The sequence below is a fragment of the Notechis scutatus genome, chromosome 2, assembly GCF_049901735.1.
Source record: "Notechis scutatus isolate UNSWTSFEM ecotype Mainland chromosome 2, rNotScu1.2, whole genome shotgun sequence".
In the NCBI taxonomy this organism is placed as follows: domain Eukaryota; kingdom Metazoa; phylum Chordata; class Lepidosauria; order Squamata; family Elapidae; genus Notechis; species Notechis scutatus.
Window position 1 is genome coordinate 21,019,521 of NC_142010.1, and position 142,379 is coordinate 21,161,899.

Below are 142,379 nucleotides of genomic sequence, written 5' to 3' on the forward strand. Positions count from 1 at the left end.
TAATACTCCTCCCATTTAAAGCTGAACAGCTGATAATCCAAATGCTTTAGCATATTCCTTTGCCAATATATCAGCTATATTATGGTCAGTAGAACACTGCTGTAATCTTATCAGTTTCTCCTTTACAGCCTCCCTAACATTACAGTGTTTGATAGATATATGTTTACTATATGTCTACTCCTGCTTACAATGCAACCTCTTGCTGCCAATTTTATACAAGCCTTACAACAGTGGCCAGCTATTAAATCGTCAATATTTCTCTCTTTAAGTGCACTTTTAATCAGTGGTTGGCTGCTGCCGGTTCACACCAGTTCTAGCGAACTGGTATAAACAACAATCAGTTGGCCCCGTTTACCCACCCCTGCCTTATCCTGTCTTACATATTTTTTTGCAGCTCAGCTGATTCGCACGGCAAAGTGGATTACCATGCCTCAGCTGTTCTACTCACCGGGGAAGGCTAGAAGGTGAGCTGGAGAGGTTCAAATTGCTGTTTATTGAATGCTCTTTGCACACACAAAGCGTACGCTCACAGAACCGGTTGTTAAACCGCTTGCAGCCCACCATTGTTTTTAATACATGCAATGGGGTAGGACAAGAATCCTGACAGTGTTCCAGAATTACAAAGTGGAAGATAAAAGGTTTTCTTCCCTAGTTCCCAAATAACGTTCTCCACCTAATTATAGAGCTGTGATTGCATGTTGGGTTTGTGTTGAATTCCAGTCCTATAACTTCTTAGGAAACCTGTGCAGTGCAGAAATTCTGTTGATTTAGAGGGAAGTTTGAATCATTGATTGATCCAATGAATTAGAAAGCATCTCAGTCATGAAAGATGGATGATTATACGGGACAACTGGCCATGGGTGCCAAGACAAACCCTTTCTTTAAAAAGGACATCAGAACTCAAAATTGAATATCCCCTTCTATTTTTCCCCAGAATCACCACTCTGTGAGATCAGTGGTGGTATTCTACTGGTTCGGCCCGGTTCTGCCAAGCCTGTAGTGCCGATGAGCAGCGGAAACCAAACCGGTTCTCTCCGCTGCTCCACTGTTCGGACCACCTGCCTGCCTGGGCTCCTATAATCACCTTTGCCCCATGCTTTTGAAGTGCAGCTGCTTTCTATGCATGGGGCATTCTTTTGTAATTCAACCAATAGTGCAAGAGAAGAACACTTTCCTTGAGGTGATTCACCAGGAAGTTGAGGAGAAGGCTAGGAAGTTACAAGTTCACCTGTGTCATCTTTCTAGGAAGAAGCAAGCAGAAACTTGAATCCTCTGCAGAGATGGCATTTAGCAGGTTCTGACCAGTTCTGGAGAACTGGCAGTGGAAATTTTATGTAGTTCAGAGAACCATCAAATACCTTCTCTGATAGCCCCTCCATCTATTCTCTGCCTCCCGAGTCCCAGCTGATTGGCTGGGTCTTCTTTTGTTGCCCTGCACAGGAGAATGGAGCTGGAAAGCAGGTTATTGGAGTGGGGAGCGAATGGGGATTTTGCAGTAACCTTCCCCCAGGAGTGAGGAGGGAATGGAGATTTTATAGTATCCTTCCCCTGCGACACCCACCAAGCCATACCCACCAAGCCACGCCCACCAAGCCACGCCCACAGAACCAGTAATAATTTTTTTTAATCCCACCACTGTTCCAGTTCTGTGCACCTTTTTCAAAAATGATCACCTTGAGTCAGTTCCTCTGATCTCCCTTCAGAGTTCCTTTCCTTAAAAGCAGAGGTCCCCAATCCCCAGTCCGTGAATTGGCACTGGTCCGCAGCATGCCAGAAACATACACAAAATAGTTTCCCAAAATACAAAATCACACAGACATCTCTATACTGTGCGTCAAAATATACACAAGATAATTCATCAAAATCATCTGCTGGACATCATCAAAGACCTTCTCTGAACGAACATTGTTGGGTGCTCTGCTTAACCTTGGAGGTGAGGGCACCAAGTATCTCCTGAGAGCATCTTGAGGTTGCGAGTGTTGTGGGAATCTGTCTTTTGACCTATGTCCCTCAATTCAGGTGGGGACAAGACAGTAAACAGGTCTCCTTTTGATAGTCTCATATAGTGGACTAATTAATTCTGGACAAGATAGTCTCTTAATATAACATAGGACAGTGGTGGCTAGCCTTTTGGGACTCCTGTGTCAAAAATTGTGTGTACACTCGCATGTGATCTCCCCTACCACCCACGCCACCCCCTTACCTGTACTGCACCTCCCAGCTGGTTTTTCGTTCATTTGAGGCCTTTTTCGGCCTCTCAGAGGCTCGAAGGAAGCCTCTGCAGCCTTTGTAGGCCGAAAAATGGGCCCGTTTCCTCACTTCCGGTATTTCAGAACCTGCTGAATACCAGCTGTGATTCAAGTTTCTGCCATCACATGACTGGCCACCAAGTGGAGCTCCAGAGACTTCTTTCTTTTTGACATCCTCAGCCTCCTTGAGGTTCCTCAGACAAGAATGGCCTTGACATAGAATAGAAAAGAGAACAAGTAATAAAATAGAATAGAATAGAATAGAATAGAATAGAATAGAATAGAATAGAATAGAATAGAATAGAATAGAATAGAATAGAATAGAAGAATTGAATGGAATGGAATGGAATAGAATAGAATAGAATAGAATAGGGAATAGGTAGCATAGAATAGAATAATAGAATAGAATAGAATAGAATAGAATAGAATAGAATAGAATAGAATAGAATAGAATAAAACAACAGAGTTGTAAGGGACCTTGGAGGTCTTCTAGTCCAACCCCCTGCTTAGGCAGGAAACCCTACACCACTTCAGACAAATGGTTATCCAACATCTTTTTTAAAACATCCAGTGTTGGAGCATTCACAGCTTCTGGAGGCAAGTTGTTCCACTGATTAATTAATTGCTCTAACTATCAGGAAATTTCTCCTTAGTTCTAGGTTGCTTCTCTATCTAATCTTGGTTGTTTTGCCGGACATTCGTTCAGGGAACAGTTCATAAAACACCAGAGACCCACGTCTGACTTCTGTTAGCTTCAGACTAGCTTTTCTCCACCTCCGCACCTGATCCCGGAGGCCAGGTACCGAATAATTGTGAAACTCGTGGTTCCTTCAGATCCTAAGGGATTTTTGTCCAATCATCATCCCTGAAATCACTGAACGTTGAGAGCAGCCTGCTGTCACATCGTCTTGAATTCATGCTCCATGCACACTGGGCCAATGTGGCTAAGGCAGAGATTTGGAGAGGACACTTAGATCATGGCTTGTTGCTTGTAAAGCTGTAGTTGCTCTCTAACTTTTTGGGAGAGAGAGAGAGCTCCCTTTCCAGAAAGGCGACCAAGTTTTGCCATGAGAGCAAAACTGCTTCTCCTGCTTCTGCTTCTGCTGCCCACCAGAACCAATGGGAGAAAATGCCCGCTTGACTTCACCGAGGATCGGGATACCGTCTACAATTACTACCACCCAGGAGATCTCTTGCTGGGAGGGATTGTGCCTCTAAGAACAGGTCAGCTTGGTACAGCAACCTTTCGGGAACCTCTCTTTAACCAGCCAACTTTGTAAGTAGGTTTCTGGAGCTGAATTTGTCCTTTTTTTTTTTTTTTGCATGGAAGTTTTGAAAGGATATCTGATGTTCAGGAATCACTCTCAGGGAAATATTTTCTATTTTGCCTCTTCTGCTTCTAGAAAGAGAATAGAATAGAATAGAATAGAATAGAATAGAATAGAATAGAATAGAATAGAATAGAATAGAATAGAATAGAATAGAATAGAATAGAATAGAATTCTTTATTGACCAAGTGTGATTGGACACACAAGGAATTTGTCTTGGTGCAAATACTTTCAGTGTACATAAAAGAAAAGATACATTTGTCAAGAATCAAGAATCATAAGATACAACATTTAATGATAGTCATAGGGTACAATAAGCAATCAAATCATACTAGGAAACAGACAAAATAAATCATAAGGCTACAAGCGACAAAGTTACAGTCCTACAGTCACAAGTGGGAGGGGATGGGTGATCAGGAGTGATGAGATTAACAGTAATAGTAGTGCAGACTTTGTAATAGTTGGACAGTGTTGAAGGAATTATTTGTTTAGCCTTCAGGTGCTTTGGAAAACAGCTTGACCCCTTCCTCTCTGTGGCAGCCCCTCAAATATTGGAACATTGATTTCATGTCACTTCTGGTTATTCTCTTCACTAGACTAGCCAAGCCCAGTTCCTACAACTGTTCTTCATATGCTTTAGCCTCCAGTCCCCTAATCATCCTTGTTTGCTGTTCTCTGCACTCTTTCTACAATCTCAACATCTTTTTTATGATGTGGTGACCAAAACTGAATGCAGTGCTCTAGGTGTGGTCTTACTAAGGCTTTATAGAGTGGAATTAATACCTCATGTTATCTTGATTGAATCCCTCTGTTAAGGCAACTTAGGGTTGCATTAAAAGTGTGTTGTTCTGTGGTTTTATGCAGGAAAGGCTATCATTCATACTGGTTCCTTCTCTCCTTTCTTTTTGCCATTCATGAGATCAACCAGAATCCCCACATTTTGCCCAATATCACCCTGGGCTATGACATCTACGAGAACTATTATGAACCAGGACTGACTACCGATGCCCTGATGGACTTGCTCTCCACCGGACAGGCAAATGTCCCAAACTACATTTGTGGAAGAGAGAAGAGGCTGCTGGCTGTGATTGAAGGGACCGACTCCAACATTTCTGAGCAGATTTCCACCATGTCAAGCCTCTACAAGATGCCACAGGTATGAATGGGGATTGGGAAGAAATGGCAAGTCTTGATATGTCCTGCCCAGGAAAATGTCATGACCAGAGGTGGTATTCAGCCGGTTCGGACTGATTCTGGCATACCGGTAGCAGAAATTTTGAGTAGTTCAGAGAACCAGCAAATACCACCTCTGGCTGGGCCCACCCATCCACCCACCCTTACCGTTACCTCTCCTATATTCCCTTGTTTTTTTAGCTCAGCTGATTTGCATGGCAGAGATGCCACACCTCAGCTGAGCTAAAAAACAGCACAGCTCCCCAGTGTTGATACAGAGGGAGGTCTTTGAGCCCTGCGTTCCTGCGCAAAGCACCCTCTCAGGTAGGAAAAAATTTGGAAACCCACCACTGGTCATGACCATCCAGATGTCCTCACCAGGAAATTGCCTTTGGCACCTAAGATCTGGCAATCAAAACATTAGGGCACTTAACTCATTGAGGGCTTCTTCTTCCATTGAAGAATGGCAGATATGCGGATCTGACAGCATGTGAACTGAAGTTCTTCCCTACCTTTCTACACATCATGTATGTCTCTCCCTTTGTTTTGTCTGCCTATATGTTAATACGTTTTGTAAGGTCCCAAAATGTACCTGAGTTACCAGAATGTCAAAGAGAGAGATCCAAGAAGAGGCTTGGAAAAATATCAGTTTTTATTTGTACAAAGAAGAGCTGGGTAGACATTCCACAACTTATAGAACAAGAGCATGTAGTGAAATGCCGCACCTTGGGGAAGGTATGGCGTCCTTTTATACCTTCAGAGACATCAGCTTAGTACCCGATTCTGGCCCCCTAGCCCCGTGATGGTGAACCTATGTTAGATGGCACGCAGAGCCATTTGTGCTGGCACGCAAGCTGCAGGCAAACTTAACTCACTGCGCATGCGTGAGTCTCACAGCTGGTTTTTTGGATGGTTTGAGGCCTTTTTCGGCCTTCTAGAGGCTTGAAAAAAGCCTCTGCAGGCTTTGCAGGCCGAATAATAGGCCTGTTTCATCACTTCATGTAAGCGCAAAATGTAATCACCGAACTGGTATTAACGCCGGTTGAATCCCATCCCTGGCTATAGAGCACTGCACACCAGAACAACTAGACACAAGGACAGTTTTTCCCCGAATGCCATCACTCTGCTAAACAAATAACTCCCTCAAAACTTTTCAACTATTTACAAAGTCTGCACTACTATTACTATTAATCTTCTCATCACTCCTTATCACCCATCCCCTCCCACTTGTGACTGTAACTTTGTCGCTTGTGTCCTTATGATTTATACTGACTCTTTCCTAGTATGATTTGATTGCTTATTGTACCTTATGACTATCATTAAGTATTGTACCTGATGATTCTTGACTCTTGACAAATGTATCTTTTCTTTTATGTACACTGAGAGCATTTGCACCAAGTCAAATTCCTTGTGTGTCCAATAACATTTGGCCAATAAAAGAATTCTATTCTATTCTGTTCTGTTCTGTTCCGTTCCGTTCCATTCCATTCCATTCCATTCCATTCCATTCCATTCCATTCTATTCTATTCTATTCTAAAACATTTCCCTTATTTTTTTTATAAGGTCAGTTATGGTTTTGTGTCTGAAACTCTGGATGACAAAACCCGGTTCCCGTTCATCTACCGAATGGTCCCCAAAGAAGATTACTTGTACTGGGGAATTGCCAAACTTCTCCTCCATTTCAGATGGAACTGGGTTGGTCTCCTTGCACCGGACACTGACAACGGCAAAAGATTCCTGCAGAATTTTAATCCCATATTAACCCGGAACACAATTTGTGTTGCCTTCTCAGTGAGCATCCCAACCGTGTTCTGGAAAATGAGGCTCCTGCACAACGAACCATTTCACTTGTGGAACCAAGTCAGCGTTTTAATATATTATGGAGAAGATCACAATTTTTACAGCTGTATACACCTAATTCAAGGCCACGTTCAAAGGCACATCAAGCCTCTCCTGGCGAAAGTTTGGATCACCACAGCCCTGTGGGACCTCTTCATGAATTTATCTCATGAAGTACTGTCTCCCCAACATCTCCAAGGTTTCTTCTCTTTCTTAATGCACGTTGGAAAAAGACCGCAGTATGTTTATGAAACATTTTTCATCCCTATGCAACGGTTTGGCATGAAGGCCTTCAGCTGTTTGTATTCCAAACACTTCTTTTCTGTGAAAGGAAGGATGAGGTGCCAGGAGAATGAGGACCTGGAGGCCCTGCAGGAAGAGGTGGTAGAGAAAACCCTCTCTCTGGATGGCTACGGTATTTACAACCTCGCCCGGGCAGTTGCTCGGGCATCACACACTGCCTACTTATCCAGATCCAAGCAGAAAGCGATGAAAGAAAAAGATCAGAAGCTGATGCTTCAGACATGGCAGGTATTTGATTTCCTTCAAAAATCCTGAAGGTGCGCTTTCAGGCTGTATTTGTAGATGGAGTGGTGAGTTTAAGATTTCAATCATCGTCCATTTTGTGAGGTTTCTGAGGCAGAGAAGCTCCCACTCCACCTCCTTTGTCGTGACTTCTGGATTCGAGTTATATGGATGTTGCCAAGTCTACTTGGAGAACTTACTGTCAACTTTGGAAGCCATATTAGCACCAGACGCTTCCACCCTGCCACATTCTTGAGCCTGGGGAAATGGGAGGGGGAAAATTTATTGGAGTGTAAGTGGTTAGACATAACAGCATTCTTCTTCTAAGTCAAGGTCATGTTATTTCCGCACCTGGTTGAGAGGACGTCTCAAGTTGGGATGGATGTTGATTGGGGCATGTGATGCCATGAGGGGTGCAGGGTGTGGATTTGTAATTTTTTACTTATTGCAAGGAAACCCACAACTTTCAGATTCAGCATTTCCCAGATATGGCAGTTTACTACTCTAATAAAAAGAACCTTGGAGAGGATGTCTGTCTCTGAGTTATTTGTTGGAGTGGAGGTTTTCTGGAACACTGACATTTAGTTATTCTTTTCTCGTGTTATTCTTTTGTTTGCCATTGTAGCTTCATCCTTTCCTGGGAGATTCCCACTTCTACAATACTTGCATGGATGGAGTGTATCTGGATGGGAAAGGGAACCTCGCTGCCAAGTTTGATAGTGTGAACTGGGTGCCCTTCCCAAATAAGTCCTTTGGGGCAGTGAAGTTTGGGAGGATAGACAGACCATGGGGGTCCAAAGACCTGGAATTCATCCTTGATCAGGAGGCCACAAACTGGTCCCAGAGGTTTAACCAGGTGAGCTGGGAGACTTTATGTAATGCTTTCCAAATTCTCTTTCTGTGATGACCCAGGGTGTGGCACAAACCAACAAAGTCACAACGATAGGTAAAATCCCTTTAATACCTCCAACTTGGTCCCCAATGTCCAATTATTTTCGGCTGGAGGAAAGTTAACTCTCCCAAGAACAGTCTTTAAAGGGAAGAAATTTAGTCCGAACCCAAAGTACATGTTCTGTCGTTGAAGTTTGGAAGATTTAGCGGTTTTCCATGCAATTCCCTTTTTTTTCCATTAGGGTGCACTGCAAGCAGGTAGCTGAATTTAGGAAGCTCCATAGAAATTCACTGGTTGGCCACTAGAGGGTACATTGCAAGGTCTGGAAGGCGCTGGTGCAGTTCACAGGTTGGCCCCTTGAGTGCGTTGCAATTCAGTACTTGACCCTTGGGTTACGTTACAAGTGGGTTGCTGAATTTAGGACCCTTTCACTGCGTTGCAAGGAGGCTGCTGAATTTAGGAAATTCCTGTAAAATTCACTAGTTGACCCTTGTTCTGCATTGCAAGGGGGCTGCTGAATTTAGGAAGCTCCTGTGAAATTCATTACTTGACCACAAGGTGGTGCTGCAAGCTGGTAGCTGTATTTAGGACCCTTGCGCTGCATTTCAAGGGGTTTGCTGAGTTTAAGAGTCTCCTATGAGGATTAGTCAATGTTTGGAGCAGACTATGCCCAAGGCGTTTTTCCTTTTTGAGGAAGGCAGGCTGGTGTCTTTTGACTAAAGATTGCGTTTAATTCCAGTAAAGGGAAAACTTTCTCACTTTGCCAGCAAAGAAAGACTGGCATGCTGTATTTTTTTTCCTTTAAATTGCCAGCTGGATTTGGATTCCCTCTTTGTGGAAAGAAATTATGGTCCGTTTCTAAGGAGATGGATCATCCTAAAGAATTTACAACTCTATTGTCTGGAGACCACATCGTAAACTGGGTAGAAGGGCCTCTTTATGGCTGTCTTTCCTGCAAGGCACAAGCAATGAGGAATCGAAAGCAACTCCAGAGCTAGAGAAAATGCAGTTTCTTTGTTTTTTAGGACACAAGAAAGGATTACTCAGTCCCGTTCAACTGCATTTGTCTGAAGACAATAACTGGAGGGCTGCAAGGAGAGACAGAGAAGATGCCGCTTGTTTGTCTCTAGCAAATGGGGGAATTTCTGGCCCCTCCCAGTAATTCAAACAGGCTTTATAACTTCAGTTGCTCAGAGAGAGAAAGAGAGAGAGAATTCAGGGTTTAAATCCTTCTTCTTTACCTTTCTAGGACATCAGATTAATGACTTTTCCACTCTTTCACTGGGAATCTGATTAACTCATATCTTCACTTTTGGAATTCCGATTACATTATAATTTCACTCTTCATAGGAATAACGTAATTTCAGTGCCGGGATTCAGATTAGCGCTATAATTTCATTGATCCATCTTTTAAATTTACTGGCTGAATATAAAGACAGTCAGGAAAACTCTACAAAGGCTTCCATGCAAAGTTTCTTTATTGGGTCACAAGGCATCCTCGAAATATAACTCATGGTTATGTCGAGATACATCTAATGTCCAATTCTTTGCACAGTTGACTTCATAGTGTGAAACTGTAGTGATCCCAAAACGAAGGAGCAAAGGGTGAAACACCAGCACGGAGCTGGGGTCCAAGCAAGAGTAAAGGAAACTACCCCACCCCAACCAAGGGTCAATTCAGTGACCAATCAGGATTACAGATGTGACCACATGACATGAACTACATTTCCCATGATGCATTAACTACATTTACCATGAGGCATTCCCTTAATGGGACAGCTCCCAATTCCTAACTAACTATCCCAATTCCCAATTAACTACATACTGTCTGGACAGCACAGTACATATAAATTATAAATAAAAACCAACACAAACCACGCTGCAGCAATTAACGAGACAAGGCAGGATAAGGAAATGCAGACTTCTAAAGATAATAAACCACATAGAGTTGGGAGGACATCAGAACCCAGATAAGCCTCGACAAACAAATATAATTCACGCTTTGCTTCCAGCAAGGTGCTGTGCACAAACACCCTTTTTAAATCCTGTTTTTCCAGCTGCAGCTAATGAAGGGACTCGGGGCCCTTTTCTCACCCATGTAACCCACATTGCTCCCTTATCCTCTCCTCCCTGCGTGCCCTAGGATGAAGAGGGGGTGGGCCTGAGTCTTCCTCTGAATGCCCAGCCGGACTGTGCCCTTCCCCAGTTTCTTTCACAGCCACCAGAGCCACACTCCCACTCCTTGTCATCTGCTCTACCTCCCCCTTGGAATCAGACTCCAATAGGGGCATGACACTTTCATTATTCCAACCAATTGGGAAATGTTTGGGAAGTGGGTGGAGATGGGATGAAGGATTGTGTGTGATCACTGTTTCCGATGAAATTGCTAGGCTCCTTGGAACAACGAGTTGGACTCCATGGTCAAGAGGTCTACTGAGGATTAGACAGATTCAGATGCTACTTGGTTCTTTCTTCCTTATTTATGTTATTACAAGTTGTGACTGATGATTGCTTTCCATGGCTTATGAAGGAAATTTTCTTTCCCTTGTTGGTTGACTTGCAGTCAAAACAGTGATGATGATAAAGTTATCCATTCAGTGGCATCCAATTCTTGGCAATTCTATAGGCCACATCTTGTTCTTGTACTATTTATTTGAGTTTTTCTATGTTCAATGTCAGCTTTAATGGTGTCCAGTCACCTTGTTCTTTGACGGCCTGGTTTCCTTTTACTGCTAACTCTTCCGAACATATTTTCTTTCTCTTGTGAATTGTCCCACATGACAAACTAAGGAAGACCAAGTTTCATGATTTTGCCTTCTAGGGACATGTTTGCCAGTACTTGTTTGTTAGTCAAAACAGTAAAACTAGGTTAAATGTCCAAGGGTCAGGAATTAGAGTGGAGAGTGCTACTGACAATCTTGGAAGGCAGTGGTGGGATTCAAATGTTTTTACTACCGGTTCTGTGGGGATGGCTGGTGGGTGTGGCAGGGGAAGGAGACTGTAAAATCTCCAGTCAGAGGTGGTATTTGCTGGTTCTCTGAACTACTCAAAATTTCCGCTACCGGTTCTCCAGAACTGGTCACAACCTGCTGAATACCACCTCTGCTTGAAGGGACATTTGCTGAATTAATACTTCACATGCCATAAAAAGGTTGATTGGTGCTTATTGATATAATTATTGTGGTTGATGAATCAATGTACTTATTATTTGGTTTTTTTTATTCCATTTTCCTTCAGACATTACTCTCATTGGGGAAGATTTGAACTACCGTCTCCAGGCTTTGCAAATGTATTAACCACAGGGAAAAATCTTGCCATGGTTAATTCAATCACCATGCTTAAAGAATTCCTGGTTTCATGTAATGAGCTAATTCCAGTCACAGCCATAGCCCCTGAAAGTTGTGTCATTAATAACTTTTCCCTTTGAAAGCCACCTAAATTTTGCCATCAACACATCTTCTGGGGGAACATTTGCCCACAGATTAACCATGGTCCACCTGAAGATTGCCATTCCTTTGATTTTTCCTGAGTCTATTTTGTATCTCTTTTCAGAAATCCCCCCCCGGTTCTCCTAGGACCGTAGTGGTGAACCTATGGTGGCACGCAGAGCCCTCTCTGTGGGCATGCGCATCGTTGCCCCAGATCAGCTCCACCACGCATGCCTGTGTGCCTCCCACTGATCATCAGACATTCAGGTCTCTGCCGTGTAAGCCGCATGTGTGGGGGCGAATATGCAGGGAGCATGTGTGTGAATGTGGGGTGCGCACACATGCATAGGAGAGCGTTGCATTTTGGGTATTCACGTGTGCGCTTTAGGCACTCAGTGCCGAAAAGGTTCACCATCACTGTCCTAGGATGCCTGAACAACCACCTCCACATCAGGCATTGGGTTCATAACTTTATTTTGTCCCATATTTCAAGGGGTTTGCTGAGTTTAAGAGTCTCCTATGAGGATTAGTCAATGTTTGGAGCAGACTATTTTATTTATTTTATTTATTTATTTGATTTGCCAATTGTTTACAAGATAATAAGTATAAGAGTATACATAGTTGTGAATACATGAAATGGGTACATATATGAAAAATAAAAGAATAAGAGAAACAATAGGACAGGGACGGTAGGCACGTTGGTGCGCTTATGCACGCCCCCTACAGACCTCTTAGGAAAGGGGTGAGGTCAATAGTAGACAGTCTAAGGTTAAAGTTTTTTGGGGTTTGGGGAAGAAACTACAGAGTCGGGTAGAGTATTCCAGACATTGACCACTCTATTGCTGAAGTCGTATTTCCTGCAATCAAGTTTGGTGCGGTTTACTTTGAGTTTGTATCTATTGTGTGCTCTTGTGTTGTTATGGTTGAAGCTGAAGTATTCACTGACAGGTAGGACATTGCAATGTATGATTTTATATAGCATGCTTAAGTCAGACCGAAGACGGCGTAATTCAAGGTTTTCTAGTTCTAGAATTTCAAGTCTGGTGGCATAAGGTATTCTACGAGTAGAGGAGTGGAGAACTCTTCTTGTGAAATATTTCTGGACTTTCTCAATTGTGCTAATATCAGATACGTAATGTGGATTCCAGACTGATGAACTGTATTCGAGTATTGGTCTAGCAAATGTTTTGTATGCTCTGGTTAGTAGTGTGATATTACCAGAGAAAAAGCTACGTAGGATTAGGTTAACAACTCTTAATGCCTTTTTGGCTATGTAGTTGCAGTGGGCTCTAGCACTTAGATCATTAGAGGTGAGTATTCCAAGGTCCTTTACAGAGCTTGGGTCATCAACAAGTTCTTGATTATTCAGCTTGTATTTTATTTTCTGATTTTTTTGCCAATATGTAAGACAGAGCATTTATTTGTTGAGATTTGAAGTTGCCATTTGTTTGACCATTCTGATACATAGTCAAGATCTTTTTGTAGGGTAGCAGTATTGTCTGTGGTATTGAACAGCTTTACGTCATCAGCGAAGAGAACGCAATTGCTCTTAATATGATCACAGAGGTCATTTATGTAGAGTATGAAGAGAGTTGGTCCTAGAACACTGCCTTGGGGGACACCACTATTGACAGGTACTGGATTTGATAGGACGCTCCCGATTTTGACCATTTGTTGTCTGTTTGACAGGAATGCTTCTATCCAGTTATTCAGTTGTCCAGAGATACCATAGGATTTTATTTTTTAGGAGTAGTTTATCGTGTACCACTGAATCAAAGGCTTTACAGAAGTCTATGTAGATTGCGTCTATTGCTTTGCCCTGGTCGAGTTGTGTTGTCCATATGTTTTTGCAGTGTAAGAGTTGTAGATTACAGGATAGTTTTTTTCTGAAACCAAATTGTTTATTGGAGAGTAGGTTATTTGTCTCTAAGTGGAGGATGATGGATTGGTTAATAATTGATTCCATGACTTTGCCCAAGGCGTTTTTCCTTTTTATTGAGGAAGGCAGGCTGGTGTCTTTTGACTAAAGATTGCGTTTAATTCCAGTAAAGGGAAAACTTTCTCACTTTGCCAGCAAAGAAAGACTGGCATGCTGTATTTTTTTTTCTTTAAATTGCCAGCTGGATTTGGATTCCCTCTTTGTGGAGAGAAATTATGGTCCGTTTCTAAGGAGATGGCTCATCCTAAAGAATTTACAACTCTATTGCCTGGAGGTAGAAGGGCCTCTTTATGGCTGTCTTTCCTGCAAGGCACAAGCAATGAGGAATCAAAAGCAACTCCAGAGCTAGAGAAAATGTAGTTTCTTTGTTTTTTAGGACACAAGAAAGGATTACTCAGTCTCATTCAACTGCACTTGTCTGAAGACAATAAATGGAGGGCTGCAAGGAGAGACGGAGAAGATGCGGCTTGTTTGTCTCTAGCAAATGGGGGAATTTCTGGCCCCTCCCAGTAATTCAAACAGGCTTTATAACTTCAGTTGCTCAGAGAGAGAAAGAGAGAGAGAATTCAGGGTTTCAATCCTTCTTCTTTACTTTTCTAGGACATCAGATTAATGACTTTTCCACTCTTTCACTGGCAATCTGATTAACTCATATCTTCACTTTTGGAATTCCGATTACATTATAATTTCACTCTTCATAGGAATTCTGATAATGTAATTTCACTGCTGGGATTCAGATTAGCACTATATTTTCACTGTTCTGTCTTTTAAATTTACTGGCTGCATATAAAGACAGTCAGGAAAACTCTACAAAGGCTTCCATGCAAAGTTTCTTTATTGGGTCACAAGGCATCCTTGAAATGTAACTCACGGTTATGTCGAGATACATCTAATGTCCAATTCTTTGCACAGTTGACTTCATAGTGTGAAATTAAAGTGATCCCATAACGAAGGAGCAAAGGGTGAAACACCAGCACGGAGCTGGGGTCCAAGCAAGAGTAAAGGAAACTCCCCCACCCCAACCAAGGGTCAATTCAGTGACCAATCAGGATTACAGATGTGACCACATGACATGAACTACATTTCCCATGATGCATTAACTACATTTACCATGAGGCATTCCCTTAAGGGGACAGCTCCCAATTCCTAACTAACTATCCCAATTCCCAATTAACTATATACTGTCTGGACAGCACAGTACATATAAATTATAAATAAAAACCAACACAAACCACGCCGCAGCAATTAACGAGACAAGGCAGGATAAGGAAATGCAGACTTCAAAAGATAATAAACCACATAGAGTTGGGAGGACATCAGAACCCAGATAAGCCTCGACAAACAAATATAATTCACACTTTGCTTCCATCAAGGTGCTGTGCGCAAACACCCTTTTTAAATCCTGTTTTCCCAGATGCAGCTAATGAAGGGAATCAGGGCCCTTTTGTCACCCACATAACCCATGTTACTCCCTTATCCTCTTCTTCCTGCGTGCCCTAGGATGAAGAGGGGGTGGGCCTGAGTCTTCCTCTGAATGCCCAGCCGGACTGTGCCATTCCCCAGTTTCCTTCACAGCAACCGGAGCCACACTCCCACTCCCTGTCAGCTGGTCTACCTCCCCCTCGGAATCAGACTCCAATAGGGGCATGACACTTTCATTATTCCAACCAATTGGGAAATGTTTGGGAAGTGGGTGGAGATGGGATGAAGGATTGTGTGGGATCACTGTTTCCGATGAAATTGCTAGGCTCATTGGAACTCCGAGTTGGACTCCATGATCAAGAGGTCTACTGAGGATTAGACAGATTCAGATGCTACTTGGTTCTTTCTTATTTATGTTATCATGAGTTGTGACTGATAATTGCTTTCCATGGCTTATGAAGGAAATTTTCTTTCCTTTGTTGGTCAAAATTGTGACGATGATAAAGTTATCCATTCAGTGGCATCCAACTCTTGGCAATTCTATAAGCCACATCTCGTGATCTTGTACTATTTATTTGAGTTTTTCTATGTTCAATGTCAGCTTTAATGGTGTCCAGTCACCTTGTTCTTTGACTGCCAGGTTTCCTTTTACTGCTAACTCTTCCGAACATAATTTCTTTCTCTTGTGAATTGTCCCACATGACAAACTAAGGGAGACCAAGTTTCATGATTTTGCCTTCTAGGGACATGTTTGCCAGTACTTGTTTGTTAGTCAAAACAGTAAAACTAGGTTAAATGTCCAAGGGTCAGGAATTAGAGTGGAGAATGCTACTGACAATCCTGGAAGGCAGTGGTGGGATTCAAATGTTTTCACTACCAGTTCTGTGGGCATGGCTTGGTGGGCGTGGCAGGGGAAGGAGACTATAAAATCTCCAGTCAGAGGTGGTATTTGCTGGTTCTCTGAACTACTCAAAATTTCCACTACCGGTTCTCCAGAACTGGTCAGAACCTGCTGAATACCACCTCTGCTGGAAGGGACATTTGCTGAATTAATACTTCACATGCCATAAAAAGGTTGATTGGCGCTTATTGATATAATTATTGTGGTTGATGAATCAGTGTGCTTATTATTTGGTTTTTTTATTCCATTTTCCTTCAGACATTACTCTCATTGGGGAAGATTTGAACTACTGTCTCCAGGCTTTCTAAATGTATTAATCACGGGGAAAAATCTTGCCGTGTTTAATTCAATCACCATTCTTAAAGAATTCCTGGTTTCATGTAATGAGCTAATTCCAATCACAGCCATAGCTCCTGAAAGTTGTGTCATTAATAACTTTTCCCTTTGAAAGCCACTGAAATTTTGCCATCAACACATCTTCTGGGGGAACATTTGCCCACAGATTAACCATGGTCCACCTGAAGATTGCCATTCCTTTGATTTTTCCTGAGTCTATTTTGTATCTCTTTTCAGAAATCCCCCCTGGTTCTCCTAGGACTGTAGTGGTGAACCTATGGTGGCACGCAGAGCCCTCTCTGTGGGCATGCACATCGTTGCCCCAGATCAGCTCCACCACGCATGCCTGTGTGCCTCCCACTGACCATCAGACATTCAGGTCTCTGCCGTGTAAGCCACATGCGCGGGGGCAAATATGCAGGGAGCATGTGTGTGAATGTGGGGTGCGCACACATGCATAGGGAGAGCGTTGCATTTTGGGTATTCACGTGTGCGCTTTAGGCACTCAGTGCCGAAAAGGTTCACCATCACTGTCCTAGGATGCCTGAACAACCACCTCCACATCAGGCATTGGGTTCATAACTTTATTTTGTCCCATCCAGCTCTGCCCCTTTTTTGTCATTGAACCCCAGAGCCAGAAGTGAGAGGTCAACTATTCCAAACCCATCCTCAGTGTAGAATTCTCTGAATTATCTTTGACAGATGACTCTCCAGCCTGTCTTTGAAGTAAAAGAGAGTTTGTATTACACCTGGAAAAAGAATAGCAATAGCACTTAGACTTATATACCACTTTATAGTGCTAATGATGACCCAGGGTTTGGCAGAAAGGCAACACAATCAGATAATCAGTAGGAGTCCTTTATTAGCTCCAACTTAGCCCCAATGTCCTGGTTATCTTCTGGTAGGAGAACAACTCCACCAGGAACAGCCTTTGACTGCAGAGAATCAAGTCCAAAACGTGGTCAACAAAAACTGTATAAGTCCAAACAAGGCAAAATGAGGTAATTAGTCCGGCAGGGCAGGAGAAGGAATTCCAGACATGAAGGCACAGTAATAACTCAACCCAGTTAGGAGGATGCCAGGAACGCAGATAACCAAAGTTAAACTCACATTTGTTCCCAGCAGACGCCACACTCAGCATGCATCTCTTTTAAACTTCCTTCCCAGCTGTGGCTAATGAAGGGAATCAGGGCCCTTTCCTCCCGTGTCAGGCACATAATCTACCTTCCTCTCTTCTCCGTTCCTCCCTGCGTGCCCTAGAATGAAGAGGGGTTGGGCCTGGGTCTTTCTCTGAACTCCCTCTCCCTTGAAATGATTAATGTCTCATGAGTATGGCACCATTTAATCTTCTATGGTTGATGTTCCTTCTCTTTGGGTCAGTCTCTGCCTCGCTCCAGGTGTACCGAAAGCTGTCGTCCTGGCCAAGCCAAGGTGGTCCTGGAAGGAAGGCCTCTTTGCTGCTACAGATGTGTCATGTGTGCAAAAGGCACCATCTCCACTCAGGAAGGTATGGAACCCTAAGGGAAAAGGTAAATCTATGAAGAATGGGGTGGAGAATCATAAAAGCATTTCCATTTAGAGATGTTTGGAAGCAAGCTTGCCTAAAATGTGCAACCAGCAGTGGTGGGATTCAACTTTTTTTTTACCACCGGTTCTGTGGGCGGGTACGCAGGCACCAGATGTATGCTTTGCGTGCCCACAGAGGGTTTGATACTGGCCTTCTCCTGAAATCCTGCACTCTCCCTGTGGGTTCAACAACTGACACGTGGCGATCCTTTGTGCCGCGTGAAGCAGCTGAGCTTCAAAACCAGGAAATAAAGGTCAGTATAGAGCCGTGATGGTGAATCTATGGCATACGTGCTGAAAGTGGCATGCAGAGCCCTTTCTGCCGGCACGCGAGAGGTTGCCCGGAAGAACCCCACTGCACATGCGTGTGCACCGCCTGCTTGACAGCTGATTGTCAGGTATCTGGTGTGTGCATGCGCAGGGGGAAAGGGGCACAGGAGATTCACGAGCTTGCCCAGAGACGTGCGGTGCATGCAGGGGATCTTACACGCATGCGCAGAGATGCATGGCACATGGGGGGATTGTGTGCACATGCGCAGAGATGTGCGGCACATGGTGGGTCACACACGCATGAGTAAGGGGAGGGAGGCCATTCTCATTGCCTTTGGGTGCTGACATGCGAGCACACGAGTGCAACCGTGCATGCAATTTTCGGCACAGGAACCCAAAAAGGTTAGCCACCACTGGTAAAGAGTGGTGGGAAGGTAGGGCCATCAGCTGATCGTTGGAGCGAACCAGTTCATCACAGATGATCCTCAGAGAATTTCTCCTTTGACAGACTCGGATTTCGAAGCCCAGAATCCTAGCGATAATTCATAAGCATATTCAAAAAGACTGTTGTATTATAGTTATGTAAAATTAAGAGTTCTTGCCTGTCTTCTCCCCAGATGCAGAGAAGTGCACAAGATGTCTAGAAGATCAGCATCCAAATAAAGACCAAACCAAATGCATCCCCAAGAAAGTAACCTTCTTGTCTTACAAAGAAGACTTGGGCATAATCCTGGCTTCCTTTAGCCTCATCTTGTCTTTGTTCACTGCCTTCGTCTTAGCAATCTTCATCAAATTCTTAGAAACACCCATAGTCAAGGCCAACAACCGGGACCTTTCCTACATCCTTCTGGTCTCTCTCCTGTTGTCCTTCTTGACTTCCCTCCTCTTCATTGGTCGTCCCAGGGCAGCCACCTGCCTTCTCAGGCAAACATCCTTCAGCATCATCTTCTCTATTGCAGTATCTTCCATCTTAGCCAAAACGATTACAGTGGTGCTGGCCTTCCTGGCCACAAAACCTGGGAATTCTGTGAGGAGATGTTTGGGAAAGACTTTAGCCAACTCTGTTGTCCTTTCTGGCTCTGGTCTCCAAGTTATCATCTGTACCGTCTGGTTGGGAGTTTCTCCCTCATTTCCCGAGTCTGACGTGCACTCCCAGCCAGAAGAGATTGTTCTGAAGTGCAATGAAGGCTCTATCATCATGTTTTACAGTGCCCTCTCATACATGGGCTTCTTGGCTGCCATCTGTTTCACGGTGGCTTTCCTGGCCAGGAACCTTCCTGGGGCCTTCAATGAAGCCAAGCTGATCACCTTCAGCATGTTGGTCTTTTGCAGTGTGTGGGTGTCCTTTGTCCCCACCTACCTGAGTACCAAAGGGAAATATATGGTAGCTGTGCAGGTCTTCTCCATTCTGGCCTCCAGTGCTGGACTGCTGGGCTGCATCTTCATTCCCAAATGCTACATTATCTTACTACGACCTGACCTGAATACAAAGGAGCAGCTAACAGCAAAAAGTAGAGATGGTTTGAGAGTGAATGCAAATTAATCTTAATTGCCATAACCCTCTCAGATGCTGCTACATCATAGCTTGGATTCAAATTCAGGGGAACTTAGTGTATTCATTTGAAGACCTCCATACCTTCCACTACTGTTGAAGATGTTGAAAATGCTGAAACATACCTAGATTCTTAGGGAGAAAAGCAAGATCTGTATTTCCGAACTGTCCTCCAAATGAATGGTCCCAAAATAACCTAGAAGACAACATAGACTTAAAGACTTCTCGAAACATTAAAATACTCTGGCAAAGTTATTTGATTGGGAAATGTTTCTGGTTGATTTGATTTCTCAAAGAATGTTTTAAAAAATAGATATTTAACATTTTTATGTTTTGGGATTTTAGTTTAGTAATTAAATATGTGAAGGAGACATTTAATGGTCCTTCTTAAGTGTGGAAGTTGGCATCCTGCTTTTCCCATAGAAGAAGGCAGATTGAATATGACAAAATAAATTCCTAAGAGAAGGAGCAGCTGGGTGGCACCACCAGTGAATCTGAAATGTGCATGTGGTAGATCAGTGGTCCCCAACCTTCCGGTTCTGCAGACCAGTGGTGGCAGAGGGATGGGAGATTATGGTTCTGTGCAAATGATGGTGTCAGGGTTCCAACGGATGCCTGAATTCATTCATGAGCCCCGAACTAAGTTTCAAAAGAAATCCAATTATTTATTAGGAGCAACATGTCGGCACTTTCCCAATTGCAGCCGGCTCTGCCCCATGGAATTTACTGTCCACTTATTACCCTGTTTTCCCCCTCCTCCCAGGTTGTGTCATAAATCACATTCTCCAACGGAGCACTTTTGCGGGCTGAAGAAAACATGCCTCTCCAGCTTGCTTTAGTAACCTGGGATACAATCTGGAGAAAGGTATGCATGGAATGTGCTTCTGGTCATAGCAACCGTGCTTCTCAAGAGCAGCCCAGGAGTGCTTTACGAGTTGATAGATGGGGAGGGGCACATGCGCGCTACTGCTTGGGCAAATAAAGTTTCACATGTTCATCCACTCACCCACCACTTGCCCAGCCTGGTACCCAATAGGCTGTGGCTGCAGTATCAGGTTGTGGCCTGGGCAGAGATGGGATTCAGCCAATTCGCACCACTTTGGGGGAACCGGTTGTTAACTTTCTGAGCAGTTTGGCGAACTGGTTGTTGAAAGAAATCATTAGGGCAGAGAACCGGTTGTTAAATTATTTGAATCCAACTACTGGGCCTGGGGGTTTGGGACCCCTGTGGTAGACGAATAGCTTTCACTATGGATGGACTCAATGATTGTATAATAGGCACACTACTGGAAGACTTGAAGGACCAAGTTGGGGACAGGTTGTTATGGAGAAAATCAGTGGTGGTATTCTACTGGTTCGGCCCGGTTCTGGCATACTGGTAGCACTGAAGATTGGCAGAGACCTGGGCTCCCATACTGACCTTTATTCCCTGCTTTTGAAGCGCAGCTGCTTTGTGCAGCACAGACGATTGCCACGTGACAGCTGTTGAAGTGATTGGGAGAGTGCAGGATTGCAGGAGGTGAGTAGGAAAGCCTCTGTGCATGAGCAAAGTGTGCGTTTGGCATGTGCGTGCAAAGTGTGTGTGTTAATGCAACTTAGGATTGCATTGGCTTTTTTGGCTGCTGCTGTTGCACACTGCTGGCTCATATTTAGCTGGTTATCCACTAAGACTCCAAGATCTCTCTCACAGTTACTGCTATTGAGCCTGGTTTCACCCAGCCTTTTATTTAAGTATTAAATGCACGAAATTCCCCAGGGTGAAGGGGGAAATGTATGATGTGATTTAGTATCAGCTGGCTGTCAGGGCTCCAACAAATCCCCTCTCACTCAGAGCAATAGTCTGTAGCCGCATCTCAGAGAAAAGTAAATTGGTTTATTAGAAATTGCCATGTTGGTGCGTGGCTGGGTGCAGCCGATACTAAATCACATCATACATTTCTCCCTTGACCCTGGTCTTTCTCCCACCCCCTGGATGTGACTTCTCCAATGGGACACATCAGTCTCTAAGAGTCATCCATCATGCTCTCCAATAACCTTCTTACGCTCCGACAATTTTGGGCTGCCGAGTTGATTATCTAGGCATTTCAAGAATGCCTTGTTTTCCCCCACTCCCATTTTCTGGTTGCTAAAAAGACCAAAGGAGTATCTTCTTAGTTGACAAATAAAGAAACTTTTTGGTATACCGTATATATCTTTTTTTTAGGTAATTAGAGCAAAGAAGAGACATTGAGTTGGCCACACCCACCCAGCAACATGACCACCCAGCCACGTCCTCCCAGCCAGTCATTAGGGCAGAGAGCCCCTTGCTAAAAAATTTGAAACCCACCCCTGTATAGATAGATGACAGATAGGTAGACAGACAGATCTACAGACAGATGATTGATAATAGATAGATAGATGATAGGTAGATAGTTAGGTGGGTGGGTACACAGACAGACAAATAGGTATATGATAGATAGGAAGGTAGGTAGGTAGGTAGGTAGGTAGGTAGCAGAGGTGGTATTCAGCAGGTACTGACCAGTTTTGGAGAACCAGTGGTGCCAAGCGAAAGAGCCGGGCCGACCTGAGCTTGGCTTCCTTCCCAAGTCCCTCCAGCCTGAACCCGAAGGGACCACCGGGAGAGGCTGCCTGAGGCAGTGATAGTGCCCACCTGTCCGTGGACAGGGAGGCGAGGCGACAGCAGCGCTGCTTCCCTGGCTGGCAGGTCCGGCGGAGAGAGCCCGAAGCCGCTCGTCCTTTCCACCCCTCGCCCAGCCCGTCCCCGTCCCTACACATCTCCAAATGCGCCAACAGCTCCAAACGCTGCAGCGGCATGGGCATTGGGCAGAGGCGCTCACTCGGCGGGGCTCAGCTCGGAGGACGCAGCGCAGGCCGTCGCCTCGCCTCTTGTCTGCAGACAGGTGGGCGCTATCACTGCCTCAGGAGGCCTCTCCCGGTGGCCCCTTTGGGTTCGGGCTGGAGGGACTTGGGAAGGAAGCCAATCTCGGCCCGGCTCTTTCGGTTGGCAGGCAGGTGCGCACCTGTGGCTCACTTTCCTGGCTCTGCCCAGCCTGCCTGGCTCTGGCACAGCCCTGGCAGGATGAGCGGAGGGCTCGGCAGGGAGGCGCTCGTTGCCTTGGTGAGAGCTCCGCCGCCGGGCAGGAGGGCCCAGCTGCGCTGGGCGCCCCAGGCGAAGCTCTTCACGCTCTGCCCGGTGCCAGGCAGGGATGACGGCTGGGCGCTTCTCCCGGGGTGGGCTGATCCTGCGCTGTGGCCCTGGGAGATTCACCTCCCCACATGGGGTTGGGCTGCCCTCTCGGGCAGGGGAGGCTTTGTCGTACTGGTAGTAAGGTGTCATTTTTAAAAGAATTGGCTTTGCCTTTGAAGGCAAAGAGAAGGTGACAACAGGAGCACCTGAAGCCGAGTGTCTCCGCCGGGCTCCGGTTGCAGGGAGGAGCCCTGGCTGGCCGCGCGTGGCTGCGCCAAATGCCGGTAGCACGGGGAGAAGGGAAAGCAATGGCGGAAGGTCTCCAGATACGAAGTGCCCCACCAACGCCGAAATCAACGCAGGCAGCAGCATATCCGGGTATGCAACAAATATATTTCCTCACGGCAAGCCCCCCCCACCATTCCCCACCATTTCGCATGTTTAATATAGGCCTTAATTTGGGGGAGGGGCTTTATTTGATTTTATGTCTAAAAAACATGCTGGGACTTCCTATTGGGGGAAGCCGTATTGTTGGAGAAACATGGCAGAAAGGTAGGTAGATATAATTAGATAGATAGATAGATAGATAGATAGATAGATAGATAGATAGATAGATAATAGTTATAGTTAATTATATAGATAGATGATAGATATAGATAATTAGATAGATAAATAGATAGATGATAGTTATAGTTAATTATATAGATAGATGATATAGATAATTAGATAGATAGATAGATAGATAGATAGATAGATAGATAGATAGATAGATAGATAGATAGATAGATAGATGATAGAGGATAAACTGAAAGATAGACAGAGAGACAGACAGATAGATGATAGATGATAGGTCGATAGGTAGGTAGGTAGGTAGGCAGACAGATAGGTAGGTGTAGATAATTAGATAAATAGATAATTAGATATAGATGATAGATAGATATAGATAATTAGATGAGAGATATAGATAATTAGATAGATAGATAGATAGATAGATAGATAGATAGATAGATAGATAGATAGATAGATAGATAGATAGATAGATAGATATAGAGGGAGATGATAGAGGATAAATAGATAGATGGTAGAGAGAGATAGACAGACACAGATAGATGATAGATAGGTAGACAGACAGACAGATAGGTAGATAGATATGTAGGGAGGGAGGTGAGGGAGGGAGAGAGAGAGAGAGAGAAAGATTTATCCCTTTCCTTCCCAACCCCAACCCCTTTTCCTGCCCTCTTGGATCTGCCGATCGTCCTGCGGGGTCGGACTTAATCCTCCTCATTGCTTCTGCGACACTTCGGGTTCCCCAGCGACGACGGCGCCCCGCCCGCGTCGAAGGGGAGCCGGAAGTTGCCTTCCTGCCACAGCCTGCCCGGCCTCTGCTCGTGCTAGGGATCGCGGGGCGAAGGTGGGCGCAGCAGCGGGAGGTTCTCGATGCCCCCGCCTCCCCCGTGTAAAAGAGACGACGGTTCCGTTCCTTAGCCCGATTTTGCAAGGCATCGCAGGCTCTCCGGAGGCACCGGAGCATGGGCAGCCCCCAGCTCTCCCCCCCATTCCCTTTGCCAAAACCTTGCTAATATACTAGGCTCGGCGCAAGAGAGCGGCGAGGGTGGGGGAGGGGCTCCCTTTGGACCCCGAGGATGGACTCTTCAAACCCATCATCCCCAGCCGGCGGGGAAGCGGAGGAGGGAAGGAAAGGAAGAAGGGAGGAAAGCCGCCCAGATGCAAAAAACCGCCATCCGGGGACGGGATCCTCCCTGCAAAACAGCCTCTAAAGGCTAAGCACCCCGGGCCATGTGCAGAGCGCCTCTAACTGAACCCCCTTTAAACAAGGACCTCTTGTTTGGTCGTGGGGTTTCCTTTGGGGTGCAGGGCTTTGAGCCCCTCCAGGCCAGGGTTAAAGAAGCGGGGGATAGTCAGAGGTGATTCTACCATCTCCATTCCGTAATCCATGTGTAAATCCACATAGTGGCCTGGTTAGACACCAGACCCCCCAGCTAGAGATTATCTGTCTGTCTCTCTGTCTATCTTGCATCTGCCTGTCTGTCTACCTATCTACTATCTATCTATCTATCTATCTATCTATCTATCTATCTATCTATCTATCTATCTATCTATCTATCTATCTATCTATCTATCTATCTATCTATCTATCTCTCTCTCTCTCTCTCTCTCTCTCTCTCTGTGTGTGTGTGTGTGTGTGTCTCTACCTACCTACCTATCATCTATCTATATGTATTATGTATTTGTCTGTCTGTCTGTCTATCATCTATCACTATGTATCTATCTACAGTATCTATCATCTATCATCTATATTTATCTACTGTATCTCTCCCTCCCTCCCTCCCTCCCTATCATCTATCTATATGTATTTATCTATGGTACCTATCATCTATCTATCTATCATCTATCTATATCTATCCATCCATCTATTACTGTATAGTAAGCTCTATCTAGATGTATCCATCTATATCCATTTATTTATCCATCCATCATCTATCATCTAAGTATCTATCTATCTATCTATCTATCTATCTATCTATCTATCTATCTATCTATCTATCTATCTATCTATCTATCTATCTCTATGTATCTATTTACAGTATCATCTATCTATCATCTATATTTCTCTACTGTATCTTTGTCACTCTCTCTGTCTCCCTACCTACCTACCTATCTATACGTATTTTACCTATAGTACTTATCATCTATCTATCTATCTATCTATCTATCTATCTATCTATCTATCTATCTATCTATCTATCTATCTATCCTTTATCTATCTATGCCCAGCAAGTGGGCTAGTTTTGAACCCAGGTTGTGCGAATGCAGGCTCTTCTTACAAGGCCTGACTGTGTGATGTCTCCCTCACCTGGAAGCCATCTTTCCCAGGTCTGGCTTCAGAGGTGCAAACTCCTCAAGAGGCTATGTCTGACTCTCTCTTCTCTCCTTTGCAGGTGGCACCATGGCTTTGGGGCCACAATCTGGGCTGGCTTTTCTGTGGGCTGCAGTGGAAACTTTGGCACCGCCACCATCAAAGGTAGGTTACGAGGCAGGAAGGAAAAGAAGATTCAAGAACAGGTAGTCCTCGACCTATGACCAAAAATTGAGCCCCAAATTTCTGTTGCTAAGTGAGTCCTGGGTTAAGTGAATTTCGGTCCGTTTTACGACCTTTTTTGCCTCAGTTGTTAAGTGAATCACTGCAGTGGATAAGTTAGAAACCTGGTTGTTAAGTGAATCTGGCGTCCCTGTTGATTTTGCTGTCGCAAAAGCAGATCACGTGACCCTGGGACACTGCAACCATCATAAATATGAGCCGATTGCCAAGCGCCTGAATTTTGATTATATGCCCCTGAGAAAGCCGCGACGGTCGTAAGTGTGAAAAACAGTCACGAGTCCCTTTTTTTCAGTGCTGTCGTAACTTCGACCTACCCGTAGTCCATCTCGGTTTGTGCAGCCTCTTCTTTAGTAAAGCAAGCATGTATTGGGCATATCACTAGACAGCCGAGTTACAAAAAGCCCTCAGCGCACGACAAACGATGTTTTGTCCCCAGTATTTTTTTCAAGGGACGCGGTGGCTCAGTGGCTAAGACGCTGAGCTTGTTGATCAGCGGTTCGAATCCCTAGCGCCGCGTAATGGAGTGAGCTCCCGTTACTTGTCCCAGCTTCTGCCCAACCTAGCAGTTCGAAAGCATGTAAAAATGCAAGTAGAAAAATAGGGACCACTTTGGTGGGAAGGTAACAGCATTCTGTGCTTAGTCTTGTTGTTTATTTAGTCATGTTAGTTAGAGCTGGAAACGACTAGCATGTATGTGCGAGGAGAACCTTTACCTTTTATGTAGTCTTTGATGCTTGTTCTTAACTCACAAAATGGGTGGGAGAAAGCTCCCTGTTCTTTTTGTCATTTTGATTCCTCTTGTGGAACTCTATAGACTTCATTGCATTGTCATGCCACCCTAACAGTAAAGATAACAGTCTTTGTTGACGTCAAGAATGGCCTCATGATGTTTATGAAAGTAAGAAGTCACCAGTATAGGAATAATATCAGTAGTAGAGAGATGAAGTATTTTGCTGTTTTGAAATTAGAAGAATGAAGGACGCAGTGGCTCAGTGGCTAAGATGCTGAGCTTGTGGATCAGAAATGGTCAGCAGTTTGGCGGTTCGAATCCCTAGCACCGCGTAACAGAGTGAGCTCCCGTTACTTGCCTCAGCTTCTGCCCAACCTAGCAGTTCAAAAGCATGTAAAAATGCAAGTAGAAAAATAGGGATCACTTTGGTGGGAAGGTAACAGCGTTCCGTGCACCTTCGGCATTTAGTCATGCCGGCCACATGACACAGAGACATCTTTGGACAGCGCTGGCTCTTCAGCTTTGTAACGGAGATGAACAGCGCCCTCTAGAGCCAGAAACGACTAGCATGTATGTGTGGGGGAACCTTTACCTTTACCTATTTTTTTCAAAGGTGTATCTTTTTACTTTACCTTTACCTATTTTTTTCAAAGGTGTATCTTTTTAACAAGGGGAGGGAACTCTGCACATGCTCTGAAGCACCCCCTTCAAATGAAACTGTGGGAGAGTCTCCCCCTCATTATCTCAGCATTCCCCACTGGCACCCCTTTTCCCTTTCTCTGTGTTTGCCCCCAAAATAACAGAGCACTCAAGATCCCATCTTGAGACGTACTCCTTGGATTTGAAGAACCTGAGGTGCCCAAACGTCCTTCCAGACCTTGTATTTTCAAGGTCACCCCATGTTTTCTCCTTTTTTTTTCTGCAAATAAACCCAACCTATTCTGTCCTTTTAATTCTTTATAGTGGTCTTCTGAGGGGACATAAAGCTTTTTCATTTTTGTTTTAAATTTAAATAATAAGAACATTACATAGCTATTTGTCTATGGAGATTCTCAGTCATCCAGGTCATGGTTGTCCCAAAGGTACTTTTTTCAAGAGGAAACTTGACTTTCTGGTTTTTGTTTGAAGACTTTTCACTTCTCATGCAAGCAGTTCATCAGAGCTGAAGAAGTTTCTTGGATGAGAAGCGAAACTTCTTCAAAGAAAAACCCAGTTGCCTCTTGAAAAAAAGCCTCCCCGGGCTCCGGAGGCTCTTTGGAAGCCGTAAACGGGCCCATTTCTGGCCTTCCCAAACTTCTGGGAGGTCAGTTTTTCGCCCTCCCCGAGCCTCTGCGTGCACCCTGCACTTATCTGCTTCCAAAACATGGGGACTTCTGGGAGGGGCAGGGTGGGATGGGTGGGGCCAGCTAGGAGTGGGATTTGGGGGTTCTCCGAACTACACAGAATCTTATCTAGGAGCTCTCTGGAACCCCTGCAAACCGCCAGCAGCCCACCCCTGGCCTTGACAGTATTGAGGAAATTATTTGTTTAGCAGAGAGATGGCATTCGGGGGAAAACTGTCCTTGTGTCTAGTTGTTCTGGTGTGCAGTGTTCTATAGCGTCGTTTTGAGGATAGAACTTGAAACAATTTATGTCCGGGATGTGAGGGGTCTGTAGATATTTTCACAGCCCTCTTTTTGACTCGTGCAGTATACAGGTCCTCCATGGAAGGCAGGTTGGTAGAAATTTTTTCCCTGCAGTTTTAATGATCTGTTCAAATCTGTGTCTGTCTTGTTGGGTTGCAGAGCCAAACTAGACAGTTATAGAAGTGCAGATACACATGGAACATCCACAGTTTCTGGAAGCAAATGGTTCCACTGGCTAATTGTTCTCACTGTTTGGTTTGTTTGTTTCCTTTGAGGTGGGCCAGAGAAAGAGCATCGGGCCCAAAGCCTCTCTGGACCTTTTCCAGCTGAGGATTAGATGTGAATTGGTTTCCCTGGTCTTAAATCTTCCAGCATGATGCTTACTTCCTGCTTCTTATTTTGGTTTCAGCACCCTACTGAAGTTCTTCTGGAGAAGGTGCCGTGGTCCCACCTGCACTTCCATCCAGGTTGTGACTTGGGCTTTCTCTTTCAAGCTGTTGTGTCCTTCAAAGATGTGGCTGTGTATTTCACAGAGGAGGAATGGGCCCTGCTGGATCGGAACCAAAGGATCTTGTACAGGGAAGTTATGCTGGAGACGTACGGGATCGTGACCTCACTTGGTGAGTCTCTGTTAAGGTATTGTTAAGGTATTGAGAACAGCTGTTGTAAGGCTGATGCAATGAGGATGAATCTGCATGGTTATTACCCCTTTAAGACTGAGGATTGGGCCAAGGAAAAGGGACCAGTTCAGCCAACAGCAGCCAGAATTTATTTCAAGTGCCAGTCTAAACATTATTTTGTTAGTAGATGTGGTCCTCAGCTTATACAGAATAACGAAGTTGGAAGGGACCTTGTAGGTCATCTAATCCAACCCCCTGCTCAAGCAGGAGACCCTATACCCATGATGGCGAACCTATGGCAGGTGTGCCGGAAGTGTCATCAGAACCATTTCGGCCGGCACGTGAGAGGTCACCCAAAACAGTCCCACTGCGCATGCACATGCGTGCCCCCTGCCAGCCAACTGATTGTCAGGTATCTGCCGTGCAGACTCAGGAGTAAGGCTGCAAGGTAATGGCCCCTCCCTTAAGAGATAAAAGCCAGCTGAGAAACCGGAGTTCTTTGCAGGAAGCAAAGAAGTTTTTGCATCCAAGCCTTGTGGATGTTTAGACTATCTTAGTTTGTGTTCAGAGACTTTTTGTGTTTGAAATATTTCTTGGCAACTTTATCTAGTGTTCTTGGCAGCCTTGCACAACTTTGGTAAGGCTCATTCTTATCAGAGACAATTAGTTTGAAACAGCCTTTTAACCGTGAAAGAACGGAATTCGTAAAGAATCATTAAAAGGTTTTGCTATTACCTCTGTTTGGTGTTTGTTTCCTTGGAACAAGGTTTGGGTCAGAACACCCGCCGGTGGCTAGCGGAGCTGGCAGAAGAGTCAGACAGTGAGGAGATTGGGGAGGAACATGGGCCAGTCCTGGAGGCTGAGGAAGGCTCGGACAAGGGCTCTGCATCAGAGGCAGAGATGGGGCCAGGGCCGTCTGACAGTCTTCAGCTGCCTTTGGAGTCAGACAGTAGTGAGGCAGGGGAGCAGCTGGAGCTGGTTCCCGGTCTGCGCATGCGCAGCGCTGCCAAGAGAAAACAATTACAAACTAAGGGTCGATGTGTGAGTAAGGCCACAGGTGGACGGTGAATGGTCCATAGGGATTAAAAGGAGCAAAAAGGGAGGAGGCTTTTGTAGGAAACAATTCGTTCATTACACCAGTGTGAAGATCTGTCTGTGCATCTCAGAGACTCTGTGCCGAGCCCTTCCTTGTCAACACTGCGTTTGAAAATATTTACTTGGCAGCTCTCCAGACTAAATAAGGTCTGTGCTCCTAAATACACCCTTGAAAGACTGTTTGCCAGGCCTTTGGCTGAATGCGAATGCCAGAAATTCACCTTCGTTTAATAAGAGGGGTTTTGCTGGGACAAAAAGTGTGCTTAGTGCTTTTTTCGGAAGCCAGAACATTCCCCATTCCCCACAGCTACAACCAGCCCTACTGTGGCAGCCCTGAAGGTGCTCCAAAATGGCTTCAGAGTTGACATCCAGATCAGTAGCAGTTCAGTCTCTTCTTAAAAGCCTCCAGTGGTGGAGCTGCCACAACATGTCACAGGATCATGGGGTCGCTGCGACAATTGAAGCGAGGTGGAAGATGGCGGCGGCGAGGTGGTGAGGAGCGCGGCCGGAGGGAGGTTTGAAGGGCCGCAACGAGAGGGGCTGGTTTGTCGCCTGGTTTAAACGGCATTTTTAATGAAAGAAAGTAGTCTGTAAAACAACTTGGGGGAAAAAGACAAGACAGAACACCAGAACGGCGCCGCCTGCATGAAGCCTCTTTGCAGCCGACCCTGAGCGAGCGGTCCGGGAATCCCATCTTGAGCGGGCTTCCTTTTGTTGGGTAAGGCGATCGAGCGATCGGCTGGGATCTAGCGGGCGGCCTGGCGAGCGCGCGCGCTTGGAGAGCCTCTGCAGCCCCGAGACGCTCCGAAAAACTTTCTTCGCCGAGGCTTTCTTGGAGAAGTCCCATTTTCCGGTTGCTAAAGGCAGAGGACAGAGCTTCCATTTGCGGGGCCACCTGAAAAGCCGATCTGACCCGTGGGGGAGGAAAAGCGCGAGGGGTTCCCAGCGAGGGGATTTTGCATTTCTTGGACCTCCGAGTTCTTTGCTGCTTCTCCCCGGGAAGGAGGCGATTTCTTCGGCGCTGAGCCCGTCGCGGCGCGGAAAGGAAACAGCCCCAGAGGGGAAAGTGAAAGTGCCGGAAACGATCGGGAAGGGCCGGCAGAATCATCTCCCCAAGAGAAAGTGAGGACTGCAGGCGCGATCTCTGCTTGGCGCCCTCGGGACTCAGACTCGAATAGAACTAGTTTAGAGTAAATGTTTGGCGGATTGCTGGCCTTTCAAAAGATACAAAGATTCGTTCGTGGCACAAAGCGAGCGTTCTCACGACCCGCGAAAGAGCGCTAACAAACAGCCTGGAGGCGCAAAGGCAAGCGGGCAAGGGCCATCTCATTCATCAAGGGAAAACAAAAACAAATAGTTTCTTGTGAGCTGTTCAATCTTTCCTTCACTCAGATAAAAACCCTTGGATCATTGTGTTACAACTTCCTGTTTACAGAGTAATAGCGATCTGCTTTTCAAACAGCGATAAATTCCTCCCATCCAGCTGCCAGTTAAACAATTAACCCGTTCCTTGCAGACTCTTAATACTACCTCATTACCTCAAATCTTACAACTTTTCTACCTCATCAGCTATATCAACGATTAGATAATCAATTTCTATAAAATATTTTATTAATGGTTTAACAGATTTATTGTTTTTAATTGATTAGTGTGATTAGAGTGTTTAGTGCAAATAGTGTGATTACTGACTAGTTTAAAAGATCAAAATTCATGTAATTTAATTGAATAGCAAAATCATTGATCTAGTGAATTTAAATGAACAGTGTGGTTAATGATTAGTGTAATTAATTGATTAATGATTAGAGTAATTAACTATTCAGGCTGATTGTTGCTCAGGAATATTATCTGACTTGAGAGATTACTGCAATTGATTGTTTGATATAATATTGGCTATATAGATTACCCAAAATTGTTCCTCTAATTAATTCAATCAACGTACTATTTTAACAATCCTACCATGCCAAAAGAAAATCCTACGTCAAACCACAACCTAAAGAGAAGATGATCCCCACCAATGAACCACAAGACTCCTGCACATGCCTTAAATGCTACAAAAATCTAAAGGATAATGAAAACTCCATCAAATGTTCTCTGTGTAAAAATACACTCATCATGACTGCTTGGGATTACCTGAGCAGATGATTCAATACCTAAAATCATCCAATGAGTTTCCACATATCTGCAAATCATGCAGACCCAAACTGGATCTGTCTGAAAGAGTTGATACCATTGAAACCATTGAAACATCCCCTACCATCGAAACCATTACAACATCCCTCAACATCATAGTAGCATCCCTGGACGCCGTAAAAGAAAGAATATCCAACCTTGAAAAAAAGGACACAACGCAAAAACCTGAACATCCAATAGCTACTAACCACATCTCTACCAATCAACCACAATCCAATCCACAACCCAATCCACAAATAAACACAACCCAGACAAATATTGATATCCCAATTCTCATCAGAGAAGCCGTTGAGCGTGAACGGAAACGCCCAAACGCCATCTTATTTGGTCTAGAAGACATCAATGTCAATGATGACATCACAACTGTCCGAAACATCATCAGAAATTATCAAGCATCAACCATCTCCGCTGATGAAATACTTGACATTTCCCGCATTGACCGAGAGCTCAAAAATAGAGATGGCTCTGTGGCCCCACGCTTGTGCAGGGTCATTTGCAAAAATGAATCAAGCAAACGTAAATTCATTTATACTATAAACTCACTCGCCAAAACCAACACCATCCATAAGAACCTCCGTTGCCGCCCTGACCTAACCATACAGCAACGTGCCCGCTCCCGTGCACTCCGCATCGAACTCAAAAACCGTCTAGACAATGGAGAGAAGGACCTGTACATTGACTACCATGCTGACTGTATCAAAAGTAAACCACTCAACCCAATACTCAGCTTTTACCCTCAACCACAACCCTACCTCAACCCATCCACCATCACCCAAGACTAGGCACGCACGCCCCCAACTACCTCAATTCCAACTACTGCCGGCCTTAAATGCAAACTACTCAATGCAAGAAGCCTCGTGAATAAAATACCTGAATTTCTCTTCCTCCTAAATATGGCTAACTTCGACATTATATTTGTCTGTGAAACATGGCTCAATGCATCTCTCCCCGACTCCATTACCACAGTAAGAGACTATCATGTTTACAGATCAGATCGTGAAAATCGTCGAGGAGGTGGAGTTGCTATATTCTATAAAAATCCTTACATCTAAAAATATCCAAGTTACCCAGGAGTTTGCCCTTCCTGAAACCATCATCTGTGAACTATCCTCAAATATCACAATTCGATTCTTACTATGTTACAGAGCACCTGATTATGACATCGAACATGTAAACAAGCTAAATACATTACTAACATGGGCTGCATCCTGCCCATACCCTTTTATCCTTCTTGGTGATTTCAATCTACCTCATATTAACTGGACCCTAAATGATTGTACAACTGAAATCATACACACAACCTTCTACAATGCTATTACAAATCTGGGACTGGAACAACTAGTAACCAACAACACTAGACTAAACAACTGCCTCGATCTCATCTTCTGCAACAGTTTGAACCTAATCTACGGAATACAATCTAAAGAACCCTTTTCCAGTAGTGACCACAATATGATCGACTTTTGTCTCAACATACATCCACACAAAAATCACCACAATGATGTAATCCCCTATTGTAACTTCAAAAAGGCAACTATGATCTTATAGACAACGATCTCTCATCCCTTGATTGGCAATCTCTATTCACTGGATGCAATACCGTTGAAGACCATTATAACATATTTTTACTTGAAGTCAAAAGAGTCATCAAACTATATGTACCAACAACAACTCCCAAAACAAAACAAAAAAGCAGATTACCCATATCAATAAGGAAACTTCAATCCAAAAAGAGATCACTCTGGCGGAAAAACAAATCTGGTCACGTTGCCAATTTCAAAAACCGATACAAAAATCTATGCCACCAGATAAAGACCGAATGCACCAATTATCACATTAAACAAGAGGAAAACCTTCTAAGCACCAATTCCACCGCGCTTTTTACAATTTTGTAAACAACAAACTAAAAGACTCAAGGTCCATCCCTCCCTTGATAGGACCTGATGGTAAAGACTGCAACGACGACACCATTAAAGCCAACATCTTTAACACATTCTTCGGCTCAGTATTTGTAAACAGCAATGGATCATGCCCAATATTTCCTAGCCGTACCACAGATAACAACAATGATCTATTACATATCGATTTCACAGAAGACAATGTTGAAAAAGCAATACGCAACCTAAAACCATCTCTATCTATTGGACCGGATGGAATATGTGCCTACTTCTTAAGAAAGCTATCCACTGCCATAGCCAAACCTCTAAGCATAATCTTTGAAAAATCTTTCAGAACCAGCTCCTTGCCTAACCTATGGTCACAAGCCACAGTCATCCCCATCTTCAAAAAGGGAGACCCAAGCCTAGTTGAAAACTACAGGCCAATCTCCTTATGCTGCGTCACCTGTAAAGTCATGGAATCAATTATTAACCAATCCATCATCCTTCACTTAGAGACAAATAACCTACTCTCCAATAAACAATTTGGTTTCAGGAAAAACTATCCTGTAATCTGCAACTCTTACACTGCAAAAACATATGGACGACACAACTCGACCAGGGCAAAACAATAGACGCAATCTACATAGACTTCTGTAAAGCCTTTGATTCAGTGGTACACGACAAACTACTCCTAAAAATAAAATCCTATGGTATCTCTGGACAACTGAATAACTGGATAGAAGCATTCCTGTCAAACAGACAACAAATGGTCAAAATCGGGAGCGTCCTATCAAATCCAGTACCTGTCAATAGTGGTGTTCCCCAAGGCAGTGTTCTAGGACCAACTCTCTTCATACTCTACATAAACGACCTCTGTGATCATATTAAGAGCAATTGCGTTCTCTTCGCTGATGATGTAAAACTGTTCAATACCACAGACAATACTGCTACCCTACAAAAAGATCTTGACTATGTATCCGAATGGTCAAACAAATGGCAACTTCAAATCTCAACAAATAAATGCTCTGTCTTACATATTGGCAAAAAAATCAGAAAATAAAATACAAGCTGAATAGTCAAGATCTTGTTGATGACCCAAGCTCTGTAAAGGACCTTGGAATACTCACCTCTAATGATCTAAGTGCTAGAGCACACTGCAACTACATAGCCAAAAAGGCATTAAGAGTTGTTAACCTAATCCTACGTAGCTTTTTCTCTGGTAATATCACACTACTAACCAGAGCATACAAAACATTTGCTAGACCAATACTCGAATACAGTTCATCAGTCTGGAACCCACACTACGTATCTGATATTAAGCACAATTGAGAAAGTCCAGAAATATTTCACAAGAAGAGTTCTCCACTCCTCTACTCGCTGTAGAATACCCTATGCCACCAGACTTGAAATTCTAGAACTAGAAAACCTTGAATTACGCCGTCTTCGGTCTGACTTAAGCATGGTATACAAAATCATACATTGCAATGTCCTACCTGTCAATGAATACTTCAGCTTCAACCATAACAACACAAGAGCACACAATAGATACAAACTCAAAGTAAACCGCACCAAACTTGATTGCAGGAAATACGACTTCAGCAATAGAGTGGTCAATGTCTGGAATACTCTACCCGACTCTGTAGTTTCTTCCCCAAACCCCAAAAACTTTAACCTTAGACTGTCTACTATTGACCTCACCCCTTTCCTAAGAGGTCTGTAGGGGGCGTGCATAAGCGCACCAACGTGCCTACCGTCCCTGTCCTATTGTTTCTCTTATTCTTTTATTTTTCTTATATGTAACCATTTCATGTATTCACAACTATGTATACATTTATACTTATTATCTTGTAAACAATTGGCAAATCAAATAAATAAATAAATAAATAAAATTGTAAGCACGAGGATCAGTTGTAAGTCACATTTTCAGCGCCATTGTCCCTTTAAACAGTCACTAAATAAATGGTCATAAGTTAAGGATTACCTGTATTGTAGAGCGACCATCCTTATACGGTCTAGATGAAGCTGCTGCATTGTAAAATGTCTTTGGAACAGCTTGATCTGGGCCTCGCACTTTTCAAAATCATGTTCTTCCTTACCACAGTGTGTGTGTTTCATCCTTTTCAACTGAAGGCCCCTTGTGATAAAAATAAAAAAAGAGCTGGAGACACGTGAACAATATAGAAGAGCTTTATTATGAAGCTTTTGCAAAAGGGAATTCTGCTCATGGCAGAAGACATTTTCCCCAGGAGGGCTGGGGTTTATATATAGGTTCAAATATACAGCCTCTGCCCCTTTCCTGGGTTCACAGTCTATCCAAGCTATGTATCTCCCTGCACCACACCCATATTATTGTAGCGTAACACCTGTTTCCTTGTCCTTGGAAACTACCCTCGTTCTCCTGGCTTTTTCTTCCTGTGATGTTCCTGTTATGACCATCTGTAATACAATATCCTTATGCCAAAAAATATAGGCCCATGTTCTAGCCAGAAGCCTTATATTTACTTTAGAACATAACAAGTTATAAAACAGTACATGTTTATTAGATATATAACATCCAATAATCATTTCATAGTTCAAATATCAGATAAGTATGGCTTCCCTTCTGTTCTTCTTTTTCACAGGTGTAACTCATAATATGTAATTTCTACATATCACGTTCCTTCTACATCAGGGGTGTCAAATTCACGACAACATGTTGTCACGTGACATATCGCAACTTTCCCTCCCTTCGCTAAACCAGGGGTGGGCGTGGCCAGCGCTTGACAGATCTGGCCTGCAGGCCGTGAGTTTGACACCTCTGCTCTCCATGGTTTTCTTCACTTTCCCCCACTAGCAGAAGCTCCTGAACAGACGCCACAAGACAAAGACGCAGAAAGGTCTCACCTTCCCAAAACTGAAGATCTCCTTAAGGGGAGAGGTCTCTCTGGGGGAGGAAAATGAGCAAAATGATCTTCTTCCACCAGCCAAGACATTGGAAGAAGAAGCATAGGTGGTGTCAGCTCTAAACTAGATTTTGGGCCCCAGTGTTGCTCTTCAGGTCAACCTAATGAAGTTTAGAATGTCTCTTGCTTCTTGGGAGCAAAGGGGCTGTCTGAGGAAGTCTAAATCAGGGGTCTCCAACCTTGACAACTTTAAGACTTGTGGACTTCAACTCCCAGAGTTCCTCAGCCAGCAAAGCTCTAGGAGAACTCTAGGAGTTGAACTCCACAAGTCTTAAAGTTGCCAAGATTGGAGATCCCTGGTCTAAATATTTTGTATTTGGAAGTTAGCAACTTGTTTGTTTCCTCCAAAGAATTTCCCAAACCTGAGATCCAATCCTGGATGGAAGAAGGAGAAGATCTACTTGTCCAACAGGACAAGGAAGGAGAAAGATCAGCAGGAATCTGTTCAGGTGAGTGATAAGGAAATTAGATGGGGCTGGATGTGGGTTTAATTTTTCACCTCCCGAGAGGGATTGGTCCTGAGTTAGGTTGCCAGTTTATTCTCATTTGGATCACTCGTTCCTTCTTTTTCTGTGTAAGAACTTATATGGGATGTAAAAAGTGATTCCATCCCTTATGGGCTTGTGGACAGCTGAGACCTCAAAAGTTTTGAGAACAATCTTTAGGGAATGTCCCACTTTACAGAAGACCTGGAAACTGACACCAGATGTTTGAGGTTATGACAATGTCAGCGTTGCAGGAAACCTCCACTCCAAACAATAATTTTGAGACAAACATCTCCTCCAAAGTTCTGTTTTATTTGGATAATAAACTGGCACATCTGGGGAATCCTGAATCTGAAAGTTCTGGGTTTCCTTGCAATAAGTAAAAACTACAAATCCACCCCCTACACTCATCATTGCATCACATGTCCCAATCACCATCCATCCCAGCTTGAGACATCCTCTCAACCAGGTGCAGAAATAACCTTGACTTAAAAGAAGAATGCTATTATGTCTAACCACATACACTCCAAGAAATTCCCCCCTCCCGTTTTCCCAGGCTCAAGAATGTGGCAGTGTGGAAGCATCTGGTGCTAATATGGCTTCCAAAGCTGACAGACAATATTTCATAGGGGAAAAAAATGAAATCCACAAAAGGAGGAAAGATTCATTAGGATCCAGCAAATGTCAGAAAGGCCTGGGCAAGATTTTATCTTCTTCAGACTGGTATCACCACAAAAGATGTTGGAAGAGATGGCCAAGTTCCGATATCAACACCAGGCTTTTCCTGACATTTTGGAAGGATATGAGTTAGTGGATTTCAGAGAAGGGGAAATTTTGACTATTTCAAAAGTGGCAAAAAGTGATTGAATGTGGAACCAGTAACTGAGAGAGGTGATCAGCTCCCTTTCTTGTCTGTGTTCAAGAAGAAACATCCATCAGGGATGCCTTAATTATGGATTTCTGCCTTGAAGGGGTTGGACTGCATGACTTTAGGAGTCCCTTCCAATTTTAGAATTTTATAGATTCACAGAATGTCTGCCTAATCATTTTATTTCAGATAACAGAATAACTGTCAGGATTCCGGCAGTTACCCCCATTTAAATCATGAGTCTTGAGCAAAACTTCAAAAGGATTTATTGGGAGTTAAAATGTCCGGCACTGCCTGGGTGTAGCCGACTCTGAGGCACATCATTCATTGTCACCCTTGACCCTGGTTTTCCCCCACCCCCTGGTTGTATCTTAATTCATATTCTTCAATGGGGTACATCCATAGCCAAGAGTCATGCTCTCCAGTTAGAATTTTGCACGGCAGAAACTTCAGTCACCTAGTTACTATCTTTGAAAACTATTTATGAAATGCACTTTCAGTTTGCAAGCTGCCGCACTGTTCCCCCACTCCCTTTCTGTTGGCAACTCTAAAAAGACCATAGAAATATTTTATGAGTTGACATTAAAAGAGTTCGAAGGGACCTTGGAGGTCTTCTAATCCAATCTTCTGTTCAAGTAGGAGGACCTATACTATTTCAGACAAATTGTTGTCCAATCTCTTTCTTAAAAACCTCCAGTGATGAAGCACCCACAACATCTGAAGGCAAGTTGTTCCACTGGTTAATTGTTCTCTCTCAGGAAATTCCTCCTTAGTTCTAGGTTGCTTCTCTCCTTGATTAATTTCCATCCAGTATTTCTTGTCGTGCCTTCAGGTGCTTTGGAGCAGGGGTCTCCAACCTTGGCAACTTTAAGGCTCATGGACTTCAACTCCCAGAACTCTGGGAGTTGAAGTTCACAACTCTTAAAGTTGCCAAGGTTGGAGACCTCTGCTTTGGAGAATAGGTTGGCATCCTCTTCTTTAAGGCAGGCCCTTAGATATTGGAACACTGTTATCATATATTTGCAATTGCCTAACAATTTACAAGAATGACTAATTGAGTACATTTGTTCCATTTTTCTGTTTCATTTGTAATCTAGTCTTTTCTCTGTCTTTCTGTCGGAGCAGGTTTGGTGATGGAAGATTCCCCTGCTGAAGAGCTGTGCTACACCTCATCAAGAATTGTCAAAGATGAAGAGCAGGAAGAGATCGCTGGTGATCTCAAGGGATCACTGGGACAAGAAGGGCAAAAAGCAGAAACTTTGAGGAATCTGTCTATCTTCCGGACAGAAGATAGTTGTCAAAAACTAATCCAGAAAGAAGACGAAAAAAATAAAAAACCTTCAGGTAGTAGGGCATTAATCCCTAAGTTCAAACTTGAATTGTACCACAGAAGTTATACAGGGGAGAAACTCTATCAACGTTCAGGATGGACAAAGAGCTCAAACCTTCTTTTGCATAAAAAAATCCATCCAAGTGAGAAATCAGATAATTGCTCGGAGCATGGGAAGAACTTCCTTCAGATAGGTGATCTTTTGCCGTGTCAAAGAATTTACGGAGAAGATAAATTATTTCAGTGCTCGGAGTGTGGAAGTCAATTCAACCAGAGCGCCTCTCTGACCCGACATCAGCGATTACACACGGAAGGAAGACCCTACCGATGCTTGGAGTGTGGAATGAGTTTTGGTCAGAACACGTCCCTTCACACTTGGGAAAAACTGTACAAATGCGCGGAGTGCAGGAAGAGCTTTAGCCACCCTGCACTCTTGAGTCGGCATACAAAAATCCACTCAGGAAAGAAGCCATACCTATGCTTGGAGTGTCCCAAGACGTTCAACACGAACGCCGGTTTGGTTTCTCACAAGAGAATTCACACGGGGGAAAAACCGTATGCGTGTTTGGAGTGTGGGAAATGCTTCCGGCAGAGAACACACCTGACAACCCACCGAAGGACCCACACTGGGGAGAAGCCGTACAAATGCTTCGAGTGTGGAAGGAGCTTCAGTCAGAGCTCTCACCTTACTTTGCACCGACGCACTCACACGGGAGAGAAACCATACCAGTGCTTTATGTGCGAGAAGACGTTCAGCAACAGGACCTACCTTAATTGTCACGAAAGGACCCACACGGGAGAGAAACCTTACAAATGCCTGGAGTGTGGAAGGAGCTTCAGTCAGAGCAGCAGTCTTAGGGTCCATAAAAAGATTCACCGAGGGGGGTGAAACCGTACGCGTGCTTTGGATGCCAAAAGAGCTATACGTGTAAGAAAAAAAACAACTTCTCCTCAGAGAATCCACAGAGAGAGAAACTCTATCATAGAATAGAATAGAATAGAATAGAATAGAATAGAATAGAATAGAATAGAATAGAATAGAATAGAATAGAATAGAATTCTTTATTGGCCAAGTTTGATTGGACAAGGAATTTATCTTGGTGCAAATGCTCTCAGTGTACATAAAAGAAAAGATACATTCGCCAGGAGTCAAGAATCATAAGATACAACGCTTAGTGATAGTCATGGGGTACAATAAGCAATCAAATCATACTAGGAAAGAGTCAATATAAATCGTAAGGGTACAAGCGACAAAGTTACCATCATGCAGTCATAGGTGGGAGGAGATGGGTGAAAGGAAGAATGGGAGGATTAATATTAATAGTAATAATCAGTCCTTGGAGCGCAAAAGAGCATTCGAAGAAATGCACCTTCTGAATCCTGAAACAAATTCAGACCGTACAAACTTCAAAAGAGTTCAGAAACGGCAATGAAATTGAGATGGGGCATCTGGGCAGCAGGTCAAAAAAGTCAAGATGGAGATTGAAAATCCATGCTCAAAGCCCTGTCTCTTAGTCTGCGCATCGTATGCACCATATAACAAAATAACAGAGGATTTTATAGATTCACAGAATATAAATAAATTCTAGGCATCGGGGATGTCTTAATTATGGATTTCTGCATTGAAAGGGTTGGACTTCCTGGTTTCAGGAGTCCCTTCCAGCTCTGGAATTTTATAGATGCACAGAATGAGTTGGTTGTCCAATCTCTTCTTAAAAACCTCCAAAACTTCTGTAGGCAAGTCATTCTACTGTTTAATTGTTCTGTCAGGAAATTTCTCCTTAGTTCCAGGTTGCTTCTCTCCTTGATGAGTTTCCATCCGTTGTTTCTCGTCCTGCCCTCAGGTTGTTGGTTTTTTTTGGAGAATACTCTCTTCTTTATGGCAGCCCCTCAGATATTTGAACAGTGATATCATGTCACCCTTAGGCCTTCTCTTCACTAAACTAGATATACCGAATTCTAGACACACCCAATTCCTGCAACTGTTCTTCATATGTCTCCAGTCCCCTAATCATTGTAGTTGCTCTTCTCTACACTTTTTCTATCATAGGCACAGCTGCCATCTTGATTTTTTTAACCCTTCTGCAATTCTAAGATTCACTTTTTAGAGATCAGAGACTGTTCCAATGATAGCTTTATGAACCATTGTAATAATTCATATATTAATGGATTGTGCTTGCAGAGTTTCGGTTTGTCGGCCGCGAGCGGTAGGGATTCGCGAAGCTGCGCGATCCTGCCGCGCTAGCGTTTTGGGGCTCCGACCGGACGGGTGCGGAGCAAGGCTGCCCTGCAGGGGTAGCTGAAGGTAAGGGGATCCGGAGGAAGGGTCTGGGGTGTTGCAGACCCCCTCCCTGGCCGGCAGAACCCCCTTTTACCAGGACGGTGCAGCGGCGGTCCGCAATGGCCGCCACAAAGAAGTCGACAGCCGGGCAAGTATGCGCAGGAGGAAGAAGAGAAAGTTATTGAAAGTGAAAGTTCTTCTTGGTCGACCCAGGGCTTTGAGATTTATCTAATTTAATTCCTGGAAAAGATGTTTTTTTGATGATTTTTCCACAAGAGAAAAAAAGCGGCTATTTTGAGGTGCTGAAAGGAAAGTTTACTCTCCTCCCGACGGAATTAAGCCGGAAGGGAGAGGATAAAAAAATATATAAACTTGGATCTTGTTGGAGGAGATGCCTTGAAGATTTGAGGACAGAAATATAATTTTAATAAGGCTTTAAAATATAGATTTGGACTTTTTTTTTTTATTTGTTTGATACCACCCCTGGAAGAGGAAGGGGAATTTTGGCTTGCTTGGATTTATTGAGGATTGTGGATTTTGGGATTGTTTTGCCTTTCTCTCGGAATATTTGGTTGGTGTAAGAAGAAAGAGGAATAAAGAAAAGAAAAGATTTATTTATAATGGCTTTCCTTTTTGAAGACCTGAGGGATGAATATGAGCAAATAAAAGCAGCCTGCAAAGATGGCATGGAAAAAGCTTTTCTATTTCTAGAAATGGCGCTGGTCAATTACCAACAGACAATGGAACAGATGGAAACGGAAGAAGAACAACAAGGAAGAAACGAAGACGCCATCTTCATTGAATCCCAAAACTTATCTAAGGAAGAAGGAAGGAAGAGAGCAAGGAAAATGAAGGACTTAAGATCTAAAAAAACATTTGAGAAAGAGAAAATATGAGTGCAAAGCAAATATAATGATAGCAAACAAGAGAAAAAGGAACACAACAGAGAAGGGATCCCAGCAAGGCAGAGGTTAGAAGAAGAAGGGGGTAGGAAGATTTGGTGGGGGAAGAAAGAAAGGGGAAAGGCGGAGAAAAGCCTCAAAGCTTTAAAATTGGATGGGAGAAGAGGGATTTTTTTAGAGACAAAGGATGAAATATAAATTTCTGTAAGAAAGATTCTGCTAAGGTACAGAAGATGGTATTGTAACATTTATATTTGAAATAGTAAATTAGAATGGTTTAAGATTTAATAAGAAATTAAAATGTTGAAGTTTTTAATAATGATTGATTTTTAAAATGTAATAAAATATCGAAGGAAAGGAGGATACAATGTATTTAAACATTTTTGGTGGATAGAATGTACCAAGCAGAACCAAATTGGGTATTTGTTATGTTGAATGTTAATTTTACTAACTTAGGGGAGGATAGAAAGGCATCATACTCTGATTAGTGATTTCAGGAGAAATTCTTTTACTATAAGAAGAGATAGAGGGATAATGAATGGGCAAAAGATACAAATTTAATGATTTATTAAGATGGATTAAATAAGATAGAATTGTGAAGAGTGATATGCGCTATTATTTTAGCCCATGCAAAGAGAGGTAACTGGGGCCAAGGTACTTTACTAAAAGATTTTTTATGTTTGTTTGTGTTTGTTTGTGTTTTATGAGAATATTGGGGAAATTATTGTAGAAAGACAGGGAAAGATTTAATATGTAATGATTTGTTTGTTGTTGAAACTTTTAATAAAACTTGTTTTAAAAAAATAATAATTCATATATTAATAACTGAGCGAAGCACATAATTTTAGCATTCCCAAGTGCGTGAAGAGTTTTTGTTGCAAGAATAAACTTAATAAAATAACCCATATGTCTAATGAATGGGGGGAGAGAGGGGGAGGGAGGGATGCTTACATTGTGATACAGACTTTACAGTCTTCAAGAAATACAAGAAGTATAGAAGCAGTATATGACAGGCATAAAGCATGTGTGTGAGAATGAAGGGTTTCAATGCTAAACAGGAAGTGAGAAATGGAAGTGAAGTTTTCTGTTCAAGACATTTGTGAAGAAAGGATGCTGGAATGAATTTAATTGATTCCTTCCTTCCTTCCTTCCTTCCTTCCTTCCTTCCTTCCTTCCTTCCTTCCTTCCTTCCTTCCTTCCTTCCTTCCTTTCTCTTTGTTTCATTAGCATCCCAGAGTACTTAGTTAAGACGGGTGGCTATGAAGGATGGGATAGATAGATAGATAGATAGATAGATAGATAGATAGATAGATAGATAGATAGATAGATAGATAGATAAGATAATGGATGGATGGATGGATGGGAGAGATATGGGTGGCTGTCCAGCTAGATTGGCTGGCTGGCTGGCTGGCTGGAGAGAGAGAAGATAGATAGATGGATGATATCCATTTGTTTCTTTAGCAGCCCAGAATGCTTAGCTAAAGATGGGTAGCTATGAAGGATGAGTGAATGAAAGGATGGAGATGATAGACAGACAGACAGTTAGGAGAAATGTCCTCAACTGGTCCCTTAATGACAAGTTACAACAGACCCATCCCACCCAAAAACTAATTAGGATGCATTTTCAAAGTGAAATGGCTGCCCCAATCCCCCAAGTCATGTGATTTCATTTTGGGCACATGAACTAGTGGAAAGAGCTTCAGGAAGAGCAGCTCCTGAAAAGCCTTCTAATCCAATGTATGCATGCAGCAGAATATTTAACACTGTGCATTTATGTACAGCCAGAAGCCACACCAAAAAGGAAAAAAAAAGCAGAGGAAGTCCACGGCAATATAGGTGTGTTTGTGGATAGGTAGTCCTTGACTTAACAATAGTGTCAACTCAAAAATATTTCTCTGGTCTTTTAGAGTTGACAGCAGAAAGGGAGTGGGGGAAGTAGTGCATTCCTAAAATGCTTTCATAATTATTGGCTAGGCGGCTGAAGCTTCTGGCCCACAAGATTATTACCAGAGAGCATGATTGATGACTCTTGGCTATGGATGTGTCCCATTGGAGAATATACATCCAGGGGGTGGGGGGAAGACCAGAGTCAAGGATGAAATGAATGATGTGTCTCAGCTCAGGGGGGGATTGTGCCTCTGCCTACCTGCATCCATCGATATTCATTTGGCTAGCATCCTGTCAATGTGTGAGAGAGTTGAGGGCTGTTTGGAAACTGAAACAGTATTTGCTGTGTGAGCAAGAATAGCAAGGAGCCTGGGCGTGGCTTAGCTCAACTGTTCTGTACTAAAGGTGGTTGATGCTATGAAACTAAAACTGAAACAAACTGAAACTCCTCTGCTTGTGTTTTGCATTGGGAACAAATTTCAGGTGGGGAGGGGGAGTATAACTCCTTAGCATCAGAGCGTGTTAATAATAATAATATAGGAAATACTAATGCTCTGATGGTCGTTTTGAAAAATCCTTTCTTAGCACATAGAAGACAAGAGGAACATATGTGCCAAATTTCAAGTTTGTACGCTTTATGGTTCTGGAGATTTTGTGATGATGCAGGAGTGATATTTCATTTTTTATATATATAGATTTATTTGTCTGTAATTTTTTATTATTAATTTGTGGCTCCAAATCTTACTATGTAAGCCACATGCCCAGTGATGAAATGAACAATGTATTTTATACCATCATTAAGCCATACTAAGAAAATAAATCCTCTAAGAATTGGCAGATCTATTGAAAAATCAAGTCACTAATAAGATATATTTGACAGCAAGATATAGTACATTAAAAGAGAATAATTATATCAAACTTAAACAGCAGATAGCGCTAGACTTGGCGAAATGGGAAAATCTACAACTGTCACTAATAGGGAGAATTTCAACAATCAAGATGAATATATTACCCAGAATTTTATATTTGTTCCAAATAATTCCAATTAGGCTTGGAAAAGACTATTTTGAAGATTTAAACAAAATTGTGTTGAAATATATATGGCAAGGTAAGAAAGCGAGAATAAAGTTAAAGCTTTTGCAAGATGCTAGAATTAGAGGAGGATTTGGTTTGCCTAATTGGGAGTTGTACTACCAAGCTACAAACCTGATGTGGGTCAAGGAATGGATAACATTAAGAAATACTAGATTGTTGACATTAGAAGGACATGATTTGTTGTTGGGGTGGCATGCTTTTTTATGGTACAAGGGAACTAAAATTCAGGGGTATTTTAGAAGACATCATATACGGGAGTCTTTGTGGTTAAATTGAGAGAAGATTAAAAGACAACGTTATTTGAAAATTCCAGTCTGGTTATCGACTATTGAAGCATTTTCTTATCCTATAATATATAAAAAGGAACAAACAGTTAGATATGGGGAAATATTGAATGAAAAGGGTGAACTTAAATCCGTGCAAAAACTAGAGGAACAAGGTATAAAAATGAATTGGTTTTCATATGCGCAAATACATTCAAGGTATGATAAAGATTTTAAAACAGAAGGTTTCTATGACAAATTGACTGATCTAGATTTTGACAGGTACTGATGAAAAGGTGATTAAAAAACTATGGATATTTATTAGAAATTAAACTAGAAGAACAAGTTAAAGAAACTATGATTGCTTGGGGGAAGAACTTTGGATATGGGATTGATTTAGAGAAATGGCAAAAATTGTGGTCTCAAAATTATAAAATGACAATGTCAACAGCTTACAAAGAAAATTTGTATAAGATGTTTTACAGGTGGCATTTTCCCCCACAAGAATAGCAAGAATGTTCAAGAACAAATCCGAAAAATGTTGGAAATGTCATCAGATACCTGGCTCATATTACCATATGTGGTGGACTTGTGCGGACGCTAAAAAATACTGGACTAAAATCCACATGTGGTTGGAAAAAATGACAAAAAAACATATAGACTTGAAACCAGAGATATTTTTATTGGGAATTTTACCTGAAACATATAGCAAAGAATTGAAATACCTGATTGTAAATGTATTAACAGCAGCTAGGATTGTATTTGCTAAAAACTGGAAAAATAAGAAAATACCATCACAGCAGGAAATCATTAAGAAAATATTGGAATGTGCTGAAATGAGTAGATTGACATTTGAAATTAGAGAACAAGAGGATAAACAATTTTATAAAATTTGGGACCTTTTCTATTGTTGAAAGGCTTTAAAAATGCCTTTCTTCTGAGGGTTCGATTTTCCTGCTGGGAGAACTCCAGTGCAAGGATTCAGACAACTGCTTGAAAGCTGAGTCTTTTTATTTTTCAGGAAGGCAAGAGATAGCAAGAAGTCTGCGTTCCTGGGCTAGCTAGCTTTGTATGATAAGCCCCCTGATTTATATACCTTTTTCTCATTTTGTGTGTGTGTGCTTGTGTTTGTATTTCTTAATGTTTTAAATCCTGTCAGGGGTTGTCTTCATTTCCGCCGGAGGGTAAACTCCTTGGGGTGCAGAAGGCAAACTTTGCAGGGTGGTTTGATTGGATTATCAGTTTTCTAATGTTTTCTTGTGGCAATCTCCTGTCTGTCTCCTTTGCAATATATTTTGTGTCTTTTGTCTGTTTGTTTAGCTGATTTGGCATGTCTTGTGTTTGTAAGGGTTTTCTTTTCTTGTTTCCTTAGTTTTCTTAATTATTTGGGCTTTTGCCTAAGGGGCTTCTTTAATACCTTTTATTTGATTCCTTTTCCTATGCAAGTTTGTTTTATGGCTGGCCTGATGTTCCCCTCAGGCTTTTCCTGCTTGGGTGTCACCACTGTCCTCATGAAGTTCCCTTTCCACACTATCAATGGTTAGATAATAAAATACAGTAATGAAATATGTAGATTTTTAAAAAATAATAAATATATAAAGATGTATTTCTTTTTTTATTATATCTACAAAATGTTTTTAGGATAGATTTGGGAGGATAATATGAATTGTTATAAAATAAACTAAGTAAATTGTGGTTATCTCGTAAAATATGAATGAATAAAATTATTGTCAAATGATTGATGAATAATGATATTAGGGTATTTAATTTTTGATTGGTAATATGAGCTTTTATGTAATGTAACTGTAATTGAAGACTACGAAATGGATGCACAAAATGATTTGTAAACCAACCGGCACACTGTTTGTATACCTATGGAAGAAAGTTTGATGTTTTTATGTTTTGTCTGTTTATGTTTGTTTTTAAAAACCAATAAAATTTACAAAAAAAAAAAGAAAAAAGAAAATAAATCCTCATTTGTTTTATTTTTTTAACCTGGGGAAGCAATTCCCCCCATCCCTCCCTGCTATGCAAGTGAGATCCAATAGGCAGTTTCCTCAGGGGAAAAAAAAAATCAAAGTTCTGGCAACTTTCCTGGCTTCGGAGGGAAAACAGAGCATGCGCCGGAGAACTTTCGCCTGCTGCTGGTATTTCAGTGCGGAAATACGGTCTCTGGCCGCGGTAGCGAAAGTTAAGGTCGCCGCCGGCGTTGCGTCGTTCTAGCACCCCTCCCAGACCACCTCTTTCTCTCGTTTTAACCCTCCAACTGTCACCCCCAGCGCTCAAGGGAGTGGTTCCAGCTTTGGGCAGGTGAGTGCGTTGCGTTGACTTGCGGGTAAAAGTGTGAAGGGTGAATCTGTGCTCCTGAAAAAAGTGAAAGCAGTTGCTTCCTTTTGTGTGCATGAGAATTGCAAAACCTTGCCCACGCCTCGTTCTCCACCAGCTGCCCAGCCTGCCTCCTGCAACTTTGGCTGCAGCCCTTCTCGAGTCTGCTGGATGCAGCTGCAGGGAGGAACGGCTTCTCTTAGGGGCGAAAAAGGAAACCGATCGTGGGAGCCTTAATTTTAGGGGGCCTGGTCTAGGATGTCACTTCCCCTTCCATTTCTTGGGAGAGATCTAAGCGGAGGCGCCGAAGTCCATCGGGAAAGGTGGGAAGGGTAGGAGTCCCAGGGGGAAGAAGGAGGAGGAGGGGATCTTAGAGGTTGCAAGCAGATCCCATATCTCCGTCTTGCAGAATGGAGCTGGGATGCCTTGCATTAAAATCAATCAATCCAATCAGAATAGAGCTGGAAGGGACCTTGGAGGTCTTCTAGTCCAACCCCCTGCTGAAGCAGGAGATCCTATGCCAGTGGTGGCTAACCTTTTTGGGCTCCTGTGGCAAAAATTGTGTGTGCGCTTGCGTGCGCTCACGTGCCAGCACCCAGAAGGCAATGCGCACACCCCTGCGCATGCCTGCGCAATCCCCCATGCCACCCACCCACCCCCCACCTGCACTGCGCCTCATAGCTGATTTTCAGCTGGTTTGAAGTGTTTTTCGGCCTCCCAGATCTTTGAAAAAAGCCTCTGCAGGCAAACGGGCCTATTCGGCCTGCAGAGGTTTTTTTCAAGCCTCTGGGAGGCTGAAAAATGCCTCAAACTAGCTGAAAATCAGCTGTGAGGCGTGTGCATGCGCAGTGAGGTAAGTTTGCCTGCGGCTTGCGTGCCAGCACAAATGGCTGTGCGTGCCACCTGTGGCACGCATGCCATAGGTTCGCCATCATGGTCCTATGTGAGGGCATAAAACCCAGGGACTCTCAGCATTTCTTCCTTTTTCACCCAGGATCTCCAAGGCATGCTATCCAGTTCATCAATAAACCTTCTTTCCAAGCAGTTTCCATGAATCCAGTGTCTTTTTCCCACTTGGAACTGAACCCAGAAGGATATTTCTTCCGACAGTATGTATAAGGTTCGTCATTTGTATTTCAAAGAGATTGTACCCAGACAGTACACTGCCATTGTGGATATGGAAATTGTGTGTGTGTATGTGTGTGTGTGTGTGTGTGTGTGTGTGTGTATGTATATATGCTTTCTTAAGTTTTCGTGGGTACTTACATGTATGGTATTCGGCTTTGTTCGGGTATTTTCCCACGTCATTATAGTTGTGCTTTTAAAGTTGTAGCAACATTTCGGCAGAATCTCATCTGCCATCATCAGGCTTCTGTATAGTGTTCTGTGAGTCAGACTTTCACAGCCCTTTCTGTTTTAAATTTGGTGCTAGCCTACGCTGTGCCAGAGTGGTGTTTTCTTCATCCTGATTGGTTGGGAGTCTTGGTCTGTGTTTATTGGTGTGAGATTGTGGCTAAGAAAAACCACCAGGATTCAAAGTTGATCCAAGGAAAAAGGTTTTATTGTAACATTTCTGCAGAAACGGGTTCCTGCCCTGGCAGATGGGAGGAACGAAGGCAAAGCTTAAAGGCTCTACTCTTATACCCAAAACTACCCCCTACTACTCCCCCCTCCCAGTATACAAATGGCTTGATTTACAATCTATCTTTCAGGATACAAGTTACATTTTATTATCTTTCATGGTGCCTAGCTCGTAACACACTTCTTTATCTGGTATCTAGCATTTCAAAGGCATTCCAAAATGTGTGATAGTTCCCAGCACTTCAAAAACATTCCAAGATCAGTTCTAATCAGTGCTTGATACCACATTTCCTTACTTCAAAAGGAAAACCTCCCTTTTTCATCTTGAGTTTTGAGTCATAAAATGAATACACTTCCCACAATCCCCCCTGTTCTTGTTCCATTTTTGACTCAAACTCACATTAATTTGTTCAAGATACATGGACCAAAGGTGAAGATTAATAATAACAAAATTAAGAATCCTATTAGAGTGGAGATTAGGGTGGTCATCCCTTTCTCTTTTTCTTTGGTTCAGTCCTTCCCTCAGTTTTTTATGGAGTCCTGTACTATCCCAGAATGATCTGTATCAGATCACCTTTGAACAGAGGGTCCCACCAGATGTGTCCCATAGACACACAACTCCAGGCTGCACAATAAAACTGATCAGCCCCTCCACAAGTCTTTTTGTAGCTTCTTTCAGTTTTATGTCAAGGGCAGACGTAAAAATGATGTTTCTTTATGAACGTGTCATCGGTGGTGGACAAGAGGACCCTTCCCAAATCAAATTGCAGTTCTGGAAACCAAGTATTGGGAGGCCTCTTTCCGCTAGTCCAATTGACTATATCTGAATGGGAATCAAGTACAACCCAAGTAACATTCTGGGGTTGATGTGAATCCTCGCTTCCCCAGGAAGTTCCCAGTCCCAGTCCTAGAATAAAGACAATTAGCTCAGTCCAGGGTTCAGACTTCTTCATCTTTTCAAAGTGAGCTTCAGCGGCTGACCATCCACTGGAACTGCCCTCCAAGGTTTCTCAGGTTCCGGTGCCTTCTTGACTCTGCTGTAATGCGTCTAGTGCGAACTGCAGATTCAGTTGTCAACAGCACCTGGTACGGGCCTTCCCAGCTAGGCTGCAGCTTCTCGCCTTTCCAAGTCTTTGTCAGAACCCAATCTCCAGTCTCAAAGGGATGTTGGCTCCCAGCAAGAGGTGGTCGTTGCACCAACAGTCTCTGTTTATACAGAAAAAGCAAAAAAAACACCTGGACAGTATCTGCAAATATTTTCTCAAAAACAAGTCTTTCAGGAATTGGATTCCCTATTTTCGCCAAGTAGGGTCGCCCCAGTAGCATCTCGAATGGAGAGACTCCAGTGTCTTTCCTTGGACATGTTCTGATTCTGAGCAGTGCCAAAGATAAGTTCACAAGCAAGTATTTCCAAACCCCCCCTTTCTCTGGTAATTCAATGAAATCAATTTGTGCTCTTTGGAAAGGCCAGCCCACTAGAGGTTGCCCTCCCTCATGTACCTTTTCCAGAATTCCCCTCATTGCATTCACAGAGACCACCCTCACCCCCTCTGAGGTTCTCCACCCATCCTCAGTTAATGTACACTCTTCTCTTTCCAAATCATCTTTCTCTTTTCCTTCAGGTTTCCATTCCTCATCCTCTTCCATTTCTAGCAAGGGAATTGATACCATCACCAGCTCTATCTCCCCTGCAGCTTCTTTTGCCCACTTGTCTGCCTACCTGTTCCCAACTACCTCTGGGGTGCTTCACACCCCAGGCGTATTTGGAATCAGTCCAGATTGTCACATCAATCCCTTCAGCTAACTCCAGAGCTCTCTTCAAAGCAAACAACTCACATTTCCTCTTTCCTTCCTCAACCCTGCATCCACAAACTATCTTTCCCCTTCCTTCAGAGAAATCTCTTCCAAATCTACCCTTACCTTTGTCATCAAAACTACTTGCAATAAACAATCATGGTCCTCAGCTTCCCACTCCTGTCTTCTCCCTTCTAGGAATTCTGCTGGATTCAAATTCCTATCTGTCCCAATCACCACATCTGGGCTGGTTCTCAAAATGGTTTCATATTTGAGAATCTGCCCTTCTGTCATCCAAGTTGTTGCCAACTGACTTAGCACAGAAGTAACCTGGTGGGGTGAATGCACAACAAGCCCCCCACCCCCAAAAGGTTAACTTCCTGCTCTCTACTACCAACATAGCTGTAGCAGCCACAGCTTGCACACACACTGGCCATCCTCTCACCACTGGCTCCAGAGTTTTGCTCAGAAAAGCAATGGGCTGGTATTGCCCCCCCCCCTCTTCTGACTGCTGACACATACAGATGAAAAGGTAGCTTCAAATTGGGCAAAGCCAAAACCGGTGCGGATGACAATGCCTTCTTTAAAACTTTCCATCTCTCATCATCTCCCTTTAATCATTCTATACTCTCTCCTTCTCCTACCAGCTTCCTGTGCAAAAATTGAGCTAACACAGTGTATTGATCCACCCAAGCTCTGCAATACCCCAACAATCCAAGCGCTTTCCTGACTTCTGTCTTATTTCTGGGGGGAGCCAGGCTCATGATCCCTTTCACCCTTTCAGGATCCAAGGACCTCACCCCCTGCTGAATATAATGCCCTAAATATTTCACCTTCTTTTCCACAAACTGGATCTTTTCCCATGAAACTGTCAATCCTTGTTCCTTCAGCCAATTCAGCAAAGCCACGGAAGCCGCTCTAACCTCCCCCTTTTCTCTTTTCCTTCAGCAACGAATCATCCACATACTGAATCAACATAATTCCCTTCAAAGCCTGTCCAAACAACAAAGAAAACTGCTATTTTCTTCCACTCTCAGGATCATCCCATTCAAATGCAAACAGGTCTCTACTCCCCTCCTCAAGGGGGCATGCCCAGAAGGCATCCTTCAGCAACCCCTCTCTCCCCCTTCTCTCTCCTCCTGCCCAGAACTCATCTGAAATTGCTCTCTCATCTTCCACAGTCATTTTCCACATCCTTACTCCCTTCCCAGTATCCCATAATTGGATACCAAACACAGGCAACAAATCTCTTCCTAACAAATTCAATCCAGAATCAGGAATATACAATATTTCAGCTTCTGTCTCCACTTCATTCATCTCCAGCCTGATTTGTTCAAACACACTCACATCCTGTGATTTTCCACTCACCCCAACTATTTTATTACTTTCTTCATACAATGCATAACCCCTTTCCTCCCAGTTGGTAGGTAGGACACTCACGCGCAAAGTGACCTTCCTTCCCACACCTGAAGCAACTCCTATCCATTCCAGGTTGTCTCATTCCCATGCCTCTTCCTCTGCCCTGAAAACTTCCCTGATTGTATCCCCCAAAATTCTCACTCCTTTCTCCAATTGAACCTTTCCCAAAATTCTCACTTTTCTTCATCTCATTTTTCATTGCAGCCTGCATAGCTGCAAGCATCATTTGTGACTTCTGTCTGGTTTTTACAGTGTCTGTTCACAAAAACTTGTTGGGCTGCTTTCAGGAGATCAACAATTCCCACAGCTCCCCAATTATCCATTTTCTGAATTTTCTTTTGAATATCTGGCCAAGCCCCAGTCACAAACTGCATTTTCTCCACATGGATTCAAAAGCAGGTGTGGTTGGATCCACACCAGAATATTTAACTAGGCTGTCCCGAAGCCTATTACAATAGTCCCCAGGATATACATCAACTCCCGATAAGCATCGCAACTCGGCTGGTTTTATGGGGACAGCCACAAAGACTGTCACCGGGTTGCCTGCAGCATTGATCTCATTAGGGACTTCCCTAAGAGGAAATGCATCCACTTCAGGTTTTTCTCTGAATGGAAAATCCTGAACACTTCTCTTTAATTCTTCTACTTCTTTTCTCAGCTGCGGGTAAAGGGGCAGCTGAGGAGGGGGTTGGGCGCTGGCAATGGCAGCGGTGCAAATTAGGATTTGCGGGCAGCAGACTCTGCAGCCAATCATCCGTCTCACTCTCATTGTCTTTTTTGTTCTGACATGTATTGACCCTCAATTGGAGGGATGGGACTTTCAAATTTCACATGAAACCATACATCTATGTATGCAATTTGAGTAGTCATTTTGTGTTGGAGAATATAGTCCCGCAATTTGGTCATCCAATAGATACTGGCTTCCCCCTCAGGACTCCAGTGATATGGGAATTTAGGATCAATCAAAGAGTATTTTGGCCATCGATCTCGACAAAGATAAATCATGTTTTTCTTTTCGAGATGTCTGGTGAATTCCTTTAAATTCGGGGAGAACCACTGCTGGAGTGGCTGTCCCAGAGGCGAATCTACCGGAATTGGTTTTCTGCCATTGTCAAATTTTCCCTGTCCCAGACAGGCTTCTTCCAGGCTCCCAGAGCCTCGCTTTGTCCCTTCTCCATCTTCTACTTCTTCCAGGCTCCCAGAGCCTCGCTTTGTCCCTTTCCCATCTCTATTCTTTCAGACTCCCAGAGTCTTGACTCACCAGTCCCGTCCTCCAGCAGACGCTGGATTCTCCCAGAGAGTTTAAGGACCCCTCTCTCTCAGACTTCTAAGCCCAGTCCTCCAGCAGACGCTGGATTCCCCCAGGGAGTTTAAGGACCTCTCTCTTTTGGCTACAAATGAAAGGAAACAAAGTTTACCTGATCTGATCACTCCTGGACTTTCCGCAGTCAGTCAAAGGATGTGTGGGCGTCCCCAACTCAGATCAATCTCACACACTCTCAGCCGGCATTTCTTCTCAGTTCTTTTTCCAAGGATTGTCTGGATTTCCCAGTCACCTCGGGAGTCTGACCAAATTCGGGGAGAGGTGCCTCTCAATGGGAGGTTGTGGCCACTCTCTTACCTGGTCCCCGTTTTCCAGTCGACGCCGTCGAGGATCCCGGACGAGCCCCCAAATTGTGAGATTGTGGCTAAGAAAAACCACCAGGATTCAAAGTTGATCCAAGGAAAAAGGTTTTATTGTAACATTTCTGCAGAAACGGGTTCCTGCCCTGGCAGATGGGAGGAACGAAGGCAAAGCTTAAAGGCTCTACTCTTATACCCAAAACTACCCCCTACTACTCCCCCCTCCCAGTATACAAATGGCTTGATTTACAATCTATCTTTCAGGATACAAGTTACATTTTATTATCTTTCATGGTGCCTAGCTCGTAACACACTTCTTTATCTGGTATCTAGCATTTCAAAGGCATTCCAAAATGTGTGATAGTTCCCAGCACTTCAAAAACATTCCAAGATCAGTTCTAATCAGTGCTTGATACCACATTTCCTTACTTCAAAAGGAAAACCTCCCTTTTTCATCTTGAGTTTTGAGTCATAAAATGAATACACTTCCCACATTGGTCTTGGAGTTTGCTGTGTTCTGCTTGATTGGTGTTTCTAATATCTTCTGTCTGTTTTGTAGCTTTTTTTGTCTTGATTGGCTGGCAACATTGTGTTTCCTGTATTCCTTGTGTTTAGTGCGGCTTGGCTCCGAGTAAATGGACGGCTATCATTTATTAGGAAGCTAGGTTTCATCTGGGTGCCTGGTTGGGGTGTGTTTGAGCTGGAGGTATCAGGAGAGTCTATTTGTGCCCAGGTGTTTGCCTGGCTTGTGGTGTGGAGATTTTTTTTGTTTGAGAGTGCAGGCTTCCAGATAATTGACAGTCTGGTGGAAGCCTGCACTTTCAAACAAGAAAATCTCCACACCACAAGCCAGGCAAACACCTCGGGACAAACAGACAAACGCTCTCAGTCGTGCCTCAGTTGAGGCTTATTCCAGGGCATTTTTACAAGAAAAGTTCAAAGGGAAAATATTTTGGAACAAGAAAGTTTTACTAACGCCACAGAGCACAGTTTCTCTGTTGTTCTAATAGGTTTCCTTTTCTTTCTCCTTCTCTAATTGAAAATATCCTCTTAACGGAATAACAGAATTGGAAAGGGCCTTGGAAGTCTTATTGCTGAACCCCAAGCAGGAAACTATACCAGTGGTGGCTGACCTTTTTGGGTGCCTGTGCCAAAAATTATCGCGTGCCAGCACTCAGAATGCAATGTGCGCCCCCCCATGCCCCCTGCGCATGTGTGTGCAATCCCCCCCGCCATCCCCTTACTTGCACTGTGCCTCACAGCTGATTTTTTGGCTGGTTTGAGGCCTTTTTCGCCCCCCCAGAGGCTTTGGAAAAGCCCCTGCAAGGCTTTTCAGGCCAAATTATAAGCCCGTTTCGTCACTTCCGGTATTACAGGAAGTGACAAAACGGGCCTATAATTCATCCTGAAAAGCCTTGCAGAGGCTTTTTCCAAGCCTCTGGGATGCCGAAAAAGGCCTCAAGCCAGACAAAAATTCACTGTGAGGTGTGCAAATGAGCAATGAGGTAAGTTTGCCTGAGGCTCGTGTGCCGGCACAAATGGCTCTGCGTGCCACTTGTGGCACACATGCCATAGGTTCGCCATCATGGCTCTATACCATGGTTGTCCAGTTTCTTCTTCAAAACCTCCAGTAATGGAGCACCCATAACTTCTGGGAGCAAGCTATTCCAATGGTTAATTGCTCTGTCAAGAAATTCTTCCTTAGTTCCAGATTGCTTCTTTCCTTGATGAGTTTCCATCCATGGCTCCTTGTCTTGCTTTCAGGTCCTTTGGAGAATGGATTGACTTTCTCTTCTTTGTGGCAGCCTCTTAGATATTGGAAGACTGCTATCAGGTCACCCCTAGTCCTTTTCTTCACCAAACTAGACAAACCCAATTCCTGCAACTGTTCTTCGTATGTTTTAGCCTCCAGCCCCCTAATCAGGGGTGGGATTCTACCAGTTTCCACCTATTCGATAGAACCAGTTGTTAACGTTCTAAGCAGTTCGGAGAACCGGTTGTTAGAAGAAATTACTGGCCTAATCCTGTAAGGAAGGCAGGAAGGAAACATTCTGGTGTTGCTTACAGAAACTGCCTCTCCGTTAACCCTTATTACATTCTTGGCAGGACTAGACTGTCTCAGGAACATCTCTGGAGTTTTTTCCCCCTCCTTTGCTGGTACTTTGCTTGTGTGGAGTGACCATTCAAAGTTACAATGGCACTGAAAAAAGTGACTTATGACCATTTTTCACACTTATGACTGTTGCAGCATCCCCACAGTCATGAGAGGAGATGCATGCCGCGATGTGAGTGATATTGAGTTGGCCACACCCAGCCAATAACATGGCCACCAAGCCATGTCCACCCAGTCAATTGTTAAAAATTTTGAATCTCACCCTTGCCCCTAATCATCTTAGTTGCTCTTCTCTGTGCTCTTTCCAGAGTCTTGTGTAGGTGCTTTTTGGATTTCCTTGAGAAGAAAAACCCTTGTTCCCAAAGATGGCTCAGAAAATCCTTTGGAGCCAGGTTGGTCCTATGAGTGAAAAGTCTTCTGCCGATCCAAGAGATCCTTTCGTGCTGTGGAATCATAGAGAGAAAAAGGCCCTGCGAGACACACCAGGGGAAGTAGAAGGAAAAGAGACCTATGCTGTCAGACCTCCCCACATCCGTGAGTTCTGCTATCAAGAAGCTGAAGGGCCCCGAGAGGTTTGCAGCCGTCTCCACCATCTCTACCGTCAGTGGCTCAAGCCAGAAATACACACCAAAGCCCAGATGCTGGACTTGTTGATCCTGGAGCAGTTCCTGACCATCCTTCCCCCGGAAGTGGAAAACTGGGTGCGGGAGTGTGGAGCGGAGACCAGTTCCCAGGCGGTGGCCCTTGCAGAAGGCTTTCTTCTCAGCCAGGCCGAGGAGAAGAGGCTGGAAGAGCTGCAGGTGGGAAAATGTCTTCTTGTTGGTTCAAAGAGAGGGATGTTCAAATGTGCAATGTCCTTGTTCCTAAATGGCTCCTTTTTTAAAAATAAATAAACTTTATTGATTTTACAATTAAAATAAATGAACAACATACACACAAAACAGAGAAAGAAGAAAAGAAACGATTAAAAAGCAATTTCATCATCGACAATTTGTGGTTCCTTATTTATATCATTATTTTGTGCCATATTTACAATTAGTCTTTAGTGCAAATGTATAATTACTACGATTATAGCTTATCTTCCTTTACGATTTATTATATAATCTATCTTCGGTCTATCCATTCATACCAACAGGTCCAACTCTTATAGTACTCTGATGTTTCTTTATCTTTTAGTGCTAGAGTTAATTTATCCATTTCTGCACAACTTGATATTTTCTGGATAATCATTTCCTCTGGTGGAGTGTAAGGTTGTTTCCAGCATTGTGCAAAGGCCAATCTGGCTGCCGTCAATTTATGTAATATTATATATTTAACTTTTTTGGGAAATTGTCTGTTGAATATCCCTAGTAGGAAGAATTCTGGTTTAAGTTCAATCTTCTCAATCGTAATTTCCTCCAGCCATTTTTTAATTCTCAGCCAATATCTTTGGGCTTCTGTGCAGGGCCACCACATGTGGTAGAATGTTCCATCTTTCTGCACTTCCAGCATTTCGGGCTCATGTTGGAGAACATCTTCGCTAGTCTTGAAGGAGGAAGATGCCATCTATAGAAAATTTTATAGGCATTTTCTTTGTATGTTGCCGATTTTGTAATTTTATTATTTCTGTTCCAGATCTTCTCCCACTAAATGGCTCCTTTTGGGGACTATGAAAAGAAGAGATTTCAATTCTCTCTGAGCTCGGTTGTCTTCTTGCAGACATTTCATTATCCAAATTAGATAACATCATCATTGCCAGGACTAGCACTGATGATGTTGCCCGGTTAGGGTAATGAAACGTCTGGAAGAAGACAACCAAGGTCAGAGAGCACCAAGAGTCCCTCATTTCAGCTACAAATTGTTGTGGTTCGCCGGTAGCCAGTGCAGACAGCAGAGGAATTGGACAGTGCAGAGAGCAGAGGAAGAACGGGGACCAGTCTGGGAGTCTGGAGAGGACTCGGACGAGGGTCCTGTGTCCGATGCAGAGATGGGGCCAGGACCATCTGGGAATGGGGTGCTGCCTCCAGAGTCTGGCAGCAGCGAGGCAGAGGAACAAGGGGAGCTGTTCCAGTGCATGTGTGTGCAGAGCTGCTAGAAGGCAAGAGCAGCTGAGACAAAAGGGGCAACTCGGGAGTAAGGCTTAGAGGAAATTGCCCCTCCCATAAGGTATAAAGGACAGGGAAAAGTGAAGAAACCTTTGCAGGAAGCAAAGTCATTCGTTCTGTTTGGATTGATCCTTGAAGCTCTGTGTGGGCTTTGTACTTTGGTTGGTTTTTTTATAGTTCAGCCAATATCTTCATCTTCAATATCACTTTTGTTGTTGGCAGCATTCAAAGGAGATAAAGGTGGGTGCTTATCTCGAGGAACTGTTTGGGACTCATTACAGGCTGGGAATGAACACAATTCCCAGCGCTGAAATAAAACAAGAGTTGTTTTAACTAAGTGTGTGTTTAATTACGGTCTCAGAAGCCTTAGTCAGAACACAAATGTTCTCCTCTATTGGAAATTATTTTTCTTCCTTTTTTGGCAAATTGTTCCCTTGCTCTTTCCAAATTATTTTTTCCAGGAGAGTAGTAGTAGCATCGGGAGGAAATTTTATTTCTTTGTTAGACAGATGAATATGGTTCCTAGCAATTTCCAAGGACAAAAGAAGCTCAGCCTTCTTCCCAAGATGGTATTATAAAGATTAAAGCAGATGTCAGTTACCAATTTTTCCTTTTTTTCCCCATTGCTGTTGCTACTTCCTAGTAATTTCGAAGGACAAAAGGAGCTCAGGCCTTCTTCCCAGGATGTATTGTGAAGTTTAAGGCAAAAGTCAGTTACCAATTTTCTCTTTCTCTCTGTTGCTGTTGCTTCATGTTCAGGAACCCTTCATGGAGACATTTGCTGGACCCACTAATATACGGGGAGATACGCCATTTTGTTCCCAGGATCTGGTCTTACGAGGCAGATCTCAGGAGGATACAGAACTAGGTAAGTCTGCTTGTCTGCTGAAGTCGTTAGGAGTTTGCACTGTCCGAGCTACTTTCATTCTCAATTGTTTTGTGAGAAAGAAAATTCTGAATGCGGTGAAGAGTTCTCATGGGTTCTCAGCTGCTAAATATGTTTGTTTGTTCTAGAGGCATTTTAAGGATGCTTTCTCCATTTTTTTTGTCTTTACTCAGAGAATGGAATGACACCTATGGTCCCTAAGGAAACATCTCTTTCTTCTGGGGATCCAGAAACCACGATTGTGCTTCCAGCTCAGGTATGAGGACAACGCTCCATAGCGCAAGTGTGAGCTCAAAGCAGCACCCCCACTCCCCGCTGCCCCCCTCCTTCCGCGGAGAAAAGTAAAAGCAGTTTGAAATCTTTGTCTGAGGCAGCACCCCCGCTCCCCCGTGACCCCCCTCATTCTGTAGAGAGGGACAGGAAGGAGCAAGGCTGCTTAAGGCACAGAAATGAAGACAAGAGAAAATGTTTTATCAGAATTCTTCCTCCCTCTCATATCCATTCCATCCATACCTGGGTCCTATCTCCACATACGACCCTTCTTCTGATCCCCAGGGCCTCCTCTGTACATACATTCCATCACCTGATCCTTCAACACACCCAGGGGGGAGGGTGGAAACAGGATCGCAGGTGACTGTAAAGTACTTATGTCAGAGTTGGCTTCATACAGGGCAGTGCCAGTATGTTGCCTCTAATGAATCCTTTGAAGTTTTTTGAAGGTTGGCTCGAGAATCATGACTTAATTAGGGCGATTGCTGGAATCCTGACAGCAAACTAACTCTGGCATACATAATTTACAGTCACTCATGACACTGTTTCCTCCCTCCCCCTGGTGCCTCAGAAACCAGATCCTCCAATTAAGCACATTCACGGACTGGGTGTCGTCATTCACGTTCTCCAATTAAATATATTTGCGGGCAAATAATTCCTCAGAAAGCAGGCATTAACTTCATTCTGCGTCTTTGCCTGGGAGAGTTTTGAGGGGAGAGAAGTTGAGAATCTTCCCTCAGCCTGTGTGTGTTAATAAGAAACTGTTCCTTTCTCCTTCAGGAAGAGGTGGGAGTCCGTTTCACGAAGGAGGAATGGGCTCTTCTGGATTCCAGCCAAAGAGTTCTGCATGGAGAGGTCATGATGGAGACATCAAGGAACTTGGCCTGTCTCAGTAAGAAGCTCTCTGGGTTTTTGTTCCAGATTGAAGAACATAAATGTAGATGTAGAAACAATCAGCCTGTCAGTTCGTTCCAAGAAATAGTTAATCCAGTCTTCTGACTGGAAGAACCAGAAGAACAACGATGTCACTCTTGGCACAGACCCACATCAAGTTCAAGGAAGAACTCAGACTTCCAGAAATGATTCATGTGTTTTTATGTGATGGTTTCCAACATAATTTAATCTAATCATAATTTTATCATTCGTTTATTCTTTCGTCCCTTAATCTAACCTTAACTTTATCTATTTTATTTATTTATTTTATTTATTTATTTTGTCAAGCAATTATAAGATAACAGGTATAAGTATAAACATAGTTATACTTAATATGTTAATACATGAAATGGATACAAATAAGAAAAATATAAAAGAAACAATAGGACAGGAACAGGAGGCATGCTGCTGTGCTTATGCATGCCCCCTACAGACCTCTTAGGAAAGGGGTGAGGTCAATAGTATACAGTCTAAGGTTAAAGTTTTTGGGGTTTGGGGAAGAAACCACAGAGTCAGGTAGAGTGTTCCGGACATCATTCATTTATTCTTTCATCCATTAATCTAACTTTAGCTTTATCATTCATTTAATCTTTCATCCCTTAATCTAACCTTAACTTTATCATTCATTTATTCTTTTATCCCTTAATCTAACCTTAACTTTACCATTTATTCTTTTATCCATTAATCTTGGCTTAACTTTATCATTCACTTATTGTTTCAATTCTTAATTTAAACTTCTTTGTCATTCATTTATTCTTTCATCCCTTAATCTAACCTTAACTTTATCATTCATTTATTTTTTCATCCATTTCAGAATTAAGTAGTAAGGTTTCCCTTTTTTTCTTTTTTCTTTGGCTAATTCTTGTGTTTAATAAATTGTTTAGTGAAGTGTTTAGTTGCTAAAAAAGTCACCCCAACTTCTACCTGAAAAAATAATCGTAGTTTCATCCAGGTATACAGAGATGAAAGGAAACTGTAGAGATGGTAGAATTCAAAATTGGTTCCTTAAACAGTCTAATTTTTTTTCTTCACTCTTTTTCTCATGCAGGAGCTGAACAAGGGATGAAGAGCTATCAGGAGCCACGTCGTGCACCGGAGCCAACCAGCAAAATTGAAATGGCTGAAGAGACATTTTGCAGTCAATCGAAACCAACAAGAGGTGATGGAAACCAACTAAAATCCGGAGAAGAGAAACCGTCTTCTCCTCATGCTAAAATGCAGAACTTCCAAATCCAGTCAGGTTCTAAAGGAGAAAGAACTGAAAAGTGTCGGTTTTGTGGGGAAAGTATAACGGATAAAATGGATTTGTGTAAACGTTGTGGCACCCAGAATAAAATGGAACAATATGGAGGCACAGGATCCGGAAAGTATGACAATCGGCCCAACCCTGGGACTGCCACTTACTACCTAGGAGAGAAATCGTATCATTGCATGGAGTGCGGAAGGAGCTTCCGTCAGAATTACCATCTCAGTTACCACAAACAAATTCACATTAGGGAAAAACCATGGAAATGCGCAGAGTGTGGAAAGACCTTTACAAATAGGAGTAATCTTACTTCCCATAAAAAGATCCACACAGGCGAGAAACCCCACAAATGCCAGGTCTGCGGCAAGAACTTCAGACTGAGTATCGATCTGACCCAACATCAGAGAGTTCACTCAGAGGAGAAACCCTATATGTGCAGCAAATGTGGGAAACGATTTGCGGTCATCAGTTCCCTGGTTTCCCATAAAAGGATCCACGTGGAAGAGAAACCTTATAAATGCCTGGAGTGTGGAAAGAGCTTCGCCCAGAACAGCGCCCTGACTTCCCATAAAACAATCCACAGAGAGGAGAAACCATGAACAAAAGAAGCACGGAAAGAGCTTCATCATTCTATTAGATTTACTTCCTGGAAAAGGATCCATTCAAGTGAACGTACATCAGCCAAAAGTGCATTGTTTTTCTCCCAGTTGTTTTTTAACCCCCATCATGGCCATGTTTCAAAATGTGGGAAGACCATGACAAAAGTCTAAAGTTGATGAAATATGATGACTTACAGACTTATAGACTTATATACCGCTTCAAAGTGCTTTACAGTGAAGACGTTATAAAAAAGATTTTGAGACTCTGGAAAAAGTACAGAGAAGAGCAACTAGGATGATTAGGGGACTGGAGACTAAAACATACGAAGAACGGTTGCAGGAACTGGGCATGGCTAGTCTAGGGAAGAGAAGGACTAGGGGAGACATGATAGCAGTCTTCCAATATTTGAGGGGTGCCAATAGGATTCAAGCTATTTTCTAAAGCACCTGTAGGCCTGACACGGAATAATGGAGGAACAAGGAGAGATTTAACCTGGAAATAAGGGGAAACTTTCTGACAGGGAGAACAATCAACCAATGGAACAGCTTTGCCTTTGGAAGTCATCACTTGAGGCTTTCAAGAAGAGATTGGATTCCCACCTGTCAGAAATGGTGTAGGGTCTCCTGCTTGGGTGGGGGTTGGATTAGATGACCTACAAGGTCCCTTCCAACTCTGATTATCTGTTTATTATTATCTGATATTTATTTATTCATCATAAGCATCCTTTGTTCACAAACATTGTGGAAAGTATACCCCAAAAGGACAGAATTAGAGTGGAAAGACTGATTTACTTTTGTCTGGAACCAATATTTACATTTTTAAAAAAAGGATATAATGGGCTTGCTTTAAGATCACCACAAAAAAAGTGTTCGTAAAATCAGACAGGGCCATGTGGTGACCTGTCTCAGTTACAGTCCTAAGTTGAGGATCTTAGAGAGGACTGTAAAGCAACGGCCCCCAATCATTTTCTGGGCACCAGGGACCGATTCCATGGACAGAGATTTTTTCCGTGGCCCGGAGGGGGCGTGGTTTTGTGTTGTGTCTGCATCCCACGGATGGGGCTTCGCTTGTTTGTGCAGCCGGGTTTCTGGCATACCGCAGACTTGTTCCGTTCCATGAAGCAGGGGTTGGGGACTCCTGTTCTACTACAGATAATCAGAGTAGGAAGGGACCTTGTAGGTCTTCTAGTCCAGCCCCCTACCTAAGTTGGAGACCCTACACCATTTCTAACAAATGGCAGTGTTTTAGCCTTCAGTCCCCTAATCATCTTGGTTGCTCTTCTCTGTACTTCTTCTATTCCTTCCTTCCTTCCTTCCTTCCTTCCTTCCTTCCTTCCTTCCTTCCTTCCTTCCTTCCTTCCTTCCTTTTTTATTAATAGCCCAGAGTATTTAGTTAAGATGGATGGCTGTGAAGGAAGAATGGATGAAAAGATGGAGATGATAGAGAGATGGATGATAGATAGATAGATATAGATGGTTGAGAGAGAGAGGGAGAGAGAGAGATTTAGTCTTCACAATTGATCCCATAATGAGTGAAGTTATATCACCCCACCTCCCCAAAAGCTAATTGGGATCCATTTTCAAAGTTAAATATCTGCCTCTATTCCCAAAGTCATGTGTTTTCATTTTGGGCACATGAATTTGTGGAGTGTGGAAAGAGCTTCAACAAAGAGCCTTCTAATCCCTCTTCCAATGTATGCATGCGGCAGAATAGATACGGTAACGTGCATTTATATACAGCCAGAAGTCACACCAAAAAGGAAAAAAAAAAGGAAGTCCAGGGCAATATAGGTGCGTGTTTGTATACCGAAGTTACAATGGCACTGAAAAATGTGATTTATGACAGCGATGGGATGCAAAAAATTTTTTTTACTATCGGTTCTATGGGCGTGGCTGGCTGTGGGCATGGCTTGGTGGGCGTGGCAGGGGAAGGTTGCTGCAAAATATCCATTCCCTCCCCACCCCACTAACCTGCTTTCCAGCTCCGTTCTCCTGTGTAGGGCAACAAAAGAAGACCCAGCCAATCAGCTGGGACTTGGGAGGCAGAGAAGAGATGGGGGCAGAAATACTAATGCTCTGATGGTCGTTTTGAAAAATCCTTTCTTAGTGAGCACATAGAAGGCAAGAGGAACATATGTGCCAAATTTCAAGTTTGTAGGCTTTATGGTTCTGGAGATTTTGTGATGATGCGTGAGTGGAATTTCGCTTTTATATATATATAGAAAGATATATGGTTTGTAATTTTTTTATTATTAATTTGTGCTTCTGAATCTTACTATGTAAGCCGCCTGCCCATGATAAAATGAACAATGTATTTTATACTATGATTAAGCCATATTAAAAAAATAAATCCTCAGTTTTATTTTTTTAAACTGGGGAAACAATCTCCCCCCTCCCCCCTTCGCTATGCAAGTGGGATCCAATATAGGCGGTTCCCTCAGGGGAAAAAAATCAAAGTTCTGGCAAACTTCCTGGCTTCAGAGGAAAAACAGAGCATGCGCCGGAGAACATTTGCCTGCTGCTGGTATTTCAGTGCGGAAATACGGTCTCTGGCCGCGGTAGCGGAAGTGAGAGTCGCCACCGGCGTTGTGCCGTTCTAGCACACCCCCCAGACTACCTCTCTCGTTTTAACCCTCCAACTGTCACCCCCAGCGCTCAAGGGAGTGGCTCCAGCTTTGGGCAGGTGAGTGCGTTGCGTTGACTTGCGGGTAAAAGTGTGAAGGGTGGATCTGTGCTCCTGAAAAAAGTGAAAGCAGTTGCTTCCTTTTGTGTGCATGGGAATTGCAAAACCTTGGCCACGCCTCGTCCTCCACCAGCTACCCAGCCTGCCTCCTGCAACTTTGGCTGCAGCCTTTTCGAGTCTGCTGAATGCAGCTGCAGGGAGGAACGGCTTTTCTTAGGGGCGAAAAAGGAAACAGATCATGGGAACCTTAATTTTAGGGGGCCTGGTCTAAGATGTCACTTCCCCTTCCATTTCTTGGGAGAGATCTAAGCGGAGGCGCCGAAGTCCATCGGGAAAGGTGGGAAGGATAGGAGTCCCAGGGGGAAGGAGAAGGAGGAGGGGATCTTAGAGGTTGCAAGCAGATCCCATATCTCCGTCTTGCAGAATGGAGCTGGGATGCCTTGCATTAAAATCAATCAATCCAATCAGAATAGAGCTGGAAGGGACCTTGGAGGTCTTCTAGTCCAATCCCCTGCTGAAGCAGGAGATCCTATCCCGTTTCAGTCCAGTCCATTCACAACTTCTGCAGGCAAGTTGTTCCACTGATTCATTGTTCTAACTGTCAAGAAATTTCTCCTTCATTCTAGGTGGCATCTCTCCTTGATTAGATAGATAGAATTCTTTATTGGCCAAGTGTGATTGGACACACAAGGAATTTGTCTTGGTGCAAATGCTCTCAGTGTACATAAAAAGAAAAGATACATTGCCAAGAGTCAGCAGGTACAACACTTAATGATAATCACAGGATACAAATAAGCAATCAAATCATACTAGGAAACAGTCAATATAAATTGTAAGGATGCAAGCGACAGTCATACAAGCAACAAGGTTACAATTGTACAGTCATAAGTGGGAGGAGATGGGTGAAAGGAAGAGAGGAATAATAGTAATAGTAATGCAGACTTTGTAAATAGTTGGACAGTGTTGAGGGAATTATTTGTTTAGCAGAGTGATGGCTTTCGGGGAAAAACTGTTCTTGTGTCTAGTTGTTCTGGTGTGCAGTGCTCTATAGCGTCGTTTTGAGGGAATGAGTTGAAACAGTGTCCGGGATGTGAGGGATCTGTAAATATTTTCACAGCCCTTTTTTTTGGCTCGTGCTGTATACAGGTTCTCAATGGAAGTCAGGTTGGTAGCAATTGTTTTTTCTGCAGTCCTAATTATACTCTGAAGTCTGTGTCTGTCCTGTTGGGTTGCAGAACCAAACCAGACAGTTATAGAGGTGCAGATGATAGTGGTGGGATCCAACAGGGTTAACTACCATTTTGGTCATTTACGAGGTTCGGTGATTTACGATGTGCTTCCCTGCACGCTGTAAATTGTCATCAGCATGCTGCGTGCAGAGAAGCAGCCTTTCAAAAAGCCCTTTTTTCCTGCTTTTTTAACTGCAGCTGTGCCTCACACGGCAGCTGAAGTTGAAAACATCAGGAAATAAAGGTCAGGTAAGAGCCCAGGTGGGTGGGTGGGCAAAAACATCAGCAGACATAGAACCGGTTCTATGTCTGCTGCTCTTCAGAGCTACCGGTTCTACAGAAGTGGACAGAACCGGTAGAAACCTACCCCTGGTTACAGAACCAAACCAGACAGTTATAGAGGTGCAGATGACAGACTCAATAGTTCCTCTGTAGAAATGTATCAGCAGCTCCTTGGACAGGTTGAGCTTTCTGAGTTGGTGCACAAAGAATATTTTTGTTGTGCTTTTTTGATGACGTTTTTGATGTTAGGTGTCCATTTTAGGTCTTGAGATATGATAGAAGCTAGAAATTTGAAGGTGTTGATACTGTGTTGTCTAGTATTGTAAGAGGTGGTAGTATGGGAGGGTTTCTTCTAAAGTCTACCACCATTTCTACGGTTTTGAGTGTGTTCAGTTCCAGATTGTTCCGGTTGCACCATGAGGCAAGTTGTACAACCTTTCTATACAGATTCATCGTTGTCTCAAATGAGACCAATCATTGTTGTATCATCTGCAAACTTCAATATTTTAACAGATGGATCATTTGAGATGCAGTCATTGGTATATAAGGAGAAAAGTAGTGGAGAAAGGACATAGCTTTGGAGGGGGGCTGTGCTAATTGTACAGGTATCAGATGTGATTCTGCCTACCTTCACTCACCTGCTGCTTCCTGTCTATTAGGAAGCTTATGATCCACTTACAAGTGTGTTCAGGTACTACTAGTTGATTTAGTTTAGTTAGAAGAATGTCTGGAATGATGGTATTGAATGCTGAACTGAAGTCTACAAAGAGGACCCTTGTGTAGGTATTTGGAGATTCAAGGTGTTGAAGGATGTAATGCAGAGCCATATTAACAGCATCATCTGTCGATCTATTTGCTCGGTATGCAAGCTGCATGGGATCTGGCAGCGGATCTGTGATGGTTTTCAGGTGGGACAGCACAAGCCTTTCAAAGGTTTTCATAACTACAGATGTTAGAGCAACTGGTCTGTAGTCATTCAGTTCCTTGATGGAGGGCTTCTTTGGCACTGAAGCAGAAAGGAACATAGCACATCTCTAGTGATCTATTGAAGATTCGGGTGAAGATGGGGGCCAATTGGTCAGCACAGACTTTTAAGCAAGAAGGAATTATCTTGTCTGGCCCTGGTGCTTTTCCTGGCTTTTGTCTGTGAAATAGATCTTGCACTTCTTTTTCTGTGGTCAGCAGAGGTTGTGAATCCAATGGGTTGGGGTCAGTTGTGGGAGGCTTGGCTGTTCTTGGTGTGTTTGAGATGGTGGTTATGGAGATAGGTGGCTGTAGTTTCCTTTCAAACCTGCAGTAAAATACATTCAGGACATCTACTAGTTGTTGATTTTCTTCTGCCTGAGAAGGAGGTTTGCTGTAGCCGGTGATGTTTTTAAGTGTTTTCCCCATGTTTGCTGGTTCATTTGTTGAGCACTGATTCCTTATCTTTTCAGCAATTGCTTTTTTAAAAAAATAAAGTTTTATTGAATTTTAACAAAACAAATAAAACATCTTATTTGAGTACAGCATGGTTCCGGGTTATCACATTTCCATACAGACACAATTTCATATGCATATTCATCTTATGTATTCAACTTCATATCTTATTACTCTTTTTCCAACTTCTCACTATTTCTCCCTTTACTTCTCTTAATTTTCTTTTATGTTTATCTCATTTTCTTCTTATTCAATTGTATTTCTTTTACCTAAATTTCTATATCTTTTTATTCATTGTACTTATACTTTCGTCTGTCTTGTTTACAATTTCATATGTTCTCTTCCAACATTCTTAAGAAGCAAAATTCCCCCTATGATTGCCAATCGAAGTGCAACACCTTTAAATCTTATTGTTATTATCATATGAAATCTCATTAAACATTGAATTTGTGCATTCTAAAATTATAACATTCAAATTTCTAATATCTATTTTATATCATGTAAATCTCATCATTCAGACTCTGCTTGGTACTTCCCCTTGAAAATGTAAAAAGAAAAATTCTAAAAACATAGCAAAAACAATATATATATATAAACATTAGTAAACAAAATAGTTATTCAAAATCATTCTAGTACTGGTATGAACCTTGTAAATCTTTCACGTTTCTTTTCAATATCTATCAATCTTTGAGAACAATTGAAACGTTTCCCTCCTTTCATTATTACTTAACTGTTAATAAGCATACCATTGGATAGTCATACAGTTTTATCTTATAAATTATTTACTATCAATAAGCAAAATAATTATTCAAATTCATTCTAATAATGGGTATAAATTTCCTTATAAATCTTTCACACTTCTTTTCAATATTTTATCAATCTTTAGAAACAATTGCAATGTTTCCCTCTCTTCTTTATTATTGCATTAATTATAAATAAACATACCATTACATAACAATACAGTTTTATCTCATAGATTATTTACTTATTTCATTTCTAACTCATTACAGTATTCTACTGTCATAACACTATCTTTTGTACCTTTGCAGAATCCTCACTTTTAACTTAATTTAACCATTATCCCTGTGTTTTCTAGCTGAGCAAATACCTTTAATCCTAGTAGGTTTCCCCTTTTTCTTTATTTCCTGTTTTTGTCCCTCATAAGATCTTTTCCTTTCTATCTTTCCCCCGTTTTTCTCATCCCTTTTTTTATACTCTTCTCTTTCTAATTTTCCCTTCTGTAGTTTTCTTTTCTGCTTCTTCTTGCTGTTATATTTCTTTTTCAGACTATATTTCTTTTTGGCTGTTCCCTTTGATCTCAAACTTTTAACTCCTTTCCCCCCCTTTTCCCCTTTTTACCACACTTTGAATTATTTGATCATTGAAAATGACTTCTTCTTTGTCCCACCCTTCTTCTTGCTTTTGAAGCTTTTCCTTTTGCTTTTTATAGTTCAGGATCTCCATTTCAAAAAAATTCAAATACGAAGCCAAAGGATCTTCCTCCCCTTTCTGCATCTTCTTTCTGTTTTTTAAGACTCATCTTCAATTCCTCCAGGAGTGATGGCATTTGTAAACACTTTTGAACAACCACCCGATTGACTTTAAGTAAAAACAGAAAAAGAAAGAAAAAAACAATGCCAAAAACTTTTTGTTTCTTTCCTTTACTTTTTCCTTCCGTGGGTTACTGTATCTTTTAATAAGATTTCAGTTACAATGTATCCTCGGGAGTCTTTTCAAAGTTTCACTGTTAATCCTCTTTATTTTTCCAGGTGGCACTCCATTTTTACATTATTCCAAGTCCCATCCTTTTGCCTCCACTCTTCTCCTTCTTAGGGCTTTAAAATGATCAAGAAAAAAAAAATCTTTATTCTCCTTTTGACACTTAGATTTCAGCTTAAGGTTGCCTATTAATATAAATTTCTTTCCATGCCATTTGTAGTTATCAATATAAAGGTAAAATATAAAGGTAAAAAAAGGGTTTTTAACCTCCTTTTTTCTCTCCTTCGCCACTTAAAGATCTTCTTTCATAAGTATCCCTCTAGGTACTTTTAGATTCGGTGTACCTTGCTTAGATGTTCTCTGCAGTTTAGCCCTTTCTGTCCTGCTTTCCTCTTTGTCTTCCTCCTGCACAATCTTATCCAGTAGGGTTCTTCTTTGAGGTGCCCATTTCTAACCAACGCTGCAATCGCCTTCGGGGAAGGGAGTTTAGACCAGCCAAGGAGGAGAGATGCAGCTCCCCTCAACTCGGCTAGTGATCTCACCCCTCTTCACCACCTCTATGGGGTGGCTTCAGCCCCAAATTCAAAGGATCGGGGCGCTCCAGCGGCGCGCACAGATCGAAACCGCGCACGATCGTGGATTTCGGTCTGTTGCTGAAGAGACCTAAACCGGAAATTCCCCAATTTTTCAGCAATTGCTTTTTGTCCTAGCTTCAAGTGGTTTGGAGAATAGATTGATTTCCTCTTCTTGGTGGCAGTCCCTTAGATATTGGAAGAGTGCTATCAGGTCACCCCTAGTCCTTCTCTTCACCACACTAGACAAACCCAATTCCTTCTTCAAACCGTTCTTCGTATAGTTTAGCTTCCAGCCCCCTAATCATTTTTGTTCCTCTTCTCTGTGCTCTTTCCAGAGTCTTGTGGAGGTGCTTTTTGGATTTCCTTGAGAAGAAAAACCCTTGTTCTTAAAGATGGCTCAGAATATCCTTTGGAGCCAGGCTGGTCCTATGATTGGAAGGTCTTCTGCCAATCCAAGAGATCCTGTGGAAGTCTGGGAACAGGCCAAGCAGAACATTCTGGAAGAAGAAGCCGGTTGGGTTGCACAACATCGCCACATCCGTGAGGTTTGCTACCAAGAAGCTGAAGGGCCTCGAGACATTTGCAGCCGTCTCTACCATCTCTACCGTCAGTGGCTCAAGCCAGAAATACACACCAAAGCCCAGATGCTGGACTTGGTGATCCTGGAGCAGTTCCTGACCATCCTTCCCCCGGAAGTGGAAAACTGGGTGCGGGAGTGTGGAGCGGAGACCAGTTCCCAGGCGGTGGCCCTTGCAGAAGGCTTTCTTCTCAGCCAGGCCGAGGAGAAGAGGCTGGAAGAGCTGCAGGTGGGAAAATATCTTCTTGTTGGTTCAAAGAGAGGGATGTTCAAATCTGCAATGTTCTTGTTCCTAAATGACTCCTTTTGGGGGCTATGAAAGGAAGAGATTTCAGTTCTCTCTGAGCTCGGTTGTCTTCTTGCGGACATTTCATTACCCAAATTAGATAACATCATCACTGCCAGGACTAGCACTGATGATGTTGGCCAGTTTGGGTAATGAAACATCTGCAAAAAGACAACTGAGCTCAGGAGAGCACCAAGGACCCCATAGTCGTTCTCCTCTTCCTCCTCCTCGCAACCCCCACCTCCCTTTTAGCACTCTAGAATGGAATGGAATGGAATGGAATGGAATGGAATGGAATAGAATAGAATAGAATAGAATAGAATAGAATAGAATAGAATGGGGTAGGAATAGAAATAGAATATAGAATATAGAATAGGAATAGAATAAGAATAGAATAGGAATAGAATAAGAATAAGAATAGAATACAATAGAATAGGAATACAATAGAAAAGGAAAGGAATATAGAATATAGAATAGGAATAGGATAGGATAGGAATAGAATATAGAATATAGAATGGGATGATGGGATAGGATGAATAGAATAGTAGAATATAGAATAGGATGGATGATAGATGGAATAAGAATAGAATATAGAATATAGAATAGAATAGGAATAGAATAAGAATAGAATGGGATGGGATGGGGGATAGGATAGTAGAATAGAATAGAGTAGAATAGGAATAGAATAAGAATAGAATAAGAATAAGAATATAATAGAATACAATAGAATAGGAATACAATAGAATAGGAAAGGAATAGGAATAGAATAGAATAACAGACTTGCAAGGGACCTTGGAGGTCTTCTAGTCCAACCCCTGCTTAGACAGGAAACCCTATAGCATTTCAGACAAATGGTTAATCAATCTCTTCTTAAAAACTCCCAGTGTTGGAGCATTCACAACTTCTGGAGGCAAGTTGTTCTACTGATTAATTGTTCTAAGTGGCAGGAAATTTCTCCTTAGTTCTAAGTTGCTTCTCTCCTTGATTAGTTTCCACCCATTGCTTCTTCTTTTTAATTATTTTTTTTAATTTTTAATATAATAATTCCATCTTCAGTTGAACAGTATGTTGTCTGGGTACAAGTATGATGCTGTAGAATTAATATCAATGTTATGAATGATGTTGCAAATTTTGATTACTGTCCATCTATTGCTTGTCTGGCCTTTAGGTGCTTTGGAAAATAGCTTGGCCCCTTCCTCTCTGTGGCAGACCCTCAAATATTGGAAGACTGCTATCATGTCTTCCCTGGTCCTTCTCTTCACTAGACTAGCCATGCCCAGTTCCTGCAATGTTTCAGCCTCCAGCCCCCTAATCATCTTTGTTGTGGGTAATGAAACATCTGCAAGAAGACAACCAAGCTCAGAGAGCACCAAGAGTCCCTCATTTCAATCCTGAGCTACAAATAGTCTCCTCTGTTGGAAGATATTTTTCTTCCTTTTTTGGCAAATCGTTCCTTTGCTCTTTCCAAATAATTTTCCAGGAGAGTAGTAGCATCAGGAGGAAGTTTTATTTCCTGGTTAGATAGATGAATACTGTTCCTAGCAATTTCCAAGGACATAAGAAGCTCAAGGGACATAGTGGCTCAGTGGCTAAGACGCTGAGCTTCTCGATCAGAAAGGTCAGCAGTTCAGCGGTTCGAATCCCTAGCGCCCCGTAACAGGGTGCGCTCCCATTACTTGTCCCAGCTTCTGCCAACTTAGCAGTTCGAAAGCATGTAAAAATGCAAGTAGAAAAATAGGGATCACTTTGGTGGGAAGGTAACAGTGTTCTGTGCACCTTCAGCCTTTAGTCATGCCGGCCACCTGACCATGGAGATGACTTCGGACAGCGCTGGCTCTTCGGCTTTGTAACGGAGATGAGCGCCGCCCCCTAGAGCTGGAAACGACTAGCACATATGTGCGAGGGGAACCTTTACCTTTACCTAAAAGCTCAGGCCTTCTTCCCAGGATGGTATTATAAAGATTAAGATTAAGGCAGAGGTTGGTTACCAATTGTTCCTTTTTTCCCCCCATTGCTGTCGCTACTTCCTAGCTATTTCCAAGGACATAAGCTCAGGCCTTCTTCCCAGGGTGTGTTATAAAGTTTGAGGCAGAGGTCATTTCCCAATTTTCTCTTTCTATCTGTTGCTGTTGCTTCATGTTCAGGAACCCTTCATGAAGACGTTTGCTGGACCCACTAAAATATGGGGAGATACGCCATATCGTTCCCAGCATTTGGCCTTACGAGGCAGATCCCAGGAGGATACAAAACCAGGTAAGGAATTTGTCTGCTGAAGTCCTTAGGAGTTTGCACTGTCTGAGCTACTTTCATTTTCAATTGTTTTGTGGGGGAAAAAAATCTGAATGTGGTGAAGAGTTCTCACGAGTTCTCACCTGCTAAAAATGTACGCATTTTAAGGGTGCTTTCTCCATTTTTTTGTCTTACTCACAGAGAGTGGAATGACACCGATGGTCCCTGTGGAAACATCTCTTCTTTCTGGGGATCCAGAAATTACAACTGTGCTTCCAGCTCAGGTATGAGGACAATGCTCCATAGCACAAGTCTGAGCTTTTGTATTCCATCAAAAATTAATTGTATTTCCAATAAAGGAGAATATTTGTATGTCTATGAATATTTCTCAGTCATCCAGGTCGTGGCTGTCCCAAAGGTGCTTTTTTCAAGAGGCAACTGGACTTCCTGGTTTTTCTTTGAAGACGTTTCGCTTCTCATCCCAGGAGCTTCTTCAACTCTGCAAGCTTCTTGGATGAGAAGCAAAACGTCATCAAATAAAAACCAGAAAGTCCAGTTGCCTCTTGAAAAAAGCACCTTTGGGATAATATTGATACTCGGGATTGAAATGAGGAGTCCTTAGTGATCTCTGAGCTCGATTGTTTTCTTGTGGACATATTATTACCTAAACTAGGTAACACCATCAATGCTAGCAGTGATGATGTTACCTAGTTTGAGTGATGAAAGAGGTACAAGAAGACAAGCAAGCTCAGAAAACACCAAGGACCCCTCAAATTGTATTTTTCTTCTCGAATTCCCTTGGAGCACGCTTATCATGCTATGTTATGCTACTTCCTGATGGGCCACCCACACAAGAACTTCACATAGAGATTCTTCTAGAACAAGGATGTCAAACTTGATTTCATTGAGGGCCGCATCGGGGGGGTGGGGAAACGTGGCCTGGGGGGCATGGCCAGTTTTACATCACTTGTATTGGCAGGGGGCACGTGTGGTGGCCAAGGAAGTCCTACTAAGGCAGGACTTCCCTCAGACCCTCCCTCTCATTATAATCTTCCTCCCTCCCTCCCTTTTCTTCTTCCTTCCCCTCTTTCCTTATTTTTCCTTCCTTGCTCTCTTTCTATCTTTCCTTCTTTTTCTTTGTCTTTCCTCTTTCCCTTTCTCTTTTCCTATCCCTTCTTGGATGCTCAAATGCAAAAAGGGAAACATTTCTTTGTTTTGTTTTGCTTTTAGTTAGAATAGAATTAGAATAGAATTATTTTGTATTAGAATAGAATAGAATTCTTTATTGGCCAAGTGTGATTGGACACACAAGGAATTTGTCTTGCTGCAAATGGTCTCAATGTACATAAAAGAAAAGATACATTCATCAAGAGTCAAGAATCATCAGGTACAACACTTAATAATAGTCATAGGGTACAATAAGCAATCCAATCATAGAAAATAGAATAGAATAGAATAGAATAGAATGGAAAAGGGAATAGGATAGGACAGAAAAGGAAATAAAATAGAATAGAAACGGGAATAGGAAATGGAATGGAATGGAATAGAATATCATAGCATAGCATAGCATAGCATAGCATAGCATAGAATAGAATAGAATAGAATAGAATAGAATAGAATAGAATAGAATAGAATTCTTTATTGGCCAAGTGTGATTGGACACACAAGGAATTTGTCTTGGTGCAAATGTTCTCAGTGTATATAAAAGAAAAGATACATTTGTCTAATAATTGTTTTGCTAGCACCGCGTGCCAGTCATTTGCCGTTTCCAGGGTGTCTCTGCTGGCTTTCAAGCTTCCAAGTAATATGTCCCCTGAAGTTTAAATCCAAGGCATCCATCTTGTCTTTAAAGTCTATTTATTAGGAACATATCAAATTGGCAAGGACCTGGTGTAATTCCGACTCTGGCTTAGATTCTGGAATTACACCCAGTAAAAAGCAAAAGTTTGAAACGTTCTCCCCAGAGTCACAATTTCTAATCTATTCTCAGTCCAACAGTTCGGTGACACCAAACTCCATCTTCCTCCAGCTGCAGGCATCTTCTCTGTTCCCACAGGAAAGAAGGCCACCTAGACATAACATTCCCCCTTTATCTCTATAACTCCCCACTTTCAACAGCTAGAGAGTGATGAGCCTGAAATACCGTTAAATCCCTTTGCAGAAAGCCTAGTGAAAGCTAAGAAAAGAATAGACAAAAGCTACAAAAAACAATGGCTACACATAATGCCATCTTCAGAGTCGACAAGCATCACATGGGCCAAATCCGACCTGGGGGCCTTGAGTTTGACACCCCTGTTCTAGAAGGATTGAAATCACAGACAGATGTTGCTTGGTGGTCAGCCAAGCGATCCAGGGTGATAATGTCATTGTTGGCATTCATTTTTTCTGCCAAATCAATAAATGTGATAGAATATTCCTCAAAGCTCAACCTGCCCAAGGAGCTGCTGATCCAGTTCTACAGAGGAATTATTGAGTCTGTCATCTGCACCTCTATAGCTGTCTGGTTTGATTCTGCAACCCAACAGGACAGACACAGACTTCAGAGATTAGGACTGCAGACAAAATAATTGCTACCAAACTACCTTCCATCGAGGACCTGTATCCTGTACAAGTCAAAAAGAGGTCCGTGAAAATATTTACAGACCCCTCACATTCTGGACATAAACTGTTTCAATTCCTAACCCTAACCCTAACCCTTAACCCTATGACTATTATTAAGTGTTGTACCTGATGATTCTTGACTTGACGAATGTTCTTTTATGTACACTGAGAGCATTCCTTGTGTGTCCAATAACACTTGGCCAACAAAAGAATTCTATTCTATTCAACTTCTCTGTGAATTATCATTCAGGCATTTGGAACTCTTCCTGTTTTCATACATATAGGTGAAACTCGAAAAATTAGAATATTGTGCAAAAGTTCATTTATTTCACTAATACAACTTAAAAGGTGAACCTAATATATGAGATAGACTCTTTACATGCAAAGCAAGATAGTTCAAGCCATGATGTGCCATAATTGAGATGATTATGGCTTAAAGCTCATGAAAACCCCAAATCCACAATCTCGGAAAATTAGAAGATTACGTGCAATCAATAAAACAAGGATTGTACATAGAACAATATCGGACATCTGAAAAGTATAAGCATGCATATGTACTCAATACTTGGTTTGGGCCCCTTTTGCAGCAATTACTGCCTTAATGCGGCGTGGCATGGAAGCTATCAGTCTGTGGCACTGCTGAGGTGTTATGGAAGACCAGGATGCTTCAATAGCGGCGTTCAGCTCTTCTGCATTGTTCGGTCTCATGTCTCTCATCTTTCTCTTGGCAATGCCCCATAGATTCTCTATGGGGTTCAGGTCAGGCGAGTTTGCTGGCCAATTAAGCACAGTAATCCCATGGTCATTGAACCAGGTTTTGGTGCTTTTGGCAGTTGGGTAGGTGCCAAGTCCTGCTGGAAAATGAAGTCAGCACCCCCATAAAGCTCATCTGCAGAAAGAAGCATGAAGTGCTCCAAAATCTCCTGGTAGACGGCTGGACTTAATGAAGCACAGTGGGCCAACACCAGCAGATGACATGGCTCCCCAAATCAACACAGACTGTGGAAACTTAACATTGGACTTCAAGCATCTTGCAGTGTGTGCCTCTCCATTCTTCCTCCAGGCTCTTGGTCCTTGGTTTCCAAATGAGATGCAAAAGTTGCTCTTAACAGAAAAGAGGACTTTGGACCACTGAGCAACAGACCAGTTCTGTTTCTCATTAGACCAGGTAAGATGCTTCTGACGTTGTTTGTTGTTCAGGAGCGGCTTGACAAGAGGAATACCACATTTGAAGCCCATGTCCAGGATCCGTCTGTGTGTGGTGGCACTTGATGCATTGACTCCAGCCTCAGTCTACTCCTTGTGAAAGTCCCCAACACTTTTGAATGGCCTTTTCCTGACAATCCTCTCCAGGCTGCAGTCATCCCTGCTACTTGTGCACCTTTTTCTTCCACACTTTTCCCTTCCACATAACTTTCTATTAATGTGCTTTGATGCAGCACTTTGGGAACATCCAACTTCTTTTGCAATTACCTTTTGAGGCTTTCCCTCCTTATGGAGAGTGTCAGTGATGGTTTTCTGCACAACTGTCAGGTCAGCAGTCTTTCCCATGATTGTGATTCCTACTGAACCAGACTGAGAGACCATTTAAAGGCCCAGGAACCCTTTGCAGGTGTTATGACTTAATTAGCTGATTAGAGTGGGACACTTTGAGCCTAGAATATTGAACCTTTTCACAATATTCTAATTTTCTGAGATTGTGGATTTGGGGTTTTCATGAGCTGTAAGCCATAATCATCTCAATTATGACACATCATGGCTTGAACTATCTTGCTTTGCATGTAATGAGTCTATCTCATATATTAGGTTCACCTTTTAAGTTGCATTACTGAAATAAATGAACTTTTGCACGATATTCTAATTTTTCGAGTTTCACCTGTAATTCCTCAGAAAGCAGGCATTAACTCCATTACATTCTGCGTCTTTGCTTGGGAGAGGGAGAGAAGTTGAGAACCTTCCCTCAGCCTGTGTGTGTTAATAAGAAACTGTTCCTTTCTCCTTCAGGAAGAGGTGGGAGTCCGTTTCACAAAGGAAGAATGGGCTCTTCTGGATTCCAACCAAAGAGCTCTGCATGGAGAGGTCATGATGGAGACATCAAGGAACTTGGCCTGTCTCAGTAAGAAGCTCTCTGGGTTTTTGTTCCAGATTGAAGAACATAAATCGATATCTAGACTAGAATAGAATAACAGAATTGGAAGGGACCTTGGAGGTCTTCTAGTCCAACCCCCTGCTTAGGCAGGAAACCGTACACCACTTCAGACAAATGGTTATCCAACATCTTCTTAAAAACTTCTTCCAGTGTTGGAGCATTCACAACTTCTGGAGGCAAGTTGCTCCACTGATTAATTGTTCTCACTGTCAGGAAATTTCTCCTTAGTTCTAAGTTGCTTCTCTCCTTGATTAGATTCCACCCATGGCTTCTTGTCCGGCCCTCGGGTGCTTTGGAGAATAGCTTGATTCCCTCTTCTTTGGGGCATCCCCTGATATACTGGAACACTAGTCCTCCTTTTCATTAAACTAGACATACCCAATTCCTGCAACCGTTCTTCAAATGTTTTAGCCTCCAGTCCCCTAATCATCTTTGTTGCTCTTCTCTGCACTCTTTCTAGAGTCTCAACATCTTTTTTACATCGTGGCGACCAAAACTGAATGCAGTATTCCAAGTGTGGTCTTACCAAGGCATTATAAAGTGGTATCAACACTTCACGTGATCTTGATTCTATCCCTCTGTTTATGCAGTCTAGAATTGTGTTGGCTTTTTCAGCAGCTGCAGCACACTGCTGGCTCATATTTAAATGATTGTCCACTAGGATTCTGAGATGCCTCTCACAGTTACTACTATTGAGCTATGTATCACCTATAATATATATGTCCATTTGATTTTTCTTGCCTAAATGTAGAGCCTTACTTTTTTCACCCTTGAATTTCATTTTGTTAGATAGCGCCCAATGTTCAAGTCTGTCAAGATCCTTCTGTATCTTAAGCAGGGGTGGGATTCAGCAGCTTCTGACCAGTTCTGGAGAACCGGTAACGGAAATTTTGAGTAGTTCGGAGAACCGGAAATACCACCTCTGACGGGAGATTTTGCAGTATCCTTCCCCTGATCTTAAGCCTATCTTCTGAAGTGTTGGCTATTCCTGCCAGCTTGGTGTTGACTGCAAATTTGATGAGTTCCCCATCTATCCCCTTGTCCAAGTCATTGATGAAGATGTTGAAGAGTACTGGGCCTAAAACAGAGTCTTCGGATGCATACTTCCCTCCATGTAGATGCAGTTCCATTGAGGACTACATGTTGAGTGCGGTTGGTCAGCCAGTTACGAATCCAATCTAGAAACAATCAGCCTCAATTCTTTCCAAGAAAATCCAAATCCAGTCTGGAAGAACCAGAAGAAGAACACTCTTTAACATGATGGCACCCCTGGACCAAACCCACATCAACTTCAAGGAAGTTCAAGGAAGAACCTGTGGCTTTTCCCAATTCATTCTGGGAGGATGGATAGTTCTCTGGTCACCATTTCCTTAAATAATTTTGCGGATTGCTCTTGATATCACCTTGTCATCAAAATGATACTGATAGAATCCAGCACATTTTATTGATTAGTTTTCACTCAGACTTCCAGAAATGATTCATGTGTTTCTGTGTGATGGTTTCCAGCATAATTTAATCTAATCTTAATTTTATCATTTGTTTATTCTTTCATCCATTAATCTAACCTTAACTTTACCATTCATTTATTTTTTCATCCATTAATCTAACGTTAACTTTATCATTCATTTATTCTTTCACTCTTAATCTAACCTTAACTTTACAATTCATTTATTCTTTCATCACTAATCTAACCATAACTTTATCATTCATTTATTCTTTCATCCCTTAATCTAACCTTAACTTTACCATTCATTTATTCTTTCATCCCTTAATCTTACCTTTACCATTCATTTATTATATCATCCACTAATCCAACCTTAACTTTACCATTCATTTATTCTTTCATCCCTTAATCTAACCTTAAATTTATCATTCATTTATTCTTTCATCCATTAATCTAACCTTAACTTTACCATTCATTTATTATTTCATCCCTTAATCTAACCTTAACTTTATCATTCATTTATTTTTTCATCCATTTCAGAATTGAGTAGTAAGATTTCCCTTTTTTTGGTTGTTTTTTTTCTAATTCTTGTTTTTAGTAAATTGTTTAGTAAAGTGTTTAGTTGCTAAAAAGTCACCCCAACTTCTACCTGAAAAAATAATCTTAGTTTCATCCAGGTATACAGAGATGAAAGGAAACTGTAGAAATGGTAGAATTCAAAATTGGTTCCTTAAACACAATAGTCTAATTTTTCTCTTCACTTTTTCTCTCATGCAGGAGCTGAACAAGGGATGAAGAGCTATAAGGAGCCACGTCGGGTACCAGAGCCAACCAGGAAAATTAAATTGGCTGAAGAGACATTTCGCAGTCAGTCGAAACCAACAAGAAGTGATGGAAACCATCTAAAATACCGAGCTCCTCATGCTGAAATCCAGAACTTCCAAATCCAGTCAGGTTCTAAAGGAGAAAGAACCGAAAAGTGTCGGTTTTGTGGGGAAAGTATAACAGATAAAACGGATTTGTGTAAACGTTGTGGCTCCCAGAATAAAACGAAACCATATGGAGGTACAGGATCCAGAAGATATGACAATCAGCCCAACCCTGGGACTGTCACTTGCTACATAGGAGAGAAATCGTATCATTGCACGGAGTGCGGAAGGAGCTTCCGTCAGAACTATCATCTCAGTTACCACAAACGAACCCACACAGGGGAGAAACCCTATATATGCAGCGAATGTGGGAAAGGATTCGCACTCAGCGGTGCCCTGACTACCCATAAAAGGACCCACACAGGAGAGAAACCTTATAAATGCCTGGAGTGTGGAAAGAGCTTCTGCAGGAACAGTTCCCTGGTTTCCCATCAAAAGATCCACATGGAGGAGAAACCGTGTTAATGTAAGAAGCATGTGAAGAACTTCCTCGTTCTACTAGACTTTATTTCCTGGAAAAGGATCCATGTGTGATGACCTGGGGCACAGCACACAGGCAACACAGGCAGCTGACAGTTCAACATCCCCCCTTTTATTGCTCCAATTTTCCCTCAAAGGCTCCCACGTTTCTGGCAGGCCCCAGAGCAAAGTGATAACACCCACAAATACACACACTTCCAGCAGCCTCTGGCTGCAAATATTCCAGCACAACGCTGTGAGTGAAACAGCTGCAAAGCGAGAAATCCAGCAGGGCAAGGGAGTAAGTCAAGGAGTCCAGGGGGGCAAAGAACAAGTCAGTTAATCCAGGAAATGTCCAACTTCGGCAACAGCACACAATACTCAATCAATTCAATGTTTGTTCCCGACAAACATCCCTCCCCACAGCATCTCCTTAAGGCTCAGTCCCCTGGTGTGCCTTGTGAAGACAGGCGGGACGCTCTCCTCTCAAGCCATCGGGCCAGCCTGCTCTGTTCCCGCTTTCTCTCCTCTCTCTGTGCTCGAGGATCAGGAGGGGGTGGTCCTTGCTCATCCCCTGAGCTCTATCTCTCATGTTCACTGCTTAGCCCAGAGGTCTGCAACCTTAAACACTCTAAAGAGCCATTTGGACCCGTTTCCCACAGAAAAGAAAACCCTGGGAGCCAATAAGTTAACAACCGGTGTGACTGGGTGGGTGTGGCCAACTCAACGTCACTCACTCCCAACCAGTCACCTCCTGCTCTGGAATATGAAGCGAGTCTCAATCTCCGCCATCATCTTTATCTTCTCAGGCCAGGCGATGTGTGACGGGGAGGGGAGCGGGTGGGGACACCCAGTGGTGGGATCAGCCAACAGGGAGCCACAGCAGAGGGCTGAAAGAGCTGCATGTGGCTCTAGAGCTGCAGGTTGCAGACCCCTGGCTTAGTCTCTCTTGTTCATCCTGCCCTTGTTCTCCCTGCCTGGAAGCCATCCCAATCCTCAAAAGCCCTGGCCTGACAGGGCCTGCTCCTCCCCACTTTCTTCCAAAGCCAACGACGTCGCCCTCTGGGTCTTCATTGGCTCCAGTTCCAGCTCATCTTCCTCCTAAGTTTCAGGCTCCGCCAGGGGCACAACAATCCATTCAAGTGAACGTACGTACATCAGTCAAAAGTTTGGGGAGCACGCGCATGCGTGTCAAATTTGTGCTGCACACGTGTGTGCACTACTGGCTCCGGCAAGCATTTAACTTTCTCCAGCTGATGAGCGGCACTCAGCTGTGCCGCACAAAGCAGCTGAGGAGGAAAACGCAGCCACTGAAGGCCTAGAGCCCGGGCGGGAGGTCCAAACAGCAGACCAAAACCTCGTCCCAGCAAACCAGTTCGGTATCAGTTGCTCTTCGGAGCTACCGGTTCTATAGAACCACACCAAACCGGTAGGTTCCCACCCGTGGTCAAAAGTGCATCATTTTCTCCCAACTGGTTTTTAACATCCATCATTGCCACGCTCCAGAATGTGGGAAGACCATGACAAAAGTCTAAAGTTGATGAAATACGATTACATGTAGATAACAGTAGCAACAGCACTTGGACTTGTATACCGCTTCACCATGCTTTACAGCAGGAGTCCCCAATCCCTGGTTCATGGACCGGCACCGGTCCACGACATGCCAGAAACCAGGCCGTGCAAACAAACGAAGCCCCATCTGTGGGATGTGGACATGACACGAAACCACACCTCCTCCGGGCCACGGAAAAACCTCTGTCCACGGAACCTGTCCCTGGCGCCCAAAGGTTTGGGGACCATTGCTTTACAGTTCTCTCGAAGATCCTCAGCTTAGGAATGTAATTGAGCCAGTTATTAAGCAGGTTGCCACATGGCTTTTACATGATTTAACGAACATTTTTTGCAAGTATCCATATGGGGGGGGAGATATAAACATTGGTTTCCGATAAAAGTAAATCATGATCACAGTGATATAACAGTGGGACTCTGCATACAACCTTAATTCCCTCTAGAAATTAGACTGCCCCACTCCCCGATACTTTTTCATATGAAGATGTTGGGTGCACAACCAACCTCTTTTTTTTCCTCGGCCTCAGCCTAGTTTAAATCCTATAGTCCTGGTACTCCATGTATCTGATGAAGTGAGCTACAGCCTTTTAATATGCTGCTACATAACTCTTCTTCTTCTTCTTCTTCTTCTTCTTCTTCTTCTTCTTCTTCTTCTTCTTCTTCTTCTTCTTCTTCTTCTTCTTCTTCTTCTTCTTCTTCTTCTTCTTCTTCTTCTCCTCCTCCTCCTCCTCCTCCTCCTCCTCCTCCTCCTCCTCCTCCTCCTCCTCCTCCTCCTCCTCCTCCTCTATCTATCTATCTATCTATCTATCTATCTATCTATCTATCTATCTATCTATCTATCTATCTATCTATCTATCTATCTATCTATCTATCCTGGAGTAATACAACTCTCCAAGAAGATATACAGGTTTTCCTTCATTAATTTTTTTAAATGGCTGACAGTTGTTCTTGAATAATTTGACAGAAGGCCCAAGGTGAGATTTGAGGGAAAAGAAAGATCTTCAGTTGATAACATCTACACTACACTACACAACAAACTAATAGGACTATTTGAAAGCGATGCCTAATTATTAACAGCCTGGTTAGAAACACAGCCTGAATGAACTGACATTTCCAGCTATCTACTTTTTCTTTCTATGTTGACCTTTATGATGAGGTGCAAATGTTCCCTTTTGGTGTAAAAAAAGTTTTTATTTAGATCTGTTTATACATACTATGATGTCTTGTGTCTTCTTAGCACCACCCAGCTGTGGTCTGTGAAGGCCTTTCTTTGCCTCTTAAACTTTTCTACTGTTCATTTTCATGCAGTTGTTTTAACATTTTAACTGTGCCTTTCCATACGATTGTATAGCTTTATTTGTAAAGCACCCGGGGTCACACAGGTGAGATGGGCCATATTGAAATGTAAATAAATGTTTGAAAACCACTACTGCAAACTGGCTGTCTTGTCCTCATTGTTACTTTGGCACAATGAGGGTTGGATCATTCCAGAAAATACTATACACTATACCTCAGCTTACGACCACAATGGAGCCAAAAATTTATATTGCTAAGTGAGACATTTGTTAAAACAGCTTAATAAAACATATTAGAATTGAAGAGAATTCTTTATTGGCCAAGTGTGATTGGACACACAAGGAATTTGTCTTGGTGCAAATACTCTCAGTGTACATAAAACAAAATATACATTTGTCAAGAGTCAAGAATCATCAGGTACAACACTTAATAATAGTCACAGTGTACAATAAGCAATCAAATCAAATTAGGAAACAGTCAATATAAATCGTTAGGATACAAATGACAAAGTTACAGTCATACAGTCACAAGTGGGAGGGGATGGGTGATGAGTGATGACAAGGTTAATAGTAATAGTAGTGCAGACTTTGTAAATAGTTGGACAGTGTTGAGGGAGTTATTTGTTTAGCAGAGTGATGGCATGCGGGAAAAAAATGTTCTTGTGTCTAGTTGTTCTGGTGTGCAGTGCTCTATAGCGTCGTTTTGAGGGAAGGAGTTGAAACAGTATATGTCCAGGATGAGAGGGGTCTGTAAATATTTTCCCAGCCCTCTTTTTGACTCGTGCACTATACAGGTCTTCGATTGAAGGCAGGTTGGTAGTAATTGTTTTTTCTGCAGTCCTAATGACTCTCTGAAGTCTGTGTCTGTCTTGTTGGGTTGCAGAACCAAACCAGACACTTATAGAGGTGCAGATGACAGACTCAATCATTCCTCTGTAGAACTGGATCAGCAGCTCCTTGGGCAGTTTGAGCTTTCTGAGTTGGCGCAGAAAGAACATTCTTTGTTGTGCTTTTTTGATGACGGTTTTTGATGTTAGGTGTCTATTTTAGGTCATGTGATATAGTAGAACCCAGAAATCTGAAGGTCTCTACTGTTGATACTGTGTTGTCTAGTATTGTAAGAGGTAGTATGGGAGGGTTTCTTCTAAAGTCTACCACCATTTCTACGGTTTTGAGTGTGTTCAGTTCCAGATTGTTCTGGTTGCACCATGAGGCAAGTTGTACAACCTTCCATCTGTATGCAGATTCGTCATTGTCTCGAATGAGACCCATCATATGCATGAAAAACTTTATTTTCTAGCTATAGTACAATAATAATAATATCCCTGGAGGCCTTCTGCATTTCCCCACTCTGGTCCCTAAACATATCCTTGCGACTCGCTTCCCTATCTTTTTCTACTTATCCATCCTTTGAGGATGTGAAAATATTTACAGACCCCTCACATCCTGGACATAAACTGTTTCAACTCCTTCCCTCAAATCAACGCTATAGAGCATTGCACACCAGAACAACTAGATACAAGAACAGTTTTTTCCTGAAAGCCATCACTCTGCTAAACAAATAATTCCCTCAACACTGTTCAACTATTTACAAAGTGTACACTACTATTACTGTTAATCTTCTCATCACTCCTTATCGCCTATCCCCTCCCACTTGTGACTGTATGACTGTAACCTTGTTGCTTGTATCCTTATAATTTATATTGATTGTTTCCTAGTATAATTTGATTGCTTATTGTACCTTATGATTATTATTAAGTGTTGTACCTTATGATTCTTGACTCTCAACGAATGTATCTTTTCTCTTATGTATACTGAGAGTATTTGCACCAAGACAAATTCCTTGTGTGTCCAACCACACTTGGCCAATAAAGAATTCTATTCTATTCTATTATTTGCAAGATCACCAAGCAACTCGTGCAAGATCCACCAGGGGGCAGCCTTGGAAAGCACAGCATGGCAGTACTGGCACTTCCTCAGCTACAGAATGGAACTGAGCATGCCTACAACGCGTTGCCAGAGCTTGTTGCATTCAGGTAGGGCTGGAAATGGAGTCCCCACTTGGGGAGGTTGTGGAAAACCCTCCCTAAAGGATCGTAGGAAGTTTTGGGGAGATTGGATTGGGAGCTTGCATTGAAGAGCAGAACCTCCTGCACTTGTTGCAAAGAAATAACAGTTCCCAATTCTCTCCAAAATACTATGGGAAGCTGCTATTATTTATCAGGTATCTATTTTGCAGATTAGCACAGTATTTCTCAAACTTGGCAGCTTTTAAGACGGATGGACTTCAATTCCCAGCATCCCTCGAGCTAGCTGAGGGATGCTGGGAGTTGAAGTCCACCCATCTTAAACCTGTCTGGTTAGAGAATAATCGACTTAGATGGATCTAAAGACGAGGTTTTCTTATCTTAGGAGGCTATTTCCCCCCCCTCTTACTCCCATTATCTTTGCACCACCAACCCCGGGCAAAAAACTCCTTTCTTTTGCACTGTAAACTGCTAAAAACAGATAGGAAATTGCGCATGCGCCCGGTAGCTTGGCTGACATTTCTGCAGAATGCAGGTTTGTTTTTTTAATTTGGGGAGGGGTACAGAGAGACAAACAGGAAGTATAGCGAATGCATCAGCTAGCTAGAATCTTCCTCCTGGGCTTCATTTCCCTCCCTTTCTTCTTGCCTTCAAACTCCCCCAAAAGGCAAAGGGGACTGCGGGAAGATCTTGCAGGAACGGAGGGACACCGAGTGGCGCCCTTTTCCTCTGCAAAGTGAAAGGGAGCCGCGGAGAAAAGAGGAGGAGAAAAAAGCAAGGTATTTCCTCTAGATTGCAAAGCTGCCTTGGTGAGGGAGGGAGGGTCGGTGGGTGGAAGAAGAGAGAAACGGGAACTATTTATCTATTTATGTATCTATAACTATCTCTACTGTATCTGTCTACATTTATCTACCTACCTACTACCTACCTACCTACCTACCTACCTCTATCTCTACGATATCTACCTATCTATCTACCTACCTATCTACCTATCTCTATCTCTACGGTATCTGCCTGCCTGCCTGCCTCTCTCTCTCTCTCTCTCTACTGTATCTGTCTACAGTATCTCTCTCTCTCACATCTATCTATCTAGCTTGCAGGAACGGAGGGACACTGAGTGGTGCCCTTTTCTTTTGCAAAGAGAAAGGGAACCGCAGAGAAAAGAGGAGGGGGGGGGGGAAAGCAAGGTATTTCGTCTAAAAGCAAAGCTGTCTTGGTACGAGAGGGAGGGTCGGTGGGTGGAGGGAGAGAGAAATGGGAATTATTTATCTATTTATGTATCTATATCTATCTCTACAACTACCTATCTACCTATCTCTATCTCTTCAGTATCTTTATCTATCTATCACCTATCACCTATCTATCTATACTGTATCTGTCTGCAGTATCTATCTATCTATCTATCTATCTATCTATCTATCTATCTATCTATCTATCTATCTATCTATCTATCTATCTACTTACCTACCTATCTCTTCGGCATCTATCTGTCTATCTATCATCTATCTATCTATCATCTATCTACCTAACTACCTATACCTATCTCTATATTTACCTACCTACCTACCTACCTACCTACCTACCTACATCTATCTATCTATCTATCTATCTATCTATCTATCTATCTATCTATCTATCTATCTATCTATCTATCTATCTTGCAGGAACGGAGGGACACGGAGTGGCGCCCTTTTCCTCTGCAAAGACAAAGGGAGCGGAGAAAAGAGGCGGGGGGAAAAAAGCAAGGTATTTCCTCTTGATTGCAAAGCTGTCTTGGTACGGGAGGGAGGGTCGGTGGGTGGAGGGAGAGAGAAACAGGAACTATTTATCTATGTATCTATATCTATCTCTACTGTATCTGTCTACATCTATCTATCTATCTATCTATCTATCTATCTATCTATCTATCTATCTCTCTCTCTCTCTCTCTCTCTCTCTCTCACACACACACACACACACACACACACACACACACACCGTGCGATCCTCTTTCCGTGCATTTCTGGGTGCGAGAGTACTCCCTTGTGAAACGGATCAAGTCCAGAGAAAGCCAAAGGAAATAAAAATAATCCGTGGGAAGAGAAGCAAAGAGAGGGAGGACCGAGGGGGAGGAGAATTGTAAGAATTGTAAGCTGGCCAGCATCTTCACCTTTTGGTCACTGTGCTTTGCAAGCAGCCCTAAACTTGATTCTTAGCCAAAAAAACAAAACAAAAACTCAAGCTTTGCAATAAGGGATGAATATCTGTAAGTAAAACCAAGTGGAGTTGGGATCCAGGTGTGCAGATGGAAGGCAGGACAGCTGCCCAAAACAGGGAGGAGAGGCAGAGGGGCTGTTTTACACAGCTGCCGGCCCAAACCCATTAAAAAAAATACATTCATCAAGAATCATAAGATACAACACTTAGTGATAGTCATAGGTTGCTAATAAGCAATCAAATCATACTAGGGAACATCGAATAATATAAATCATAAAGATAAAAGCAACACGATTATAGTCATAAGTTGGAAAAGATGGGTAATAGGATGACAAGAATAATAGTAATACAGTCTTACTAAATAGTTTGACAGTGTTATGGGAATTGTGTGTTCAGCAGAGTGGTGGCGTTTGGGAAAAAACTGTCCTTGTGTCTGGTTGTTCTGGTGTGCAGTGCCCTATAGCATTGTTTTGAGGGTAAAAGTTGAAACAATTTATGTCCAGGATGTAAGGGGTCTGTAGATATTTTCACAGCCCTCTTTTTGACTTGTAAAGGATACAGGTCCTCCATGGAAGGCAGGTTGGTAGTAATTGTGGGTTTTTTTTTGCAGTCCTAATTACTCTCTGAAGTCTGTGTCTGTTTTGTTGGGTTGCAGAGCCAAAACAGACAGTTATAGAGGTGCAGATGACAGACTCAATAATTCCTCTGTAGAACTGAATCAGCAGTTCTTTGGGCAGAGTGAACTTCCCGAGTTCACAGAAAAAACATTCTTTGTTGTGCTTTTTTGATGACATTAACATCTACAGAGTATGCAAAAGAGACAATAAGCCAGCCCAAAAGAGAACAAAAAGACTGCAGGACCCCTCCACCAGTCATCTTCTTGGTAAGCTACAAAAAATGGGATACATGGCAACATCATCAGGTGGATTCACAACTAGCTGACAAACTGTACTCAGTGAGTAGTCCTTAATGGTACTATGCCAAGATGGAGGGAAGTAAGCAGTGGGGTTCCACAAAGTTCTGTCTTAGGCCCAGTATTCTTCAATATCTTCATAAATGACTTAGATGAGGGAATAGAAGAGGAACTTACCAAATTTGCGGATGACACTAAGCTGGCAGGAAAAGCCAACACCCTAGATGATAGCCTCAAGATCCAGGTGGATCTTGACAGATTAGAACACTGGGACATGTCTAACACAATGAAATTCAATGTAGAGAAAAGTAAAGTCCTACACTTAGGCAAGACAAACCAAAAGTACACATATAGACTAGGTGAAACTAGGCTCAATAGCAGTAACTGTGAGAGGGATGTTAGAGTCTTAGCGGACAACCAGCTAAATATGAGCCAATAGTGCGCAGCGGCAGCCAAAAAAGCCAGTGCAATCCTAAATTGCATTAAGAGAGGGATGTAATCAAGATCAAGTGAGGTATTAATACCAGTCTATAAAGCCTTAAGACCATACCTAGAATACTGCATCTGTGTTCCATTTCTGAGGTGATTATGACATGGGTGGGAATTGATCCAAGAGTTTGTTGCTTAGAGGTAGAGTGACCAGTCCCTGGATGAAAGAGCTACAGCTGGATTAAATCCAGAGCCATCTCCTCTCATTGGAGGCTCTCTTCAGGCCTCTTCCAGCAGAGGAATAAGAGATACCTCAAGTTTGGCTGGGATCATGCCCGCAAACTCTCATCTTACATGGATTCTTCTCAAAGAATCAAAAAATGTAGATGTGTGAGAACTTCTTCACAAGGTTTGGGTCTCTTCAGTTCCAGCAGTTTATTATCTAATAACGGAGACTATTTGTAGCTCAGGGTTGGCATGAGGGGGTCCTTGGTGCTCTCTGAGCTTGCTTGTTTTCTTGCAGATGTTTCATTATCCAAACTAGATAGCATTGTCAGTGCTACCAGTAGCAGTGATGGTGTAACCTAGTTTGGGTAATGAAACTTTTCAAGAAAACAAGTAAGCTCAGAGCACCAAGGACCCTTCACAGAATTCAGAACAACAGAGTGGGAAGGGACCTTGGAGCTCTTCTAGTCCAATCCCCTCCTCAAGTAGGAGACCCTATATCAGGGGTCGGCAATCCGCGGCTCTGGAGCCGCATGTGGCTCTTTCATCCCTATGCTGTGGCTCCAGGGGTGGGATCTGACTGGCATAACAACCAGTTTGGGAACGCGCACATGCGCGTCAAATGTGCGCTGCACATGTGTGTGTGCTACCAGCTCTGGCAAGCATTTACCTTCTCCAGCTGACGAGCGGCATTCAGCTGTGCTGCGCAAAGCAGCTGAGGAGAAAAACGCAGCCACTAAAGGACAGCCTAGAGCCTGGGCGGGTAGGTGGGCCAAACAGCAGACCAAAACCCATTGGTTCGGTGTCAGTTGCTCTTTGGAGCTGCCGGTTCTATAGAACCGGGCTGAACCGGTAGGATCCCACCCCTATGTAGCTGCCTGTTGCTGGTCAGCTCCACAATTGATAGGGCTTTCAGTTACGATAGGTAGAGGAAAAAGGATGCCGTGCTAGGAGGAGACTCTATGGTGGGGGGAGGGGGGACCGGGCTTCAGGTTGGCAGAGGAAAAAAGACACTGCGTTAGAGGAGACTCTATGGTGGGGGAAACAGACTTCCAGTCGGCAGAGCAAACAGGATGCCATGCTAGGAAGAGACTCTATGGTGGGGGAAACAGACTTCTGGTCAGCTCCAGGATTGAACAGGGGGCCTCTGCTTAGCCCCTTTGTGGCTCTTTTGAGTGTTTAAGGTTGCCGACCCTGGCCCTATACCATGGTTGGTACAGTCACTTCTTAAAAATCTCCAGTGTTGGAAAACACACAATTTCTGGTGGCAAGTTATACCGCTGGTTAATATCTGGAAACATCTTCTCTTGCTCAGGAGTTTTCGACTACAAAGGTATATCATAAGTAAGGAAGGGTGAGATTTTTTCCAGAACCTCTTCGTGCAGTTGAGGTTCCAAGGAAGATCACTTTGGAGATCAGGAAAAAGTTGATCCTGTTTTGTTTTTTGTTAGAAAACACAGAGAAAAATGCATGAAGAATACCCAGCAGAGGAAAGACAACGACAAGTTCCTTGTCCCGAGACCACCAGAGAAAAAATCAGACCGAAGAACCTAGAGGAAGAAGTGGCTGGTTTGCATGAACAGTGTCAGTGTTTCAGAGACTTCCGATATGAAGAGGCCAAGGGACCCCGAGAGCTTTGCAGCCAGCTCTACCAGCTTTGCACCCGGTGGCTGAAACCAGAAAGGATCACCAAAGCTGAGATGCTGGACCTGGTGATCCTGGAGCAGTTTGTGGCCATCCTGCCCCTGGAGATGAAGAGCTGGGTCCAGGAGTGTGAACCAGAGACCAGTTCCCAGGCAGTGGCCTTGGCAGAGGGCTTCCTCCTGAACCAAACAAACGAGGAGAAATTGCAGGTGAGAAGATGCTGTCCTGATAGTTCCAGATGGATGGTAACACCATTCTTCAATGTTTACCGTATTTTTCGGAGTATAAGACGCTCCGAAGTATAAGACACACCTAGCTTTTGGGGAGGAAAACAAGAAAAAAAAATCTGCTTCTGCCTCCCAGCAATTTGCCTCCTTGCAGCAAATAGCAAACAGCTTATTTCAGCTTCAGCACAGCCTGATTAGCACAAGTAGCCGATTGTCAGTTGGATCGGCCTCCCGATGATCAGCTGTTTCAGGCTGCAGGCTATTGTTGCCTCCGTGTCCCACGTTTTCAGCCTCCGCGTGTCCTGTTTTTGGATTCTGCCCCATTTTTGGCCTCCGTGTGCCCCATTTTTGGCCTGTTCTGGGCGGCAGGGATCGGAATGGCTGGAAAATGGGGCACCCGGAAGCTGAAAATGGGGTGCGTGGTGGCCAAAAACAGGATGCAGAGGCCAAAAATGGGGCGTGCGAAGGTGGCAATAGACTGACAATCCCTGCAGCCTGAAACAGCTGGTCGCCCGGAGGCCAATCCAACCGACAATCATCTGTTTGTGCTAATCAGGCTGTGCTGAAGCTGAAACAGACTGCTGTTTGCTGCAAGGAGGCAAATTGCTGGGAGGCAGAGGTCAAAGGGTGGAGTCCGGTGGGTGGGCGGGGCTTCAGCAACATGCGCTGTATAATATGCACAGACATTTCCACCCACTTTTGGTGGTGGAAAAAGTGCGTCTTACACTCTGAAAAATACAATAGTGTTTTGCAACCTGAGCTTTCTGGAATTATGAACATGATGGCAACATCTGTAGGCAAATTAAGCCTTTGTCACTTTCAGAGGCCATATTTCAAGCGAACTGTTGGGGTACCATGTTTTTGTGTTCCCACTGATGGAAATCTGGGGCTCTGAAATTGGAAGCAAAGGGTAAGAATCTGATAATATGAATATCCTTAACTCCTCTTGTATGGTATTTCTTGCCCAGGGATCATTTGTGGGAGTGACCTCTGAAAGACTCAAGGCAAGAGGACATCCATCTCAGGAGCTCATCTTCAACAAAATTTCCTCGGAAGATCCAAGTCAGAACCTCTTAACAGGTATGATAAGATTCTTTCCAAGAACTGTAAATTCCTTTGAGATATTCCAGTCATAATCCTCCCCCTCCTCCTCCTCCTCCTCCTCCTCCTCCTCCTCCTCCTCCTCCTCCTCCTCCTCCTCCTCCTCCTCCTCCTCCTGCTCCTCCTCCTCCTCCTCTTCTTCCTTCTTCTTCTTCTTCTTCTTCTTCTTCTTCTTCTTCTTCTTCTTCTTCTTCTTCTTCCTCTTCCTCTTCTCTTCCTCCTCCTCCTCCTCCTCTCCTCTTCTCCTCTTCTTCTTCTTCTTCTTCTTCTTCTTCTTCTTCTTCTTCTTCCTCTTCCTCTTCCTCTTCCTCTCTCTTCCTCCTCCTCCTCCTCCTCCTCCTCCTCCTTCTTCTTCCTCCTTCCTCCTCCTCCTCCTCCTCCTTTCTGGATGTCATTAAGGATCTTTTCAGAAAGCCTGCTTTCCCCTAATTTTGTCTTTCTCACAGGGAGAAAAATATCGCCTGTGTTTGCAGAATCAGATCCTTTTGATAAAGCAAAACCAGCATCTATGCCTGTAGTTCGGGTAAGTGGAGAACATGGAAAAGATGCAGAAAAATAGGGCAGCATGATGTGCGTTTTGTAACTGTATGCACATCATGCTGCCCCATCATTTTCAATAGTTTAGGGCTTGCTGTTTTTTCCTTCTCTGAGCTTGCCTACGCTCTTCTCTCCCTGTCCTTGGTTCAGTGGAGGAGGCAGCTGTTCCTCATCAGAGGGGATCGGCTGCCTATGGGCACCACTGGCTGTCAGCAGCCTATCCTCCCCTGTGTCTGTGAAGGTAGGGAGCTGTCTGTCTCGACAACCACCTCCCCCAATGCCTGAGGGGCCCAGGACAGCACCGTCTTCAACCCCGGCCTTTCCAAACATGCCAAGGGAGACATGCCATCCCTGTTGGAAGATCCCAGTTCCATCTCCTCCTCCAGCTCCAAACCAGGCTCCAATAGGGCCATGACCTGAGATAGATACAGATTAAGAGAGTTGGAAGGGACCTTGTAGGTCATCTAGTCCAGGGGTCTCCAACCTTGGCAATTTTAAGACTTATTTACTTCAATTCCCAGAATTCTTCAGCCAGCAAAGCTGAAGTCCACAAACAAAGCTGGCTGAGGAATTCTGGGAGTTGAAGTCAATAAGTCTTAAAGTTGGAGATCTCTGATCTAGTCCACTCCCGCAAGCAGACCCTACATCATTTTTGACAGATGTCAGTCCAGTCTCCTCTTAAAGCTTCCAGTGATGAAGCTTCCACAAATTCTGAAGGCAACTTCTGTTCCATTAGTTGATTGTTCTCACTGTCAGAAAGTTTCACCTTATTTCCAGGTTAAATCTCTCCATGTTCAGTTTCCATCCATTATTCCTTGTCTGGCCGACAGGCGGTTTAGAAAATAGCTTGCCCTCCCCCTCCTCTCTGGGGCAGCCCCTCAAATACTGGAAGACTGCTATCCTGTCTCCCCTGGTCCTTCTCTTTACTAGACTAGCCAAACCCAGTTCCTGCAACCGTTCATCGTATGTTTTAGTCTCCAGTCCCCTCATCATCCTGGTTGCTCTTCTCTGCACTTTTTTCTAGAGTCTCAACATCTTTTTTATAATGTGACTAAAACTGGATGCAGTAGTCTAGGTGTTAGTGCTAGTGCTTTATAGAGTGGTATTAATACTTCCCTTGATCTTGATTGTATCCCTCTGTTAATGCAATTTAGGATTGCATAAGCTTTTTTGGCTGCTGCTGCTGCACACTGCTGGCTCATATTTAGCTGGTTGTCCACTAAGACTCCAAGATCCACCTCACAGTTACTGCTAGGAGGCAGGGAATGCTGCGGGTCCCATCCCTGAGGGAGATTCACCTGGTGGGACCCGGAAGAAGGGCCTTCTCTGTGATGGCTCCCTCTCTCTGGAACATCATTCCCCCAGAGATTCAGTGCATTCTTCCAGAAAGCACTGAAGACCTGGTTCTGCCAGCAGGCCTGGGGAACCCAGAGCGGGATGGAGCCCATCAAATGGCTTGTGTGATCTGCTGTCGTTGGGATGTGGGGGGTGGGAGTTGGAGGTGATTTTTATATTTATATTTTTCCAGATTTTGTTCTATCGTACTTTATTAATTTATTTGATTCTTTTTGTTAGTTTTGTTTTTTAAATTTTAAATATGGTTTTACATTCTGTAAGCCGCCTCAAGTCAACATGGGCGAATAGGGGGCAATATTAATTCAATAAATAAATAAATATTAAGCCTGGTTTCACCCAGTCTATATGTGTACTTTAGGTTTTTCTTGCCTAAGTGTAAGATTTTACACTTGAGGCAAGGAAGACTCCTTTGCTAACTAACTTAAGTGAGATGGACCACAGGCACTCTTATTGAATCATTCACAATCTAAACCTTTGATCCACAATGCGTGGTTGGTCTGAGGTCTATCTATTTTCTTTGACATCATTTGAGTCTTCAAGTAAAACACCCATCCTTTTTGTGATGGCTCAGGGCGTGGCACAAAGGCAACACAGTCAGATAAGCAATAAGAATCCCTTTATTATCTCCAACTTTGCCCCAATGTCCAGGTTACCTTCGGGCTGGAGAAAAACTCTCCCAGGAACAGTCTTTGACTGTAGAAAATTCAGTCCAAAACAAGGTACATACAAACTGTAATTTAAAATCCAAACAAATCAAACTGAAGTAATTGGTTTGGCAGGGCAGGAGCAGGAATTTCAAACTTGGAAGCATGGCAAAACTCACAATATTGGGAAGATGCCAGGAACACAGATAAGCCACGATGCTAGAAGATAAGTCACGTTTGCTCCCAACAGCTTTCTGCACACAGCTTGCCTTTTTTATACACTGTTCCCAGCTGCAGATCATGAAGGGAATCAGGGCCCTTTCCTCCCCTGTAAGCCATGCAACCCACATTGTTCTCTTCTCCGTTCCTCCCTGCATGACCTAGAATGAAGAGGGGGTGGCCTGGGTCTTCCTCTGAATTTCCTCTCCCTTGTTCTACCTCTCTCCTGCTCTGCCCAGCCGGACTTTGCCCTTCCTCAGTTTCTTCCACAGCCAACGGAGCCACACTCTCACTCCCTGTCAGCTGTTCGGCTTCCTCCTCTGAGTCAGATTCCGACAGGGGCATGATACTTTTTAAGATACGTGACTTAAGATAGAGAACTTGTAAGAACATCCTGGACATTATGTTCACTGGGAACTTTCTCTTTCTTTCAGAGTCGCGTGTCCTTCCAGGACGTGGCCGTCTTTTTCACCAAAGAAGAGTGGGCCTTACTGGACCCTCATCAAAAAGCTTTGCATGGTGAGGTCATGCTGGAAAATTCAAGAAACGTGGCTTTTCTAGGTAAGGGCCTTGATTTATCCTGATTTGTACGTATGTTTTTCGATCTCCTTCTCTTTCGAAATACCTGTAGTTGGTCCTCAACTTACAACAGTTGGTTTAGTGACCATTCATAGTTACGACTGCACTGAAAAAAGTGACTGATGACTGTTTTTCACTGTTACAACTGTTGCAGCATCCTCATGGTCACGTCATCAAAATTTGGATGCTTGATAATTGGTTCATATTTATGACGGTTGCAGTGTCCTCAGATCATGTGATCAGGTTTTGTGACCTTGTGACAAGCAAAGTGAACAGGGAAGCCAGATTCACTTAACAATCAGGCTACAGGGGATCCTCAACTTAAAACGGTTCATTTAGTGACCAGTTACAATGGCACTGAAAAATGTGACTTTTTAAAATTAAATTTAAGCATCATCTTGGTTTTCAAGTTTAGAAAGTGGAAAGGAATTTTATATGCTGTTTTTATGAATGTTGTGTTCTGACCAAGGCTTCCTGAGACCATAATTAAGCAAACAACTCTTGTTTTATTTCAACGCTGGGAATTATGTTCATTCCCAGCCCGTAATGAGTCCCAAATAGTCTCTTGAGATAAGCACCCACCTTTATCTCCTTTGAATTGCTGCCAACAACTAAAGTGCCAAATTAACTGTAAAAGCCAAACGAATTACAAAGTCCACAGAGCTTCAAGGTTTAATCCAAACAGAGCGAATGACGTTGCTTCCTGCAAAGGTTCCTGTCCCTTTGCACTTCCTTTATATCTTATGGGAGGGGCAATCACCTCCAAGCCTTACTCCCGAGTCGCCCCTTTTGTCTTAGCTGCTCTTGCCTTCTGGTAGCTTTGTGCACACGCGCACTTGGGAACAGGCTCTCCTTGTTTCTCTGCCTCACTGTTGCCAGATTCTGGAGGCTCCAGAGTCAGCACATAACTCCCTGATGGCCCTGGCCTCATCTTTACATCAGATGCAGGATCCTTGTCCGAGTCCTCCCCAGACTCCCGGACTGGCCCTTGTTCTGACCCCGACATGTTGTGCATTAATGCTGTATTCTATGATGCCATATGAAATAAATAAGATGAGAGATTTGAAATGCTGGAGGAAAAATGGCAATGCACGGAGTTTATTTTTTCTTGGGAATTCATTTTTTCTTTATTATTCTAACAGCTATTTCAGGTAGTTCTCGACTTACAACGATTCATTTAGTGATCGTTCAAAGTTACAACGGCACTGGAAAAAGTGACTTATGGTTTTTCACACTTAACGACTGTTAAAGCATCCCTATAGTCATGTGATCAAAATTCGGACATTTGCCAACTGATTCATATTTATGATGGTTGCAGTGTCCTAAGGTCATGTGATCCCCTTTGGCGACCCTCTGACAAGCAAAGTCAATGGGGAAGCCAGATTTACTTAGCAACCATGTCACTCGCTTAACAACTGTAGCAAGAAAGGTCATAAAATGGGGCAATATTTACTTAACAAATGTTTCACTTAGCAACAGAAATTTTGGGCTCAATTGTAGTTGTAAGTTGAGGACTACCTGTACTTATCTTTTCTTTTTTAAACCCCATGCAGGCGATGGGCAAGATAATAAGACTAAGGAGAAGGCAAGGATGTTTCCATTGCAAACAGTTAAGAATGAAGGACAAGAAGAGATGTTTCAAAATATGTGGAGACCAGAAGAAGGTGAGGACAACTGGCCAAGCGATCGGGATGAGATGTTCTCAACTACTTTAAATATGGAAACACAGGACCTCCAGACCCAAGAACATCAGAAGCGAAAGAAAAAGGGACAGAATTCATGGTATGGAGAACAGTTCAAAGATAAACCTGATAGAAACAAAGATTGCCGGATCCTCACAAAAGCGAAAGCTTGTGAACGCAGAGACTGTGTAAAGAGTTACTATGAGAACTTCCCTCTGGCGTTATATCAGAGCGTCTCCACAGAAAACAAACCGTATCAATGCGCAGAGTGTGGGAAAAGCTTCAGCCACTCTAGTTCCCTCACTTCCCATAAAAGGATCCACACCGGGGAGAAGCCGTACAAATGCCCAGAGTGCGGGAAAAGCTTTCGGCGCAATACCGACCTTACATCTCACAAAAGGGTCCACACGGGTGAGAAACCCTTCAAATGTATGGAGTGCGGAAAGGGCTTTACAATGAACAGCAACCTGACGTTGCATAAAAGGATCCACACGGGGGAAAAGCCCTTTCAATGCATGGAGTGCGGAAAGAGCTTCATTCAAAGGGGTCACCTCACTTGCCACATGAGAATCCACACCGGGGAGAAGCCATACATGTGCGTGGAGTGCGGAAAAACTTTCAGGTGGAGCAGCCACCTGCCTAACCACATGAGGATCCACACTGGGGAGAAGCCGTACAGCTGTGCAGACTGCGGAAGGTGCTTCAGAGACCGCAGTGCCTTTCAGGCCCATCGAAGGATCCACACGGGAGAGAAATGTTTAAAGTGTACGGAATGCGGGAAGACTTGCAGGGGCAGCACGGATCTCACGATCCACAAAAGGATCCACACAGGGGAGAAACCTTACAAATGCCTGGAGTGCGGAAAGAGCTTCATTAGAAGCAGTCACCTATCTTCCCATAAAAACATCCATCCAGGAGAGAAGCCATTTAAATGTCTGGAGTGCGGAAAGAGCTTTACTCAAAGCTGTTACCTCACCTACCATAAAAGGATCCACACGGGGGAAAAACCTTACAAATGTCTGGAGTGTGGAAAGGGCTTCAGCAGGAGCAGTCACCTTTCTTACCATAGAAACATCTACCATGGGGAGAAACCCCATAAATGTATGGAGTGTGGGAAAAACTTTACTCAGAGCTGTTACCATCTGTCCCATAAAAGTATCCATGTAAAGGAAAACCCATAAAAATATTGTATGCATATTTTACTGCATCTTCTTGTTTTTACATTTTTTTGTAAACTTATCTTGAGTGGTTATAGAAATAGAAAGGTGTGGTATAAATGTAATAATCAATAAAAATAATTACTGCCTGAAGCGAGTCCATCTTTATTTGTTCAGTGACCAATTCTGGAGTCTAATAGTGTAGTATATACCATTATACTACTATGATCTAGTGGTCCACTTCCAAATTCATAATCTTATCCTATTGGTGTCTTATGATTTATAAATTGTTATTTATTATGATCTATGACCTATTACTTACTGTTTATATGTACACTGAGAGCTTCCACACTGGAGACAAATTCCTGTGTGTCCAATCATACTTGGCCAATCAAAAATCCTGTTCTGTTCCTGTTCCCATTCCCATTCCTATTCTTATTCCTATTCTTCTATCCTCCTCTCCCCCTCCCCTCCCCTCCCAGAAGTTTGACCCTAGTGCTCAATGGAGGCTAAGCTGACTGAGAGCATCTTGGTGCTTCTATTTCGCATACCATGTCACTCAGGAATATGAAAATACCTGAGCCAAAACAAGAAAGAATGATAGAGTATCAGAGATGGAAGGGGCCTTGGAGGTTTTCTCAGGGTCCTCTCCTTGATTAATTTTCATCCATTGTTTCTTGCCTTCTGGTGCTTTGGAAAATAAGTTGACTCCCTTTTCTTTGTGGCAGCCCCTCAAATACTGGAAAATAGCTATCGTGTCCTCCTTAGTCCTCCTTTTCTCTATACTAGCCATGCCAAGTTCCTGCAACCGTTCTTCATATGTTTTAATCTCCAGGCCTTTCATCATCTTAGTTGCTCTTCTCTGCACTTTTTCTAAAATCGCAACATCTTTTTTTGTAATGTGGTGACCAAAACTGGATAATGTATTCCAGGTGTGGTCTTACTAAGGTTTTTATAAAGCAGTACTAATACTTCATGTGATTTTGATTCTATGCCTCTGTTCCTACAACCGAGGATTGTATTAGCTGTTTTGGCTGTTGTCACAAACTTCAGGCTCATATTTAAGTGATCGTCCACTAAGGCTCTAAGGTCCCCCTCACAGTTACTGTTTTCGAACCAGGTTTCACCTAATCTGTACTTGTACCTTTGATTTTTCCTGTGTAAGTGCCTCTAGGACTGTGCACTTGCTTACTATAGAACCTGTAGGAAGTCAGCATCCCAACCCCTCCAGAAAGAAAACTTTCCTAGGATCAAATCATTCATTTCTCTCCACTACCAGGAAAATACTCCAGGCAGTCCCTGCAACCAGGGGTGGGATTCAAATTTTTAACAACCGGTTATGTGGGCGTGGCTTAGGTGGTGGGCATAGCTTGGTGGTCATGTGACTGGGTGGACATGGCTTGGTAATCATGTTATTGGCTGGGTGTGGGCAACTCAATATCACATCAAGGCACACATCTCACCTGGCCTCATGACAACAGTCGTAAGTGTCAAAAATGATCGTAAGTCACTTTTTTCAATGCCATTCTAACTTTGAACAGTCATTCCACACAAGCAAAGGAAGGAAAAAAAACTCCAGAGAAGTTCCTGAGGCAGGAAGTTTAGTCCTGCCCAGAATGTAATAAGGGTTAATGGAGAGGCAGTTTCTGTGAGCAACACCAGAATGTTTCCTTCCTGCCTTCCTTACAGGATAACAACCAGTTCTCCGAACTGCTTAGAATGTTAACAACCGGTTCTAGCGAATAGGTGCAAACTGGTAGAATCCCACCCCTGCCTGCAACAGTTAAGTTTTATGAATGAGAGTTTTTGTATCTATTGAGAAAACTGGAGCATTCCATTCAGTATCCATTTACAGAAACCCAGGCCAGCCTATTCAGAAACAAAATGCCTTCAGCCACAGCTCCCACAGAAGGCTGGAGCTGATGGAATTAAAAATTTACATTCCCCGACCAAAATTTTAAGGACAGGACCTTTAGCAATGGCACTTAGACTTAAATACCGCTTTATAGTGCTTTACAGCCCTCTCTAAGCTATTTACAGTCAGCATATTGCCCCCAACAATTTTGGGTCCTCATTTTACACACCTCAGAAGGATGTAAGGCTGAGTCAAACATGAGCCTGGTGGGATTTGAGCTGTCAAATTACAGGCAGCCAATAGTCCGCAGAAGTGGCCTGCAGTACAGCACTCTAATCACTGCGCCACCGAGGTTCTTTAGGACATAATAGGGTTAACCCACCACCATTGGAATAGCAAGACACAAGGCTCACTACATTGTACAACCCCCTGGAGCATCTCAATCACCAAACCCCAGAACTCTATAAAAATCCATCCACTCCCTCAGCCATTTTGTCAGCCACCCAAGAAACATGCTGCTATCATTGAAGTTTCTTGAAATCAAATAAATAGACCTTTCCTTGTAGCCAGCATCCATGTTGTTTCCAGCATTCTTCTCCCAGCTTGGAACTGAGCTGGATTTTTCTTCCCACAAATCTTTTGAGCAGCCCAGAAACTAAAGAGGTAGCAAAATCTTAAAGAGAATGGAGATTCAGACGTGACGCTTGTGACTAGAACGCCCTTCTCGTGGAAAGGGAAGCAAAGAATCTCATCCTGCAGAGGTAAAAGCCACATGCAAAGGCTTATGAGAAAAAGGGAGAGACTGATTCAGATCCTATGTTCCCCTGCTGCCCCTTTTCATGCACAGTTCAGGCGGGAGACTGAAAAGAAGCATCAAAATTCAGGATTCCCAGAAAGGAGGAGGGGATATTTGGGAGACACCCCCTTTCTCGAAATGTGTGGCTGGATAAAGCCCCCTGCCTTGCCCAAAGACAAAGCACATAATAGAGAAGAATGAGAATGTTATTTTAATAGCTGGAACAGTAAACTGGACCAAAATATACAGTGGTAGTTGATTGGTTGGAGTGTACAGGCTCCTGCATGGGGCAATCTACATTGATTGGTTGCTGGGTGTCAAGGGGGAGTTTCCCTTTCCCCCCCGCCTTTTTTTCTGTGTGTTTCGTATGCTGTTCTGTGATTTACCTCACAATTTACCTCATGATGTAGGGATATGCCTGACTATCTTAGTAACTTTAAATCAGAGGTCTCCAAACTTGGCAACTTTATTTATCTGGGAGTTGAAGTCCACAAGTCTTAAAGTTGCCAAGTTTGGGGACCCCTGCTGTAAATAGAGATGTTGAATATATGCGTTTTATATAAAACTACAAGTTCGTGTCAGTGTCTCTGACTTGATTTGGGACACCTGCTGCGCAATTTCCTGACAGAGAACATGTATTACACTAAAAACCCTTTTTTAGTAAAGAAAAAAACCCCATTTTTTAGTGACTTCCTTAAAGATATACACACCGAGTGAGAAAAGAACATTTCCTTATGTTTCTTAAGTTTTGCTGTGTCATTTTGCGTGGAATTGCCCGATGGAGCATTATTTTTTTAAAAAAAATTAAAACAACTAGAAATAAGCAGGAATAAATCATTGTGACACTAGGGAAATGTAGTTTTGGCACAGGATTACACAGGAAAGAGATCAAAGCTGCGACAAACCAGACTACTGCTAAAACATTAAATCATTCAGAAAGATGTTATTAGGTATAACATCAGAAAAACTTGATAAGCAAAGTATATATTTAATATTGCATACTTTAATAGCAGCAAGGATATTTGCACAATATTGGAAAAATGAAGAAAAATGAAGAAACTGTTAGATGAAGAGATAATTAGGAAGATACTAGACTGTCCAGAAATGGATACTTACATTGAAAATCAAACAGAAAGAAAACACAGAATATTATCAAACATGGACTTTATTTTACCAGTGGTTGGGAAAAAAAGGGGGAGATTAAGAATGTAATCTGTATCACTAAGCAATTAAATACCCCAGAAAACACAATGATTAATTAAGCACTAACAAAATGTAAACAATAGAAAATCAATCTGTTGGTCACAGAAAAGGAAGTGCAAGATCTATTTCACAGACAAAAGCCAGTAAAAGCACCAGGCCCAGGCAAGATAACTCCTTCTTGCCTAAAAGTCTGTGCTGACCAATTGGCCCCCACCTTCACCTGAATCTTCAATAAATCACTAGAGATGCGCTATGTTCCTTCTGACTTCAAACGCTCTACCATGATCCCAATGCTGAAGAAATCTTCCATCAAGGAACTGAATGACTACAGACCAGTTGCTCTAACATCTGTAGTTATGAAAACCTTTGAAAGGCTAGTGCTGTCCTTCTGAGGATAAAATGAGGACCCAGATTGCTGGGGACCATATGCTGACTTTGTAAACTGCTCAGAGTGCTGTAAAGCAGGGGTCCTCAACCACCGGGCCACGGACTGGTCCCGGTCCGTGGAGCACTCTGTACTGGGCCGCAAAGAAATTTTTTTTAAAAAAAATGGCGGCTTTCTTCGCCTTCGGTGAATGCTGCTGGGATCAGGGATCAAGGACACAAATGAAAGAAGGGGAGGGAGGAAGCAACCAAAGCCTGTCCTGCTCTCTGGCTCAGCGGCTTCGGTTTCCTCCCGCCTCGTTCCTCTCTCAGTCGCTCTCTCGCTGCTCCACCAGCCCAGGAAGAAACTGCTTCAAAGAAGCCGGGGGGTGTGTGTGGCTTTTCCTGTCGCTGCAGCTCCTCCGAAGCGCCCATTCACCCCCACCCTGCCCGCCCGCGCGCGGTTCAATCCAGTGCTCCGTTCTGCCTGCCTGCCTGCCTGGCTTCGTTAATGGTTGATTCGGAGCAGCTTCGGCTGAGTAAAAGAGGCGAATAGTTATTATTCTCAGCTGAAACCAGAAACGAAGGCAGGCAGGCAGGCAGGCAGGCAGAACGGAGCACTGGATTGAACCGCGCGCGGGCAGGTGGGGTGGGGGTGAACGGGCGCTTCGGAGGAGCTGCGGCGACAGGAAAAGCCACCCCCCCCTGGCTTCTTTGAAGCAGTTTCTTCCTGGGCTGGATGTTAGAGGTCCATCGTAGCTCTGAATGATCCCTAAACAAGGACTACAGGAGCTTCCTAGGGAAAACACACTGACTAAATGCTCCTCATTCAATTCCTGTTTTCACCAAACAGAGATAAGAGAAACATCTGCATGAAATTTTGTAGCTACACAGCTGGGCAAGACCTAGAACTAGAGAGACTGCAGTCAGGTGTCTTTAATGCTAGTTGTAGGGTAAACATAAAGTTTTGGGAATGGAAAATAGAATCTCCCCCCCCCTTGAAAAAGTGTTTCTGCTTGAAACTGGTCCCTGGTACAAAAAAGGTTGGGGACCACTGCTGTAAAGCATTCAGGAGTGCAATATAAGTCTAAGTGGAATTGCTATTTCTGCATAGTTTTTCCCGAGTGTGGATTCTTTTATGAGAAGTAAGATTACCATTTTGAGCAAAGGTCTTCCCACACTCCATGCATTTATATGGTTTCTCACCTGTGTGGATTTTGTTATGGCAAGTAAGACCATACTTCCGAGCAAATGTCTTTCCACAATTCGTGCATCTATATGGTTTCTCCCCTGTGTGGCTCATCTTATGGGAATTAAGATGATATCTTCGAGCAAAGGTCTTTCCACACTCCATGCATTTATATGGCCTCTCCCCTGTGTGGATCATCTTATGGCGAATAAGATGGGTTCTTTGAGCAAAGGCCTTTCCACACTCCATGCATTTATATGGCTTCTCCCCCGTGTGGATCTTGTTGTGGCTACTAAGTCTACTGCCCTTAGCAAAGGTCTTTCCACACTCCATGCATTTATACGGCTTCTCTCCCATGTGGATCTTATTGTGGCAACTAAGTCCACTGCTCTGACCAAAGGTCTTTCCACATTCCATGCATTTAAATGGATTTTCCTCTGTGTGGAACTTTTTGTGTATTCTTAGGCCATTGCTCTGAGCAAAGGTCTTTCCACATTCCATGCATTTAAATGGTTTCTCCCCTGTGTGGATCCTTTTGTGTATTTTTAGGTAACTGCTATAAGCAAAACTCTTCCCACACTCCATGCATTTATATGGCCTCTCCCCTGTGTGGATCATCTTATGGCGAATAAGATTAACTCTTTGAGCAAAGGTCTTTCCACATTCCATGCATTTATACAGCTTGTCCCCTGTGTGGATCACCTTATGGGAAATAAGATAGCCTCTTTGAGCAAAGGTCTTTCCACATTCCATGCATTTAAATGGCTTCTCTCCTGTGTGGATCCTTTTGTGTATTTTTAGGTAACTGCTATAAGCAAAAGTCTTCCCGCACTCCATGCATTTATATGGCCTCTCCCCTGTGTGGATCATCTTATGGCAATTAAGATGTCCTCTTTGAACAAAGGACTTTCCACACTCCATGCATTTATATGGCTTCTCCCCTGTGTGGATCATCTTATGGGAAATAAGATTACCTCTTTGAGCAAAGGTATTATCACACTCCATGCATTTATACAGTTTCTCTCTGGAGTGGATCCTGTTATGGGAAATAAGATTACTACCTCTTCTGAACCTCTTACCACACTCTCTGCATTTGTAGAGCTTCTCCCCAGTGTGAATCCTTTCATGGGAAGTAAGTTGCCTGCTTGTTCTAAAACATGTTCCACATTTCAAACATTTATAAGGCTTCCCTTTTATGTGAATTGCTTTTTGAGATGTAAGGAACTGATTTCCAAGAGAAGGAATGAATGTCTCATTGTAATTTTGCCCGTTTTGTCTTCTTGTAGCATCTTCTCCTTTGTTTTGGCTTAAATAGTGTTCGTTTCCATGTAGCTTAACTTTGATTGGCTTCACACTTTTTCCATTTTTTCTTCTTCTTATTTTCTCTTGCTGGGCAAGAAAGTCTTGCATCGGAGTATCAGTGGAAGATGAGCTTTCCTGATTCCAATTATCTGACTGGTTTCTCTCATGGCTTTCGAATTCCGTTCGAATTCCAAACTTCTGCATTCCATGTTTAGCATTGATCACTTGGGACAGTTCACAGGAATCTTGACTCTCCTGCCTATTGTTACCTTCAAAGCAAAAGAGATTATAATGATAACAAGTTTAGAGAAAAAGGTCAAACTGCACAAAGTCAAGTGAATTTCCTTCTGAATTTTTCTGAAATTCCATTATGTTAAACATTTGCATGCTTACAGTGGTGTGATATAGACATGGTGATTTCTACATTCATGAGTCATGAAAGCTTTGAAAATATCTAAAAAACATCTCTTTTTTTTCAATTATCTATATACATGCACAACTCACTCAACGTCACTTTTGAATTAAGAAATAATTAGAGGAAACATCCAAGGAAGAATTAGGGTGGGGTGGGTTAATTTCAGCAGAGACCTGTGAGAACTGAAACAATTTTGAGACAAGCTCCTTCTTCCCTGATGCATCTTGGAGTAGCTGCTGCACGACGTGTCTGCTCGGCCTGTTCCTTGATCCCAGCGATGAGACTTTGGAGTCCCTTGCTTGAAGCCTCCCATTGGCTTGTAAAAGTTCTTTGTGCGGAGACTGTAAAGGTTGGGAGGTTTCAAGAATGGCTATTTCGCTGTCCAAAGTCTTTTTGCAAGGGCTTTTTGGCAGATCTGGTACAGGCTTCTGTTGGCACAGAACGGACACCTAAACCATTTTAGTGTGAGATCACAAGAGACTAGTCAGGTAAGATCTCAGGCTACTACTCACATGATCTCGCACTGCAGTACTTCAGGCCTGTGTTTTTTTAAGAACTGAAGACTGCACGAAATCCAGGGCAAAAGTTTTTGAAAATGAAGAGGCTTCCCTTTGTTTGCAAAGCATTTTGCCCTGGGTGTTGCACAAGCCTTGGTTTGCAGAGAATGGAGGCCTAAAGTACTGTAGTATGAGATCACGTGAGATCTTTAGTGTGGGATTTCCACTACTGATCTCACCTATCTCTCACTACATTAGGCCTCTTCTTTCTGCAAATGCTCTTCCATGGCCTGAGTGTGAAAGTTCTGTTCTCACACAATTTGGGGAGGTTTCAGAGGACAAATGAGAACACATTCTTTTCACACGACTTCCAGAGGTTACATAAAAGCACACCCCATTCTTCTTGGCCTCCACAGATAAGTTCAAATAGAAATGGAAAAATACAGATAAGAAATGGCATCTAAGGAAAGAGACATTCTCTTTCCTTCCTTGGAGTACCAGAAGGCCAGATACTTTCCTTTTCCCTTCCAAGAGTTGATATCTGATTAGTGATTTTTTAATAAAAAGTAACTATACTCTGTCTTCTTGAACTCTCTGATTAGGGACAAGAAAACTCTTACCCAGAGAGACCATGTTCCTATGGTTTTCAAGCATGACTTCCAAATGTAGTGCTTTTTGGTCAGGATCCAGCTGAGACCATTCCTCCTCGGAGAAATATACAGCCACTTCCTCAAAGGACACCAGAATCCCCTGAACGTGGAAAAAAGAACAGAACGATTCTCAAGATCAGTTCAACTTCATCAGTGATTCAGACAAGGGAATAGAAGGGGAACTCATCAAATTTGCAAACAAGACCAAATGGATAGGAACATCAACACTCCACAAGATAGGCTTGAGATATAGAAGGATCGACAGATTGGCACCTTCTAACAAAATGAAATTCAATGGTGAGAAATGTAATGTGCTACATTTAGGAAAGAAAAACCAAATGCACGGGCATAGAATAGGTGACACCTGGCTGAAAAGTAGTAAGTGGAACAGGGATCTTGGAGTCCTAGCGGACAATCATTTCAACATGAGCCAGCAGTGTGCGACAGTCGCCAAAAAAAAACCCAAAACAGAACCATAGATTGTATTAAGGAGAGGGATAATACAATCAAGATCACATGAAGCGTTAGTACCACTTTATAATGCCTTGGTAAGAACGCACTTAAGAGTACTGCATCCAGTTTTGGTCACCAGGCTATAAAAAGATGTTGAGACTCTAGAAAAAGTACAGAGAAGAGCAACCAGGATGATTAGGGGACTGGAGGCTAAAACATACAATGAACGGTTGCAGAAACTGGGCATGGGTAGTCTAGTGAAGAGAAGGACCAGTGGAGACATGATAGCAGTCTTCCAATATTTGAGAGACTGTCATAGAGAGGAGGGCATCCACCTATTTTTGAAGCACCTGAAGGCCAGGCAAGGAATAATGGAGAAATTGTCTGAATGTGAATGCAATCAACCAATGGAATAGAAGTTTCCTTCAGAAGTTGTGGGAGCTTCAACATTGGGAGCTTTCAAGAAGAGACTAGACTGCCAACTATCAGAAATGGTGTAGGGGGTTGGACTAGATGTCTTCCAAGTCTCTTCCAACTCTGTTAATCTCTACCTTATGAGAAAGATAAATTATAAAAAGAATGGGGGGATCTAGAAGTTCCTGCCACTGTGATACGTTTGTTGGGTATAACATTGATACCAAACAAGGTTTGGGTGGATAAATATATAAACTAAGGTATCATAGTTTAAGTGTTTGTAACTTTAAGCACCACACTGCATGTAATTAGCCAATTAAGGGTGCGGTTAGAAACTGCAATAAGAGGAAGCAGGAGAAAGCTTGCTGCTTACTGCCTACTGTTTTACTGTTTACCGTTTGCTGTTTACTGTTTACTGCTGTTTACTGCTGGATACAACTGTTTATTACTGTTTTACTGCGACTGTCTACTGTTTGATCGTTCTACTGAATATCCAGCGTTATCCTCTGGAGAAAGGCATTGGAGGAGGAGAAGATATCTTTATCGGCTGATAAAGATATAGTAAGGAGTATTATCTGGACTGAGTTAGTGAGTCTTACTGAATGGATATATTGTGAATGACATACGGACTGATTGACAATGCTTAAACTCTAACTGGATTAAAAACTATTTAAACTACAAACAGTGTTTGTGTTCAGTATGTGTATACTCTAAAACCCTTCCTCTCTCATTTGGCTGCCTGGCTTGACTGCTGCTGCATACTCTACTAGGGGTTTATCCCCAAACACTAACAACGTTTAATCCTAATTCTTGAAGGACTTTAAAAGAAGTGCTTCTTCTAAACACAAAGTTGGATAAGAACCTAGTGGAACAAGATAACCAGAGGAAGCTATGTTGACTGATAGCAACTTCAACCTGCTATTCTGCTGTCCATGTTGTGGGAGGACACAAAAATAATTCAGTCCAAACACCCACTTCACTTCCTGAAGGGAGAAAGCAAATCTGATAACTTTTCCCTTTCTTACTTGATTTGGAGGTCCAACTGTTGTTTGATCACTGTCATAAAAACCAGACCGTTTCATTCTTTGTTTCTCTGTAAGGAATAAATAATTTCAAAATAAATAATTAACAAAATATTTATTTATTTTAGACAATTTATATGCTGCCGATTTGCACGGTGACTCAAGGCGGCTTACAAAATATCAAACCCATATTAAAACAATAAAATTAAAAAAGGGAGAATTATATATTAAAAAAATAAAATCACCTCCACCTCCCCCCCATCATGGCGACAGCTCTGGGTTCCCCAGGCCCGCTGGCAGAACCACGTCATGAGCGCCTTCTGGAAGTGTGGTAGAATTGGGGCCATTCTAATCTCGAGGGATGATGTTCCAGAGAGAGGGAGCCACCATGGAGAAGGCCCTTTTTCTGGGTCTCACCAGGTGTTTCTCCCTAGAGGATGGGACATGCAACATTCCCTGCCTCCCCACTCTGGTGAGTCGGGCAGATGTAACCGGTAAGAGACAGTCCCTCAGATAACCTGGTCTCTAGTCATGAAGGGCTTTAAAGGTGACAACCAGCACCTTGAATTGCACCTGGAAATTGGCAGCCAACGCAGCTCCTGCAGGAGAGGTGATACATGTGCAAACCAGGGTCTGCACAAAACCATGCAGGCTGCTGCGTTTTCCACCAACTGGTGCTACTGGATGCTCTTCAAGGGTAGCTCTATGTAGAGCATATTGCAATAGTCAGGAAGGGAAGTGACTAGGCATGAGTGACTGTGAGTAAGGATGGTCAGATCAGGAAGGGGCGTAACTGGCACACCACCCATAGTTGCGAAAAGGCCCTCCTGGCCACGACCGCCACCTGCTCTTCTAGCAGGAGTCATGAGTCCAGGACAACCCCCAGTTTACACACAGGGTCTGTTTGGGATAGTGCCATCCCATCCAAGACCAGAAGTGACCATTCTCCCTTGGCCAACGAACCCCAAACCCAGAGCCACTTGCTTTTGAAAGGGTTTAGTTTGAACCCGTTGCTCCCCATCCAGCCCCTAACAGCCTCCAGGCACTGCGAGAAGGAGGACACGGCATTGCTTAACCCACCATGGGCCAAGACATACAGCCGAATATCATCAGCTCACCCAGCGGCTTCATATAAATGTTGAACAGGAGTGGAGAGAGAACTGAGCCCTGCAGAATCCCCAAAGCAGTGGACGAGGGCTGTATCTCTCCCCTCCTATGAACAGTGACTGAGAGTGGCCGCAGAGGAAGGAAGTGAGCCAGGATAGCACAAGGCCTCTCAAAGCTGCGCTAGGAGAATCTCATGGTCAATGGTATCGAAAGCTGCCAAGAGGTCATGTAGAACAAGGATGGATGCACTACCCCATCCCACTCTTGCCAGAGATCATCCAAAATTGTGACAAATGCCATTTCTGTCCCAAATCCAGGCCTGAATCCTGACTGGTAGGGGTCTAGATAATCCATCATCATCCAGAAACCTCTGGAGCTGCCACGCAACCATCTTCTCAACCACCTTCCCCAAAAAGAGAAGACTGGAGACAGGTCAGAAATTATCTGAAAGGGTGGAATCCAGTTATGGCTTCTTAAGAAGAAGGAGGACTACAGCCTTTTAAAAAGTACTGGGGCACTATCCCCTCCTGTAGGGAAGCATCAACCACCACCAGAGTACAGCTACCTTTCACCTCATGGGAAGCTTTCACAAGCCAGGAGGGACATGGGTCTAAAACACAAGTGCTTGCACGCATACTCCCTAGCACCCTGTCCACTTCCTCAGGAGCAACAGGGTCAAACCGTTCCCAGATGACAGAGCAAGAACCTGTCTCAAGGGCCTCCACCAGACCAGCAACCATACTGGCATCTAACTGAAAAAGAATTCGAGCAATTTTGTCTTCCAGAAAATCCACATATTCCTCAGTGTGCTCTTTCCGGTGGACCTCAATCTCCTCCTTCCCCAGGAGGAGGACGCTCACCCTAAAGAGGGTCGCTGAGTGATTATCTGGAGATGTAATCAGTGTGGAGAAGTATAAATAGGAAGAGGTATTGTACAGAAGAGAAAAGAGAGTGAAGGGGGTAATCGTAGGATCTTCAATTACCTCCTGAGGTGTCCCGACTTTGATCTTGCCAAGGGATCCTCCTGAAAAATAGCTCCTGAGGGAGATTTGATGGATTCTTCTTTCCCTCAGGATCTCTGATTTCCACAGTGCAGCACTTCAAATCGGAGGAAGGGGGAAAAAAAGAAGAATTAATGTATACCATATGACGTAAAGTGGATTCCTATATTTGGAACACAACCTCAAAGCCCCCAATATCCATCCATGTGGTTGAGTGAAAAAACCATGGAACAATGTCCTACAAGAATTGGTGGGACTTCGCCACATATTATGAACATGAGATAAGTTTGGGAAGAAGGGGTGAAGTATTCAAACACATTCTCTATTCTCTTTTGAGCTCCCTAAAGTCTCTCACCTGCAACTCGACCTGCTCCTTCTGCTCCTCGGCCTGGCTCAGGAGGAAGCCTTCCACCAGGGCCACCGCCTGGGAGCTGGTCTCTGCTCCATATTCCCTCACCCAGCTCTCCAGCTCTGGAGGAAGAAGAGCCAGGAACTGCTCCAGAACAACCAGGTCTAGCATCTGGGCTTTGGTGTGCTTTTCTGATCTCAGCCATCGTCTACATAAGTCATGGAGTAGGTTGCAAAATCCTCGAGGACCCTCAGCCTCCTGGCACTGGATGAACTTCCAGGGCTGGACTTCTGAAGTGAGGATGATTTCGTCCTCCAGGATCTTCTGACCAGGTCTTGTCCAGATCTCCCCACCCTTCCCAGGCTGAAGAGTGGAAGGGCCTTTTCTGCTTCCCTCCTTTGCAAAAGATTGTGTCTCCATTCTTTCTCTCTCCTGCAGAGCAACTCAAATGGGTCCAAGGACTCTGGTGGATCTCCAGATGCCTTTTCCTTTACAGGACCATTTCTGGACTGCACAACCGATCCCTGCAAGTTATTCTGATCTCCCCCCCAAGAGAAAATTTTGGCTTGCAAAGATTTCAAATGGCTTGGAGTTGTTCTACGAGAGATGTAAATAAAAACCAACAGCAAAAATCAGAAAGTGGAATTCAGCCACTGAAGCACCTTCACCCAACCTGCCCCAAGCGGCTGATCCCAACGCAGGTCCCCCGAGCAGGGCCGGGAACGAGGCAGCTGGAGAGGCCGCCACCGGGAACCGCCCCCCCTCACCGGGAGCACGGCCGGATCTCCCCCCACCAAACTCTACCGCAGCATCTCGCCGCCTGCGGAGCCCCAGGGGTTAAGGAGAACGAGCGCGGCGTCCTAGAGCGGCAAGCGTTTGTGATGTCACTTCTTTCCCGGCCTCCTCCCCTACAAAGCTAGCTGTGACGTCCCCCCTCCAGTTGATCAATGGCCGAAGCGGCGGGAGTTCTCTTCCCTTGGTGGGGGGAGGGGGGGCACTCCCCTAGTGGATGTGCCGCAAAGTGCCAGGATTGTAGAACGGGCGGGAAAGAGGAGCGCGACTGAGGGGAAGGGAGAAGGCGGTAATGATGGGCTTGAGAGCAGGAGGAAAGGCCCCTCTCAATGGCTCCCTGTCAAAGGCTTCGACGTCTCCAGAGGTGGCACTTTCTCCGTCTTCCTCTCCTTTCTGTCCAGGAACCGTCTGTGGAGATGGAGAAAAATCTCTGGGGGATTTGAACTCGCTTCTCTCAAGAACAGCCGCCATGAAGGCTCCTCAGGTTCCCTGGAGACTGGATAAGAGCCCCTCAGGTTGTGGGAGGCCTCAAAAGGAGCCAAATGTCAGAAACAGCCGGGTGGTCAGAAGATGAGGACCAGGAGCCTCTGTTGGAAACCCAGCTTGTGTCATGCGGTTTTTGGGAACAAGGAATAGAATAGAATAGAATAGAATAGAATAGAATAATAGAATACTTTATTGGCCAAGTGTGATTGGACAAACAAGGAATTTGTTTTGGTGTAAATACTCTCAGGATACATAAAGAAAAGGTACATTTGTTAAGAATCAAGAATCATGATAGTCATAGGGTACAATTGGTCAGCACAAACGTTTAAGCGAGAGGGAGTTATCTTGTCTCAGCCTACTGCTTTTCCTGGCTTTTCTCTGTGAAATAGATCTTCCAATTTTTTTTCTGTGATCAACAGAGGTTTTGAACCTAATGGGTTGGGGTCAGTTGTGGGAGGTTTGGCTGTTGTTGGTGAATCCTCCAGCCTATCTAGTGCTTTTTTTGTTAAGTAAGAGGTTTTAAAACAAAGATGGGTATCAGTGGAGATTAAGGTTATTATTTGGCCTGAAAGTGATCTGTGGATGCCAATATTTAAGTGGTGCAGATTCCCTAATCATTTCAAGTAACTCCCTTTGATGAGTATATCCACTAGACTAGAGCAGAGTTGCAGGCAGAAATGCAATTAGTCCTCAATCCCTTACTATTGTTTCAGTTCATTTGTCAGAAATGGTGTAGCTTCTCCCGCTTGGGCGGGGGGTTGGACTAGATGACCTACAAGGTCCCTTCCAACTCTGATTATCTGTTATCCTGTTATCAAATTTTTATTCCTTTGCTTACTATTGTCACAGTCTGCCTTTCCATCCTGCTTCACATTATATAATACAAGTAATAACTGAGAAGGAAAACCATAAGGAGAATGGGGTTATAGTGATGCTGAATTAGAAAATGCAACTCATAGGCTCTTTGTCCTAATTTTGTGGTGATCTTACTCTGCCTTCCTCGTGTTGCCCATCTCTGGACTCACACAATCTTATCAATATCTTTTTTATGTGAGGTCTCCAGAACTGGACACAGTATTCCAAATGGTATCTCACTAAAGCCCTATGTAGAGGGATAGGACCTCCTTTTTGCTGATGGTGATACATCTGGTGATGCCTCTCAGAATTTTGTTTGCCTTCACATGTACCTGGCCACAATGTTTACTTATTTTTCAGTTATCATTGTTTCAGTGCCATGGCAACTACTTTCACATAGTTGTGTAAAGAAAGGGAAGAGAAAGCAGTGGGAGGGAAATTTGGGTATACTATAATATAAATTTAATATAAATTCCCAGAGGTAGGCAGCCTATTGGCCAACCCAGGCAGTCCCTGATTTACAAATATTTATCAAGTAACCTTTCAAAGTTACAGACAGGAAGGTCAAAATCAGGAAAATGATTTTAATTTATTTCTTTAATTCAATACATGCAGGTGCCCTTCTCAAATTATGAAGCTCAGCCTCTCAGCGGAGGGGGGGCAGAAAAGGCAGAGACCCCCTCCAGCCTTTTTGGATGAAACAAAAGGAAGATGCTGAAAAATGAATATAAAGCTAAAACCTGATGAGGAAAAACCATTTTTACAGAGGGATTGATTAAGAAATTCAGCTCAAAAATGTGACTAGGAAGCTTAAGCCCCTTGGAGAATTTAAGGCAAGGATATATCAGACCATAAATGAAAAGAGGAAAAATAAAATGAAAAAACCAAAAACAAGAAAAGCCCAAGGCTCCATTGCTATGAGTACATTTGACCAGATTTGGAGTCGACAATGACACACAGAGGTTAGCTACAGGGAGCAAAAGAATGGAAAAGTGGTTAAAAATCCATTTTAAGAACTATTTATTTATTTATTTATTTATTTATTTATTTGATTTGCCAATTGTTTACAAGATAATAAGTATAAATGTATACATAGTTGTGAATACATGAAATGGGTACATATAAGAAAAATAAAAGAATAAGAGAAACAATAGGACAGGGACGGTAGGCACGTTGGTGCGCTTATGCACGCCCCCTACAGGCCTCTTAGGAAAGGGGTGAGGTCAATAGTAGACAGTCTAAGGTTAAAGTTTTTGGGGTTTGGGGAAGAAACTACAGAGTCGGGTAGAGCATTCCAGACATTGACCACTCTATTGCTGAAGTCGTATTTCCTGCAATCAAGTTTGGTGCGGTTTACTTTGAGTTTGTATCTATTGTGTGCTCTTGTGTTGTTATGGTTGAAGCTGAAGTATTCATTGACAGGTAGGACATTGCAATGTATGATTTTATATACCATGCTTAAGTCAGACCGAAGACGGCGTAATTCAAGGTTTTCTAGTTCTAGAATTTCACTAGAGGTAACATCTGGTTTTTCTTTCTGTATCTTTTTTCTCCAGTTGAACACCAAATATTTAATAAGGATATTTGAAAAAACAGCTTCAACTGAGCAGCAGCTAAAATATTCCCCCCTCCACTCTCCAAGGCCATCCAAACCCTTTAGTGGGTTAGCAATTTTTAATGCAACAAAGAATTTTATGCATGTTTAACAAGTAACTACATGACTGATACTTAATTTGAAGTTACCTTAATGTTATGACACACCATAAAGACAAAAATGTGGCCCTAATGCTTGAAAAATATCTTTCACCCATGCATTTGTTTCAGCTTCTGCTCATTCTGGTCCCTTGTTTGAAAGAGAAATTGTTCACCCTGAAGCTTTTTCCACAAATACTACATTGACATCTGACATTATCTGTCATCACATAAAAGGTTTTTGACTGAAAAAGGTTCCTCCTTCTGCATTCATCCTGGTTGACTCAGATCATAATTTGGCACAGTGGACACAAGTTGAATTGAAGGATCCTTGGTACCCTCTGAGGTTGGTTGGTACACTGATGATGCACTGATGAGGTTCCCTAGTTTGGCTAATGAAATGTCTGCAACAACACAAGCTCAGAGAACACCAAGAACCCTTCATTTCAACCGGGTACTACACATATTTTCCTTTGTTGATTTTTTTTGGTATCTTGACATCCCAGTGTTGTAATGACAAGGCAGTCGAGTTGTTTGATCGTGAACAACTGAATCATGATCTTTATTGGAGTCTAGTCTTGCATTTATACACATTTTTAGTTATCCTCCATCACTGGTTAACTTTGGTTACTGCTTAACTTTCGTTACTGTTTAGCACAGTAATCCATACAATTAATGTTTACTTCCTCTCTCTAATCCTCCTTTAGATTAGTGAGTTTGTTTACCTGAGTTGTATTTGCTTGGAAACATTCTTTATCTGAGGTTTGCCATCCGAGATTGGAATATTCCTGCAATTACAACTCTACATATCCTCGTTTTTTATTTTAAATGGAGGATTCAAAGATTTATGAATGTATCGCAATTGTAGAGGATTAAGAGAGGGAGAAGCAGGACGAAACAATGTGAATAAATTTGTAATACATTGAATAAAACAACAGGTTGCAATTAGTACAATAATAATTATAGCATAAAAGAAAAACTCTGAACCAAGACCAATCAGGGAGCCAATAGGTTAGCCACTCAAAAGGTGAGTAATGAGCATGGATATTATTATTATTATTATTTTAAAACAAGTTTTATTAGTTTTCAAAACACACAAATCATCATTATCCATTACATGTTTAAACCTTTTTCCATTATAAATTTAACAAGTCAGATAGACTATAATTCTGTTTTAAACCATTTCCATATAAACATACAAAAACCTCTTATCCAATTTCTCTTTACTTCTCTTTACTCTTATTCAATTTCATTATTATTATTTCATCTATTTCTTTCTGACTTAGTTACCATTATTCTCATTCTATATTTCTGCAAGGTTTTATTAATTCTCTCAAAAAAAACACATATACACACAACATACAAAACATAAAAAAAATCTTTTTGGAAAGTAACTTGGCCCCAGGTATCTCTCTCTTCATGGACTTCAATTATATTCATGCTCATCTTACATGTCATTACTTGTCATTTTATTACATGTCATTTTATTTACCATTCTAAGTCTTCTATATTAACTTCTCCACATATTTCACTCTTCTTAATTCTATCTTAATTAATCATCTTAATTTGAGTCATTATATTTGTATCTTTTGTCCATTCTTTATTATCCCTTTGTCTCGTTCCTTATTAAAAAAAAAAGTTTCTCCTGAAATCACTAATCAGAGTATGATGCCTTTCTATCCCCCTAAATTAATCAAATTAACATTTAAAATAACACCCAATACCCAATCCGATTTTGCTTGGTACATTCTATCTAAATAGTACATCCAAAATAATTAAATACATAGTTAAACAATAGATCTAAATATTAAAAACAAATACTATAATATAAATTTTATAATAACATCAATACCATAATCTTATTAAACTCTTTAATTAAAACTCAATATTCTAAACCTCCCCTCATATTATTAAATTTTAAAACCAATCATTATTAAACATTTCAACATTTTAATCTCTTATCAACTCTTAAACCATTTAAGTTTTCTATTTCTAATACAATACTACAATATCATCTTATGTACCTTGCAAAATCTTTTTTGAAGAAATTATGCTTTATCCTTTATCCCTAAAAAAGATTCCTTTTTTCCCATTTAGTTTCAAAACTTTGTAGCTTTTCTCCACCTTTTCCCTTCCTTTCTTCTCCCAACAAACCTTTCTACCCCCCCTTCTTCTAGCCTCTGCCTTACTGGCTTCCCTTCTCTGTCGTGTTCCTTTTCCCTTTTGTTTACTATCATATTGATTTTGCACCTTATTTTTCCCTTTCTTAAACGTTTTTTTAAATCTTAAGTCCTTTATTTCTCTTCCTTTCCCTCTTCCTTCTTTCCTGGTCGAGTTCTGAAATTTATTAAAGATGGCTTCCTCTCCTTCTTCTTCTTCTGCTGTCTTCATCTGTTGTAATGTTTGTTGATAGTTAATAAGTGCCATTTCCAAAAAAGGAAGGCCCCTTTCAAACCAGCCCTACCATTTTTTTTGCTTGCTCATAATCTTTTCTCAGTTCCTCAATAGAAAGAGCCATTACAAATCTTTTCTTTTCCTTTCCCCTTCTCTCTTCCTACAACAGCCAGAATATTCCAAAGAAAAAATAAAACAGTCCCAAAGCCATCAATCAGTCCAAACCAAGGCAGAGTTCTCACTCTCTCCTCCTGGGGCAGTACCAATCAGAGAAAAAGAAAGTCCAAATCTGTTTCTTAAGGTCTCATTGTAATATATTTTAGTCTTCAAATCCTTAAGGCATCTCCTCCAAAAAAATCTTAGCATACAAATATCCTCTCCCTTCCCACTCATCACTTAAAGCCAGTTTTCACCTTAAAAAAATAGGTTTCCTAATATCCACTTATTTATTCCGTAGGGAAGGAGGGTAAACTTTCCTTTCAACACCACAAAACTGCCGCTTTTTTCCTCTTCTAGAAGGTATCATTCAGAAAGTCATACTTTTCAGGAATTTTGTTAAATATGTCTTAGAGTCCTAGGAACCAAGAAAAATTTTCTCCTTTCAAAAACTTTCTCCACTTCCTCCTGCGCATTCTTACCCGGCTGCCAGCTTCTTTGTGGTGGCCATTGCGGACCGCCGCTGCACCGTCTTGGGAAAAGGGGGTTCTGCCGGCCGGGGAGGGGGTCTGCAACACCCCCAAACCCCTCTCCGGATCCCCCCTACCTTCAGCTGCCCCTACAGGGCAGCCTAGCTCCGGACCCGTTCGGATCGGAGCACCAAAAGCGGCTAGCGCAGCAGGGATCGCGCAGCTTCGCGAATCCCTGCCGCTCGCGAAGCCGACAAACCGGAAGTCAGCATGGATATTATTTTGAATGTATGATTGTAAATTGGCAAGCTCATCCTCAATAGTTTTATTCAAAGAATGAAAATGCACATCACATCCACGGTGTCCAACTAACGTACAGAACCCTCCCTGACGGGCTAAACGATAGTCTATGGCAAAACGCTGCTGTAAGACATCTTGATTTAAGTCTTCTATTTCATGCTGCAAATCACGAATAATAGCAGCGGTAGCATTGATGGATTTTTCAAGTCAGCAGGTGAGACCAAGAATAGATCGTCTGTTTTCTTGAGCAATTATGCCAGGATAAGAGCCTAGAGTAAGGACTCCTGTAACAGCCCCTGCCAATGCATGGCCAAATGTAGAACCAGAAGACAATTGTGTGTCAATAATGACTTCATCATTACATGTAGGCCCCAGAGAGGAACGCCGCTGTCGAGTTGATGGGAGTATACCTATTTGAACAGGTAGAGTAAAATAACCTATAGCTGCACATTGATAATTCTGAGGATGAACATTAGTAGCATATTTATCAAAAAAGAACCACATATTAGGATCCTTAAGCTGCCAACCAGCGCATATCGATCCTGTATTAGATTGATCAGAGGCATTAAAAATAGGAAAATTGTCAGGATACATATCAGGAGCTATATTAATTCCATGCAAAGAAGAATTAAAGATACCTGACAACCAATAGTAGTCAGAACAATAACTATAATTCCCTAGCTTTTTTAATATGTGCTGAGCAGCATCATAATCAGACCAATTATGAAGCCAAGTGTGTTTAGCGTGACAACAGAAACACAGACCCCTTGTAAATTGACTAATTTTCAAGTAACGCCAATGGACAGAATTCAATTGCATAGGGGTGTAGAAAATAGCCAGGAGTGTGAAATAGATTGTAGTTGTGAGACAATAAATGTAGAAGACATGATCAAGTTAGGGGTAAAAGAAATTTGACCAAAATGCCATTGGGGGCTCATAGTATAAAGTAATATTTCTGCCATGGTTCATAAACATGTATTGGGCATGATGAACCCACAAATTAGGGTTAAGACGAACCACAGAAGTGTCATTTTGAGCAGAAATACCATTAACCATAAGAAAATACAAAGTAAAATGGTAACAGAGTTAGCAGTAATAACAGCAAAAACAGCAGCAAAAGATTTTCAGGAGTCTGAGGTAATGAGGCCTGTTGCAGTTGTTGTTGAGCTTGATATGTAGTAGATTTAACCTGGCCCCAAGTGATGGGTTGCGGGCGCGTCGACCTTGGAAGATGGACTTCCGTGTTCAGATGAAGATTGAAATCCGGAATCGGGTTGTGAAGGCCCTGATGCCATGCCATGATACGGACGAATACAGCGCGCTGGAACCCACACTGCTTGTCAAGTAGAAGGATCTTCCACGGTGGCATAACCACGACCCCAGGTGATCAGCGGTGTAGGGCCTTTCCAAGTTGGATCTGGAGCTTGGTGATACTTTACCAAAGGCCTTGCTAAAGATTCAGTAGTTCGAAAATGAAAATTAACAGGTGAGTCTGCAAGATAATCTAAAAAGGTTAAATAATTCCAAGTATATAATGCTACAGCAGTGAGATTTTGAATCTTTCGCAGATGGAAAGGGCCAGACTCAGTTTGTAATTGTTTCTGAAGCAATGCCTTAAAAGTACGATGAGCTCGCTCAACTATAGCTTGACCCTGAGAGTTATAAGGAATTCCGTGCACTAAAGTAATATTCCATTTCTGACAAAAGGTTTGAAATTCCTTACTAATATAAGCGGGGCCATTGTCAGTTTTCAACTGAGAAGGCCGACCCATTACAGCAAAAGAGGATAGGCAATGAGAAATAACATCTGAAGTACGTTCATGTTTTGAAGCAGTAACCCAAAGGAAGTGTGAACAGAGTGTCAATAAACGTATGAAGATAACAGTATGGCTTAAAGGTTGAAAATTGAGGTACATCCATTTGCCAAATTTGATTAGCTTGGGTTCCTCGTGGGTTGACACCCACTGGAAAGGGAACTGCCAGTTGCCGACAAGCTGGACAAGCACGGACAATATCCCGGGCTTGAGATAATGAAATTTTAAATTGCTTTGCAAGTGATTTGGCATTTTGATGAAAATAAGAATGACTAGCAACAGGATCAGCAAACAAAGACGCAACATCCTTTAAGGATTCATCTGCCTTCTGATTTCCTTCAGTCAAGCCATTAGTAAAGGGAGTAAGACTTGAATGTGTTCTACATACAAAGAATACAAGCGAGTTTCCAAACTATTCTTTAAAGATAAAAACAAGGATAACAAATTCTTATCCAAAGAGAGAGCACAATAAGAAAAAGGAAGAGATTGCATAGCTAAATACATATATTGAGTATCAACGATCAAGTTAATAGGTTGGTCATTGAACAATCGTAAAGCCAAAATCACAGCAGCCAGCTCAGCACGTTGAGCTGAAGTCTGCGTGGCAGTAAATTTTGTTGTTTTGTTGTTGAATCTGCCAGACAACCACACCCCTTTTAGGTGATCCATCAGTAAAGACTGTAAGAGCTTTAGAAATAGGATTTCACACAAAAATGGAAGAAAAGGCCAGATTTAAAGTAGTAGTAACCACTATTCTAGGATCCTTGGGTAAAGAATACAAGTTTCCCACATATTGAGAAAAGGCTATCTGATATGATTCTGAAATCATCATCAAATGCTCATGTTCAACGTTTGTACAAGTGAAAGCTATGCTAATGAGATCCTGTCCTGTAAGATGTAAGGCTCGTTTACGACCTTTAATAATCAAATCCTCTAATGCTGATTGATAAGGATAAATGTTTCTAGGTGGTGTAGCTGACAAATTAATCCACTCATGAATGTTGATCGCTTATGGGACACATTAGAATAAAGACATCCCGTGGGTATGGGTGTAGTGGGAAGAATAGCTAAGCAAAGTCCTATTGTTAAGGATGTTATCCTGTCCACATATCGATGCTTAAACTTATTCAATATTTCTTGAAGGCATGTTCTTTGAGGATCAGTTAATACAACTAGATCTCCTGGTGATTGTGCTCCCTTCAAAGACTGTAATAAGGGCAACATATCACCAGTTGTAATGTAGAAGAATGGACGTGCCCAATTAATAACACCAAGTAATTTTTGCCATTGTACTAATGTATATGATTTCTGTACTTGTAATTCAGGAAGAACTGGAGTGGAGGAATTTTGCAACATTCTATGTTTCCCATTTTTCTTTTTTATAACAAAAACAGGAGTATTCCAAGGACTAGTAGAAGGTTCTATATGACCAGCAGCCAATTGTTCTTGAACCAATTGTTCTAAAACAGCGAGTTTTTCCCTTGATAATGGCCATTGTTCCACCCAAACCGGCGTAGAACAGAGCCATTTAAGAGGAAGAGCCATCATCAAGAATCAAATGGGCATTAAGAAGAGAAAGGATATCACGGCCCCAAATGAATATCTAGAATGTATGGTTGTAGGAAAAAGGACTTACCAGCAGATGTTGTAACATTAATTTCTTGAACGCTCTGCCAAGCAACTGTAGAACCTCCTATTCCTCACAATGAAGAAACTTGTTTTTGGCCACCGTACTGGCCACTGTAAAGAGGAGATGACAGTAACATCGGCTCCAGTATCCAATAACCCTTGAAATGGTTGTTTATTAAGGAAGAGCGTTAACAAAGGATGAGAGGAGTTCAGCTGATGAAGTAAGCCTACAGATAAAGAAGTTGATCCAAATCCTGCATCCCCACGATTACCTATACCAGCAGATGGATCTTAATATGGAAGAAGAAGCAATTGAGCAACAGAAAAATTACAAGGAAGAACTTGAGGAAGATTCCCCAAATCTGAATCATGAGGATACTAGTGTACTCGTTCTTCTGCACACAAAAAGGGCTGTTTTTGCCACTTCCGGTTTGTCGGCTTCGCGGCGGCAGGGATTTGCGATCCTGCGCGATCCCTGCCACGCTAGCCGCTTTGATGCCTCCGATCCATCGATCTGGAGGCTAGGGCTGCCATGAAGAGGCAGCCTAAGATAGGAGGGATCCGGACAGGGGGTTGGGGTCTTCGCAGACCCCTTCCCCACCCGGCTTAACCCTCTTTCTCAAGGTGGTGGAGCGGCGGTCTGTAATGGCCGCCACAAAGAAGCTGACAGCTGGACAAGATCGTGCTGGAGGAAGAGAAAGTGCTGAAGCGAAAGTTTCTTGGCTGAACTGGACTATAAGATTTAAGTGATACAAGTAATATCCTGAAAATTTGGATTTTTTGAAAGATACTTTGTTTCGAGAAGAGATTTACAAGCGGCGAGTGAAAGTTTTTTAAGAGAAAGTTTACTCTCCTTCCATATATGGATTTAACAAACGGATATTGAAAATCCTGCTATTTTATAGAAGGTAAAAATTTAAAGCTTTCTGTTATAAGTGGGAAGGGAGAGGACAAAAAGAAAATTTTCACTAAGATTTTGCTGGAGGAGATGCCTGGAAGATTTTGAGTTTGGAAGTTAATTATAATGAGACTTTAAAATACAGATTGGGCTTTTTTTTCCCCCTTGCCAACTGATATTACCCCAGGAAGAAAAAGTGTGAAGAACTTTGTGTTCTGTTTGGATTGTTTGATGACTTTGGGATTTTGGGGAATTGTTTTAAGTTTTGAATTATCTTGGTTGTTTTAAAAAGAAGAGAAAAAAGAAGAAGAAAAGGTTTATAACGGTTTAAGACGGTGTGAGGGAAATTTTTTGCTTTTTAGAAATGGCGTTTGTTACCTATCAACAAACACAGCAATTAATGGAGGATACAGAAGAAGAAGAAGTAAGAAGAAGAAGCCATCTTTAATGAGTTTAAAAGGACATAAGACTTAAAAAAACATCCAAGAAAGAGGAAAATAAGATGCAAAATTAATATATTTTTAGAAAGCAAAAGAAAAGAGAAATGCAACAGAGGGGGGGAGCGAAGGGGGGTAAAAAGACTAGATGGGATAAGATAGGAATGAAGAAGGGGGGGGAAAAGCCAAAAAGGTATGAAATAAGGTGTGGAGAAGAAATCTTTTTTTTTTTATGGATAATGGGTAATGCATAACTTTGTTTTAAAATGTTTCTGCAAGGTACATGATAGTATTGTAGTATTTGTATGAGAATTAGAAAATTAGAATTTTATAAGGCTTAAGTAAAGATTAAAATATTAAAGGTTTAATAATGATAGATTTTAAGATTTAATAAAATATTAAAAGGAATGTCTAAAACATTTAGTTTAAGTATAGAGTTTAATTGACTTGTGTGGATGTTCGTATGAACTTATTATGGTATTTGTTTTTGAAATAGATAATTGGAATGCTATGAGATTTAATGTTTAATTATATATTTAATTACTTTATGGATTTACTATTTTAGTAAGTAGAATGTACTAAGCAGAATTAGATAGGGAATTAGATGTTAATGTAGGGGAGCGATGGAAAGGCATCATACTTCAATTAGTGATCTCAGGAGAAATATTTTTTTTTAATATGAATGAGATAAATGGATAATTGAAAAGAATGGACAAAAGATACAAATATAATGATTTAAATTAAGATGAAATAAATAAAATAGAATTAAGAAGAGCGGAAAGCGGGGAGAAGTTATAATAAAGATATAGAAGGGTAATAAGATAGGTAATGGTATATAAGCTGAACATGAATTTAATTCAAGTCCATACAAAGAGAGGTAATCCGGGGCCAAGCTACTTTTTAAAAAGAAGTTTTATGTTTTTGTGTTTTGTGTGTGTATGTCTGATTGAGATCTAATAAAACCTTGGGAGAAAGCGAGAGGAATATTTGTAAACAAGGCAGAGGGAAATATGAATATGATGAGTATAAAATGGATAAATATAGAAGAAATGTAATTGAATAAGAGTAAAGAGAAATAATGAGAAATTTGCTAAAAAAATATCTAAGTGGAAATGGGATATATTAGAATTGTATTGTATAAAACAATGTTTTATTTGCCTTGTAAAATTTATAATGGAAAGAGGTTCAATGTCTTTAATGTTTAATGATGTTTTGTTTGTCTGTAAAATTAATAAAATGTGTTTAAAAAGGGGGGGCTGTTTTGTTGTGCAGAAGAACGAGGCAAAATTAAGCCAACTAATCCCGAAGGAAAAGGACCTTTAAATTGAGATGGAACTATTTTAACTTCCATGGGAAATTTGAACTCAATTTCCTCTTGAGTGATTAAATCGATCCCAGCGCTACCGGCTGTGGCTGGGGAGGAGTGAGAGAGACTGCTGGAGGAGTCAGAGTGATGGGAAAGGCACGCTTTGGATTTTGGGTGGCTGCCACACCCATTGGCAAGTTTCCCGACCGAAACCGACATTGATTGGCCCAATGAAATCCCTTTTTACAAATAGGGCACTTCTTAGAAAGGACGATTCTGAGGCATAGAAGGTGTAGAACGACAATCCTTCTGAAAGTGACCAGACTTCTTACACTTAAAACAGTTACCAATTGGTCGCTGTCCTTTCTGAATAGCAGCTGCTAACATATGCATTTTATAAGTTTGTGATCCAATATCCTTGGAGACTCGCAGCATATATGCCAGAGTGTAATGAGCAGTAGCCTTTAACGGCTGTAAAGCTCTTTTACAATCTGCATTAGCATTTTCAATAGCTAACTGGCGAAGAAGTTCACCAGCAGCTTCCTGATCAAACTGCTGTCTAATTGCTTTGGACAGACGCTCAACAAAGTCAGCATAAGGCTCATTGGCATTCTGTCGAATGTTTGAAAAATTTGCTTTAGGTTCTCCAGCTTGGGGTACCTTAAGAAAAGCACGAAAGGCACATTCAGAAACAATAGTTAACGTAGCAGGAGGAAGAACAACTTGAGTAGGAATTGTACCAAATGGTCCAGGACCAAATAGCTGCTCAACTGTATATGCTCCTCCCTCTCCTAAAGCAGCAGCTTGAGCATGTCTCATATATTCACTCTCCCAAACCACATATTGCACGGATGTTAAAATCATGTGAAATATTTCCTTCCAATCTTCAGGGATCATTGTATAACCAATTTTTATTCCTTCTACAAGTCCTCTTGTAAAATTACCACTAATCCCATAGTCTAACTGCCTTTTTTAACTCTCTTAAGATCTGATAAGGCAGACCCTCCCATTCTGCTACTTGCAGTCCAAGCTGTGGCCCCTGACCAGGATGATATTGTACTGGACAAACAGACAGTAATTCTGCAAGTTCTGTTCCTGAGACAGAGGCATCCCTTTTACAAGTCTCTACCATTTTCTGAAAAGAAGACTGAACAATAGAGTCAGGAGGCTTTTGCCCTGTATCTGCAGGAGCTGAGGGAATTGAAGACATATATTCAGGTGAAGAAGGGGGACAAATTACAGCATTAGTATAACGTGAAGGTGGAGGTGTTAAAAGTTCATTGTGACCAAATTTTTCAATTGCATGCCTACATAAATGCCACACATGCAAAACTTCTATTTTTGCTCGAGGTTCAGTATGCAATATTTTCCCTATACGTTCCCAATCAGTTAATTTTAAAGACCCCTTTTCTGGGTACCATAGGCACTGAGCTGCAATCTCCTGGACCAGCCTTAAGAGATTTCTCTGTGGTACCTCGGTATAATTTTTTTCTTCAACAAATAGCCTAATTCATCTACATGCTTCCTTTGTTCCTCAGAAAGCGAAGACCCCATACTTACAAAAAACAAAAGGTTGAAGAAACCACAAAGGGTTGAAGGTGCACCAAATCCTTGCCGGACGAAGTAACAGGGTCCCTGTTCATGCGCCACTTGTAATGACGAGGCAGTCGAGTTGTTTGATCATGAACAACTGAATCATGATGATCTTTATTGGAGTCTAGTCTTGCATGTATACACATTTTTAGTTATCCTCCATCACTGGTTAACTTTGGTTACTGCTTAACTTTCGTTACTGTTTAGCACAGTAATCCATACAATTAATTATCTCTAGTTAAAGTCTAACATATGTTTACTTCCTCTCTCTAATCCTCCTTTAGATTAGTGACTTTGTTTACCTGAGTTGTATTTGCTTGGAAACATTCTTTATCTGAGGTTTGCCATCCAAGATTGGAACATTCCTGCAATTACAACTCTACATCCCAGAGAAAGTTCCCATTCACATTTCTGCGTGTTTCATCAGGAAGGACAGAAGTAATTTTTTGAAGTAGTTCTTCTTAATTTAATATTATTTTCCTTTATTGATTATTTTTGGTATCCTGACATCCCAGAGAAAGTTCCCATTCACATTTCTGCGTGTTTCATCAGGAAGGACAGATGTAATTTTTTGAAGTAGTTCTTAAAGTAATATTATTTTCATCCCCATTGATTTCCAAATAATTTCCTTCTTGATCAATCCTTTGCAATGTTAGCAGACTGGAGTGGTTTTCTGATACCCTGGACTATGGGAGGGAGGGAGGAAGGAAGTCAGAATCATCATTCATTGCCATTGTAACTTTGAAAGGTTACTTGATAAATTATTGTAAATCAGGGACTGCCTGGGTTGGCCAATAGGCTGCCTACCTCTGGGAATTTATATTAAATTTATATTATAGTATACCCACATTTCCCTCCCACTGCTTTCTCTTCCCTTTCTTTACACAACTATGTGAAAGTAGTTGCCATGGCACTGAAACAATGTTAACTGCAAAATAAGTAAACATTGTGGCCAGGTACATGTGAAGGCAAACAAAATTCTGAGAGGCATCACCAGATGTATCACCATCAGCAAAAAGGAGGTCCTATCCCTCTACATAGGGCTTTAGTGAGATACCATTTGGAATACTGTGTCCAGTTCTGGAGACCTCACATAAAAAGATATTGATAAGATTGTGTGAGTCCAGAGATGGGCAACACGAGGGAAGGCAGAGTAAGATCACCACAAAATTAGGACAAAGAGCCTATGAGTTGCATTTTCTAATTCAGCATCACTATAACCCCATTCTCCTTATGGTTTTCCTTCTCAGTTATTACTTGTATTATATAATGTGAAGCAGGATGGAAAGGCAGACTGTGACAATAGTAAGCAAAGGAATAAAAATTTGATAACAGGATAACAGATAATCAAAGTTGGAAGGGACCTTGTAGGTCGTCTAGTCCAACCCCCCGCCCAAGCGGGAGAAGCTACACCATTTCTGACAAATGAACTGAAACAATAGTAAGGGATTGAGGACTAATTGCATTTCTGCCTGCAACTCTGCTCTAGTCTAGTGGATATACTCATCAAAGGGAGTTACTTGAAATGATTAGGGAATCTGCACCACTTAAATATTGGCATCCACAGATCACTTTCAGGCCAAATGATAACCTTAATTTCCACTGATACTCATCTTTGTTTTAAAACCTAGTTACCAAAAAAAGCAAAAGAGCCAACAGCCAACAGCCAAACCTCCCACAACTGACCCCAACTCATGTTCCCAAACTCTGTTGATCACAGAAAAAAAATTGCAAGATCTATTTCACTGACAAAAGGCAGAAAAAGCACCAGGGCCAGACAAGATAACTCCCTCTAGCTTAAAAGTTTGAGCTGACCAATTGGCCACGATCTTCATCCGAATCTTTAATAAATCATTAGAGATGTGCAATGTTCCTTCTTGCTTCAAATGCTCTATTACCCAATGCTGAAGAAACATTCCACCAAGGAACTGAATGACTACAGACCAGTTGCTCTAACATCTGTAGTTATGAAAACCTTTGAAAGACTGGTGCTGTCCTTCGGGGGGGTTAAAATGAGGACCCAGATTGCTGGGGATCATATGCTGACTTTAAACTGCTCAGAGAGTGTTGTAAAGCATTGTAGAGTGATATATAAGTCTAAGTGGAATTGCTATTGCTGCATAGTTTCTCCCGAGTGTGGATTCTTTTATGAGAAGTAAGACTACCATTTTGAGCAAAGGTCTTCCCACACTCCATGCATTTATATGGCTTCTCTCCTGTGTGGATTTTGTTATGGCAAGTAAGACCATACTTCCGAGCAAATGTCTTTCCACAATTCATGCATTTATATGGTTTTTCCCCTGTGTGGCTCATCTTATGGGAATTAAGATTACCTCTTTGAGCAAAAGTCTTTCCACACTCCATGCATTGAAATGACTTTTCCTTTGTGTGGATCCTTTTGTGGATAGTAAGTCCACTACTATAAGCAAACGTCTTTCCACACTCCATGCATTTATACGGCTTCTCCCCTGTGTGGATCATCTTATGGCGAATAAGATGGCCTCTTTGAGCAAAGGCCTTTCCACACTCCATGCATTTACATGGCTTCTCCCCTGAATGGATCCTTTTGTGGATAGTAAGTCCATTACTGTAAGCAAAGGTTTTTCCACACTCCATGCATTTATACGGCTTCTCCCCTGTGTGGATCATCTTATGGGAAATAAGATTACCTCTTTGAGCAAAGGTCTTTCCACACTCCATGCATTGAAATGGCTTCTCCCCTGTGTGGATCATCTTATGGCAATTAAGATTACCTCTTAGAGCAAAGGTCTTTCCACACTCCATGCATTTGTATGGCTTCACCCCTGTGTGGATCATCTTATGGGAAATAAGATTACCTCTTTGAGCAAAGGTCTTTCCACACTCCATGCATTTATATGGCTTCTCCCCTGTGTGGATCATCTTATGGGAAATAAGAGTACCACTTTGAGCAAAGGTCTTTCCACACTCCATGCATTTATACGGTTTCTCTCCTGAGTGGATCCTTTTATGGTAAATAAGATTACTACCTCTTCTGAACCTCTTACCATACTCTCTGCATTTGTATAGCTTCTCCCCAGTGTGAATCCTTTCATGGGAAGTAAGTTGCCTGCTTGTTCTAAAACATGTTCCACTTTCGAAACATTTATAAGGCTTCTCTTTTGTGTCAATCTCTTTTTGAGATATAAGGAACTGATTTCCAAGAGAAGGAATGAATGTCTCATTGTAATTTTGTCCATTTTGTCTTCTTTTAGTATCTTCTACTTTGTTTTGACTGGAATAGTGTTCATTTACATGTAGTTTAACTTTGATTGGATTCACACTTTTCCCAGTATATTTTTTCCTTATTTTCTCTTGCTGGGCAAGAAAGTCTTGCATCGGAGCATCAGTGGAACATGAGGTTTCCTGATTCCAATTATTTGACTGGTTTCTCTCATGTCTTACGAATTCTGTTCGAATTCCAAACTTCTCCATTCCATCTTTAGCATTGATCACTTGGGACTGTTCACAGGAATCTTGACTCTCCTGCCCATTGTTACCTTCAAAGGAAAAGAGAAATTATAATGATAACAAGGTTAGAGAAAAAGGTCAAACTGTACAAAGTCAAGTGAATTTCCTTTTGAATTTTTCTGAAATTCCATTATATTGAACATTTGCATGCTTACAGTGGTGTGATATAGACATGGTGATTTCTATATTCATGAGTCATCCAAGCTTTGAAAATATCTAGAAAATATCTCTTTCTTTACAATTATCTATATACATGCACATGTCACTCAACGTCTCTTTTGAGTTAAGGAATAATTAGGAGAAACATCCAAGGAAGAATTAGGAGAAATTTAAGATTTATTGGGGTGGGTTAATTTCAGCTGAGACCTGTGAGAACTGAAACGATTTTGAAAGAAGCTCCTTCTTCCCCGATGCATCTTGGAGCAGCTGCTCTACGACATCTGTCTGCTCGGCCTGTTACTTGATCCCAGCGATGAGACTTTGGAGCGAAGTCCCTTGTTTGACGTCTCCCATTCGTTTGTAAACGCTCTTTGTATGGAGACTGTAAAGGTTTCAAGAATGGCTATTTTACTGCCCAAAGTTTTTTTTGCAAAGGGATTTTTGCCAGATCTGGTACAGGCTTCTGTGCGCACAGAACGGAGTCCTAAACTATTTTAGTGTGAGATCACACGAGACCAGTAGTGCAAGATTTCAGGCTACTAGTCTCATATGATCTGGCACTGCAGTATTTCAGTATTTCAACACATAAAATATTGATCAGATCTTTTAGAGTTCCCAACAGAAAAGGAGGGGGAAATAGTGTACCAGCTAGCAAAACCGAAACTGCATTTAAGAAATGTTTTTATAGTTTCCAGGTGACCAAAGTTTCTGCCCTGCAAAATTCTAACTGGAGAGTATGATTGATGATTTTTGGCTATGGATATGTCCCATTGGAGAATATGAATTATGCTACACTCCAGGGGTGGGGAAAAACCAGGGTCAAGGGTGACAATGAATGATGTGTCACAGAGTCGGCTCAAAACCAGGCAGCATTGGCATGTCTACTCCTAATAAATCTTCTTGAAGCTTTTAAAATCCGGCTAGGAATTCATGATTTAAATGGGGGTAACTACCAGAGCCCTGACAGCAGTCCTGTGTTTTTTTAAGAACTGAGGACTGCATGAGATCCAGGGCAAAAGTCTTTGAAAACAAAGGGGCCTTCCCTTTGTTTGCAAAGCATTTTGTCCTGGGTCCTGTGCAGGCCTTGGTTAGCAGAATACGGAAGCCTAAAATACCGAAGTGCGAGATCACGTGAGATCTTTTGTGCAAGATTTCTACTACTGATCTCGCCTATCTCTCACTACATTAGGCCTCTTTTTCTGCAAATGAACCAAAGCAGGCAAAAGAGCTTATGGCTCACTATATCGTTGCAAGGTAAGTCCCGGCAGACTGGGGTGGGTTTATAAATAGGGCGATTGTTGTTGCAGCGCCTCTGTTGTTATTTGTAAGTGTGAATGACAGCCGTGGTGCTGCAGCATTTGTAATTTCAGGACTGAGACTTAAGTATTTGGGAAAGGGCTAGGTCATAACTTGATATGGTCACTTAGTGAACTGGCATAACTCAGGGATCACCAGTACTCTAGGATGCTCTGAATCACACTGCATGAGGCTTTTGTCCTTGAATTGGATTGAAGAAGGCTCTTCCATGGCCTGAGCGTGAAAGTTCTGTTCTCACACAATTGGGGGAGGTTTCAGAGGACAAATGACATCACATTCTTCTCACACGACCACCAGAAGCACGCAAAAGCACACTTCATTCTTTTCAGCCTCCACAGATAAGTTCAAGTAGAAATGGAAAAATACAGATAAGAAATGGCCCAAAAGTATCTAAGCATTGACTCTTTCCTTCCTTGGAGTACCAGAAGGCTGGACAATTTCCTTTTCCCTTCCAAGAGTCGATATCTCATTCGTGATTTTTTTAATAAAAAGTAACTGTAATCTGACTTCTTGAACTTCCTCATTTGGGACAAGAAAACTCCTACCCAAGGAAACCACATTCCTATGGTTTTCAAGCATGACTTCCAAATGTAGCGCTTTTTGGTCCGGATCCAGCTGAGACCATTCCTCCTCAGAGAAATACACAGCCACCTCCTCGAATAACACCAGACTCCCCTGAACATGGAAAAAAGAACAGAATGGGGATTTGCAAGATCTGTTCAACTTCATCAATGATTTAGACAACGGGATAGAAGGGGAACTCATCAAATTAGCAAACAAGACCAAATGGACAGGAATACCAACACTCCACAAGATAGGTTTGAGATATAGAAGGATCGACAGATTGGCACCTTCTAACAAAATGAAATTCAATGGTGAGAAATGTAATGTGCTACATTTAGGAAATAGGCAACCAGGATGATGAGGGGACTGGTAGCTAAAACATACATGAACAGTTGCAGGAACTGGGCATGGCTAGTCTACTGAAGAGAAGGACCAGGGGAGACAGGATAGCAGTGTTCCAACATTTGAGGGGCTGCCAAAGAGAAGGGGGTCAAGCTATTTTCCAAAGCACCTGAAGGCCAGGCAAGGAGTAATGGAGAAATTTTCTGACAGTGAAAGCAATCAACCAATGGAACAGAAGTTTCTTTCAGAACTTGTGGGAGGTTCATCATTGGAAGCTTTTAAGAGACCAGACTGCCAACTAAGAAATGGTGTAGGGGGTTGGACTAGATGACCTACAATCCCTTCCAACTCTGTTAAGCTGTACCTTATGAGATTGATGACTGATAAAAAGAATGGGGGGGTGTAGAAGTTGCTTCCACTGTGATACGTTTAATCCTAATTCTTGAAGGACTTTAAAAGAAGTGTTTCTTGTAAACGCAAAGTTGGAGGAGTACCTTGCAGAACAAGATAACTAGAGGAAGCTATGTTGACTGATAGCAACTTCAACCTGCTATTCTGCTGTCCCTGTTGTGGGAGGACGCAAAAATAATCCAGTCCAAACACCCACTTCACTTCCTGAAGGGAGAAAGCAAATCTGATAACTTTTCCCTTTCTTACTTGATTTGGAGGTCCAACCGTTGTTTGATCACTGTCATAAAAACCAGACCGTTTCATTCTTTGTTTCTCTGTAAGGAATAAATAATTTCAAAATAAATAATTAACAAAATATTTATTTATTTTAGAGAATTTACAGTATATGCTGCCTATTTGCACAGCCACTCAAGGTAGTTTACAAAATATCAAACCCATATTAAAACAATAAAACTAATAAAGGGAGGATTATATATTAAAATAATAAAATCACCTCCACCACCCCCATCCCGATGACAGCTCTGGGTTTCCCAGGCCCATTGTCAGAACCAAGTCTTGAGCGCCTTCCGGAAGTGTGCTAGAATTGGGGCCATTCTAATCTCAAGGGATGATGTTCCAGAGAGAGGGAGCCACCAAGGAGAAGGCCCTTTTTCTGGGTCTCACCAGGTGTTTCTCCCTAGAGGATGTGACATGCAACATTCCCTGCCTCCGCACTCTGGTGAGTCGGGCAGATGTAACCGGTAAGAGACAGTCCCTCAGATAACCTGGTCTCTAGTCATGAAGTGCTTTAAAGGTGACAAGCACCTTGAATTGCACCTGGAAATTGGCAGCCAACGCAGCTCCTGCAGGAGAGGTGATACATGTGCAAACCAGGGTCTGCACAAACCATGCAGTTTGCTACCGGATGCTCTTCAAGGGTAGCTCCATGTAGAGCATATTGCAATATTCAAGAAAGGGAGTGACTAGGGCATGAGTGACTGTAAGTTTGGTCAGTTCAACCCGTAGTTGCGCAAAGGCCCTCCTGGCCAAAACCTCTTCTAGCAGGAGTCGTGAGTCCAGGACAACCCCCAGTTTATACACAGGGTCTGTTTGGGATAGTGCCATCCCATCCAAGACCAGAAGTGACCATTCTCCCTTGGCCAACGAACCCCAAACCCAGAGCCACTTGGTTTTGCCAGGGTTTAGTTTGAACCCGTTGCTCCCCATTCAGCCCCTAACAGCCACCAGACACTGCGAGAGAGAGGGCATGGCATCACTTAACCTACCATGAGCCAAGACATACAGCTAAGTAACAGTAGCTCACCCAGCGGCTTCATATAAATGTTGAACAGGAGTGGAGATAGTACTGAGCCCTGCAAAAACCCGCAAAGCAGTGGACAAGTGCTGTATCTCTCCCCCCCTATCAACAATGACTGAGAGCAGCTGCAGAGGGAAGGAAGTTAGCCAGGATAGCAAAAGGCCTCCCACTCCCACCCCCAAAACATACCCCTGGAGAATACAATGGTTGATGGTATCGAAAGCAGCCGAGAGGTCAAGTAGATCAAGGATGGATGCGCTACCCCAGAGATCATCCAAAGTACAACCAATCCAGTTTCTGTCCCAAATCCAGGCCTGAATCCTGACTGGTAGGGATCTAGGTAATCCATCATCATCCAGAAACCTCTGGACCTGCCGCGTAACCACCTTCTCCAAAAAGGGAAGATTGCAGAGAGGTTGAAAATTATCTGACAGGGTGGAATCCAGCGATGGCTTCTAAAGAAGAAGGTAGACTACAGGCTTTTTAAAAGTGCTGGGCCACTACCCCCTCCTGTAGGGAAGCATCAATCACCACCAGAGTACAGCTACCTTTCACCTCATGGGAAGCTTTCACAAGCCAGGAGGGACATGGCTCTAAAACATGGGTGTTTGCACACATACTCCCTAGGATCCTGTCTACTTCCTCAGGAGCAAAAGGGTCAAACCGTTCCCAGATAACATAGCAAGAACCTGCCTCAAGGGCCTCCACCAGACCAGCAACCATGCTGGCATCTAACTGGGAATGAAGTCGTGCGATTTTGTCTTCCAAAAAACCTACAAATTCCTCAGCATGCCCCTTCAGGTGCAGCTCAGTCTCCTCCTTCCCCAGGAGGCGGCGGCTCACCTTAAAGAGGGTCACTGGGTGATTATCTACAGATGCAGTTAGTGTGGAGAAGTATAAATAGGAGGAGGTATTGTCTAGAAGAGAAAAGAGAGCGAAGGGGGTAATTGGAAGATTTTCAATTACCTCCTGAGGTGCCTCGACTTTGATCATTCCAAAGGATCCTCCTGAAAAATAATTCCTGAGGCGGATTTGATGGTTTCTTCTTTCCCTCAGGATCTGTGATCTCCACAGTGTAGCACTTCAAATTGGAGGAAGAAAAAAAGGAGAATTAATGTACATCACACAACATAAAGTGGATTCCTACATTCGGAACACAACCTCAAAACCCCCAATATCCATCCGTGTGGTTGAGTGTGAAAACCATGGAACAATGTCCTATAAGAATTGGTGGGACTTCACCACATATTATGATCGTCAGAGAAGATTGGGAAGAGGGGGGAAGTATTCAAACACATTCTCTATTCTCTTTTGAGCTCTCACCTGCAACTCGACCTGCTCCTTGTTTTCCTCCACCTCGCGAAGGAGGAAGCCTTCCACCAGGGCCACCGCCTGGGAGCTGGTCTCTGCTCCATACTCCCGCACCCAGCTCTCCATCTCTGGAGGAAGAAGAGCCAGGAACTGCTCCAGAACAACCAGGTCTAGCATCTGGGCTTTGGTGTGCTTTTCTGGTCTCAGCCATCGCCTACATAAGTCATGGAGTTGGCTGCAAAGTCCTCGAGGACCCTCAGCCTCCTGGCATTGGATGAACTTCCAGGGCTGGACTTCTGAAGGGAGGATGGTTTCGTCCTCCAGGATCTTCTGACCAGGTCTTGTCCAGGTCTCCCCACCCTTCCCAGGCTGAAGAGCAGAAGGGCCTTTTCCGCTTCCCTCCTTTGCAAAAAGTTGTGTCTCCATCCTTTCTCTCTTCTGCAGAGCAACTCAAATGGGTTCAAGGACTCTGGTGGGTCTCCAGATGCCTTTTCCTTCACAGGACCATTTCTGGACTGCACAACGGATCCCTGCAAGTTATTCTGATCTCCCCCCCCCCCCAAGAGAAAATTTTGGCTTGCAAAGATTTCAAATGCCTTCGAGTTATTGTACCTGAGATGTAAATAAAAACCAATGGCAAAAATCAGAAAGTAGAATTCAGCCACTGAACCACCTTCACCCAACCTGCCCGGAGTCCCAAGCGGTTCATCCCAACATAGGTCCTCCGGGCCGGGAAGGAGAGGCCGCCACGCTTCTTTGCCCGGAAGCAACTCCACACTCAACCAGAACACGTCGGGATCTCCCACCGCCAGACTCCCGTAGGCTCTCGCCGCCTGCGGAGCCCCAGGGGTTAAGGAGAACGAGTGCGGCGTCCTAGAAAGAAAAGCGTTTGTGATGTCACTTCTTTCCCGGCCTCCCCCCCACCCAACCAAGCTAGCTGTGACGTTTGCCCTCCAGTGGACCAATGGCCGAAGCACCGGAAGTTCCCTTCCTTTGGCGGAGGGCTCCCCCACTGGATGTGCCGCAAAGTACCAGGACTTTAGAACGGGCGGGAAAGAGGAGTGCGTCTGAGGCGAAGGGAGAAGGGCGGGGATGTTGGGCTTGAGAGCAGGAGGAAAGGCCCCTCTCAATGGCTCTGTGTCAAAGGCTTCGACGTCTCCAAAGGTGGCACTTTCTCCGTCTTCCTCTCCTTTCTGTCCAGGAACCGTCTGTGGAGATGGAGAAAAATCTCTCTGGGGGATTTGAACTCGCTTCTCTCAAGAACAGCCGCCATGAAGGCTCCTCAGAGGTCGTGGGAGGCCTCAAAAGGGGCCAAATGTTGACAGAAACAGCCGGGCAGTCAGAAGATGAGGACCAGGAGCCTCTGTTGGAAACCCAGCTTGTGTCATGCGGTTTTTGGGAACAAGGAATAGAATAGAATAGAATAGTTTATTGGCCAAGTGTGATTGGACACAGAAGGAATTTGTCTTGGTGTAAATACTCTCAGGATACATAAAGAAAAAGTACATTTGTTAAGAATCAAGAATCATGATAGTCATAGGGTACAACTGGACACACACAGGAAAATCACAATCAGGAAAATGATTTTAATTTATTTCTTTAATTCTTTTTTTTTAAACAAATTTTATTAATTTCACAAAAACAGTACACAAACAATCAAGGCATAATAACATACAAAATCCTTTCCAAGAAAACCAATAGAACGTACAAAATACTTCCAAATTGTAATATTGATATTTACATTATCTATTCAACTTCATATCTTGTCCTTTTCATTCTGTCATCCAAACCATATTTCTTGCTAATTAAAGTTTTATTGCCTTTCATAAACAATATCAAAACATAAAATATAATAAAACAAAAAACAAACCTAAATTATCTTTTCTGAAGGCTGTTTGATCCCGGGTTAAAAACTCTTCCCACAGACACAAATTCAAAAATCATATTTACTTTATATATCATTCCATATCTTATTACCATATTCAACTTTCTATATAGCTTCTTCTCTCTTTTATCTTTCTTAATTTTGTTTTATTTATCTTATCTCAATTCAATTCATAATACTTATCATTCTTTGTCTGCTCTGTTTCCATCTATCCATTCACCTTTTCTCTTTTAATATACTTCTCCTATACATTGATTGGAGTGACACCTTTAACTCATTCCCCTAGCTTAAAGTTACTTAATATAACACTCAATTTATATTGGGATTCTGTTTAATACATTCTAAAATTACATAATAAATTTTAACCACTATCCATGTTTAAGCATTTAACTCTAAATACATATATAAAAACAATCTTATGTACCTTCCAGAATCCCCCTTTCAATTAGAATTACCCATTGTCTCTAAATAAGCCTTGTTTAAGTCTTGCTTCTCACCGATAAGGCTTCTCATCCCCTCCCTTCTCTCTTGCTTATTCTTCTCCCTTCCCCCTCCACCCCCTTGTCTCTTCTCCTCCCTTTTCTTACTCCCTTTCTGTTGTTTTCTAACCTTGTATCCACCTTTCATCTCCTTCTTCCCTTTTTTGGTTGTTTTTTCAGGCCTTAAAATCCCCTTTTTCTTTTCCTCTTTCTCCTCCTCCCCAAAAGGAACCCATTGTTCATCAAAGATGGCTTCTTTTTCTTCTTTGTCCCAGTCATCCTGCTGCGCAATCAACTTTCCATAAGTGCATACCGCCATTTCCAAAAATTGAAATAGAACGCCCAAAGTATCTTCTTCTTTATATTTTTGATATTCAATTTCCAGTTCATCCATAAGCAATGCCATCATGAAGAGAAAAAAAAAACTTTTTCCAAAACAACCACCCAAGTATTTTTAATCACAAATAGTTGCAAAGAATTCCAAAGTTACCAAAGTTCTTTCTTCTATTCCTCTTTCTGGGGTTACTGTTTAATCAAAGAGATCCAATTACAGTATATCTTTCTTTAAAGTTCTAGGCAGTCTCCTCCTTTTCCAACTTCTGCTCCAAAAGATTTTTTTCTTTCTTCCTCTCCCTTCCCCCTTACATCAACGATTTTCTTTTAAGTATTCAAAAATCCATACCTCCAATAAGGGTTTTCTGATTTCTTAAGTTATTAAGCCCAGCGTCCAGGAGTCCTTTGTCCCTTGACTTTGACTTTCAAAATAATTTACCTTAAGTGCTCAAATAAATTTTCCAAATCTTCATCTGCTGTTTCCATGGGGTGGGAGAGTTAAAAAAAGAAAAGTTTTTTTTTTTCCCTTGACAGCTTTAAATCCGCCGCTTTCCGTTCTTCTCAGGGATACAATGTATCTTCTAGCAGTTCAAACAAATCCGTTTTCAGAGTGTTTAGCAGTTGTTGATTGACCCGGCTCAGACAGCACTTTCACTTTCCTGCTTCCTCCAGCACAATCTTACCCGGCTGCCGGCTTCTTCATGGCGGCCATTGCTGATCGCCGCTCCACCACCTGGGGAAAAAGGGGTTTTTCCAGACGAGGAGGGGGTCTGCGACACCCCCAATCCCCTGTCTGGCTCCCCTCTCTCTTCAGCTGCCTCTACAGGGCAGCCCTATCCCCCTGACCTATCTAGATCGGGGGCACCTAGGCAGCAGGCACAGCAGGAATCGCGGACAGTCGCGAATTCCTGTTGTCTCCGAAGCCGCGCCAGCTGGTTCCTATTTCTTTAAGTTGCAGAAACTGGGCATGGGTAGTCTAGTGAAGAGAAGGACCAGTGGAGACATGATAGCAGTCTTCCAATATTTGAGAGACTGTCATAGAGAGGAGGGCATCCACCTATTTTTGAAGCACCTGAAGGCCAGGCAAGGAATAATGGAGAAATTGTCTGAATGTGAATGCAATCAACCAATGGAATAGAAGTTTCCTTCAGAAGTTGTGGGAGCTTCAACATTGGGAGCTTTCAAGAAGAGACTAGACTGCCAACTATCAGAAATGGTGTAGGGGTTGGACTAGATGTCTTCCAAGTCTCTTCCAACTCTGTTAATCTCTACCTTATGAGAAAGATAAATTATAAAAAGAATGGGGGATCTAGAAGTTCCTGCCACTGTGATACGTTTGTTGGGTATAACATTGATACCCAACAAGGTTTGGGTGGATAAATATATAAACTAAGGTATCATAGTTTAAGTGTTTGTAACTTTAAGCACCACACTGCATGTAATTAGCCAATTAAGGGTGCGGTTAGAAACTGCAATAAGAGGAAGCAGGAGAAAGCTTGCTGCTTACTGCCTACTGTTTTACTGTTTACCGTTTGCTGTTTACTGTTTACTGCTGTTTACTGCTGGATACAACTGTTTATTACTGTTTTACTGCGACTGTCTACTGTTTGATCGTTCTACTGAATATCCAGCGTTATCCTCTGGAGAAAGGCATCGGAGGAGGAGAAGATATCTTTATCGGCTGATAAAGATATAGTAAGGAGTATTATCTGGACTGAGTTAGTGAGTCTTACTGAATGGATATATTGTGAATGACATACGGACTGATTGAAAATGCTTAAACTCTAACTGGATTAAAAACTATTTAAACTACAAACAGTGTTTGTGTTCAGTGTGTGTATACTCTAAAACCCTTCCTCTCTCATTTGGCTGCCTGGCTTGACTGCTGCTGCATACTCTACTAGGGGTTTATCCCCAAACACTAACATTGGTTATGGGCCCAGCTGCACAGTCTAACTAACCAGGATATAGCAGTGAGAGTTGGTGTGAGTTGCACATTACTGTAAAAACAAACTGTTTTTATTAGTTTAAAATAGTCAAATATCTGAAGAGTAATGGCACAAGTAAATCTACCACATCTGTCCCTGATATCCAGGCTGGATGGAACAAACTATGTTTCATGGTCAATGAAATGTAGTTTACTTCTACGTAGAGAAGGTTTGTGGGACATAATAACAAACCCACCAGATGTGAGTAGCTGGGATCCTGATGATGAAGAGGATAACCAAAAGTTACAAGACTATAAACGGAAGAATGAGCAGGCTTTATGCATCATAGGACTGACTCTCTGTGACCAGCAGCTTGTCCATATTCGTGGAGAAGAAAATGCTGCAAACTGCTGGGAGAACCTCAGGAAGATATATGTTCGGGACAGTGTAGGAGCACATATAAATCTTACACGGAAGCTGTTTCGAACACAACTTCAAAGGAATGGAGACATGTTAGCTCATTTAAACTGTATGAAGAGCATTTTTCAAGAATTACAAGAAAAGAGCTTATCTTTAATGAGCTGCAACAAGTATACATTATATTATCTTCATTAGATCAAAGCTATGATGACTATGTGACTTCGTTGGAAGTATTGCCTAAGGATAGCCTCTCATTAACCGAGATTACAGGCAGGCTACTAGAAGAAGCCAGAAGAAGGTGTGAACGTGACCAGCTGAGAGAAGATAAATCTAAGAAAGAAGAGAAATTATCTTCAAAGCTTGATAGAAACCAGCTTAGTAAAGGAAAGCACCCGGAAGAAGAGAATTTATCTTCGACGGCATACACAATTAAAAAGTGTTTTAATTGTGGAGGAAGAGGACATTTGGCAAGTTTCTGCAAAAAGGGAAAAAGCCAGAATGTAAAAAAAGCCCAAGAAAGCCTTTGAACTAACCATGTTTAGCAACTGTGATGTGAAGAATGATTTATGGGTGGTGGACAGTGGTGCATCCCACTGCATCACGAGAGATAAGACAAAATTTGTAAAAATGTCTACAAGCTCTCAACATATATCACTTGCTAATGGCTGGAACCTGAAAGCGAAAGGAGAAGGTACTGCACATTGTCCGTACATAAATCAGGATATAAAAATGTTGTATGTACCGCAACTAAAGTTCAACTTGCTTTCTGTAAGGGTATTAGTCAAACTAGGTTATGTAATTACATTTAAAAATAATAATTGCATAATTGAGAAGGATAAAAAAGGGTAACTGCAGCTTTAAATGGAACGTTATACGTCTTAGATGATAGTAAGAAAGGGGAGGCACAGACTGTATTTAACAATATAAAGCCTCATAATGAATGTATCCATTTATTGCATAGGCGTTTGGGGCATGTAAATTTTAAAATGCTAAAACGTACAGTAGAGTTATCTGATGGGATAAGGTTAAAACCTTGTGATAAATATTTGCGTTGTAATGTTTGCTGTGAAGATAAGAGCAAAGTATTGCCTGCAAATAGGTTAAATGGTTTCAAAACCAAAGAACCTTTAGAAGTGATATTTGCAGACATCATAGGTCCAAAGAAACCCAGTATGGGGGTGCTCGATATATACTGAGCATTATGGACCACCATTCTAGATATGGATTTTGCTACTTAATGAAGAGCAAAACTGAAACATATCAACATTTTTTCAACTGGCTTAAATTTGCAGAAAGAAAGACTAAACGGCAACTGATAACCCTGGTGACAGATAATGGTACGGAATTTGTTAACAAATTCCAGAACAGACTAAAGGTAGCTGGAATAGAGCACAAAAAGTCTGCACCATACAGGCCAGAACACAACACATTCATAGAGAGAAGAGGCCAAACACTACAGGCAATGGTTAGAACAATGTTAACTGATTCTGGATTACCTGATTCTTTGTGGGGGGAGGCTACAATGTGTGCTAATAACATATTGAACAACGTTGTTAACACAACGACAGGTGAAATACCATTCACCAAGTGGCATGGCAGGAAACCTGACCTAAGTTACCTGCACACATTTGGTGCACCAGCATGGGTGCATATCCCTACACAACTCAGGCATAAAGGGCAACATAGAGCTAAACGATTTTTCTTCGTAGGTTACCAGGCAAACCATAGGGCATATAGATTTTGGGAGAAAGGCACATCTAAGGTGTTATGTAGTGCTAGTGCCCAATTTCTAGAGCACGTCGGATGGGAGAAGTTAGAACAGGATACCAA

At 42.5% G+C, this 142,379-nt stretch overlaps 6 protein-coding genes across 15 annotated transcripts in view; 5 read left to right on the top strand and 1 right to left on the bottom strand.

The window, feature by feature from the left end:
* Window positions 1-2,708: 2,708 nt before the first annotated feature.
* LOC113431530 (vomeronasal type-2 receptor 26-like) lies at window positions 2,709-19,676 on the top strand. Of its 2 annotated transcripts, none has more exons than XM_087953608.1 (6): window positions 2,709-3,525; window positions 4,442-4,733; window positions 6,315-7,121; window positions 7,741-7,971; window positions 17,414-17,540; window positions 18,487-19,676. In XM_087953608.1, the coding sequence occupies exons 1-6, from the start codon at window positions 3,317-3,319 to the stop codon at window positions 19,410-19,412; spliced, it is 2,592 nt and encodes an 863-aa protein (XP_087809734.1). In that variant the 5' UTR covers window positions 2,709-3,316; the 3' UTR covers window positions 19,413-19,676. The 2 variants fall into 2 exon arrangements, with proteins under 2 accessions (XP_087809734.1, XP_087809735.1); XM_087953609.1 differs by having other exon boundaries at window positions 3,436-3,525; window positions 4,497-4,733.
* Window positions 19,677-25,576: 5,900 nt separating this feature from the next.
* LOC148131897 (uncharacterized) lies at window positions 25,577-40,495 on the top strand. Its single transcript, XM_087954153.1, has 5 exons — window positions 25,577-25,651; window positions 26,544-26,627; window positions 28,494-28,704; window positions 37,162-37,260; window positions 39,290-40,495. The coding sequence occupies exons 1-5, from the start codon at window positions 25,577-25,579 to the stop codon at window positions 40,381-40,383; spliced, it is 1,563 nt and encodes a 520-aa protein (XP_087810279.1). The 3' UTR covers window positions 40,384-40,495.
* Window positions 40,496-48,068: 7,573 nt separating this feature from the next.
* Window positions 48,069-65,151, top strand: LOC148131898 (zinc finger protein 446-like). Of its 4 annotated transcripts, none has more exons than XM_087953689.1 (7): window positions 48,098-48,232; window positions 49,293-49,367; window positions 57,086-57,577; window positions 59,621-59,729; window positions 59,921-60,003; window positions 60,798-60,909; window positions 61,999-65,151. In XM_087953689.1, exons 3-7 carry the CDS (start codon window positions 57,143-57,145, stop codon window positions 62,793-62,795), a joined length of 1,536 nt encoding a protein of 511 aa, XP_087809815.1. In that variant the 5' UTR covers window positions 48,098-48,232; window positions 49,293-49,367; window positions 57,086-57,142; the 3' UTR covers window positions 62,796-65,151. The 4 variants fall into 4 exon arrangements, with proteins under 4 accessions (XP_087809818.1, XP_087809815.1, XP_087809816.1 ...); XM_087953690.1 differs by having other exon boundaries at window positions 48,102-48,232; window positions 49,290-49,367; XM_087953691.1 differs by having other exon boundaries at window positions 48,153-48,232; window positions 49,242-49,367.
* On the top strand, window positions 48,091-84,371 carry LOC148131899 (zinc finger protein with KRAB and SCAN domains 7-like). Of its 3 annotated transcripts, none has more exons than XM_087953697.1 (6): window positions 48,091-48,232; window positions 71,038-71,508; window positions 73,710-73,818; window positions 73,996-74,078; window positions 78,400-78,511; window positions 80,766-84,371. In XM_087953697.1, the coding sequence occupies exons 2-6, from the start codon at window positions 71,095-71,097 to the stop codon at window positions 81,380-81,382; spliced, it is 1,335 nt and encodes a 444-aa protein (XP_087809823.1). In that variant the 5' UTR covers window positions 48,091-48,232; window positions 71,038-71,094; the 3' UTR covers window positions 81,383-84,371. The 3 variants fall into 3 exon arrangements, with proteins under 3 accessions (XP_087809823.1, XP_087809825.1, XP_087809824.1); XM_087953699.1 differs by lacking the exon at window positions 48,091-48,232 and adding an exon at window positions 65,367-65,478 and having other exon boundaries at window positions 71,095-71,508; XM_087953698.1 differs by lacking the exon at window positions 48,091-48,232 and adding an exon at window positions 65,404-65,478.
* Window positions 84,372-87,918: 3,547 nt separating this feature from the next.
* LOC148131900 (uncharacterized) lies at window positions 87,919-99,329 on the top strand. Of its 2 annotated transcripts, XM_087953650.1 has the most exons (7): window positions 87,919-88,013; window positions 89,074-89,346; window positions 91,482-91,883; window positions 92,870-92,981; window positions 93,449-93,525; window positions 96,193-96,319; window positions 97,891-99,329. In XM_087953650.1, the coding sequence occupies exons 2-7, from the start codon at window positions 89,251-89,253 to the stop codon at window positions 99,198-99,200; spliced, it is 2,124 nt and encodes a 707-aa protein (XP_087809776.1). In that variant the 5' UTR covers window positions 87,919-88,013; window positions 89,074-89,250; the 3' UTR covers window positions 99,201-99,329. The 2 variants fall into 2 exon arrangements, with proteins under 2 accessions (XP_087809776.1, XP_087809777.1); XM_087953651.1 differs by lacking the exons at window positions 87,919-88,013; window positions 89,074-89,346 and adding an exon at window positions 88,648-89,042.
* Window positions 99,330-102,974: 3,645 nt separating this feature from the next.
* Window positions 102,975-142,379, bottom strand: part of LOC148131901 (uncharacterized) — a 69,735-nt gene continuing 30,330 nt past the window's right edge. Inside the window, exons 1-6 of one of the 3 annotated variants that reach the window (XM_087953624.1) lie at window positions 111,799-112,554; window positions 111,426-111,540; window positions 109,339-109,406; window positions 107,417-107,546; window positions 104,449-106,153; window positions 102,975-103,484 (exon numbers count right to left, since the gene is read on the bottom strand). In XM_087953624.1, the coding sequence (XP_087809750.1) occupies window positions 104,481-106,153; window positions 107,417-107,546; window positions 109,339-109,406; window positions 111,426-111,540; window positions 111,799-112,212 (2,400 nt within the window). In that variant the 5' untranslated portion in view covers window positions 112,213-112,554 and the 3' untranslated portion in view covers window positions 102,975-103,484; window positions 104,449-104,480. Of the gene's footprint in view, window positions 103,485-104,448; window positions 106,154-107,416; window positions 107,547-109,338; window positions 109,407-111,425; window positions 111,541-111,798; window positions 112,555-128,021; window positions 130,133-132,124; window positions 132,255-133,142; window positions 133,211-135,159; window positions 135,275-135,516; window positions 136,404-142,379 lie in introns of those variants that run through there. The other 2 variants (XM_087953626.1, XM_087953625.1) reach the window with 2 other exon arrangements.

What these genes read in the sequence shown, in the direction of transcription:
- LOC148131899 (XM_087953697.1), top strand. Translation starts at nt 71,095, where the DNA reads ATGGCTCAGAATATCCTTTGGAGCCAGGCTGGTCCTATGATTGGAAGG. An exon ending in CCAGGAGGATACAAAACCAG is followed by an intron (nt 73,819 to 73,995) that starts GTAAGGAATTTG and finishes TCTTACTCACAG; the next exon opens with AGAGTGGAATGACACCGATG. An exon ending in AAGGAACTTGGCCTGTCTCA is followed by an intron (nt 78,512 to 80,765) that starts GTAAGAAGCTCT and finishes TCTCTCATGCAG; the next exon opens with GAGCTGAACAAGGGATGAAG.
- LOC113431530 (XM_087953608.1), top strand. Translation starts at nt 3,317, where the DNA reads ATGAGAGCAAAACTGCTTCTCCTGCTTCTGCTTCTGCTGCCCACCAGA. An exon ending in GCCTCTACAAGATGCCACAG is followed by an intron (nt 4,734 to 6,314) that starts GTATGAATGGGG and finishes TTTTTTTATAAG; the next exon opens with GTCAGTTATGGTTTTGTGTC. An exon ending in TGATGCTTCAGACATGGCAG is followed by an intron (nt 7,122 to 7,740) that starts GTATTTGATTTC and finishes TTGCCATTGTAG; the next exon opens with CTTCATCCTTTCCTGGGAGA.
- LOC148131897 (XM_087954153.1), top strand. Translation starts at nt 25,577, where the DNA reads ATGGCTTTGGGGCCACAATCTGGGCTGGCTTTTCTGTGGGCTGCAGTG. An exon ending in TGGCACCGCCACCATCAAAG is followed by an intron (nt 25,652 to 26,543) that starts GTAGGTTACGAG and finishes GGAACTCTATAG; the next exon opens with ACTTCATTGCATTGTCATGC. An exon ending in ATCAGCAGGAATCTGTTCAG is followed by an intron (nt 37,261 to 39,289) that starts GTGAGTGATAAG and finishes CTGTCGGAGCAG; the next exon opens with GTTTGGTGATGGAAGATTCC.
- LOC148131898 (XM_087953692.1), top strand. Translation starts at nt 57,143, where the DNA reads ATGGCTCAGAAAATCCTTTGGAGCCAGGTTGGTCCTATGAGTGAAAAG. An exon ending in AGAGGCTGGAAGAGCTGCAG is followed by an intron (nt 57,578 to 59,620) that starts GTGGGAAAATGT and finishes CTTCATGTTCAG; the next exon opens with GAACCCTTCATGGAGACATT. An exon ending in TCAGGAGGATACAGAACTAG is followed by an intron (nt 59,730 to 59,920) that starts GTAAGTCTGCTT and finishes GTCTTTACTCAG; the next exon opens with AGAATGGAATGACACCTATG.
- LOC148131900 (XM_087953650.1), top strand. Translation starts at nt 89,251, where the DNA reads ATGACATTAACATCTACAGAGTATGCAAAAGAGACAATAAGCCAGCCC. An exon ending in CTCCACCAGTCATCTTCTTG is followed by an intron (nt 89,347 to 91,481) that starts GTAAGCTACAAA and finishes GTTTTTTGTTAG; the next exon opens with AAAACACAGAGAAAAATGCA. An exon ending in CATCTATGCCTGTAGTTCGG is followed by an intron (nt 93,526 to 96,192) that starts GTAAGTGGAGAA and finishes TCTTTCTTTCAG; the next exon opens with AGTCGCGTGTCCTTCCAGGA.